Below are 144,179 nucleotides of genomic sequence, written 5' to 3' on the forward strand. Positions count from 1 at the left end.
CATCCTGTAGGATCCTTTGTAGGATACCATGTGGAATCCCTGTACGCCATCCTGTAGGATCCTTTGTAGGATACCATGTGGAATCCCTGTTTGGCATCCTGTAGGATCTTTTGTAGGATACCATGTGGAATCCCTGTACGCCATCCTGTAGGATCCTTTGTAGGATACCATGTGGAATCCCTGTACGCCATCCTGGTGGGTCATCATGTGGGATCCCCAGTTATGTCCTTATCTAGACAGACGAATTGTTTTATCTTGATAGAAACCTTCTAATCTCAATCGAAAGGTTTTCATATCCTGAATAATTGCCTTTCTTAACTTCGAAGAAGCATTTTTCTCATTTTGGTGGAAACATGTATGTATTTTGACTGCAGCATTCAATCATTTTCATAGAACCATCTTTTATTTTGACACAAACACTTTCATATTTTGATTGAAGCATTTTTCTATCTTGATAGGAGCAAATTTATTTGCAAACATATGAACATAAATATTTCAACCATCTTACCGAGGCAAGGCGTTATTATTTCTTATTTATATAAACATCAATTTTCCACATTTATAGTCAGTTAGTGCCCTTGCCTCGGCAAGATGCATTTTACCCAGGTGCACTAGAGTACAGAATCAGTACATGTACAGTACTTAAAGAAAATAAAAAATCTATTTTTTTCAATCAGTTGCTGTTTTTGAATTCATTGTTTCATTATGCAACCCCCTCTAAAGGTCTGCTTAATATGGAAATCAACCGCTGATGCAGTTATTGTTCTTTTCACAACAATCCTTGTCAGTACTTGACAGGTTTGTACACACTAGTTCCTCCATCCCTGAATATATATATATATACTTTAGTTTTTTATTTGTATGTTGTTTTTGTTCATGCAAATTCAAATTTTCAGTAACATCTTATCGATACCTCCAGCTCTAATTGTCAGAAAATGGAATGTCGGGACCTAAAACTGTTTAAAGTTCCTTACGTTTTCTAGACTTCCCTCGTGCACTTCAACCCTAGACCAGTGCTGAGTAACAAAAGAAAAGGGCCACATTACGCCCCTGAGGTTATGGTTGAAGGTGGTTAGAATTTGGTTGACGTACAGCAGAGGTCAAAGTAACCAGATATCACATTGTAAAACATGACATTAGTACTTTGTTAGTGAACAAATATTGTTCGCTGATACATTATTAACGTGGAACCAATACACGCCATGTGTCAAAGACAGGACAAAGAATCAAATCATTTACACAGATCTTGGTAACAGTATGATTATTCCATTAAACCGGAGTGAGTGATTGAGTATGGTTTTTACGCTTTTGGCAATATTCCAGCAATATTACGGTGGGGGACACCAGAAATGGGCTTCACTCATGTGGGGAATCGAATCCACGTCTTCTGCGTGACGAGCGATCACCTTAACCACTAGGCTAACTACCGCCCCTCATTAAACCGGAAGTGTATATAACAGGTAAAACTTAAGGTCATACTTGGGTAGTTTGAGGTATGGGACTCCGCTCTAAGAATGTACTACGTTAGGCATGTGTACTTTAGACTTGAATGTGATGTCATAAGAACGGAATTGCCTATCACTTCTTATGAAAGTAGTTGGAGAATTGAGTTTTCTCTTCTGAGATGGCACGGCATTAGACAACACATTGTTGACCACCGGAAGGAGTATTATCTTTCTTATTAAGTTAGCTGGATTCAAGTGAGTGATATTTCTCGTGGTATTGCATTATGCAAGTGTTTTCACAAAACTTGAAGAGACATGCTTTTTCCTCAACAAACCTTCATGTACCCTAACGAGAAGGGATCGAGAATATAAGCGCATGATGCTGAAGTCACATGATTTCCTGAAGTGCAATTAGGTCATTACTGTTGGAATGTGTTGATTTGGTACACGTTTTGGTCAATTGGAAAAATCGGGATTGTTTTTGCGTCTGTTTCCGTATATGTCCAACATCTTGCTGGTCGCAATATGGCTGTTGTCGGCACAGGGATTATCATTCGTGACCAACTCGTGTTATTCCGGGACAAGCCGAATAGGTTACGGAAAGGGGCGAGTGGTGACGAATGGGGGATTATATAAATTTACCCCAGATATGTTTCTGTATAAACAAATGTACCCCAGGTACCTTTCTGTATAACCTAATGTACCCTAGCTTGAGGTGTACAAGGTCTGAAGTACTGCCATGATCAAGGGTTTACACTATTCAAAGAAATATTCAATATTGTGGCTTAGCGCCTGGTGTACATTCTGCAGAACCTGTCCCGACAACGATCACACAGTCCTATTATGATCACTGTGGCATACATTCACATGCCTTCATTACTGGAGTGAACATCAACACTGCAACCAGCACCACACAACCTTGTATCTAGCTAGTGCACTGTTGACCATGGCAGATTGAACCACGTATGGCTGTGGGTCACTATCATTTGAAGCAGGGACTCTACATTTGTACAGACACTCGGGATGAAAGTAGCCATGAGTATGTTCTTTCCACTTTCCAGCTGTCCCCGTTTGTTGTAAACGAACTTGAGATCTTGGCAGTTCCTGTTGTAAGAGTTTAGTCCGTTGTGTGATCTGTTCCCAACTGTTCCTGTGGAGTGAGTTTAACCCATGTGTGTGATCTGTTCCCAATTGTTCCTGTGAAGTGACTTTAATTCATGTGTGTGATCTGTTCCTGTGGGGTGAGTTTAACCCATGCGTGTCATCTGTTCCCGACTGTTCCTGTGGAGTGAGTTTAACCCATGTATGTGATCTGTTCAGAACTGTTCCTGTGGAGTGAGTTTAATTCATGTGTGTGATTTGTTCCCAACTGTTCCTGTGGGGTGAGTTTAACCCATGTGTGTGATCTGTTCCCGACTGTTCTTGTGGAGTGAGTTTAACCAATGTGTGTGATCTGTTCCCAACTGTTCCTGTGGAGTGAGTTTAACCCATGTGTGTGATCTGTTCCCGACTGTTCCTGTGGAGTGAGTTTAACCTATGTGTGTGATCTGTTCCCGACTGTTCCTGTTGTATGAGTTTAACCTATGTGTGTGATTTGTTCCCAACTGTTCCTGTGGAGTGAGTTTAACCCATGCGTGTGATCTGTTCCCGACTGTTCCTGTGGAGTGAGCTTAACCCATGCGTGTGATCTGTTCCCAACTGTTTCTGTGGAGTGAGCTTAACCCATGTATGTGATCTGTTCCCGACTGTTCCTGTGGAGTGAGCTTAACCCATGTATGTGATCTGTTCCCAACTGTTCCTGTGGAGTGAGTTTAGCCCATGCGTGTCATCCGTTCTCGACTGTTCCCGTGGAGTGAGTTTAACCCATGCGGGTCATCCGTTCCCGACTGTTTAGCCCACGCATGTGATCTGTTCCCGATAGGTCCAATGGAGTTTAAGCCCAAGTGCCTGAACATGGCGTCCGTTATTACACATCAACATACACTATAACCATTAACTGTAGGTGTGTCAGCAGGACGTGGTGCATGCCTTTTCGTATACTTAAGTTCATTGTTTATCCCTGAGGATTCTTTTTCGGTGATTATGTGGCTTTTTTTGATAACAGGCGCTGGTATTATAACATCAATGCCATTTCTCAAAGATTTTGAGCCGTTCCCTGAATGTTTAGACCACTCCACCTCCTCGCCCTCTGAGAAGACAAGAAATACTATTCCCCCGCAGGCGTATATTGCGGATGTGATGAAGAAGAACAACCTCCACTGACCCATCGATGGCTGAAAATAGATAGGATGTTTTATCTGTGAGTGAATGTCTTGAACAATATATAACCTGCAGATAAGTAAGTATCCGGCACATTTTTGTGTGGAGAGATGATAGCAATATGTACAGTATTAACTTCAGATGGCGGTGCTTCAAGACATACGATAAATTCGTTTGAATGACAATGGTAGAAAGATATTATTTTCATCAAGGCATATCTTCAAAGGTATTTGCCACTGAAAAGTGTTGAAGTGTAACGTTGCTGGAATCTGGCTTAAAACGCTGTAATGTGTAAGCTATATTTTGAAGAACACTTTGCGTTTGATAGTTTGATGTGACGTTCCAAAAAATGAATCCACTCCTCTTTTACTCAAAATTCAAATCTAAACCATTTTACAAATTCAACTACTAGTATTCCATCTTCCCGAGGCAAGAGCGGTAATTGACTCTAAAAATACAGGAAGTGAATTTATGGATGTCAACTTCCTTTTGAGGAACACGTTTGTAAGTATATACTTACTCGTTCATCAGGTGAACAGATATTTTCCAAATGTGTTCATGTTTTTTTAAGCAAGGGGCTCAAGTAATTTGATGAACTTTGTGAGGTAAGGCACGTTTATTGCAATATATATCTTGATATCAATTATCGCCTTTAAGAATGAGCGCCGCCATTTCGTTTGAAGCAAATGCAAGTTAATGTAATAGGTGGAATCTGATTGGTCAGCAGGAGGGACTTAGAAGGGACATAACTCGTAATAGCCACTGGTGTCGCTACGATCGAGCTCCGAATTTCTAGCCAGGGTGGAAAACGAAATCCTTTAACTCCTTTGCTTCGGGAAGATGCAAGTATTCTATATCCGGAACGCGATGCGACATCTGGTATTTCAATAGAGGTGAGCTGAAGGATATGTGCATGTTTGTATTTCAAAACTTACGTTGTCTTTTGTAAGGACGCCGACCACCAATGGACCTATGAATCCTGTGGTGGTTCCAAAACTGTTGGATATCCCCATCAATATACCTGTTGAGATGAAGCAGTGTAGTCAGGTTAGATCTGCTACTGACGCCACTAATGCGACGCCAGCCCGTTAACAGAATGATATACACATTTACCTTTTCATTTATAAGTACAGATGCATCATACACCAAATACTCAATCAGAAAATATACAAAAAGGACAAAAGTTGGGACATACAAGAAACAATGTAAATCGATAAAATAAAATACTACCGTGTATGGAATTGTGTCAAATTCACACAGTCAGTAGCCAGAGTGCCCACGTTGAACATTGAAACAGGTCTGACACCTTCGCCTCATTGAGATCACTCAACGTAGAAGAAAGGCCCGAGCAATGGGGAATATGCTTGCCGTAAGAGGCGACTAACGGGATCGGGTGGTCAGGCTCGCTGACTTGGTTGATGCATGTCATCGATCCCAATTGCGTGGATCGATGCTCATGATATCAATCACTGGATTGTCTGGTTCAGACTCGATGATTTACAGACCGCCGTCATACAGCAGGAATATTGCTGAGTGCGGCGTAAAACAAGAAACCAACCAAACATGGCATGGCATTCCGTATCCAAGGAAGGATAAGCCGGAGTTCCTGCAACATTGATGGATTAGGGAGATGTGTCAATCGTGGTTCCATTTCATCTCGGTCATGTTCCATTGGTAAAAGATCCGGGATATTCCAGGCCCAGATACTGCTGCGCAACACTAGCAACATGTGGTCTGACAATATAGCTCTGTGCCAAAACGGTTAAACGTCCGTATGCAAAATCACATCCAGGTATCTCGCAGCATTCAAATTGCGACGCCTGTAGAGGTTGTCCTGCCTTAGGATAAGTGAAAAGGACCTTTCTCCACCGAGTGCTGTCCACCGCAAGTGTTGTCCGCACCGCTGGAGACGTCGGCCGACTGGCTGAGCGCCTCGCCGTGGATGCGTATCCGTCGTAGGACTATCCTCGCAAATACGCCTCTGTTGCACGGCATGGTACGGTCTTAATTGCAAGAGCTGCTGCCTGGAACGTGTGTCGAATATGCGTGGTTCGAATCCGTACGTCTTTGTGAGGTATGTCACAGGTGGGCTATCTCCGACGTTATTGTTGTGGACAACGTACCATGAGTTTACAAGGTGTTCCTGTGGACGTACAATTAGCGTCAAGCTGCGAGGTACCGGATTCAAACATTCCCATGACTCGCCATGTATCATCTTCATACGGGCGGTCGGGTAGCCTAGTGGTTAAAGCGTTCACTCGTCACGCCGAAGACCCGGGTTCGATTTCCGACATGGGTACAATGTGTGGAGCCCATTTCTGGTGTCCCCCGCCGTGATATTGCTGGAATATTGCTAAAAGCGGCGTAAAACCATACTCACTCACTCACTCACTCATCTTCAAACACTTCAAGCAACTTTCCCTAAATATTCGTTATTTCGTACCAATACCAGCGACAATTCGTTGGTTGCGTTTCATTAACAAAAAGGTTAAAAGGTTTGTAGGAGAAAAAATCCATGTCACAATAACTTTGGCCTTGAGTATGAGATAGAAATAACTTAATTTATCAGTTGGCTAATCGACAGAATCAACAGGGAGTCATTTTTACAATGTAATGTTTGGATATTCGCAAGTTTCAAGTGAGTAAACATACTCCAGGACCTTTATCTCACCTTACATTAGAATACCAGCTTCTGATTGGTTAAGGAGTGGGGAATTATTTTTTATGTCGTTGTCAACCGATTCCTCGGGGCATATGGTGTGATGTACGCGGTGAGTTAGCTCACACACAGGGCACATCACACCACATACCCCTCGAGGTCGCTTGACAACTTATAATATACTCCTGTATTACCATCCCTATCATCCAGCCTACGTACCAGCGAACCTGGGAGCGATGTCGATATGGTTGACACTGAAGCCGGACAGGGTGAAGCCGCTCATCCCCACCCCCAGGGTGAGCAGCGTGACGGCCAGCGCCGGGTCACACCCAACATATCCCACCCCCAACATCAGCACGGCAGGTACAAACAACCCTACAAGAAAAAAGTGCATTGTTTTACGTCGTGGAAACAACAGTTCTGCTATCGCAGTTTATGAGCCTGTTTGTATAACTCTTAACATGACTATATCAGCAGATTTATGTGAGGTAACTACACTCCATAGAAAGTCGCGCCAAATAAACCCAGAGCAAACTTTACCGCCCAATCAAAATAATGGATGCGCTGGTTCTCGAGCCAATCGGATGTCATCTTTCTAAATCGAATCGGCTTCATTTTTTTACCATCTCGATTCGGAATTTTTTATTGTGCAAAAGAAAACAAAGAACACACAAATGCCTCCCGTGGTACCCCTGTTTGGATGTAGATGCCATGGCGCGGCCTTCATATTTGCATTCGGAGCTGACTGTATATATTCTTGTACGAGATACAGAAAAGAGAAATTCTTCGCTCGTGGACGTAACGAGAAATTAGTTCAGACTACTAAGTAACTCGCTCAGTTCAGGGGAGTACAGCATCGAACCGCAACATTTTTTGTTGAGCAAATGACTGTGTGTTTTGCCTTTAGCTTTAACCACTGGGCTATCCCACCTCTCCCAACACACACATGTTCTGATAGATACTGATATAATTATATGTTTAAGAAAAGCTAAAACAAGCTGTTCACTTTGTATAAATGGTAGGCAAAATCTCGTGAAATAATTACCTATAGAATTCATTATTTTTCTTGTAACTTTTGTGGAGTAGCGCCGGCTTCTGAGACCGTCAGCGATTGGGCCACTTGCAATGTTAGCTAGCCACAGCACCACGTAAGGTAATGCTGATAAACCTCCATTCTGAAATTTGAGGGAAAAAACGCTTCACTGCTAAATATTGTTTTGTAAGATTCTGGGGGTTTCGCGGACAAATTACACAGGATTGTGTGAATTACTTAGATAGGACCAACGCAAGATTTCAGCAAAAACAATTAAGTGATTACAAATTAAATATTTGTACGTGGGGTGCTTTTTGGTGAGAAATATATTTGAAATGTAAATATAAATTATATATAAAGTTCAGCATGACTGTTTTTTCCAGCTCTGGAGAGCCTGCATTCTTAAAAGTGGCTTCGTTCTCCATGAAGGCTATTTTCCTCAGGGAGGCTTTTTTCTTCAGGGAGGCTAGTTTTCTCGAGGAGGCTACTTTCACAATAAACGAAACTACTTTCCACAGAGGAGTTACTTTCCGAAATTAGGCAACTTGCCAAAGGGATGCTTCTTTCCCTTGAGAGATTGCTTTACCCATGAGAGGCTACTTTATCCAGAGAGGTAAATTTCTCCAAGGAGATTATCTTCCCAAACGAGGCTACTTGTCAAAGGGAGGCTAACTTACTCAGAGATTACTTTACCCAAAGAGATTATACTTTCCCAAATTAGGCTACTTTCCAAACGGAGGCTACATTTCCAAACGAGGCTCTTTCCCAAGCGAGGCTACTTTCCTCAGAGGTTACTTTCCCAAACGAGGCTTCGTGCCAAAGGGAGGCTACAATTTTGTCAATGGAGACACAGGGAGGATGCTATCCCAAAAGAGGCTACCTGTCCTAGAGAGGCTATTTTACCGAGGGAGGCTACCTTCCACGAGAGGCTCAAGTTAGCCAACTTGTCGCAGCATGGTAATCATGGTTATATTATCCCCACCCTTTTATCGCGAAAAGAACGCAAGCATTCCTGCTACCCTTCGTTGTCGGCTTTAGTGATAATAACTTGAATTGTGAGCTGAATAATGTTCACTGTGTTCCCTTACAACATAATGTATATGAATTTATCTTGATGGTAAAGTTAAGATCAATTACTTCAAGGAATTAGTTTCTATGAGAAAAAGTCTTCAATACGAATCAACTTCGTGATACTTTTAAACGTGAAGGTCGTAATGTCCGTATCGACCTAAGATAAAAAATATTATCTAATTGTGGTACAACCAGATGCACGCAACCATTATAAGTATTTCAACAGCCAAGATTAAAATGATTCGAGACATGTGTGAGGTTCACAATGTACTAGCAGTGAGACTATTACGATTCCCATTCACCAGTTATCTCGCTATAATGCCATTTATCTAATCTCTGCAATAACTGATTAAACCGTAACTAGATCTTTAGATTTGCACATTTCTGTCTTGTCGATGTACATGCTTTATATCTCCTGGGATCGCATTTCAGTAAATTGCGAAATGCGAACCCGGAAGATAATTATGGTTTGTTTGTTTGTTGTCTAACGCCGCACTCAGCAATTTTGTAAACAATCGAGTCTGAACCAGACAATCCAGTAATTATGGAGGATGGTAGCTATATACAGGATATTTCATGTGTCGATTGAAATATCATGTTTCACTCATCGAGTGACGGGGGAAAGGAGATATTTTCACGAGTGGCGTCCTTTAGTCACGAGATTAGGGAAACGTGATATTTCACTCGACACATGAAATATCCTATATATCATATACTTTTAATGCAGTTATCTACATTGAGACGTAAATTCTCCCTACACATCCCTTTGTACTTTGAGACTAAAAAAGTAATTTTGTGTTTGCAAAACCAAAGTTTCAAAAGATATTTAGAGTTACGAAAATTGTGAATCATACATATAGAAATGATTATATACAAAATCAACTTTACAAAAAAATAAACTTGAAAACTACGAAACCGCAGTTGAAAGCGAAAGAATACACGCTGGTCAAGTAACAAAAATGGCGCTTTGCAAAACGAGTTATGAGAGAAATATACTGTTTATAACTAAACATTTTCAAGAGAGTAACAAATGGCATGAAGCGATATTAACTCGATAAATGACCATCTGTCATTATTTTGCCTTGTCAATGTGGAACTAACGTGAAAAGAATTTTAAGTCAACAGTTTATGTACGGACCTGGAACTTACGATTAAGGGAGACAATTTGATGGGAGGTCACTCTTGTATGACAATGATTCTGTCAAAGTGTTACGTTCACAGCAGTGAAACATCAGGTGTTTTTTTCAGTGTAATGAAAATATCACTTTTCTCAACTTCGGAAAACTCAGTCTTTCACACTTAAGTATATAATAAATCACAATATGAACATATTATCACTACTGAGCACCAGTGCTTATAATGTGGTCTCACTGACCAGGCCCAAACATGCATCGCTCTCTGGGCGAGGGGGATTTTATCTCGCTTCATGTGGTGTGTAAAGGCAAGCGTGTGAATCAAGTATGGCGGGTTATCTATCCTGAAATAAAATCTCATCGTAACATTATTTGCCAGACTTGTGCAAGGCTACCACATCTCCTGGTTCAGCCACAGGTTACACACCTCCTGGATGTCAAACTTGAGCACCTGTTTCATGAACTGAGGTAGCAAGGTGATGGAGGTGAAGCCTCCCCAGTCGTAAGCGATGTGTGCCCCTACAATCGCCCACACCGCGGGTGTTGAAAAGACTGCGCCCCATGGAGGTTTCAGTTTCTTATTCTACAATGTACAATGAATAAAACATACACAATTAAATATGTGTGAATGATGATGTGGGAATTGTGACAATTGAATATCGGTGCTGCAATACAGATTTCAGCAGGCCAGACTACATTTTTAGCTGTTCTATTTATACGCAAATTTAGAATCCATCCGTTAAAAGTCCACCTGTTAAATTCATCCCTGTCATCAAATCCCTGTTCGTATTTTTCTAGACTTTGTAGTACCATACCCGTGCTCGTGGGTTTCACCAAAAGATGGATTCCGAAGCTTCTTGCTGTTGAAGTGAACTCCATCCTTCCACGCATGGATTCTAAAGGTTCGAGAGGGAGACAGATCAGTTGGAACCGTGAAATGCATCCCTTTATCAGTCAAATGCATCCGTGAAATCAGTCTAAAATTTGAAATCCATCGGTGGGTATCCATTCATAAGCGTCCCGCCGGGCGGCCTTTGCTATAGATATAAGGTAACACTGTGTGACACCGGCGACAATCGTGGATGATAACGGATGATTGTATAAGTGGATTTGTTAATCTTTAACTTGAGCGATAGATGATTAATGAATTAACTAATTAACGATATAGTGTGGGCATTTATCTACAACGACGCTGTAGATTCCTATAGCAACTTATTCAACTGTAAAGATGCTCTGTTTTAATAATATTATGATGGTTTGAAACTTTCCAATCCAAATCGTCTAATATCTAGAGTGAGTCAGTGAGTATGGTTTAACGACGCTTTTAACAATATTCCAGCGATATCACGGCGGGGGACACCTGAAATGGGCTTCACATATTGTACCCATGTCGGGAATCGAACCCGGGTCTTCGGCGTGACAAGCGAACGCTTTAACTACTAGGCTACCCGACCGCCCCTATAATATCTAGAATTAGCCTAGGGGAAATAGCTCGGGGTCGGACACCACCTGCAAAAAAAACAAACAAAGTGTCTATGGCCAGCTCCTTTATTGGGGATGTCTCGGCAGTGAGGTACCCCGGGGCTAGCCAGTATATATACTCTAGACACCTTGAATGGTCATGAATTTACTGCATTTTCAATTATCTGCTTGATAAGAAAATTTGCGTTCGTGCGCAGAGAAGATGGATTAAGCGGCTTTCCTAAGAAGTTTGGCCAACTGATGTCCACAGAAGTTGAATAATAATTGATGAGTATTCCGAAAATATTGATATAAGTTAGGCGTATCAGCAAGCGTCTGCCAAGCGGTCATTGTGAGGGAGGCTGAGACACAAACAGATAGATAATACTGAGCAACTCCAAGGATGTTATGCAATTTAGATAGATGCGACCTTCACATGTGAGACTGACTACATCTGAATACAACGCTTTACGTTTACCTATATTTAACACAATAAATACTTTTACCACAGTTAACTTTTATAAAAATATGGAAGCAAAAACAAGTTGAACCATTTTTAGCACTATGACAATATGAATGACAACAGAATTTGTTTTTAAACGTTAAGATGCACATTATGCGGTATGAAATAGAGTTTATATCATAGTACGCCTCATTATTTTGTGTTTGTTTGTTGTTTATCGTCGCACTCAGCATTATTCCAGTTTTATGACGGCGGTCTGTAAATAATCGAGTATGGGCCAGACAATCCAATGAATGACATCATGAGCATCGATCCACGCAATTGGGATACGATGACATGCAACCAAGTCAGCAAGCCTGACCACCTGATCCCGTTGGTGGCCTCTTACGACAAGCATAGTCGCCTATGTCTTATTAAGGTGGAAGACACAAACCATCGAAACTACACGTATTTAAGAAGATTTAAGTTTCCTTCGGAAATAGTTTCATGAACTACTTTCTCATCTCTATTCATACGGTGCTATTACCGTAACCCGTGTAATTAAAAAAACCGTCTCCCCAATGCAAGCTATAGAAACGAGAAGCTTACGTCGCTCGACCCTGTTTAGAGACAATGCATCAGACATTCCCATGGTCGCTTCAACACAGGCACCTGCTTTAGGCAACCTGTTAAGGATGTACATATAATCAGAAGCTGTATCATGTTGACATATATAATATTCGTTTTTAAATATTGTTATGGCCCCAATGTTAATATAAAAGAGATCAAGTAAAACATATTACATACATAACACCTATTTTCTTCGTTTCAAGGTGAATTAAAAACAATGCTTCGAAGTTTACACAGGTGGTATTGAAAACATACCCACCGATGGATTTCACATTTTAACGAATAGACTGATTTCAAGGATGCATTTGGCTGATTCACGGATGCATTTGGCTGATTCACGGATGCATTTGACTGATTCACGGATGCATTTGACTGATTAACGGATGCACTTGACTGATTTTACGGATGCACTTGGCTGATTCACGGATGCATTTGACTGATTCAAGGATGTATTTGTCTGATTCACGGATGTATTTGACTGATTTCACAGATGCATTTGACTGATTTCACGGATGTATTTGTCTGATTCGCGGATGCATTTGACTGATTTTACGGATGCACTTGGCTGATTCACGGATGCATTTGACTGATTCAAGGATGTATTTGTCTGATTCACGGATGTATTTGACTGATTTCACAGATGCATTTGACTGATTTCACGGATGTATTTGTCTGATTCGCGGATGCATTTGACTGATTCGCGGATGCATTTGACTGATTTCACGGATGCATTTGGCTGTTTCACGGATGCATTTGACTGATTCACGGATGGATTTCACGGTTTCAACTGATCTGTCTCCCCCTCGAACCTTTAGAATCCATCTGTGGATGAACGGAATTCATAATATCACGCAAGAAGCTTCGAAATCCATCCTTTAGTGAAACCCACGAGCACGGGTATGGTGTTAAAAACCTAGAAACATATCGGGGCGAACAGGGAAAACAGGGTTTTGACTTTGGGTGTCGCTTGATGTCCTTCTTTGAGGGTCATCCATCAATATATGCCAAGTCATGGTTACATAATTACGACAAGGGTTTTTGAGCGTTCTTACTTACATCCAAATACGTTTCCCTGCATCCGACAGACTTGAGTATATAGTCTCTCTCCTGTGAGGATATATGGGGGTGGCTGGATGGGCTATCGCTCACCATCACGGCCCAGGCGACACACCACGCTATGCCTAGAGATCCTGCAACAGTCCATATTCAAGTGGGTGAGTGAGTTGGGTTTAACGCCGCTTTTCTCCCACACCAAGCCGACACACTGTCATCTTACTGAAATGCTGTTCAAAGCGGCGTTAAACCTTTGTCTGTTGTTTAACGCCGCACTCAACAATTTTCCAGCTTTACGACGACGGCCTGTAAATAATCGAGTGAGTTAGTATGGTTTTACGCCGCTTTTAGCAATATTCCAGCAATATCACGGCGGAGGACACCAGAAATGGGCTTCATACATGTTACCCATGTCTGGAATCGAACCCGGGTCTTCGGCGTGACGAGTGAACGCTTTAACCACTAGGCTACCCGACCGCCCCTGAAAATAATCGAGTCTGGACCAGACAATCCAATGATTACATCATGAACATCAATCATTGTAATTGGGATACTACGACAAGCATCAACCAAGTCAGTGAGCCTGATCACCCGATCACGTCAGTCGCCTTTTACGACAAGCATAGTCGCCTTTTACGGCAAACATGGGTTGCTGAAGACCTATTCTAACCCGGATCTTCACGGGTCCGGCGTTAAACCGTAGTCGCCCACTCACTTACAGAGCAGGTATAAACATAAGTACGGTCGCTGTCTCTACAATATCACAGTGTTCCGGTTATCAAGTAAACAAGGCCGTCGTAGGTAAATAACTGGATACAAATGCTTTTGTTTTTATCAAGTGACCTACTTTCTGAACATGCTTACAGATAAAATTGTTTCGCCATTTATGGTAATATGGAAGCCCTTCTGTGCCAATAACCTAGCTAAGAGGTCAGGTGAAATGGTATTTGACGTCGCTTTAAAGATTAAGGTACTTATTAGCGACGTTCATGCACGTGTGTGTGGCTGCTTGTACTAGTCCAGACTTATGCCGATTTTATAGTGCGAGCCCACTGAGATACCATCCCGAAGTTTTTCAAAATTGGATACCCCATCAGATATTTTATACTGACTCCAAACCTTGATGTATCCTCTCAATGCCGAGCGCCATACAGATACAACAAATGCCATCTATTAACGTCTTTAGGTATCGGGCGGCCGGGGATCGAACCACCGACCTCCCGCTTTTCGGGCAGACGTTCTATCCACTAGACCACGGAGGCGGTCACTTTGCTATGAGTAATCAGTGAGGTTACATCAGTTTGATGTAGCATGGGCCAAAAGGATTAGCCCATTTAGAAGTTGAATGGTACACCATCCTCATGTTTATACCACGAACAGAAATAGTGTGATGTGCTCACCGTCAATTATTCAGTGTAGTGAATTCTACTATGACTAAAACCATGGTTCCATTCGTTTTGAGCCGACCGCATCCTGGGCTAGTGGTAGAGCGTCCGCCAGGAGAGCGGAAGGTCCGGGGTTCGACCCCCGGCCGCGTCATACCAAAAGACGTTTAAAGATGGTACTTGCTGTTACCCTGCCTGGCGCTCGGCATGAAGGGGCTAAAACAGGGACTGGTCGACTCGGACTGTGTCTGAGTGAGGCATTCCTGCTAAACTGCGGCATGGTATCTCAGGGGGCAAGCACTATAAATCGGCATCAGTCCGGACTTGTACAAGCAGCCACACACACACACACACACAATAATCTTGGACGCGACGTTAAAACCCATTTCACCTCACCTAACCTCGTTTTGCATATTGCACGACGCCAATAATATCTCTAGCCGAATCAAACCACTCTCAAGAGGGTGAGGAATTCTGTGCTCAGAGTGAGTGAGTGAGTGAGTTGTGTTTAACGCCGCTTTGAACAGTATTCCAGTTACTAGTATATCACGGCGTGTCGGCTTAATGTGGGACGACAGCCCGAAATGGCGTATGTCTCAGACGATTACCACTTTGGTGAAACCCACGGGGATCGTCCAGACAAGCCTAGAACGATAACTGGGGCGAACCAGGATTTGACCCCACGATTATAGATTTGTCGTCTCGTGTTATGGCTTTGTCGCAATTTTGCGGCCGTAAGTCGCTAAAGCGATGTTCCCTCTCGGCCACCATAAATTACTGTTAAAAGCTGCGCGAACTCCTTCCCTCACAACACTTACCAAATACATAGAAGGCTGACGGCCAGCCCCCTGCGAAGCCGTGCTGACAGAGGACTCCAGTGACCGGCATGGCCAGCACTGTGCCTGCTTGAGCCCCTGCAACAGACACGCGTTAAGTATACACTTTGAAACCACTCTCTAACACAGGATGCAGGGTTGCCAATCAAACTGACGGTAAGCAACAAAATAAAGTTTAGTAACATTGATACAGGTGTCGACAATTGGACATATAATTTGAAAGTAATGTCATAAGGCTCATTACACAATAAGATAATAAATACATATATACATAAAACAAAAGAAAGATACTGTTCGTATCCTGTACAAAATATGATAAATAGTAATATGCATAATGTGCTAATTTAATACATGTTCATGAAATAAATAACTGATTTCGTTTATACATTTTTTAAAGCGAGCGTGCTAATTAAACTAGTAAGTTTTCTGACTTTAAATTGTATAAATACAAGCTTGTTTAAATCAGTCAGATTTGTTAGGGTAGGATTTAATAACATGCAATATTTAAAACGCCAGGGCCTTAAATGTTCATAAAATAGACACGATATTTACCAAATGTAATACATCTTCATGCTTCTGTTATTAATCGGTTTAAAACTGGAAAATTCTGTCTAGAAAATGGGTTGGTGGTTTGCTAAAAGGCCCAGTTTCAATGGAAAGGGGTAAAGATCCACATCTACACAAAAGCAAAAATTCGACGGTGGTCCCTATAACTTACATTTAAAACCTAAGATTGACAGACATGGAGAGAATATATGGTGACGTGCCGCGGGTTGTTAGAGAGAGACTGATATTACCTGCGTACGTGAAGGCGACAAGTCGACTCCTTTCTTTAACAGGAGCCCATTTGGACCAAAGTGAGTGGATGGATGGAAACGCGAATCCCTGTAAACGGAGGTTGTAAAATGAATGCGAGTGTGCTGCAAACCGTGCAATCTTATTGGTTACAAAACGTTAAATGTTACATCGTTGCTACATCGGCGAGAGAGCGAGGAAATCACACTAAAATTATCAGAAAATGAAAAAGAAATCCTTCACCCTCACACTAGCTTTCAGTTAATGTTTTACAACAGATAGCGCATCATTATGTTGTTAATTTTCTAAACATTTCTTTCTGTTTCTATAATTACACAAAGAAAAGGTCAACCACCCCCTATATATTTAACAATGACTGGTCCCACGAGCGTTGGCATTGAAACCCTGATAACATAACCTGTGAAAAACGAATCTGGTTTGCAATAAAACACCTCTGACAATAAGAAGCCTAAACAGTTTAACCTGTTTTGAGATTAACATCATGATTCTAAGCAAAACTCAGAGACACTGTATTTGTTAAAAACAGAAGCCACAATAAGTATGAAGGGGCAGAGTCAGGAACACAATTCCACACAATGGTAGATGGTGAAAAATGCCATTTTCAGTCCAAAGGTGACATTCATAACACAAATCATCAATAGCGGGCCAAACCCGTCACGAGCTTCTAGCCTTCAGTCTCATCCCTCCAGTAAGTCGTCTGATCTGCAAAGTTGCCACCTGCCGCCATTCCCGATGAAGAGCTGCCTCCAAGCCTGTACAGCTGTACCTGTATTCGACGCCCCCTGGTGTCCCAATGATGTTCCAGCGGGTTCTGGTCAGGACTTATGGCAGGCAACAGCAGGAATGGAAGCTTGATTGCCCTTCTCGACTTCATTCCCGCCGATTTCAGTCGATTCTTCACTGTTCTGGTTGACATCCGTCTATTGGGTAATCATTGGCGCTTCAGAACAGCAGATGTTGCAAATGGCTGAGGACGTACAAGCCGAATCAGGGCCATGTCCTCAAGCCTTGACTGACCGTGGAAGATCCTGTACAGCATTGGTTTGCCCATCCATTCGTACCAGTCCGCTGAGTACTGTATAACGATACCCCAGTTGACGACCTAAGCTTTTGTAGGTTATACCAATAATACGCCACCTTTGCGCCTCTGATACCCTTCACAGATAATTCTTCAACAATATTAATGTAAGACAGTGACGTTAAATGCCCACAATTGTGGTGTACATATACTGCATTTTGAAAAATACATGGGTGGCATGCTGCACGTGCATGTCGTGCTGCGATGTGACGTCACAGTTGCCCTTGTACTGTCCTTTCATTTTGATGGAACACTAATCTTTACATATTCATCACGAAATTTGCAGTTGTTGCGAATGGAGATATATCGGTATTAATTATTTCCAGGGGTGCTTAACATTTTTCTGTATGTATATATTAGAGCATTTACCACACATACCGCTTATTTTAGCTATGCACACATTAACATTTTACCTGAGCCATGCCCTGCAACACTCTGACGACGATGAGGGCGTACACGTGGAGAGAGGCTGCTGTCGGCGTCACAAGCGTCAAGATGGAAGTGACGAGTACGGAGAAACCGAACGTGCGCTTTCCCCCAACTAGTTCTGCTAGCCACCCTCCCAAGACCTGGGTCAGACAGTACCCGTAGAAAAATGAGCCCAGCACATGACCTTGAAGTTGTTCGTCCCAGTTAAATTCACCATCCTGAAGTAAAATTGAAATATTTTACATATGATTAGCTTTTCCGCTAGCCGGAGCCTCGTTATGTCACATCACGGATTCGGGACATACATGCAGAATACTGAGGACCGACCATTTGATTTTCTTATGGGGATCTTGGATTAAAGAAAAATTCTTTCAGAAAATACTTCCAAAATATTATTTTGCCACAGGTTTTACAAAGGGTGAGTGAGTGAGTGAGTTGGGCTTAACACCGCTGCAACAGTATTCCAGGTATATCACGGCGTGTCAGCTATATGTGGGAAGAACACGATGTGTAATCTGCGTGACTGTTTGCGGAGGTACCCCGGCAGTGTGTATGTTTGCTATTTACTTACGGGTGGCAGTGCTATAATGATGAGTAATAATGTTGAGTGCGGCGTGAAGCAGCATTCATTTACTCATCCCCTCACTCTCCAGTATACGTAGATCTCTGCGTTGCCTTTTTAAAGACTACCATGTCTTTGTCGATTTCTTGGAAACTCAGCATATTCCGCCTACCTTCGCCTCCTGAGCTTGTGACCCATTGCTGTTCTGAAGTCCGCACTCATCGTTGCTAGGCGACGTATTCAACACGAGCGTGTAGTTCACCATGGCAACCAGAGCGACGCTGAGATTGACTCTGAGCGTGAAGAGATTAAGGCAGCCAAGGAACGATAAGATGGCGAGCACGTGGCGTGCGGGGACGTGTCTATATAAACCTGTAACGACAACACAACATTAGAATACACATAGCTAGACAGCAGGAACTGTTTCTGTATCTTTATTGGAATCACGAGAATGGCCATTGAGCACTAACAGATTAGGGCTGATTGGACGTAATGGATGGATCAAATTTGTTCACATATGTGCAACAGTAACAAATTGCCTCAGAATTGGTTTAACGGTAATTAACCAGAGATACAAATGGAATAATTGGGAAAAATTGCAGACGTACTCGAACGGACAGATATACTTTAATTGCATTTTCAAACCACTAGACTCATTTCACAAGTTGGAAGGCAGTGACGTTTTGTAGTGTTGTGTAACCCTACGTGTGCATGCATACTGAAAAAAAAACAGTTAGGGATCATGAATAATTTTGGGGGGCAGGTTGTTGTGAACAAGACTGGGCAGTAGAGTATTTTGTGGACCTTCAGCAATTAATATTCACAGGGCACCTTATAAGTACCGGTGGTCCACAAAATACCCTACTTCCCAGTCTTCACAACAACCCAACCCATTCTGACGTGTTATATGTAGTCGCGCCGGCCAAGTAATTGTACTGTTTGTTTGTTGTTTAACGCCGCACTCAGCAATATTAGAGCTTTATGACGGTGGTCTGTTAAATATTCCATTCTGGACCAGACAATCCGGTGACTGACATCATGAACATCGATCCACACAATTGGGATCGATGACTTGCATCAACCAAGTCAGCGGGCCTGACCACCAGATCCCGTTAGTCGCCTCTTACAGCAAGCATGGGTTGCTGAAGATCTGTTCTAACTCGGATTTTAACGGGTTGTGATAAGGTTAGAACAAGGCATAGTAGTGAATTCCACATAACGACCACTGCATCGAGTGTGTGTGTGTGTGACTGTGTAGTGTGTTGCGAGGATCAGCAACCATGCAGAGTCCTTCGTTTGGATGAAGTTGGCTGGCCTGAAAAGTGAAACAGAAGGCTCTCTGTTTGTTGCCCAGGACCAGTCACTTCCCACTTGAAACCGTCAATGTGTGATTTTGCATCATGATGTAAATTTGAAATGTAGATTATACAAGGAACGTGATGCTATACATTGTCAGTGGATGCCAACCATTTGCACAACCACAGTATCTTAAGCGACATGACGGAGTGGCTCCATCAATTTTATTACCGTCTTCGCCATGGTTGAGGTTTTGACATAGAGGTCCATCCATGGTATGACCAAGAATTTGTAGAATATTACGTCTTGGAAAATGATAAATACCAAACTATGGCATAAGCCCGTATACAGCCTCAGACCTATCCAGGCCAAAAAATCTTATCTTGTCCTTTTTGATAAATCCAATGAAATCATATAAATTATATCATTGAATTTTCTGTCCCTTTTGACACTTATGTGATTCAGAATAAAACGTGGCAAATAAGAGGACCTTGCTTTCGAAATGTCATGCTTGCTTCCCAAGTACCAAGTTGTACGACTCCCCATTGTTCTTGGTGCCTTAGGTTTGGTACATCCCAATCTTTTGACTGACATTGGGAGATTACCCGGGTTTGCTACCAGGAATACAGCCCTTCTGACAATCTGGGTATTGCAGAAGGCTGCAGTGTTGGGGAGTATTCACATTCTCCCAAAAGATCTTGGTGGGTTTGACTAGTTTCCTGGGACAATCTAAAACTGAGTAACATCGGATCAAGAGGCGAGAAGACCTTCGTTACGCCATATTTTAGAACTGTTTGCTGTAAAATTTCAACCGTTTCGGGGCTCTTCTTACATTCCCCTTCCAAGTCAGCTACAATGTAAACGTTCTCTGTTGAATGTTATAAATACTGAGGACGATAAATGTTTTCTGTATTGTGTACTGGCTTATCCGTTCCCTGTTGGGTCAGAGCATGTGCGGAAACAAGGAACGTGAATTACCAGCAAATTAGATACGTATGCCTGCGTATGTCACAATGCACGCAGATGCGACATCCATTTCATTCTTAACGCTGTAGAACTGTTTCCCCGCATCCCCCATAACACAGACCAGTTTCTTATGTTTCGCATTGATGATCTAATTTAAAATTTCTCAACACCTCAAAGGTCGGAATCATTTTGTCATTTAAAACTAGAGTTTCCTCATCACGTAGACACGCATACTCGAAAACTACCGTACTTTTACGAAAATGTGTCGGATGTTCCTGTATCGGATGAAACTAAATCCTTTACTCGAGATCAGTGTTATTTGTCTTTTCGTGAGGAAACAGTCTCAGATGAAGACTACGTCTTTGGGACAAGTTTCAAATAGAGTAGATCAAAGATGCCAACAAGTACACGCCTGAATTTGACTACAGCAGGGACGAGTCCTATCGGGGCAGCCATGTCTAAACCGCTACCACATGGCAACTTTGAATGGTTATCGGAGCAAGAGATAGACGCCATCGATTGGCTTTCGCTCGACCTCATTGCTACATTTTGGCCGTTGATCTACATTACCATTCCGAATTACATCATGTTCATGCCTCCCTACCCGTTGCCCCAACAAGGGGGAGCATACCCTATTCCCAGTTCTCTCCTGTTCTCAAAGCTCTGTTGACAGAAAAGGAGAAAAGCCTTCAGGATCTAAACCTTACTCTACGTTTAAGGACCAAAAAAAATATACCATCTACTATGAAACTATATACATTCTATTTACGTTGGGACTCAAACTCACAAAAATTCATTAAGTTATAAGATTTTCACAAGAGAAATAGATGGCACCCTACATCGATTTTAACACTCAAAACGCAAAGAAGCCACCGACGATATTTCAAAAGATTTATTTTGAGTTTCTGTCCAATGAAATCTGTAGAAACAATTACAAAATGTTAGAAATTATCAACAATTTGAATTCCTCACGAACGAGGACAGACTGAGACGGTGCAGTTCAAAAAAAAAATTATAAAACTTTAAAATATTTCTCTCAACACATGCGATAAGCGATATTTATCAAAGTACGATGTTAGTTTGATACCATATGGATACAACCCAGATATGTAAGTCAGTGATAGCAAGGGTAATAATCTGTAATATATTAAGCTTTTCGCCATCTACCTGGAATACTGTTAAACCCGGTGTTAAACCCAACTCACTCTTTACGAAAGGTTCTCAAATGATTTATTCTCACTAGATCACCCACCCTTATGTTCAATTGGATGGAATGGCTTCTTGCTTTTTACATGTACAAGCATGGAGTAGTGTACAAGTACTTCCACAATTTGAGTTCATTTGTCTTGGCAACATCAGCAGGGGCCCAATGTCCGAGGCTTCTATGTACGGTATCGTTATATGTCTGTCAACACATCAGTGTACTTGCTGGTGTTGCTGTGTGTCAGATTTCGAGTCATGAGCGTTCTCAACGTCCTAATGACCCTTTCCGCATAATTGTCCTTAATGTCTCCATTTTTAGTCACAATAAACTTTATGTTTTGAATACTCACAAAATATTCAAACTCTCCAGTAAATTTCTTACCCTTGTAAACACGAATTCTTCTCAGAATGTGACCCTCTTCGAAGATTGCTTTCAACCCCTCAGTGACAGATACAGGTTTCTTATTCAGTGAGTGAGTGAGTGAGTGAGTATGGTTTTACGCCGCTTTTAGCAATATTCCAGCAGTATCACGGCTGGGGACACCAGAAATGGGCTTCACACCTTGTGCCCATGTCGGGAATCGAACCCGGGTCTTCGGCGTGACGAGCGAACGCTTTAACCACTAGGCTACCCGGCCGCCCCTCTTATTCAGTATTATTCAGTAATATGACAACCCACGAATACCGCGAGAGGATATCAATAACCATGTATAAAAAAAAGCAAAAAAACAAAAAACAAACAAAAAACAAAAACAAACCATGAATAAATATCACATTTCGTCATTTGTCTTTACATACTGACTCACATCTGCGAGGTTAATATCCCACATTTTACTGTTCACTCTAAACTCTAATGGGAAAATGTTTCATTTGCTTATGCTGAGAATAAGTGTCTTTGTCATTTAAAGCTCCGTCTTATTTTCTTGACATTGAACGTGCGTTTTCGTTGCTTCTGTAATCCTTGTTGGAATTGTATCGGACTAAAGAAGGAGCCCAGATTACAAGAGTTAAAATAATAATTGTCTAAATAATTGTCTATCCGTAGATGAATGTCCTGTGTCTGTAGCCACGATTCAATTGTGATAAGCAAACTGAGTCTCCACATAGATACGTCATATCTAAAGATGAGAACAAATAATCACAAAACAATAAGAAAATGTGACCTAAATCGATGTAGATGTCTGAACAGAATTGTTAAAATAGAAACTAGACATGGTTCACAAACCTGGGGAAATGTACCTCAGCTGTGCCATGTGGTCAACATCTGAGATCACTTGGGGCTTTCCCCCCACATTAAGCTGACACGCCGCGATATAACTGGAATACTGTTAAAAGAGGCGTAAACCCAACTAACTCACTCACTCACTACAGGGATGTGACGCAAATTACAATGGATATCAGACACACTAGTCCTAAATACAGACCTCGCTAATACTCATGTCGAATATAACTTGAACTTGTTGTTTTAGGGTTTTCTTTGTGTGTGTGTGTGTGTGTGTGTGTGTGTGTGTGTGTGTGTGTGTGTGTGTGTGTGTGTGTGTGTGCGTGCGTGCATGCGTGCGTGCGTGTATTTATGCCTGCGAGTGTGCCTATTCGTCACTACTCTGGTGATTGTTGGGCGGGTAAATCTCTTTGTTAATTGCAATATTAGCGAGTAAGTGAGTTGATATCCCTGGGTGTCGGCTAAATCGGGGGGAATATCCAGCTATGGCGCAGGTCGATCACAGACGACTAGTCAACTCATTGTCAACATTATACCAGCCTGGAAATAAACTAGCCTTGGCTTGACAAACCAGCTGTGAGCTGTGAGGGTTCAGTCGTCTAAGGCGCCGCCATTCGCTGTGCAGAGACGCGTCCCTTGGGCACGCCAGAAACCTATGATTGTGGGTTCGAATCCCGGTTCGCCCCGATTATGTTTCTAGGTTTGTCAGCACCATACCCGTGCTCGTGGGTTTCACCGAAGTGGCAAACGTCTGAGACCTGCATCACTTCTGGCCCTCCTCCCACATTAAGCTGACAGGCCGTGATATAACTGGAATAATGTTAATTAGTACTTAAATATTTTAGTATAGTTTATGGCATCCTCTGGTCGGACAAGGTCCCTTCATGTACATAGCACACAATTTATACCTCATACGCGTATCTCCAACCCGGTCTTAATAACCTTACATTGCATCACAACGGTACGATCACTTTCCGTTTCATATATTCCTATTTGTTAAAACTATGGGAATACACAGCGGCTGCAATCACTGTTTATAAAATATTAGTCCTATTTGTATGACAGAACTTAACTATCCTAATGCCCCATTATAATCAAAGTCCGTGTATCAGTCCGTAATTGGTAGTTTTTAACTATGTTATATGCGTATGCAGTTCAACCACAGTTCGTTTATCAATCCATATTTTGGTATTAGCCAGGTAAACATAGGTCGCGCGCATGCGCAACTTTTCCCTTTGTTCTACCCAGTCAGCCATTAATCGTGTCTCGTGTAATTTTAAGTGCAAACGTTATCCCACCTCCACCCACATCACCACCTTTATTTTCAGGTCATCGATTGCCCCCAGCATGTTGATCTTCTTCTCATCCGTTTAGGTGATGTTCTCCGACATTTATTTCAACTTGCTCAAATATGTTTATATCATGTTCTGGTCTAGCTCATACTTTGCATGTCCTTTGATTTGTACCACCATGCCATGTACATCATAGGATTCTAGTGGAGCCGGTGGCATCATAACGGGCATGGGGCATGTATTACCCCAAATTATCTTCAACAATTCACAGTTCCTTTGGTAGGGCATACACCTTCAGTCGGCTACGCCCATCGGGGTATTGTCGGTTGGCTACACAGTTTATGTAGCTAGTTTATACCCGTCGGGATATCGTTGTCCAGCTACACTGTCATCTGTAGCAAGTTATACCCGTCGGGGTATCGGTTGTCTGGCGTCAGACTACAGCCGACTGAAGGCGTATCTCAATTCTGTCACGTAGCACACCCTTAGTTAGCTTACCCATCGGGGTAAAGCAGTACCGTTCTATTTTGTCAATAAACAGGGTGCTACCGGCTCTACGAGAATCCCCAATCAACCCAAACACAATAAATATTTTATTTTATCAATTTGCCTTATGTTGTCTTGTCCGAATCTGAGGAAATAAAAAGCGGCGATAAACCCAACTCACTCACTCATCAAGGATCGAACGACTAATTTGTGTTTTTGCACAAAAACAGGGAATCCTTCCATTATCCGAGTGCGGGTCGATTTACTTAGGCGACCATCGAATCTATTCATAACGGCCCCGCCCTCTTTGTGACGTCATGCATGTACGTAGAAGGGACCCAATATTTGTTTGCTTTCGCATTCAAGAATATGCGTGAATAAACATGTATTCTAGTCATGTTTCTATTCATTCCGTAAACATGAGGTATTTGTTATTCGTCAGGTACATTGACATGATTCGGTATAATTCAATTATCATTTTATACGCATGCATCACCGTGTTTGCCTCTCATGGCTGTGTCTAACATTTGAAGATGATATTTGAGAATTAATGTTCTGCGTACCCTGTTTTGGGCAATTAATCTTACAGTACGCGCCTGGTGAATACAAAAAACCCGGCTTCGAGTGATATATTTTGTAGATTAAGGAGGAAGATGTCACGTGGAGGATTAGGAGCTTATTACATGCTATCCTTATTTCAGTATTGCAGATTGTGTATCAGTATACCCCTGTTCATATTGTTCAAGGGTCAGTCAAAGAAATAAAGGAATGAAGTGCCACATGTTGATCCCCATGGATAAAGGTTCACTTGACTATTTTACAGTATAACCATCAATAATTGTATTCTTCTATGCGAACACCGAGTCATCCAAGTTGTTCAATGTGGTGAGGTGAAATGGGGTTTAACGTCGCGTCCAAGATTATTGCACTTATATAGCGACGTGCATGTACGTGTGCTGCTTGTACTAGTCCGGACTGATGCCGACTTATAGTGCTAGCTCACTGAGATACCGTGCCGCTGTTTAACATGAATACCCCACTCAGACACAGTATACTGACTCCGAGCCGACAAGTCCTTGTTTTAGCCCCTTAATGCCGAACCCCGGACCTTCCGCTCTCCGGGCGGACGCTCTACCACTAGACCACGGAGGCGGTCCAGTTGTTCAATGAAAGGAACGTGCTGCAGACTGTTGACATAACAGTTCATGATGTAAGTTTCAACATCGTTGCTGCCAAGATTCATCACATTTGTACCAACCTGTAGGTCATATCATCACAGGTGACTTCCCTATTGTTAACAATAACAATCTTCGTCAGTTATTAAAATATGGCCCAAAATATCGTGAGCAGCCTGCTGTTTGTTTGGAGTACAAGTGAATCCCCCCCCCCCCCCCCCCCCTCAAAAAATAAATTCCCTTTATGTCGAGCAATATTCACCTGGTGTCATCACTATTTGAGAGTGATTCATAAAAAAAAAACATGATATAGTAGGAATCGCATAGTCGACACTGTTTTTGGCTGAGATTTCTTATAAATATGGAAAGGGTTTTATCGTACACCAGCTCTTAAATATTTCTTAGCTATTAATATGTGGGGGCATGGGTGGCCCAGTCCTCTAAGGCGCCGCGATTCGCTGTGCAGAGTTGCGTCCCTTGGGCACCCCAGAAACCTATGATTGTGGGTTCGAATCCCGGTTCGACCCGATTATGTTTCTAGGTTGGTCAGCACCATACCCGTGTTCGTGTGTTTCACCAAAGTGGTAAACGTCTGAGACCTGCCTCACTTCGGGCTTTCCTCCCACATTAAGCTGACACGCCGTGATATAACTGGAATATTGTAAAAAGCGGCGTAAAACCCAACTCACCCACTCACTCACAATATTAATATGTGTATCATATGCATTGTTTTAAGTAGTTTTTATTGACATTTAAGTGGGTATTTTTCTGCTTTTAGTAGGGTTTCCGTACTGTTCTCCCATCCCATCCCATCCCATAAGTAATAGTCAAGTATGAAAGTCAAAGCAATCTTTAACTGTCTATGCTATATTATAATCAATTTATGAAGCTAACTAATGCCCACAGTCGAACACACGTTTCTACATTCAAACGCGCCTTTATTTTTGTCTTTTGCATACGCCTGTTCTGAAACCTCTTTGTAAAACGTGAATACTTCCAGTTCTGCGAGTCCTCCGTGTACCTGACATAACAAGCGGACGCGAATATCTTATTCAAGTCACAAACATATGTACCAGCGCATCAGCTGCATGCACGGCCATCATATGCTACTCTGATGTTACCAAATAATCCAAATGACCGTTTTACGGTACAAAAAACAAAGAAACACAATTAATAATCTCCGATAAGAAGCAAAGGAGGATGTCCATTATAATTCAGATGGGTCATTATCAACTGCATCCAGAGAAAGTAACTCCAACTATTATAAATTACTTAGACTTATTGTGAAGGATTCTGGTACTACAGCAATCATGTCCCTTTGGTTTTTGCTGTTTCAAGTGCGCCAACAGAATCGGAAAAGTCTGAACCATTGAATACCTATTTTAGTCCAGTTTAAAGTATCGATGACTTAGCCCTGTGTTACCCGAAACATGCATCATGTGATGGTGAACTGAAATATTTTCATGTTGAACTAGCGAAATATTCGATTTAATAAAGTCATTTCCGGTAAACAGCACTAGTTGTCCAGACCTAATTAATGATCGTCTATTGAAACATGTTGTCCATTCTATAGCTACTCCATAGTTTGTATGGTTCAGTTTGTCTGTGTTCAAGGGTCTTGTCCATAAGACGGTGCCAGATGTATGCACATTAGCATGCGATCAGGTATAAAACAGGTGCTCGACTTATTTGACTTTAAACATGTTGAACGTCCCAAAAGCAACGCGTGAAATGTGTTACGATCCCACCACGATCCCAAAAATGTAGCATGTTTAGTGTGGAATCTAGTTAAAAGTGTCTGGTTCGGAATATAGTCAATAGTGGCTAGTGTGGAATCTAGTTAATAGTGGCTAGTGTGGAAACTAGTTAATAGTGGCTAGTGTGGAGTCTAGTTAATAGTGGCTAGTTCGGAATCTAGTCAATAGTGGCTAGTGTGGTGACATCTAGTTAATAGTGGCTAGTGTGGAATATAGTTAATATTAGCGAGTGTGGAATATAGTTAATAGTAGCTAGTTCGGAATTTAGTTGGTAGTGGCTAGTGTGGAATCTAGTTAATAGTGGCTAGTGTTGAATATAGTTAAAAAGTGGCTAGTGTGGAATATAGCTAATAGTGGCTATAGTGGAATATAGTTAATAGTGGCTAGTGTGGAATCTAGTTAAAAGTGGCTATTGTGGATTATAGCTAACAGTGGCTATAGTGGAATATAGTTAATAATGGCTAGTGTGGAATCTAGTAAATAGCGGCTAGTATGGAACGTAGTAAATAGTGGCTTGTGTGGAATATAGCTAATAGTGACATTCCTTAGTCACCCCTTCTAATTCGCGTGTCAACACGAGGTACTTACGTTTACAGAGACCTTCTGCCGTAACAATTGTTATGTAAATATCACGAATAGTCTTAAGGAAACTTTTTTGTGTGTATGTCATCAAGCATTAGTCAGAAGAGTCGACAGTTGTGGGATACCATTTAATTCTTTCAGTGATAAAACACATATTATTACTTTGATAATATCAAAACACAAACACATTTAGACATTAAATACTTGATTTTCTGAAGATTATATAATAATAATTTCTTTTGATAAATACAGTAGCATGCAAGAGTCGTGTTTTGTAGAGATGAACTTATGTGAACTGACATGTTATTACTTGAAATCACTTGGTGAGTGAGTGAGTGAGTGAGTTGGGTTTAACGCCGCTTTTAGCAATATTCCAGCAATATCACGGCGGGGGACACCAGAAATGGGCTTCACACATTGTACCCATGTCGGGAATCGAACCCGGGTCTTCAGCGTGACGAGCGAACGATTTAACCACTAGGCTAGGCTACCCGACCGTCCGAAATCACGTTGTGGTTGTCCAATTGTAATCATGGCAGAGCAAGATATATCAGGTAAACGTCTTGGCAAAACTGACAAACATGTCAATCATAAGTATATATATAATGTGGTTCTAAACATGTTGAGCATGAGTGAGTGAGTATGTTTTTCCCCGCTGCTTTCATCTCTATTCCAGCAATATCACTGCAGCGAACACAAGAAATGGGCTTCACACCACTAATCAGAAATATAGGATTTTAGAAACGCTGTACTAAGGGCAGCTTGACAGAATATTTATTTATAAGATATATCGTATCCAGATAATGTTGATGACACCTATACAATTAGTGGAGTAGCTATAACTGACGAACAGGCACAAGCAGGGTACTTGTATTCGTATTTAGTCAGCCACATCAATGATTTATACAAATTTGAAAATATAAACGGTTTGCTAACCGAAAACAAAAATAAACAAATACAATTCAAAATCTACACAGTATATTTCCATAGGTCATATATTTACATAAAATTAGTATCAAGACCAGATATATAGGTGATAGATGTGGAGTGTCGGAAACAATACAACAATATTTGTTTTAATGCCCAACTGTCCTTTCATTTGGGGTCAGTTTTTTTAAAAGGATGAAAGTGAATATTAATGATACAGTATCATTTGGAGTGAAAAGGTGGGTGTCCACCGACGAAACGATACCCAATTATCGTCAACATAAATACATTATGTGTATAAATGTAAAGTTCTTGAAAAGATCTGTACATTTAATATCTATGTTAAGGAGCTAGAGCTTCGTGTACAAATTATAAACAAACATCAGAAAATGGACGATGTAAGTTTAGAGCGAATATCAGAAGCCCTCACTAAAACAAATGTCAAAATTAACCAAGCGCTGCAATGCGACAACGCGACATTTTGGCCATTTGTCGTATTGTCGCGCTTTGCATAACAGGTTTTTGTATTTTACCAAAAGGCGACAATGCGACAAGGTCAAAATAAGTCGCCCCATCAAAAATGTGTGAAAAAGCGTCATAGTCCCATGTATGTGTGTCAGGTTTGTGGCTTTTGTTGGTGTAAATGTTAAGTTATCACAGCTGCTTCTGTTCAGTCTGCAACTAAAACACACAGTGACCACGATGGAAGAAAACGGGAAAATTACCCTGAAAAACTATGCTTTCGTCCGTTATGTACGTTTTGAAACACACTCGTAATTAAAACGGTATCTAACGGGGACTCGTTTAATAATCTATATTTATCATAGCTTTATGCAACCACACAGCATTGTAGCAGAGACTATATAATATATTATATGGTCTCTGATTCTAGGTAGACATGTCTAAATGCTACATTTATAAATATATATACTATTTTTAGAATCTACCAGTTTATACTGCTAAAAACTGACTCCAAAGCATGCATACGCATGATATATTGGGTTACAGCTATCCGACCTAGGTCAGGTGTTAAACGTGGTGAACTCGGGTTCACGTGCGCGTCACGTCTAGGTAGTGTGTTTGCTGAGCATGTCTGTCACATTCCTACTCATACAGCGTTGTTCTCTTTCTGTTTCTACAGACAGGGATGGTAATGGTTTGGCCGTTGTTTACTCCGAGTCACATGGTGCACAGCACTGTGGTGGTGTGGGTGTTTGTGGGCCAGGTCATGTCATGCCGGAAGTGCGCACCAACCATTCTTGTCGTTTCCGGTGATCTAGATAAGCTTCTAATTTTATTTCATTTCTATCTATATGACCAAAGTTTGTTTCCTTGCCTTTAGTTGCATTAACATTAACTTGACGATTCCTCAAAAAGAGACTGGAATTTAGACTATTGTCTCTTCGAATGTTGTGTTTTGAATTACTTCTATTATATTTTTTAATAAGAGATTAAATTGGAATCCCCAGACACATCAGCAGATATTGAAATGTCCTTTGTAAATTTTCGCTGGAAAGGAAACATCAGTTTATAATGATTATATTATTTTTAACACATTTCCTGATATTTTATTTGACAAAAGCTCGTTTAGACACACGTATATTTCTGAGTGACTCCCTGTATTCTTTTTTTGGCAATAATAGTTTTGTTTTGATTTAAAGCACGTTTTTACTTATTTGAACTCGTGATATTTTTTCTCCATATTATGTTAGCTAGGAAATATATACAAGTAAAGTGAAACGTAGATGTATTTTTAGATTAAATGCTGAAATTATTTGTGGTACAAATTATGAATTATGAATGTTTGCATACTATTGTGATGTTTCCTTTTTACCTTTTAAATTATCGTTTACCTACGAAGATGTTGTATATTTCCTACATCTACACAGCCTTGGAGAGATACTCACACTAATCACACTCAGTGTCACTGGAGTGGCCATCTGGTCAGAATACACCCCTACTCTAATAGGATGTGACAGGTACTTGCCGTCCGCAGGGCAGTGTTATGCTGTCGGAGATATACGTCTGGGGTATCAGATGACGTGATTGGGCCCCTTCCTTTTGGAAATGCACTTGAGTCATTCGTCACCACTCGCCCCTTTCCGTAACCTGCTATTCGGCTTGTCCCGGAATAATACGAGTTTCTCACGAATGGCACTTGAGTATGTTGCGGCAATTTAATCTCCCATTCGGCTAATTACGGGACCCCACGATTATTCATTACCCGTCACATTATCCCTGCTAGAATATACTGAAGCACATGGCAATATAACTCAGGATGTCCAGTCATCCAGATGCGATTTATACGTCGATATTTTAAATGATCGGGTAAGTTTGTTAAAAGTATGTATTAAGATGGGAAAACTGATAACGTCCATTATATCTTGTCGCGCTGGTCAGATAGAGTTAGGGAAACAGTCACCTACGGCCATGTCCATCCTCCACACTTATAACATACCACATATACATCGACTGGTCAAGCAGCTGGTCAGTTATTCTGCTTCATACTACTCTTCACTTGCCCGGGTCAAATTACGTTATGTTATTCTGTCGAAATAGCGTAAAAAAGTGACATTATCGCCATTATAATACCTGCTCGAATAACGACAGTCACAAACCAGCCGTAGTTTTTATTGACAAGGGGGCCGGGCAAATAAGATTATTCATGTCAAGTTAACTTACACAAGAAAAAATGTTTTCTATAAAAAATCCTTTAAGATCATTGAAACAGGACGAGAGCGTCTTGGTCGATTTTTTCTTTAATTGTTGGATGGGCATTACTTGGAAGTTTACGGATGACAAAGTAGAAACAATTTGTGGATATCAAAGAAGTTGTTATCCATAAATTGTGTCTACTTTGTCGAATGTTTCTGTTATCGGAATAGTCTGGAGCGGATCGGCACACTCGGATCACCTCAATCTCATAGGTGATCTCGGCAGTTATCAGGAGGAATCCATATTAGAACTGGTTTCTCCAGGTCCAGTATAACCAAGTAGATGGTGTTCTTCTCAAATAGTTCGTCATCTTGGCCGGAATATTTATAGACACAGTCGAACAACTTGCAGAACAATAGCGTCAGCACAACCATAGTGTTGCCCGCGCTCGATAACAGTGACATGCAGTAGGTTAGTCAATCAATACACATACGGATATACATATACAATATACATACGGATATACATATACAATGTACATACGGATATACATATACAATATACATGCAGATACTTTGCGAAGTGATCCAACGACACACTGAAGCACTACAAAAAAGGCGACCAACGGATCGGTGGTCAGGCTCGCTGACTTCGTTGATACATGTCATCGTAACCCATTTGCGTGGGTCGATGCTCATGATATCAATCACTGGATTGTCTGGTCCAGAATCGAATATTTATCAGACCGCCGTCATAAAGCTCTAATATTGCTGAGTGCGGCGTTAAACAACAAACAAACAATACAATTACTTGGCCGGCGCGACTACATGTAACCCGTCAGAATATTAACGGCACAATTACAGGGCAGACGCGACTACATGTAACCCGTCAGAATATTAACGGCACAATTACAGGGCAGACGCGACTACATGTAACCCGTCAGAATATTAACGGCACAATTACAGGGCAGACGCGACTACATGTAACCCGTCAGAATATTAAAGGCACAATTACAGGGCAGACGCGACTACATGTAACCCGTCAGAATATTAACGGCACAATTACAGGGCAGACGCGACTACATGTAACACGTCAGAATATTAACGGCACAATTACAGGGCAGACGCGACTACATGTAACCCGTCAGAATATTAACGGCACAATTACAGGGCAGACGCGACTACATGTAACACGTCAGAATATTAAAGGCACAATTACAGGGCAGACGCGACTATATATAACACGTCAGAATATTAACGGCACAATTACAGGGCAGACGCGACTACATGTAACACGTCAAAATATCAACGGCACAATTACAGGGCCGCGAAATGTAACACGTCAAAATATCAACGGCACAATTACAGGGCCGCGAAATGTAACACGTCAAAATATCAACGGCACAATTACAGGGACGACTATATGTAACATGTCAAAATATCAACGGCACAATTACAGGGCCGGCGACATGTAACACATCAGGATATTAACGGCACAATTACCTGCCGGCGACAACACGTAACACAGTGCGGAGTTAAACAACCAACACACAAACGTGAGTAGGAGCAGTCAGCTTGAGTGAGGGTATTCAATGCGCTATCGGTTCCTACTGCACGGTATGTCACGTTGTTCGAATGGTAAGGCCGCATCACAGGGCTATACGGTAAACCGTATCAACAATAACAGTAGTTTCAGGATTACGAAGGGTATCTAACCAGACAGTGAGGCATCGTCTTGCTAAGGCATCTGTTATAGCCAGGCGGCCTGAAAAAGATCTAACAACATCGTATACTGCGACGTCAGTGGTGTCAAGCATGACGTAACCAGCGATGGAGGCCGGGAAGCGACGAGTAAAGATTTACGTTGCATGGGGTTGAAGGAAGAACCAGGGTAGACGGAAAGTTGTTTCGTGAACGTCTTTTTGTATCATCCCATGCGGTCCCTGTTATAACGTCATTAAATTGTGATTGTCACATCCCATCAGTGTGTTTGTCCATAGACCTTTGAGCCTATTTACGGCATCCAGACTCACTGGGATGGTGTAATGTGTTATTCAGCCAAAATGCTGAGAGATTTATAGAGTTCGTGATTTGAATTTATAAAGATATATATTATAATGGAACCCACACGAGTAAAATGATATTTATGTACATAATAATCCATTAATCCATATCCCAGGACTTAGTTCCAGTATTCAACCGACAACCGAGCATTTGGCACTGGATACTTCAAACATCCACCATCAGGGACTTGTATCAGTTTCAACACTCGATTATTCAAACATCGACCACCGGGCACATGTATCAGTTTCAACACTCAGCCATTCAAACATCGACCATTAGGCGCATGTATCAGTTTCAACACTCAGCCATTCAAACATCGACCATTAGGCGCATGTATCAGTTTCAACACTCAGCCATTCAAACATCGACCATTAGGCGCATGTATCAGTTTCAACACTCAGCCATTCAAACATCGACCATTAGGCGCATGTATCAGTTTCAACATCTAACCACTCAAACATCGAGCACCAGGCACCTGTATCAGTTTCAGCATTTAACCACTCAAACATCGAAAATATTGAGCGCATGTATCAGTTTCAGCATTTAACCACTCAAACATCGAGCATTAGGCACCTGTATCAGCTTCAATATCCTCTGACTCAATTGAAATATTACAAAGAATACAATTAGTACTGTTTGTATCATTGTGAATTCCAGTGAAATGTTATCTGCCACCGAATACATTTATCAAGCATTAGTCTCGAGCCAAACTAGGTAAAAGTACTAAGTAAAATATATGTTTTAGTTATCAGGCATATATATTTAATGTATATGCACACTATTTATAGAAACAGCATTTCTAGGCACGTTATATTATGTAGACACACCATCTGTTGACATAACACCTATATTCCCGTCATATAATGTATGTACACCATCTGTTGACATAACACCTATATTCCCGCCATATTATGTATGTACACCATCTGTTGAGATAACACCTATATTCCCGTCATGTTATGTATATACACCATCTGTTGACATAACACCTATATTCCCGTCATATAATGTATTTAACCATCCGTTGACACAACACCTATATTCCCGTCATATAATGTATTTAACCATCCGTTGACACAACACCTATATTCCCGTCATATAATGTATGTACACCATCTGTTGAGATAACACCTTAAGCTATATTCCCGTCATATAATGTATGTACACCATCTGTTGACATAACACCTATGTTCCCGTCATATAATGTATTCAACCATCTGTTGACACAACACCTATATTCCAACCATATTATGTATGTACACCATCTGTTGACATAACACCTATATTCCCGTCATATACTGAATGTACACCATCTGTTGACATAACTCCTATATTCCCGCCATATAATGCATTTAACCATCTGTTGACACAACACCTATATTCCCACCAGAATCTGTATGTACACCATCTGTTGACATGACACCTATGTTCCCGTCATATTATGTATGTACACCATCTGTTGACATAACACCTATATTCCCGTCATATAATGCATTTAACCATCTGTTGACATAACACCTATATTCCCGCCATATTATGTAGGCACACTATCTATAAGCATGCCTATATACAATAATAAACATGACTCGAATCTTTGATCTCCTTCTAAATGCCCATGACAGAGTTAGCTATCACGTGATAATGTATTTAACCATCTGTTGACATAACACCTATATTCCCGCCATATTATGTAGGCACACTATCTATAAGCATGCCTATATACAATAATAAACATGACTCGAATCTTTGATCTCCTTCTAAATGCCCACGACGGGTCAGCTGTCACGAAGCAACTGATGATAGATAAAGAACACATGCCAACAAACGGTTCCCTCCGCGCTGTGACATTGCCATGATATATGTGGCTGGCGATAAACTTCCAAAACACAATGCTCTCGCAAATGATTTGATGAATCTAATAGCAGACACACCATTTGTATTGCGAAAATATATGTACATGCCAAACAATACAAATGTATAACAAACCCATACTACATATTATACAAATGACATTCATATCTTGACATCAGGCATACTTACAGCACATAGGTCAATTCCTGTGATGCACAAAGTCAGATAAAGGAAACTAGGTTCATGGAGTACTCGAAGAAACACCACCAGTTTCATAACCTTGAGACAGTTTCACTAAATGGAGCTACAGCTATTCGAACTTCTAGATTTCTTTTAAAAGCGGAAGATGCTACAACTGAAATTTCAAGATACGTTTGAAGTATGATGATATGAAGTATGATGATATGAAGTATGATGATATGAAGTATGATGACATGAAGTATGATGATATGAAGTATGATGACATGAAGTATGATGATATGAAGTATGATGACATGAAGTATGGTGATATGAAGTATGATGACATGAAGTATGATGATATGAGTGAGTGAGTATGGTTTTACGCCGCTTTTGGCAATATTCCAGCAATGTCACGGCGGGGCACACCAGAAATGGGCTTCACACATTGTACCCATGTCGGGAATCGAACCCGGGTCTTCGGCGTGACGAGCCAACGCTTTAACCACTAGGCTACCCGACCGCCCCCTATGATGACATGAAGTATGATGGTATGAAGAATAATGACATGAAGTATGATGATATGAAGTATTATATGAAGTATGATGACATGAAGTATGATGGTATGAAGAATGATGACATGAAGTATGATGATATGAAGTATGATGATATATAGTATGATGATATGAAGTATTATATGAAGTATGATGGCATGAAGTATGATGATATGAAGTATGATGATATATAGTATGATGATATGAAGTATGATGATATATAGTATGATGATATGAAGTATGATGATATGAAGTATGATGATGTATAGTATGATGATATGAAGAATGGTGACATGAAGTATGATGATATGAAGTATGATGATATGAAGTATGATGATATATAGTATGATGATATGAAGTATCATGATATGAAGTATGATGATATGAAGAATGATGACATGAAGTATGATGACATGAAGTATGATGATATGAAGTATGATGATATATAGTATGATGATATGGAGTATGATGATATGTTGAAACTGGTGGCGTGTGTAGCCGGGGGTCAAGTGAGTCGCTCGTCTCACCTGGGACCCACGTTTGATCTCCACATTGGTACAATGCGTGAAACTATTTCTTCGTGTGATATTGTTGGAAAATTGTTAAAGCAACGAAACCCAAGATTCATTTAGTTTTGTTTCTTTAATTGAACGTATATATCTTTGAATTCCCTGAATTCGGTATAACCTACGAACACTTTCGGAAAGGTTAATAAGGCCTGTAATATGGTAAATTCAACAAGAAAATCTTACCTGTGCCTGCAAACGCTGGCCGTAGGTTCTCATTCCCGTTGGGTGCAGTCTCTCCGATGTCCGAGTGTGAGATCTTCAACATGCATTCTGACTGATTCGTATTGATGAGTCCATCCTCCTCCAACTCCTCCCCCTCTTCCTCCTCCTCACCATCACCATTTTCATCATCATCAAATCGTTTATTTGTCTCAGGTTCTGGTAAGTACGTTTCACTGCCCCGAGTCCAGTCAGCCGCCCCTCCTACCTTCAACGCCCGAAACCCCCCTTCTTCCCCCTCAAGCATCTCCGTGGCGACTCCCCCCGCGCCACCCCCTTCCTCACTCCCACTCAGCGACGTCTTGTCTGGCATTACTGCTGTATACCACACACCATCGCAATGTCAACAGTGGCTTGATGTCAATTCTTCAATACGATGCACAAATGGAGCCACCATGTGATATCACTGTCAATTTTAAAAGACACAAATTTGGATATGACTTGCCCAGTGTGAGGACCGCTCTCACCTGTGAGTTTCACGCTCTGGGAGACTTGTAGAAAGTTGTCTCTACGCGAACCAACGCTAAACACACGTCCAACAGCCCCATCTCGCCAAGAGCTACAGCTGAACCAAGGAAAGATGAGCGACCATGACCAGAATATGAGGTTGCATCAGTGTATACACAGCTCAACCAACGTCAGCCGGCATAGAAGCGAGAAAAGACTTCGAGACATAATGTGTATCACTTGTTATATATTACATGCGATACTATCTGTTGTACGTCGATAGTGAATGAGTTGGGTTTAACGCCGCTTTTAACAGTATTCCAGTTACATCAGCTCAACGGGGGAGGAAAGCCCGAAGTGATGCAGGTCTCAGACGTTTACCACTTCGGTGAAACCCGCGAGCACGGGTATGGTGCTGACAAACCTAGAAACATAATCGAGGCGAACCGGGATTCGAACTCACGATCATAGGTCTCTGGCGTGCCAAAGGGACGCAACTCTGCACAGCGAATCGCGGCGCCTTAGACGACTGGGCCACCCCTGCCCCCTTTGCGTCCGTAACCAACCTGAAAAGAAAACACGAAGTAACGTCGTTCGAAATCAGAGACCTGAAGCTAAATATGACATGACAGTCTGCGCAGGTCTATGCCCCCGATAAGTTTGTTTGTTTGTTTGTATGTTTGTAACGCCCCACTCAGCAATATTCAAGCCATAAATAATCCAGTCTGGGTCAGAAAATCCAGTGATTGATGTCATGAGCATCGATCCACGCAATTGTACGATGCCATGCATCAACCAAGTCCGAGCCTGACCACCCGATCCCGTTAGCTGCCTCTTACGACATGTATAGTCGCCTTTTACGGCAAGCATGGGTTTCTGAAGGCCTATTCTACCCTGGATCTTCACGGGTACCCCGATGAGATCTCATGGCGGGCTTGTGCTTCTCCAGTGTTAACAAGTGATTCATTTGGGGAGGGGGGTATTTGTATTGTAATTAGCACTGCGATATTATTAAGAGAACTCCCCACAATGCCTATATTGACATGATGACAAAATTTGTAATTTATTTGTTTGGAGTCAGGCCCAGACAATCCAGTGATTGATATAAAGAACAACGATACACGCAGTCGGGGTGAGATAACACACAGTCAATAAGTCTCTCAGTCTGACCACCGATCTATTTAGTCGCCTTTTACGGCTTGCAATTGTCGGGCAGCCCAGTTAGTTGTGCAGAGTTGTGTCCCTTGGGCACGCCAGGAACCTATAATCGTTGGTTCGAATCTCGATTCGCCCCGATTATGTTTCTACGTTTGTCAGTTCTATACCCGTGCTCCAGGAAAACGTCGAAAGACGGCATCACTTCGGGCTTTCCTTCTGCATCAACCTGACACGCGGGGATATATTTAGAATACTGTTCAAAGCGCCCTTAAACCAAACCAAATCACTCACTGCTGATGGTCCCGCTTATGTTATTTTCTAAGGCAGTCGAAGAACGAGTGAGTGAAGTGGGTGTTACGCCGGGTGACACCACAAATGGGCTTCGCACGTTGCACCTTTGTAGGGCATAGAAGCCCGCATTTCGGCTTGACGAGCGAACGTTTTAACCATCTGGCTACCCCATCACCCGATGTGTGATACAAGGTAGGCTACGTCATACCTGTACACAGTTGATAACAACAGTATTCCTTATAGATAACAGGTGGATAATAATTGCCCCGGACACGTACATATGTACCGTAGAAGTGTGCCAAACAGCGGTCAGGATACCGTAAATCTATGCTGGCCGAGGTGGGACATCGCTTTATCGCCCTCAATTACGGCTGCGAGAGAGCGATACCACGAGACGGGAAAGCGATAACACGAGACGAGAGAGCATTACCACAAGCCCAGAAAGCAATACCACGGGACGAGAAAGTAGTAACACGAGACGAGAAAGCGATAGAACGGGAAAGTAATAGATCGAGAAAGCGAAGGAGATAGAAGGCGAAAAAGCAATAGAACGAGCCGAGAAAGCGATATTTCCCATGCTACCGTACATTAAAAAGGTTTTTACTGATATTCAGTGATCCATTCCTATAATTTTCACCGCTATTTTTTTGGTGGCAGAGATCGAGGGACATCGCTCTCTCGCCTTCAATTATTGCCACCAGAAAGCGATACAGCGATAACACGAGACGAGAAAGCGATAGCACCACACGAGAAAGCGATACAGAATATATACTGGGGCAAGAATATTTTATCCAGTCACATTTCAAATCATACCTATGAAGGGATAATTTAACTGTAGTGATGTAGGTGATTTGAAAACAATCCACGGATTTCTGATTGGTTTATTGCCATATCAGGGAGTTTTATGTGACAATCACGCCGAATGACAATATGCTCTAAATAAATCAGGTTAAAATCTAAATATATACTTTTCAAAAGAAGTTAAAGAACACCCGATTCTTTCACATGACTATGGTTAATCAGTTGTGGCTGATTCTATTGCAAAACACATTTTTATAATTGTTGGCGTTCATACACTTGTTTTGAGTTGTATACGATGTTAAGCTATTGTCCATAAATATTCGTTTTGACATTTGATTTATGATCAACTTGTATTGTGTCGCGTGTCTGCGTAAAATGCATTTGAATAATTTATGGTTCCATTTGGGAGTTTTATAAGACTATCAAGCCGTCAGTGCGTGGGGGGTCATGGCAATAATCTAAATACTAATGCGTCGTGTCCACCTTTGATGATCACTGTGTTGCTTCGGTGGCGTCTCTCTGGTGCCTGGTTTGATACCAGTTTGTTGTAATTATTACTAAAAACAGCTCATTCCTTTCAGTCAAACTGTCTTCGGGAATTAAATTCAATGCTTATCACAATGTAAAAAGATTTTTAACTTTACCGCCAGGCGAGACGCACTAATTTTAGTATAGAAATAGTCATAGTTATGTAACAGTTCTCTATGTATTAGACTGTATGGTTGTTATCAGTTGTGTCTTATGGCGTGAGTTATGTAATTATCTAACACATATGTACACAAACAGTGAGTCAGTCAGGTGGATGTGCAGACCCCCCTCCCTCCCATCCACCCACCTACCTACATACCTACCCACCCACCCACCTACCTACCTACCTAACCACCCACCCACCCACCCACCTACCTACCTACCTACCTACCTACCTACCTACCTACCTACCCACCCAACCACCCACCCACCTACCTACCTACCTACCTCCCTCCTCCCTACCCACCCACCTACCTACCCACCCACCTACCCACCCATCTACCTACCTACCCCCCCCCCCCCCCCACCCCCCACCCCCCACCCCGCCCTACCTACCTACAGCTTGACAGGGAGACAGGCCGACAACACATCCACCCAAATACATAATTTGACAAAACTATACTTAACATATACATCAAATATTAGAATGACAGCTGATTGAAACCATGTTATAATTATTCATAATGATGCGCTTCATGTTATCAATGTTAACTGTGTAGCCACACCAATTACATGTCTCTCCATATGTGCAGTTTACCCAAGTACACATATCAACTGTGACAACGCTGCCGTGATAACACCATTGATCATTAACACCACTGTGCACTTTAATCACCTTCCTTCATACATGTTAACATAAAAGTCAGCGTCTCTGCATTCAAGGATTTGTTGAGTCGGAATTGGAATACTTCCAAGTTGGTTTCTATAACAGTGAGTGAGCGAGTGTGTCTGATTTTACGCCGCTTTTAGCAATATTCCAGCAACATCACGCCGGGGCACACCGGAAATGGGCTTCACACATTATACCCATGTCAGGAATCGAACCCGGGTCTTCAGCGTGACGAGCGAACGCTTTAACCAGTGGGCTACCCGACCGTCCCTGTTTCTATAACAAACCGCTCAACAATCACATAAATTATTATAGACAAAAGAAATGACTCAAGATGCTTGATACCCTCTTTTACTTTATTTCATTCAAAATTTTGATTCATCCATCCCTTAAATCCATTGTTTTAACATATTCGCCACTTTCAGTTCAGTTCAGTTAAAGTTAATATCGCAGTTCACATCACAGTTCACATCGAGGTTGTCACACTGACACAACCTTAATCCATCTGGTGGTTAAAGTGTTCGCTCGTCATGTCGTAGTCCCAGCTTCGATTCCCAACATGGGTACAATGTATGAAGCCCATTCATGGTTTACCTACGTCTGTACAATTATTAAGTTCAAAATCCTCTTCATAGGTTTAATTTGAAATATGACTGGAGTGAGTGAGTGAGTTGGGTTTAACGCCGCTTTTAACAGTATTCCAGTTATATCGGGGCGTGTCAGCTAAATGTGGGAGGAAAGCCCGAAGTGATGCAGGTCTCAGACTTTTACAACTTCGGTGAAACCCACGAGCTGGTGCTGACAAACCTAGAAACATAATCGGGGTGAACCTACAATCATAGGTTTCCAGCGTGCCAAAGGGACGCAACTCTGCACAGCGAATCGCGGCGCCTTGGACGACTGGGCCACCCGTGCCCCCGAAATGCGACTGGAAAAAAATCTGAGCTCTGTTACTGATGAAAAGACTCGTCGTGGCTTGTTTATATCCTTGACAATGTTTGTGCTTCAAATGCAGAACGATCCCAGCAAACAATTTCACGTTGTGGCAACGTTATATATACGTTGTGACAACGTTGTTATCTTACGTCAATACAACGTTATTTTGTGGAAGCCCATTTACGTTGTCACAACATTGTGCACCAACTTTGGGTTACGTAACTTTCACGCTGTCACAATTTTATGGGAACGTTGTAGTTACGTTGTGGTAACGTATTATTTACGTTGTAGTAACGTTGTATTTTACGTTGTGGTACGTTGTATTTATACGTTGTAGTAACTTTGTGTTTTACTTAGTGGTAACATTATAATATTATGCAACGTTATTCTGTGGACTACCATAAACGTTTTAATTACGTTATCATAGACAGAGGAATTACGTTCTGGCGTTTTCAGTATTTTTAAAGGATGAAAATCATAATGATGAATAAAAAGGAAAGTAATGCATTACTGCATTACGTCACCAATCCACAACCTCACCACAACGTTGTGAAAATGTAGTGTGTTAGCTGGGATTATTTTTAAAAGACGAGGGAAAACTATGGTAAGCAAGTGCACCCACACAATGTGTTCGAGGCGCCCAAAATAACCTAATTTAATCTCACAGGGTTATGCAAGGCAGGACATGTTTGGTATTGCCGTGACCTGTCGCGTGCACATCCGGGTCCCGAGGGTCATCGGTTATAACCGAGTCCAAGACAATGGATGCACAGCGGTGCTGTCACGTTAGTACGTGACGCGGGCTTATAGTAACAGCTAAAGGGGGTCAGACCGGCCGTCCTAGATTCAAGGTGGGCACCGTTTCTTTTAAAGTGTCGCCATACATGTACTCTCAAAGCTGGCACTGAATGCATCTATGAACACGCCTCGACCTCTACATCCGCGTGTTTACATGCACGACCATATCCCCGTAACGTGGACTGTATTTTCATTCTGTATTCACTAAAATTATTCTTTTTTTCAATTATATGATTTGTATTTAGAAAGGAGGAGAAATTTTCACTTCAGCATAAATTACAGGTGCCGCCCTTCATTCGGTATTTTTTTCATACTAAAAAGCTTCATAATATTCATTAGTCATAATTGTCATGTTGATCATGTTTTCACAATGCCCAGCTATGTTGACTGCATTAAAAAGTAAAACTATGTTTTGTTTGTTTGTTTGTTTAAAGCCGCACTCAGCAATATTCCAGCTATATGACGGCGGTCTGTAAATAATCGAGTCTGGGCCAGACAATCCAGTGATTGACATCATGAGCATCGATACACGCAATCACATACATACGATGACATACATCAGCGAGTCTGACCACCCGATCCCGTTAGTCGCCTCTTACGTCAATCCGACTAGGTAAACATTCGTAAAAGCAAGCACATTTTCATTCAATGCCGTAAGATGCGATTATGCTGGTCGTAAGAGGCGACTAACGGGTTTCGGTGGTCCACTCGCTGACTTGGTTGATGCATGTATTCGTATCCTTTTTGGGTAGATCGAATCTTACGATGTCAATTACTAGACTGTATACGTATGGCCCAGACTCGATATTTACATACCGCCGTCGGGGCGGTCGGGTAGCCTAGTGGTTAAATCGTTCGCTCGTCACGCTAAAGACCCGGGTTCGATTCCCGACATGGGTACAATGTGTGCAGCCCATTTCTGGTATCCCCCGCCGTGATATTTCTGGAATATTGCTAAAAGCTGCGTAAAACCATACTCACTCACTCACTAAAGACCGCCGTCACATAACTGGAATATTGCTAAGTTTGGCGTTAAACAACAAACAAACAAATGCATAAACATAGTTTTCTTTGATGTTTTATATCCTGAAAGATGATAAACGTTCCTTTCGTTGAAGTTAGATTAACAGTTGAATTTAAGATTTTAAAGATAGCAAATAATACAATCTTTTCGTTTGCTGATTAGCTTCTACAGTTCAAAAGCAGGGCTAGTCGCTTTAATGTCATGACACATTAAAGCCAGAGGTCTTCACTCGAAATAATTTTGTGACAATTTCCTGATTTACAGTAAAGAATATTTAATGAAGGACCAACCGCATCGGGGAGTAGACCTGAAGGGGTCGTTGTCAGCATGGGCACTACACATATATCCCCCAGGTACGTTCCAGTACACAGAAGTGTACCCTCGCCAAAATCAGTATTTTATGATATTCATGCCAGCTCAAACGTAAGTTTGATTTGTTTTTATAGCATCCCCAAAATGACTAGGATTAAACATGATATATTTAGATGACATAAAGCCGAATTATATTTGCTGATTACATAGCTACAAAATGTTTAAAGCCAAAGCACGGCTACTCATTCTCAACATAATATAACCAACGAGAGGGGACCTTCCCCTTGGTCAAAAGTCACCAGTAACCATGGGGCTTATTATGGGGCCAGGCTTGGGACAGCTGGTTGGAGAACTGCTGCGGGCTGAGGGCAGTAAGTTAATGGGACAGACAGATAAGAGAGATCATTTTACTACAGCTGTAAACCCTTATTCCCCAAAGAAAAAAGCAATATTGCTGCAGCTCCAGCCTTTTGTGTATAAAATTCACAACTCTTTTAGGTACACTCGGACAAGCTCTTTTTTCCACGATTTCGAAGAGCGTCACACGACTCTTGCTCAGCAGTTGTTTCACCAAGGCTACAACTTTCAAGGTCACAGTAAAACATTCAAAAAGTGTTAACATGTGGTCATTTCCAAATTTTCCGCATCAGTGACCAAAAAATATGTCCGATGCAATTCCCTATTTCGACTTGTACCACTATGCTCCCATGTTTTTTTAGGTGGACAATTGACTTGCCTTTGCATGTGTTTGTAACGGGTGCCACCGGTGGGGAAGGATACGTTAACCATTTCGCAAACACCCGGCATGATCACTACTTGATAGTGATGTATAATCATAAGATCACTGTGGTCGGAATCGTTCAATGGAGCTTTCTCTTTAATATGGAAAGTGTTTTGTCGATTTTATTCATGTAAGCAACTAAAATTTGGAGTTGTTGACAAAATAGTGGTTTGGGAGAAGAAATATTTGCCACTGTTAAATCAATGTTTGCAAACGTAAAATCGGGTATCTGTTGTGTTGATACAGTGACTTGATCTAAGAGATCTTATTGATTGCTAGATAGGCTTAGGCCAAGGATGTGTTTTAAGTCACATACGTATCTCAATTTATTAATAAAGATGTTGATAGCACGCAATCTGATAGACATGGCATCTAAGTCTTCCCTGACATAAAAGAACTTTGTGCTAATGATGTGATATTGCTGTCTAGTCCTATAATTGGTCTACAGACGCAGCATGACATACTTTGGAATATTCAGATGAATTGAAACTTGGTGTTAATCGTAATAAAACAACTATTGTTACATTTTGCAGAGGAGGTTCAGCGGTTGCAGAGAAATGTTTTTTAAAGGCGAATGTATTAATGCTGTAGAATACCTTGGCATACTGTTTACCCAAACACTGAATTTGAATGAATCTGTAAGTAATCACACTACCAGAGCAAAGAACGATCTATTACAAGTCCACTTTGTTATCCTTTAGTTATTTCAGAGTCATATCACCGAAAATATATTTTAAAATATTTGGTTGAATCTCAGTTACAACCTTTTTACGTATGGGTGTGAGAAATGAGGGTCTAAAGAGTTCTATACAATTGAAAAGGTTCATCTCCTCGTTATTAAAACGTTTTTGAATGTTGGTATGATTTATGGGTTATGCTGGCGATTCCAATTATACGTTGTATCTTACACTCATTGTTTGCAACGTTCGCCTAAGAAAACTTACAACATGCTGGTACCTCTCGATAATCTTGGTAAGAATATATTGGCTTCTTGTATACGTATTTGTTAATAAATGTTAGGTATATTTTGGATCATATACACTCTTCATAAAAAGAAACGCACAGGTAGTATGTAGTTTATTGAACCTGACTACAAAACATCCGGTATATAAATTGGATATATGTTATTGGAAAATGTTGGTGGCCTGATATTCGACAAACGGTACGTCAAAACGCAAGGCAAGCATAAGACAATAATGTCTAATTCAATTGTCAACATTTTTCAAGTTTGAAAATGCCGATACTCAGCGCTGCCGATCGGAACATCGTCATAGTACGTATCCAAAGAGGGGAATCGCAGTCTTCTGTTGCACGCCACTTCAACATCTACCACAGCGCCATTTTCCGCCTTTGGGACCGATACACACAGTTCAATTCCACTGCAGACCGTCCGAGGACCGGCCTACCAAGAGTTACCGCCCCTGCACAGGATCGCTACATTCGACTCTCCCCTCGATCGCCGTGTATTTCAACATCAGAACACGCCAAGGACACTCCCACAACTGGCCAACGCGTTACAAGCAGAATGGCGCAGAATTCTGCAGGACAGAATTCGTACACTTATCCAGTCAGTGCCGAGGAGATGCAGAGCCGTGATTGCTGCCCGGGGCGGTCACACGAGATACTGAGTTCAGCGCAACCTTTTGGCCTTATGTGACATGACAATGAACAGTTTTCAATGCCTTTGTACAACGACAACATGTGACTGTCGAACGCCAAAATTTCATATTTGTATCTAATTAGTATTATATTAAATAAAATGTATCGACAATAAATTGACTAAAAATCTACCAGTGCGTTTCTTATTTGGAAGAGTGTAGATCGTTCATGAGATAATTGAATTTGGGCCTTGTACAAACATATATATATATATATATATATACATACATAATAGGTACATCAAGATGGCTGTGTGAATTTAGGTTTAGAATTCCAAGTGGTAGACACAGATAATACGTACTTTGATAGACGCTTAAGCTCCTTTAGTTTAGTTAGAAATAGACTTTTTAATGAATACACATTTGACCGAATTAAAAATCTGAAAAGTCAACTTTTGTGAAACGCATGAGCACAGATATGATTCTGATAAGCCTAAAGACATAATCAGTGCGGACGGCTCTCCAACAATGGTGGACAAAAGACTGTGTTGTTAGTGTAACATGGCGTGGAGTCGTCCCACGGCGGGATCGAACACGCTTATTTTAATTTTGAGTAAAATAAGTATCTGAACCCTCTTTGCTGCCCTTCAAATTGACGAAGGAGTATGCAGCAGGGCGTGGGGTTATCCCACAGATGACATCCTAGTCTGTCTCCAAGACTCCAGAGAAGAAATTAAAGTAGTCCAACTCAAGTCTAGAACGATTTTGCAAGTCTAGATTGCCAGAGCTCTAGGATTAAAGGTTGTTCTGGGCTCCAATTGGATTGCTTATTTATTTTGTCGATTTGTAATCTTAAATAACTTTATATCTGGGACTAAATTTCACTCAAATGATATTTTAACCTTTTCATCACGTTTTTGAGATAAAAGAGTAATATTTTATGATATTTGTGTTTGTGAACACTGAACATAAAAGGCACCCAAGGGCCATGAGGGTTCTAGTTGCCCCCTATATCTGTACTTCTAAGGGAATACGAGGAACATGATCAGTTTACTTATACAGCGACTTTGCATCGTCACACTGCATCATTTGGGGTGCAGTAAGATAATTGTGATGTTTATATTCCTGTGTCATTTTACTGGGAGAACACCATGCAGACTTGGTTTCCCAACACGAAGTCATCACTTGTGAATTTATGATAAAAGAATGTAGATATATTCAAATATTTATTGCATGAAACATGGACCCTAATATATATAGTGCACATTATACAGTACAGGATCATTTTTCAAATAGATTCACATGTTTCATGCTGGTACTTTTCTGTGGTATCTCCCGGTATCAACACTAAAGCTTGTACACATCTTGCTCGAGCACGAGCAGAATTAATAGTAAACTTAATGTACTCAAAATCGAATCTGTTAAATATTTCTCTGCTTGTAGGGTTTTCCTATAAACTATATAACATACATATCGTGTGCTAGCTGATAACGTATTGGTCCATGCTTGGCTGTACATGTCTTTCAATCTGGTTTATAAAAAAGTTCAAAATAGCCAAGACGTGAACTAAATGAAATATGTCTAACATCACTTGCCCTGTTTGTCTACAAATTTAATTGAAATTCAATAACATTTCGTATGCCTTACGATAAAATCTGTCAGTTGGTATATGAATTAATTTTAGCCAGCATTTTATGGTTGGTTGGTTGGTTGGTTGGTTGTTTTACGCCCCATTCAGCAATATTCCAGGTATCTGACGGCGGTCTGTAAATAATCGAGTCTGGGCCAGACAATCCAGTCATTGGTATCATGAGTATCGATTCACGCATTTGGGATCGATGGCATGCATCAGTCAAGTCAGAGAGCCTGACCACCCAATCCCGGTAGTCGCCTCTTACGACAAGCATTGTCGCCTTTTACGACAAGCATGGATTGCTGAAGACCTATTCTACCCCGGTACCTCATGGGTCAGTATTTTATACATTTCACCGAAATGTTTATAAACAAATAATGTATGGGTACCGTCCACATGTACCGAAAGCCTTATATGGAGAGTGTTAATTCCTGTACCAAGATCATGTTTACACGCGAGATATTGGAACCTTTCTAATATCTCCAATCTTTGATGTCCGCATATTTCGCATCCATGGTTTAATTTATTCATCAAATATTTTGATGTGGGATTTTGCCATATGCCCAAGCCAGTTTTTTTACATTTAATGCCAAATATAACCACCCTGGTATAAATTCAAAGATGGAGTCATCAATAGCCAATGTACTTTTATTCTGATACAACCTCTACATTACGGGGGCGGTCGGGTAGCCTAGTGTTTAAAGCGTTCGCTCGTCACGCCGAAAACCCGGGTTCGATACCCGACATGGGTACAATGTGTGAAGCCCATTTCTGGTGTCCCCCGCCGCGATATCGCTGGAATATTGCTAAAAGCGGCGTTAAACCATACTCACTCACTCTACATTACGATAATACCATTGCTCACATTGTTTAACAATTCCACCATCAGGAAAAGCAATTATTTTAGATTTCGACAGGTGCAAATTTAACTTCCATGCTGAAAAAAGATCACCTAGAATATTCAGGTATAAAAGAATATTCCGAAATAAAAATAACATATGTTATGCTTGATGATTGAGGATGGTAGTTAGACATAGCAACGGAAAGTGCCCGGACAGGGAGATTTTCCGGATTGCAAAGGTATTATTTTACTTGTCAGGGAATTTGTCCACAGTCTTTTTATATAAGGGTATACATATGTTTACCACACTCGAACTGGTGATCTGGCGTTATGCCATATTTTGTACAAACACCTTCAAAAACATATTCAAGAGGCAAAGAGTGAAATGTCAATTTCGATTTCAGCACGAGGACCGCAAAACGCTCCCAGCGAATATAGAATAGACAAATGTAACTACATCAAGCATGAAAACATTTGACGATAACGTTGTCCACCTCAAACAGACCAAAGAGGTCCGAATTATGAACAGTCATAGGGACATACGTAAATCTCAAAGAATCATTACACAAGGATCTGAAAAAATAACATTTCATTCTTTTCAAATAACTGCTAAAAAGGCCTTGGAAGCAGGTTGTAACAAGTACAGCAAACTACGGTTATAACGAACACGCTTATAACGAACTAACGGATATAACGAACTAACTTTTTAGTCCCGACTATATGCTGTAGTTATGCTGTATATGTGCTTATAACGAATTACGGTTATAACGAACTAAAATTAGTAGTCCCTTTGAGTTCATTATAACCGTAGTTTACTGTATGTGAATATTATTTATTCAGTTGTTCGCGATATAATAAATGACATGGTATCCTGACCGATACGTTATGTCGGACTACAGCATGCTACTCGCTGTTACACCAAGGATCTAATGGGTCGCAGATCCTCCAAGATGAAGATCATCGTTAACCTTCAAGATAATTGCCTCACGCAATAGTTTGTTTGTTTGTTTATATGTTGTTTAACGCAGCACTCAGGAATATGCCAGCTGTATGACGGCGGTCTGTAAAAAATCGAGTCTGGACCAGTCAATCAAGTGATTGACATCATGAGCATCGATCCTCGTAACTGAGATGCGATGATTTGCATCATGCAACCATCAATCATGGGTTGCTGAAGACCAATTCTAACCAGGATCTTCACGGGTCCCTCACGCAATAATAAAAGCTAATAAGCTAATTAATAATGATAGTCTGATAATGAAATTCTAGTGCTGTGTAATTTATGATATCATCATCATATTATATTAACCATGTGTTATTGTATAAACGCAAAACCTGCAAAGATGCAGGCTGAACAATTATCAATAATGACTTGTTATACACGTATGTGCACATCATCTGACAACGTGTCAAGTTTATGAAATAAATCGCCAGATGACGGCTCGATCCCATAATGAATCATGGCCAGTTTGCAATTGGATATTTTTCTGTGAATACATTAATGACATGGTGTGTTATTTACATGCTTAAATATAACATCAGGACTGGTGTGTGTTTTGTTCGTGTAAGAGTAAACCTAGGCCGATATTCGATTCCGTAAGAGCATCAGTAGTCAGCACCCCCTATATTTACAACACTGAATACTTCCCTCCAATAGAATGTACACCTACATTGGGCTTATCATTGTGATACTTTCTTTATATTCACAGACAGTATTTCAGTAAGTAAGTCGAATTAATATCATGTGGATTCTCCAAATAAGATAAGGACCAAGTTGCATGCTGTTAACACATTTGTTTATTCAACTTTGTACACCACTATCCCACATAACAAACTTAAGGGGAAACTTCATTCCTTGATCCAGGGGGCATATCTGACTGGACGTGGTGACCATATATACATTTACGTATCTTATTCGGAGAAGCAGGATGATTTGTAATAAATTAAAGCAAATGCCATCTGAAGTTTACTGAGAAAACAATATGTGAAATGTTGGACATCCTTATTGATAACATCTACGTAAAATTTAGGTGTAAAACATTTAGGCAAGAACGAGTAAGCCCCATTGGCATTAATGGTTATATTCTTCTTGCTGATATGTTTTCTTATGCAAATACATCTGATTTTCTGCTCGGATTGTCAAAGGCAAAACAAGGTAATTTGGCCAAGCAAAAAGGTTACAACATTCAAGTCCTCAGTAAACCTTTCAAAAAGTTTTATTGCTGACATGTGGGTGACATTTCAAATTTAACGCATCATTGACAAAAATGATGGCCGATGCAATTCCTTATTTTGACTTGTACCTCAGATTCCCGTGTTTGTTTTAGGGAAACAGTTGACTTGCATGTGTTTGTTTGATGTTTAACGCTGCACTCAGCAATATTCCAGCTATATGACGGCGGTCTGTAAATAATCGAGTCTGGACCAGACAATCCAGTGATTGATATCATGAGCATCGATCCACGCAATTGGGATCGATGACATGCTTCAACCGAGTCAGCGAGCCTGACCACCCGATCCCGTTAATAGCCTCTTATGACAAGCATAGTCACCTCTTACGACAAGCATGGGTTGCTGAATATCTAATATTATTTCAACCCCTATCAACGCCCATACGTCTGCATACAGCAATATTTCTATCGGTATTATGTTCAAACCACGCTCGACATATGGCACAGCAGCAGTATTTTCGTTAACCACACACGCACGCACGCACGCACGCACGCACATACATAAACACGCATATACAAAGACGTCCCTCTGAGGTCCTGCTTAAGTTCCTGGGGTGCCTGGATCCCAATGGTCTAAAAAGGCTTTCAGCAGGTCGTGTGATAAGTCCTCAGCAACGAAAATGTGTCGCCGTCATTTTCATATGCTCGAAAGGCAGTTCTTTCGTGAAGTTCAGGAAAAGGTGGAAATCTGAAACTGCCAAATCTGGTGAATACGGAGGATATTTAATGAGTTCAAAGCCACAGTCATGCATTCCATTCATGGCGAAAGTTGCTTTTTCTTGGTGGAAAAACACAGCTTTAGTGACCTTTCCACGACGTTGAGCCTTGACATTCTCACGCTGTTGCCTGATCAGGTTATCATACTATTGGCCACATGCTACAGTGTCATGTGATAGAATGGACTGCGCCTTCTTTGGAGGAGACGTTAGATGTTCCAGTGCTTCAGCTGTTGACTCTTGGTGATAGTGCTGAACTCAAGACTCGTCAGCTCTCTCTGCTTCGAAACGGCGTAAACTCTCACGAGAGATGATGAACCTGGTGCGTTTCTGAGTCAGAAGTCTTGGAACCCAGCCTGCTGAAACTTTTGTCTTGTACAATCCATTCCTCGTGGGATAAGCCTACTGTATTGGCTGTGTGATGTGTGGTGAGTTGTAGATCATCCATGATCATATCCTCTATTTTATCAACGTTTTCCTTAGTGGTTGCTGTTGAAGGTCTTCTGATCGTGGATAATCTCCGAGGCTCTGCTCTCCGCTGCCCACTTCTTGACAGTTGGTTGACTGATGGAGTAAGAGATTTCATTTGGCGATACACGACGACAGACTGTTAGCCGCTTTTGTGCATTTGTGTCCAAAGACAATACCTATTTAATGCCCACAGAAATATTCTTCTATTGTGTGTATTTGGTTCAAATGCAGCCTGTAAGCATATTGAACCAAAACTATGCAGACTGTATAGGATTTACTATACATCCTTCGTAGTTTGGCTCAGAATATTTCCGTTACCTGTTGTATTATTCTCAGTGGCAACAGCTAATTTTTACGAACACTTGTCCTGGTTTCAGTGGGCTTGTCTACGAAAGCCTATTGGGGTCAAAACTGAAATATCGAAAAGAAACGAATAGAAATTCGTTATAACGGAAAAAAAAGATTCGTTATTACGAAAACAAGATTCGTTATTACAAAAATAAATTCGTTATTACGAAAAAAAGATTCGTTATTGCCCAAATTAAATTTGTTGTTACGAAAAAAGATTCGTTGTTACGAAAATAATTTCGTTTTTACGGAATAAGGAAAAACATTCGTAATTACGAAAAATAGGTTCGTAATACGAGAACAATATTCGTTATAAATTATTCCGTAATAACGAATTTTTTTTCCGTTATAATGAAATTCTTTTTGGGTCTTTTCCATTTCTCAATTTTGACCCCAATAGGCTTTCATACTTGTCAGCTATATATAAATGTTTGTATGTGGGATTGGGGCCTACAGTACATGTCTAGTCGCGCTTTAGCAGCAGTGCCACACCCTGTCTGTCTGGTCGGAGCACTGTCGGGAAGTAGGAAGCAGTATAGCCGCAAAATAAACTCGTTTCATGTTTCTGCCCGAGTTGGAGAGCGATTCAAATGTTCGATGTTGGAAAAAACTAATAAGTAAACAAAATATTGATACGTGAATTTTTTTAAAAAAAGAGTAAAATAAACAAATCTGTCAGGTCTGGAGTCCTTCCCCATGAAATGATTTTAATTCTAATTTTGAATAACTTTGGTACAAGTATGGTAACTGTCGGCACTGTAATGCCGGCATTGGTCTGAACTCGTACAGGCCCCTACACACAAACACCTGTGCTCTCGCACTTATAAATCCCGACTATGCCTTATTGTTAGAACCGCCTCCGTGGTCTATAGGTAGAGCGTCCGCCCGGAGAGCGGAAGGTCCGGGGTTCCATCCCCGGGCGCGTCATACCAAAAGACGTTAAAAGATTGTACTTGTTGTTACCGAGTGGGGTATTCATGTTAAACTGCGGCATGGTATCTCAGTGGGCTAGCACTATAAATCGGCATCAGTCCTGCCTAGTACGAGCAGACGCACACACATGCATAAACGTCGCTATATAAGTACAATAATCTTGGACGCGACGTTAAACCCAATTTCACCAAACCTAATTAGTTGAAGCGGGGTCCGGGTAACTCAGAAACCTTTGAAGATTGAATTTGCTAAATTTAAACTTCAATTTCATAGTTTGGGAAGTTAATGTTATGTGGCCATTGTTTCGTTAACTACCTTCTTTCAGAAATAGGGAAGATGAGACTTTACGACATACATGTTCTTTTACGACAGTCGATGATAGATTAAGCTTATATGCTTTAATCTTTATATGCACTTGCAGTATTGGTAACAAATATATGTACCCTTTATATATAACGGAAATAATAATTTCCAAACAAACAGTCCTAAAATAAGAAAATAAACTTAGAAATTATATTTTTAGATTGGATTATGGCAAATATTTTATGTGCGCTTTAAACATTTTTTCTGTGTATATCTTCTGAAGATAGAATAGGTCTTCAGCAAAACACATGCTTGCCGTAAAAGGCAACTCGGCTTGTCGTAAAAGGCGACTAACGGGATCGGGTGGTCAGGCTCTCTGACTTGGTTGATGAATGTCATCGTTCCCAATTGCGTGGATCGATGCTCATGATATCAATCACTGGATTGTCTGGTCCAGACTCGATTATTTACAGACCGCCGTCATATAGCTGGAATATTGCTGAGTGTGGCGTAAAACAACAAACCAACCAACCAACCAACCAACTCTACTGGGAGAACAGAGGCATAGTTCGAACAAAGTCACTTGCCTAAGGAGACACCACAAGAGCTACGTAAACACCGCAAGAGCCACGTAAACACGGCAAGAGTTACGTAAACACCACAAGAGCTACGTAAACACCGCAAGAGCTACGTAAACACCGCAAGAGCTACGTAAACACCGCAAGAGTTACGTAAACACCGCAAGAGTTACGTAAACACCACAAGAGCTACGTAAACACCACAAGAGCTACGTAAACACCGCAAGAGTTACGTAAACACCACAAGAGCTACGTAAATACCACAAGAGCTACGTAAAAAAAATGGGATACGACGACAGACAACAACCAGGTCCGCGAGCTCGACCACCCGATCCCGTTAGTCGCCTCTTACGACAAACACAGTCGCTTTTTACAGCAAGTACGCGTTGCTGAAGACCTATTCTACCACGGATTTTCAAGGGTCAGACCTGGTCTAATGGTTAAAGTTCTTGACTACTCTTCAGGAGGTTGTAAGTTCGAATCCCGTCATTCAAATGAAGAAGTTTCATTACCTGTCTTCGAGTTTAGAATAGTGGACCTTTGAAACACTATTCCAAACGGCATCTGTTTCTCTACGCCACGTCATACTCGGTCTTACGAGTAAAAAGTCAAACTTCATACCCAGTATGAGGTCTAATAATAAGAGTGAGTGAGTTGGATTTAACGCCGCTTTTAACATTATACCAGTTATATCGCGGCGTGTCAGCTGAATGTGGGAGGAAAGTCCGAAGCGATGCAGGTCTGAGACGTCTACCATTTCGGTGAAACCCACGAGCACGGGTATGGTGCTGACAAACCTAGAAACATAATTGGGGCGAACCAGGATTCGAATCCACAATCATAGGTTTCTGGCGTGCCCAAAGGATGTAATTCTGCACAGCGAATCGCGGCGCCTTAGAGGACTGGGCCACCCGTGCCCCCTTATTATAATAAACAGTGAAACATCGTATGAGGTTATTACGAATAAACTAGTAAGGCTCAAAACAGTGGTCAATATCCATGATAGGTTTATACACGTGCTTCAGCGTGGTGCAGGACCAAGGCCCTAGCAACTCCCAGGAGACAAGTTGCCGACCACAGACATCCATCCATCTCCGTGACCAACGTTCCATAACTTCGCCCGATCTGTGACCTCCCCGTATTGCCGGGTTTATTTGTACCATCCTTCCTGACTATACAAACGTCTATAACCCACTGAATAATTCTAATTTCCAAACGATACCGTCTGTTATGGCCACAGCTGGATCATGTCTAGCAACCTGAATTCAAAGGCGCTCAAAACCGTTCCTGGTGGGTTTTGTGTGAACACTGATGTGTCGGTCACAATCGCCCAAACTCCCTATCTATGGATTCAAGGCACAAGCCGACGAGTGAACACTCTATCACAGAAGGGCTTACAGTCACACATCTCCAATGGGTCATAGGGTCAGTACACCGGCCCGCCCTTGTCCATGCTTTCCTCGATACCAGAATCTCTGTCCTCCTCCTCTTGGAGATTCAGCACCCTTGGTAGCCGCACCCGTGGAGTCGCCACGATCGACCACTTCTGCTCCTCCCCCCTGGCAAACATCGCAAACAGCACTCCCCCGATGAGGAACAGGGCCGCGGTGATGAAGAACACTATCCGCCATTGTGAAGCTGTTGGCTGGAATGCAATTCAATCAGTGTAGATGTGGCCGATTTTATTTTATTGCAGCATGTATTTTGTAAATATTTTAGTTAAGTCTTTTACTTGCCTTGTTTCTGTATCAGCCAGTTTCTATCTGCCTGTATACTTACGTTGCTGTTAGTAAGAGACCCGTATACTTATGTTGCTGTAAGTAAGAGACTCGTATACTTACGTTGTTGTTAGTAAGAGACTCGTATACTTACCTGGTTAGTAAGAGACTCGTATACGTATGTTGTTAGTAAGAATATCGTATAATTTCGTTGTTGTTAGTAAGAGACTCGGATACTTACGTTGCGGTTAGTAAGAGACTCATATACTTATGTTGCTGTAAGTAAGAGACTCGTATACTTACGTTGTTGTTAGTAAGAGACTCGTATACTTACCTGGTTTGTAAGAGACTCGTATACGTATGTTGTTAGTAAGAATATCGTATAATTTCGTTGTTGTTAGTAAGAGACTCGGATACTTACGTTGCGGTTAGTAAGAGTCTCATATACTTATGTTGCTGTAAGTAAGAGACTCGTATACTTACGTTGTTGTTAGTATGAGACTCGTATACTTACCTGGTTTGAAAGAGACCCGTACACTAACGTTGCTGTTAGTAAGTGACTCGTATACTTACGTTGTTATTAGTAAGAGTCTCGTATACTTACGTTTTTATTAGTAAGAGCGCCAACCACACTCGGGCCAATAAAACCAGTAGTTGTGCCAAAACAATTGGTGATTCCCATGAGAACACCTACAATACGAAAATAGGTAATAGATGTTGTAGTACATTAAATGATGCAGCAATCTTTATAGACAAAAAAACCGCACGTTGACTTAAAATTGGCTGTTCCCTAAAACAGAAATTGACCAATCCGCAAAGCCGTGCATACAAGATGTAGCTTAAGCTTCGCTCATTACATCATAGACGGGGATTTATTTCCTCCATTGTCGCAACGTTTGAAGTCCATTGCCTTTTTACAAATAAGACGAGAATTTTGTTAGGGACGGCTGAAAATCTTTCTGCCTCCATTCCTTCTCCCCATCCCCCAGGATCACTCACTCACGCAACCACTCAATTCGCCGTGCAGGGTTGCGTCCCTTGGACACACCAGAAACCTATGATTCTGGGTTCGAATCCCGGTTCGCCCCGTTTATGTTTCTAGGTTTGTCAGCACCATACTCGTTGGTTTCACCGAAATGGTAAATGTCTAAGACCTGCATCACTGCGGGCTTTCTTCCCACATTAAGCTGGCACACCGTGATATAACTGGAATATTGTTAAAAGCGGCGTTAAACCCCACTCACTCACTTTACCTGCGAAATGTGGAGCAATGTCGAGATGATTGACGCTGTACCCGGCCATGGTAAACCCCGTAAACCCGACCCCGAGACATAACAGCGACACTGCCAGCGTCGGGTGGCAGCCAGAGAACCCGATACCGACCATGATACCCGCCGGGATCAGCAAACCTGTTAACAAACGGGTGGGTCACTGTTTACAATTGGGTGGGTCACTGTTTACAATCGGGTTATCAGAGGAGTAAAGTGTGGCCATCTTAGGACGATGTTTGAGAGAACTTATCACCCATAATACAATACTACACCCCGATTTCCTCTGGCGATTCATTAATGTGTTGCATATTTTTATGTTTAACACCGAAATCAATCAACAATATTTCAGCTAAATGGCGGCGGTCATTAAAATAATTGAATCTTGAACAGAATTATGATTGATTTCATGAGCAGCGATCCCCCGAGGTAAGGGAGTTAACTGGACTTTAACAGTCATTTAACTCCCTAGGCTCGAGAAGATGACATGATCCATGAAGTCGCCTGCTTGTAGTCGCCTGAAGAATAGTTTGCTGGTGATCTGACCTATGCTAACCCGGAGGCATTAATGTACAAGGTATCAAATGAGTCATTAGACTGAGTTGGAAGGTTGGCTAGGTTTGTCTTGTGACGGTTTTAGGTCACGTGTTACAACAGGTATTCCAGCCCTTGGATATCGTTCGATTGCTTCCCGGGCCCGGCCACGTTGGCATAAAGCTCAACCATCACGTCGTTTGTCTGCTTACTCAAATTGTATCATGTATATCGAGTTTATCAAATTTAATCTTCGTCTAGACCTATAGAGAGATCGGACGCCCTACCTTAGAGAACAGTTCCCTTTAATATGACACGCACGTTATATATATACTACTCAAAGTTTGCTAAGGATCACCACTCCAAAAGGCAATACGGCAAATGTTTAAACAGCCACAGACAATATTGCGCGAACATGTGACAGACAACATGTGACCAATAATCAGTCAGATCATCCGTAAGCATGAGTGTATCTGACCAAAACGTCAATAAATCAGGAAAACAATTTCATTGTCAAAAAAACCCTCCCAGTAGCGATTCACGTGATGCGATCACAGCCTGGCACCGTCGTCCCATGCCTGTATGATTATTCCACTCTTCAGTAAGAACATTGCCGAGTTCCTGTAGAGTTGCCGAAAGGACAGGATGTCGCGAGAAGGTGGTCTGCAGCTCGTTCCACATGTGTTCCATGGGGTTGAGGTCTTGTGAACGGGCTGGCCACTCCATGCAAACAATGTTATCCTGCTCTAAGTAGGCATCAGCGGCCCTGGCACGATGGGGTCACGCGTTATTTGTCCATGAAGATGAAGTCCTGTCCGAATGCACTTTCATACGGTCTCGCGTACTCATCTAGAAAGACTTCCCTGTAGCGCACACTTGTCACCGTGCCCCGCTGTAGGACATGACAATCGGTTCTTCTAGCTCTTGAATTCAACCCCAAATCATGATTCATCCCTCTCCATAGCGGTCATATTCGGCTACGTTTGGACTCTGAAATCGTTCTCTTTGTCTACGCCACACTCGGGCACGACAATCTGTATGGCAAGCCGTTTTCACATTTATTACGGAATTACAGATATCTTCAATTGATTTAAAGATATCTTGAAATGAATTGAAGATATCTTGAAAAGAATTGAACATATCTTGAATGGAATTGAAGATATCTTAAATGCAGATAATTGTAGATATCTGCAATAAAATTTAAGATATCTTCAATTGTTTAAAAGATATCCTGAAATGAAATGAAGATATCTTGAAATGAATTGCTGATATCTTAAATTCGATTATTGATATCAAAATATGATTGAAAGATATGAAAATGTCATGTTTTGTTATGATGTCATTAATTCAATTCCTGATATCTTGAAAATAAATACAGATATCAATAATTAATTATTGATATCCTCAATTGTTGCCATTATTAAAGATGTTACATTAATAATGTTAATCAAATTAGATAACTGATATCAATAATTGATATAAAGATATCATCACAATTATCAATGATATCTTTAATTGAATCTTTGATATCAGTAACGGTCAGAATTAATGATATATTGAATTGAATTAAAGATATCTCTAATTGAATTAAAGATATCTCTAATTGAATTAAAGATATCTGTAATGCATTTGTGGATATGTGTAACTTATTTCAAGTTATATTGAATTGAATTTAAGATATCTTGAATTTATTTCTAATATATATTTATGTACTTTTGGATGGTAATTGTTTAATGATATCTTAAATACATTTAGAGATATCACAAACTAATTTGTTGATATCACCATAATATTTTAAGATATCAGTAATTGTATTATGGAGATCAGAAACGAATTTAAGATATCTTTAATTATTTTTAGATATATTAAAAACATTATTGATATCTTTAAATAAAATACCGATATCTTTAAAACAATTGAAGATATCTGTAATTCTGTAATAAATGTGAAAACGGCTTGCCATAGATCTGTGAAGTCTAGACAGTATATCGTTTACCCAGTGAAATGTGCTGGACCTTAGCCCAGCTCTACCAATTGACGTGATCTTCAGCGCAGTCAAAATATGCCTGCCTGTGATGGCGGATCAGTGGGATGAAAATGCATGCCCTCTGTGACCGGGGGACCAAACTCAAAGAGACGATTACGAACTGTCTCAGTAGAAACACTAACGTCACTGGCGTTCCGCGGGTCATTTCTGAGTGTGGTGGCAATCATGAAGTGATGACGTCTTGCTGCAATCAAGAGAAACCTGTCTTCCAGCTGTGCGCGGAACGCTGTCTATCATCTGCAAGTAGCTTGGTAGCTGATCCAAATGTCTGGTATCGATTCCATGCCCTGCTGATCCCACTCTAGCTGACACCAAAGACGTTTGCAACATGACTTTGTGCTCACCCAGTTTCAAGAATGCCTACGCGTCTACCTAATTCTTCGGTCGTCCAACAACGTCTTTGACGCTGAGCAGGCATAAGTGCATTCATATGTTGCAATCCTCAGTAGCAAATGTCGTTGTGCTCTCTGATAATGATGTGCAACGATTCTGCCATGATACATCCAAACACATGTTTTCAGGCACCTCGTGCACATCGTGTCCATGACAGCAATGCCCCTGTCCGTTCATCACGAAACTGAGGTCCTATAGGGGTTAACCAATCATTCTGTACCGGGGGATTTCAATCTTTATGAACTGATAACGTCAAGACTTGATCCTTAGCAAACTTCGAGGAGTAAAATAAATTATCTGCCTTGTAACCTAACTCCCTCACCGGATACCTAAAGAGTTTTTTCAGTTACCAAATTATTTCACGTATACTCACATATCGTCACATATTTCATACATAGCCACATATCTCACGTATACTCATATATTTCATATATACCCACATATCTCACATATACTCATATACCTCACATTATCTCACTTGTTTGATATTTTCTCACACAACCCATATATCTCACATTATCTCACTTATACGAGATCTCACATATAATCACACACCTAACATTATCTCACATGTTTGACATTATTTTACATATACTCAAATATGTCACATACACTTACGTATACTCACATATCTCACACAAACTCATATATCTCACACATACTCACATATCTTACATATACTCACATTTGTCACACATACATATCTGACATAACATCACATATCTGACATCCCACATGTTCTCATATACCTCACATTATCTCAAATATCTCACATATATTCACGCATACTCACATATACTCACATATCTCACACATACTCACATATCTGATATTACCTCACATAAATGATAGCTCACATGTTCTCATATATCTCACATTATCTCTAACATATTCACATGTCTCCCCTCTACCCAAACATCTTACATTAACGCACATATACTCATATTATCTCACATACACCATATACTCGTCAGTGTCAGTGTCTTACCTATGGAGGGGGCACGGGTGGCCCAGTCGTCTACGGCGCCGCGGTTCTCTGCGCAGAGTTGCGTCCATTGGGAACGCCAGAAACCAATGATGGTGGGTTCGAATCCCGGTTCGTCCCGATTATGATTCTAGGTTTGTAAGCACCATACCCGTGCTCGTGGGTTTCCCTGAAGGGGTAAAAGTCTGAGGCCTGCGTAACTTCGGGCTTTCTTCCCACATAAAGCTGACACGCGGCGATATAACTGGAATACTGTTAAAAGCGGCGTTCAACTCAACCCACTTACTCACTCTTACCTATGGAATTCATCAGTTTCCTTGTGTTTTGTGTCGAAAGTAAACCCTTCCGCCTTATAACGTCGGCTATTTGCCCACAGATGGTGTTGATGAACCACAGAGTTATATACGGCAATGAGGACAACAGGCCATTCTGACAACAACGAAACACTGTGTTACACAGAGGGCAAATACATACTTGTTTCTTGCATATTAGGAAACACCACGCCACTCACGGACGAATGTTTCTTACCGATTAGGAAACTCCATAGTCTCCAATAAGCAATATTTTAAACTGTCGAGCAAAATATAGTATATATACACTTGAAAACTGGACTTCAACCCAAAATTACAATTGTTATCAAAACGTCACTAGGCTGAAAATAGTCGCCGAAACATTCCACAAACACAACTATGATACCGGTATGATATACATCACCACGGAATAACCATTTCTTGTTTGTTTCATTATTTCACCATCATACCTCGTCATTATTTTCGTTATACTTCGTTTCGCCTGGCAGTTTCATACTACGCTTTACGGCTTCATAATGTTTTTTTTTCAGTTAAATCGGTAAATATAATTTTGATTTATTTTCACAAAATATAATTTGTTCGCTGAGGCCTGAAAGTGTTAACATTATCAATACCATCTCGGAATACATGGTGTGGATTCAACCATGAAAACCTCTACAGGCATTCTTCGCCACTCGTATCAGTGTAGGATACATAAAGACCAAAAAAACAACATCAGCAGTTTCACAATGTCTTCGCCATTCGCGTCATTGCAGCATGGACAACAACAACAACAACAAATGTCAAAACGAAACAGCGAATTCCTGACTACTTCGTCAAGTACACAGTAAAATATGTATTTAAGAAATGCAGCATAGAATACAGAAAGTGGCGAGCGGTAATTGTTCCACCTACCTGTTCAATATTAAACCTTAGGACCTGTTTCATGTATTGGGGGAGACAGGTCATGATTGTGAAGCTCCCCCAGTCCTGGGCGACATGAGCCGCCACGATAGCCCACACAGCCCTCGACGTGAATATTTGCCTCCAGGGGGGAGATAACTGCTGTGGAATACAATGGACATGCGTCACCCCACTAGACTACAGTACGATTTCATTAACCCGCCCTCCTTTACATCGACATATCGTCGATATATATATACACATGATCACAGCATAATTCGTCCCGCCACTATTGTCTAAATCGACCAATGACATTAAAATCAAATCATGTACACCAATCCGATACCTCACAGTGTGAAAATCTGGCAACCCTTCCTTGAAAGACGCGTCAGGTGAACCCTTCGTAAAATGTGACCGCACATCTAACTGAAGAAAGTGTGTTTTTTCCCCTTTTTCAAACTATCCTGCTTCATCCTGATTTCAACAAAATAAAAAGATGCCATGATGCTCAGAAACGACATGGATATCAACAACAATATAAGTAACGGTCATTATTATTTACATGCGAAAATGGTCGTTTAACTTCGTAACAGAAATCAGATATTAATGAGATTGAAAATCGACATGCCGCTTGTCTATAATACGTTTAATTCGATATTGTGTCAATGGTGCATGGGACTTCGAGTAAACGAGGTCTTGCTGTTGGTTATCACAACACTATGATATATTTCAGGGAATTATTAATGTAGAACGCTTCAATAATTCGCCCGTGGTTCTGAAAGAAAAGGCAAATATGCATGGTCATATGGGGACTACGGCAACACGTGGAATCAATAACATTTCTGAAGCGTGAGCGATTGTTGTTTTACCCCGCAGTCGGCAATATTGCAGCTATACCAGGGTGTCCAGAGTCTAGACAAACAACAAGTTGTGAATAAATAATGCTAAACCCAACTCACACATCCACTGAATGAATATTGTTCTATTAAGAGCCTTACCTCATGCTTCCTCCCTATGGATGCCTCAATGTAAATTCTCTCTGATAAAGCGATGCGTGGGTGTTGAGTGGGTGTGTCGTGCACGAAGATGAACCACATTATCGACCACAGACATCCCACACCACCGAAAACGTAGAATACCGACGGCCAACCACCAGCAAACCCGTACTTGCACAGGTAGCCAGTGCCCAGCATCGCAACAACCGTACCTATCTGCGCACCTGAAAACATAAAATAAGTAATTATTATGATAATGATGATTCGAAAGCATAAAGTGTTGATACTAAGAATTGTAATGATGAAAAGAGTCGTCACATAAAGTGAGTGAGTGAGTATGGTTTTACGCCGCTTTTAGCAATATCCCAGCAATATCACGGCGGGGCACACCAGAAATGGGCTTCACACATTGTACCCATGTCGGGAATCGAACCCGGGTCTTCGGCGTGACAAGCGAACGCTTTAACCACTAGGCTATCCGACCGCCCCTCGTCACATAAAGACAATCATTGCGGCAAAATCTATGCCCTACAATATCCAACATTATACAACTGTTGTTATCATTGTTTGTTGATTAACGCCGCACTCAGCAATATTCCAGCTATATGACGGCGGTCTGTAAAATAATCAAGTCTGGACCAGACCAGTGATTGACATCATGAACATCGATCTACGCAATTGGGATATGATGACATGTACCAACTTAGTCCGTGATCCTGACCACCCGATCCCGTTAACCGCCTCTTAAGACAACATGGGTTGCAGAGGACCAAGTCTAGACAGTCAGGCATTTCTCCCACACTGACACAGCGTGATATAACTGAAATACTGTTCAAAGCTGCGTTAAATCCAACTCCTTCACTCACAGTAGTCGGGTGTCTCGCGATGCCTTCTAGATGATTGTCTCCGGACTCTTTGACAACCATTAGTGTTACTGATATAACTATGCACTTGATTGTTTCACAGCCACCACCCTCTCTCACAGAATGCATGTTGTTTTGCGCTACATACCTGCGTAGGTGACAGTGATGAGTTTACTTCTCTCCATGACAGGCGCCCACTTCCCCCACAACGAGTGCATCGCAGGGTAAACCACGCCCTGCAATGTGAAATATGTATGTGAGCTATGTCCTGTTCATATATGTATGTGAGCTATGTCCTGTCCATATATGTATGTGAGCTATGTCCTGTTCATATATGTATGTGATCCTTATCCTATTCGTACCTGTATGTTAGCTATGTCCTATTCATACCTCTGATGGCGATAAGCCATGTACACTCCTAAAATATGCCCTGCACAACTCTGATGGCGATAAGCCATGTACACACCTGAAATATGCCCTGCACAACTCTGACGGCGATAAGCCATGTACACACGTGGAATATGACCTGTACACACCTGAAATATGCCCTGCACAACTCTGATGGCGATAAGCCATGTACACACCTAAAATATGCCCTGCACAACTCTGGTGGCGATAAGCCATGTACACACCTGAAATATGCCCTGCACAACTCTGATGGCGATAAGCCATGTACACACGTGGGATATGACCTGTACACACCTGAAATATGCCCTTCACAACTCTGATGGCGATAAGCCATGTACACACCTGAAATATGCCCTGCACAACTCTGATGGCGATAAGCCATGTACACACCTGAAATATGCCCTGCACAACTCTGATGGCGATAAGCCATGTACACACCTGAAATATGCCCTGCACAACTCTGATGGCGATAAGCCATGTACACACCTGAAATATGCCCTGCACAACTCTGATGGCGATAAGCCATGTACACACGTGGAATTTGACCTGTACACACCTGAAATATGCCCTGCACAACTCTGATGGCGATAAGCCATGTACACACCTGAAATATGCCCTGCACAACTCTGATGGCGATAAGCCATGTACACACGTGGAATATGACCTGTACACACCTGAAATATGCCCTGCACAACTCTGATGGCGATAAGCCAGGAGATGTGGAACCTGACCGCCACTGGGATGAGGAGCGAGAGGAGAGAGGGGACGAGAATTCCAGCTCCGAATAACAACTTCCCGCCAACCTTCCCCGCCAGCCACCCCCCGGGGAGCTGTGTGATGCAGTAGCCGTAGTAGAACGCCCCCAGCACGTACCCCTGTGTCTGCTCGTTCCACAGGAATTCCCCTCTCTGAAGAAGAATACACATGCAACAAGAATGCAATATACAGTCGGGGACATAAATGTTGACGACACACATCATATACAAGAACGTTCATGTCTGTAAAACTTAACACCAAAACACATCCGATAGTTTGCAGGTGCTGCACGCAGTAGCGCCACAGGCGTGCGTAGGATGCCATTCCTGATTTTGACACTTTCAAGCAAGGTCCATTAATCTGTGTGGGCCATTATTTCTGTCAAATTTATTCTTACAATACAGCTGTGATATACTAGCGACGTGGCCTCTGTAACGGGCACAACGTCTACGGACTACTGGTATGCTGTAAACTCGCAGAAGTCAGCGTGCAGTGTCCAATACGTTCAATGTCTCACAGTCTTTGATTAGTAGAACATAGGTACCAACAAACCTAAAATGTTGACGATCAACCCCGATAAGGGCGTACAAGATCAACGACATATGTACAAAATCAGGTTTGAAATCGTGCTCAAACGGCGAATCAAATGGCTGCAAACTTTCAACAGCTCATCTCCATGCTGAACGGCCACGTGTTGTGCCGCCCTTTACAATCATCATATGCCAACAGACATCAATGATGTGCACAACGTGGAAACTGGGGTAATTTTCGGTGGTCAGGTTCGCCTTGCACTGTCTTGATAGGCGTGGTCGTGTCTGGCGACGTCGAAATGAAAGTCAAGCCAACTTCAGCCAGAGACCTCATGACAGATATGGCAGTGGATCGGTGACGGGTGTCGGGTGGCATCACTATGGTGTAGCAAGGAAGGGTCACTGAACAGTACTGTCTCCCGATAGATTGTGCGTGTGACGAGCTTGTTTGATTTAATAAGGTTTTGGTCCCGAAAGGGTCTCGTTATTTTTTATGAATGAAAAACAGGTTCGTGATACATGTTCAGGTTTCATGTGTGACCTTGGCGAGGTCACGGTTCTGCGATCAAAACGAGGTCAACCACCTGTCTCTTCGCCCCGTGGGAATAACATGTATCTTACCTCTGACTCTGGGATGTTAGATGTATTTCTGTAAGAGTCGCCAGGACATTCGTCATCTACGGAAATGTTCTGTCCAAGCTCGCTTGATGCATTGACCATGGCAACCAGCGCCACACTCAGATTGACTCGAATAGCGAACAGATTGATGAAGCCTAGGAAGGACCACATGGCCAAGGCATGGCGGGCGGTCACACCCCTGCATAGTAATGAACCTGAAAGTCGAAATATTCATTCGAAGTTTTACACAGAAAGACGTTAAAAAATTGAAAGGTTTTACTTGTTGTTACCCTGCCTGGCGTTCGGCGTTAAAGGAATAAAACGAGGACTGGTCATCTTTCCGAGGCAAGAGAGTTAACTGACTATAAAAGTCCAGTTTCCACCCTTGCCGAACTAGGCTGGTATCATGGAGTTAGATTTTGACTGGACCAACGAGTCTATGCATAGGCCAATCAAAATCGCGCAACGAAATTGAAATCCGGTTCGTAAACTTTCGTGCAGATTTCGGTCGATTGCAGGATTTGCAAAGCATGTGCACCGCCAACTCGTTGTCATCAGATATTTTCCAAACATTTTTTATGGTTTTGATCGCGTGATTTGATGCACTTCGCGATCTAAGACCCGTTTTATCACAATATAGATCTTGATTATGGATCAGATCTTCTGTGACTGGGCGCCACCGTTTTGTTTGAAACAAATGCAAGTAATGGAATCTGATAGGTCCACAGGAGAGGCTTAGGTGGGACATAACTCGTAATAACCACTGGTGGCGCTACGATTGAGCCAAGGAATTCCAGCCAAGTTCGGTAAGGGTGGAAACTCGACTTTTAATGTCAGTTAACTCTCGTGCCTAGGGAAGATGAGGACTGGTCGGCTCGGGGTCAGTATACTGTGTCTGAGAAGAGTATCCATGTCGGTACGTTATCTAAATAGGCCTGCTCTAAGAAAACGGCTTTATTTCGAATTAGTACAAGCATCCCTATACACACGTGCATGCACGTGGCTATATAAGTGCAATAATCTCGAGCGTGACTACCTCATTTCAACTAATCTATTCATCTTTCTTTTAATACTGACGAGGATCAAATATTTTGTGGGTGAGTAAGTTTGGTGAATAGGTGGAATAGGTCTTCAGCAACGCATGCGCGCCCAAAGAGGCGACTAACTTGTCTGCATAGGTGACTTGAAGGGATCGGGTGGCCAGGTTCGCTGAGCGAGTTAAAATTTCCCGTCGCATCGGCATTACGTCAGCCATATAGCGCCGAGGACGAGGATAGAAATCTTAATAAGAAGTTGTATTGTGTTTTCGTCGATTTTAGCAAAGCTTTCGATACAGTATGGAGGTGTGGTCTGTGGACAAAAATGATAAAGTCTAATATCAAAGGAAAATGTTTTAATGTCATGTATAATATGTATCAAAATATCAAATCTTGTGTTTCACATAATAACAAGGTGTCAGGTTTCTTCCCATGTCAAATTGGTGTAAGACAAGGTGAACATTTGTCACCTTTCCTGTTTGCTTTGTACCTTAATGACCTTGAACAATTTTTATCTGAAAATGACTTTGAAGGACTGCATAATGTAAATAACCTTTTAATAGATTCACTTGAACTGTACATAAAACTTTTTTCTCATTTTGTATGCCGATGATACAGTTTTAATGGCCGAAAGCCCAGAAGATTTAAGAAAGTGTCTCACTATATTTGAAGAATATTGTACTATCTGGAAACTTAAAGTCAATGTTGACAAAACGAAAGTTGCTATTTTTGCCAAGCGCTCCACAAATAGAGTCTTCAATTTTATGTTAAATGGCTTGATTCTTCATGTTGTTAAAGAATATGTTTACCTTGGTATTTTATTTACAAACACTGGTAGATTCTGTAAGGCACTAAAGAGACTGACAGATCAGGCATCTAGAGCAATGTACGCTGTATTTCGAAAATTAGAATATTAGAAATTCTTATTGACTGCCAACTGAAATTATTTGATAAACTTGTTCAGCCAGTATCGTTATATGGATCTGAGGTGTGGGGTTTTGAAAATGCTGTTGTCATTGAACGTGTACATCTTAAATTTTGTAAATATATTCTCAAGTTAAAACAGTCAACATCCGTTTACATGGTATATGGTGAACTAGGGAGGTATCCGCTCAGCATTTTCATTAATATAAGAATGATTTCATATTGGTGCAAGCTAACATCATCACAAACTAGCCTTTCTAGTATAGTATATAAACTTATGTTTCAAATGTCCATGGCAAATCCAGATTACCATTTCCCACTATTAAAAGAAGTAAAATGCATTCTTCAAAATATAGGCTTTAATTACATTTGGCTGTCTCAAACCTTTATTAGTGCCGCATGGTTGAAACAAAATGTGAAACATGTTCTCATTGATAATTTTTTTGCAAAGATGGCGAGAAACAAAGGAAAATTCATCTAAAGGTTACTATTATAACATGTTTAAAGAGTTACCATCTCTAGAACCTTATTTACTAGAACTACCAATCACCTTACGCATCTCTCTTGCTCGTTTTAGAACAGCAAATCATAGATTACCCATTGAAACAGGAAGGTGGTATAATATTGTGAGAGAGGAAAGAAAATGTACATTGTGTAAAATTTGTATATGGGATGAAATGCACTTTTTATTAGAATGTTTAAAACTCTCAGAAATTAGAAACAAGTTTTTTCTTCAATACTACTGTATGTATCCTTCTGCCGTAAAATTCTCTCATTTGATGTCCATTACTTATAAGCCAACTCTATTTAAACTGGCAAGTTATATAAGATCATGTATGGAAATGTTCCACTGACATGTTTTCTTCATTGTATCTAATTCCTGTGTCCAATTACATCTCTGTATCACTGCTGTGATTTACGAGAATAAACATCATTCATTCATTCAGGACAGGTTGATATATATACAATTGAGTCCTGAATACAAAGTTATATCTAAAAATAAATTTGTCAAACGTATTTTGGCATTGCAATATTATTTATATAGTTTAAAACTCTGGCTATAAGCCACATGTAGCCAAAGCCGCCTCGGTGGCCTTACGATACCCCAGCAGGATTTACGTCATCACGTCAGGTACTGGACCAGGTGGTTGTGCACAATACTAAAAAATGCTCAGCAAGGAGTTAGTTTAAAACATTGGTTGATGATAGTTATATTGACTATGATAGGAATTACATGTAACAAAGGAGAACAATAACTTTACTGTATTTTAACCTCAGGGGCAGAGCTTCAGTAATCTTTGTTGATAGAAGCATCACACCAAATTTAAAAACTAGAAACTAGTTATTTACATACATATTAAAATTTATGTGTGCCAAATTTTGAAAACAGATTTTCACACAGAGGTTTGAAAGCACAATTGTATGCTGGGTTTGACTGATTTGAGTGCAATTTAGTTGTGTATTTCAGCGATAGTTTGATTGTATGTTGTTCGAGGGAAGGTTCATCATCACTCACATACAAACTGTCCACAGGAGACGTGCTAACAGTTCCAAGAGAGAGCCTTAAGCCTTGGCGGTATATAGTGTCTTCGTTTTCTTAGTTGTTGTCGCAGGCTCCACCATACACAATAAACCTATAATCTAGTTCAGAGCGTATCAATGACCTGTACAAGTGAAGGAGAGTTGTCTTATCCCCTCCTCACTCGGAATATAACAACTCGGTAGCGTCCAGGCACTTTGCCTTTAGATATGTGATGTGTGGTAAGAATGACGGTCATATATGTGGTCCAGGAATTTGGCCTCCTCTACTACCTTGATTAGGAGTACCATCTAAAAATAATTCTGATTTTTGTGGGGTTTATGTTTACAACAAAAGTCAATGCAGTTTGTTTGGGATTTAGAAATCTTGAGGCCATTTTCGTTGGCGCATTTTTTAATTTTGTTAAGACAAAGCTGTAACTGTCTTTCTATTGTATCCGTACTCTTATCAGGACACGGATTGTGGTAATCATCCATAAAAAATGAACCATTAACACAATTTTTCCAGTCTTTGGTGAGACTACTAATTTTGATGCTAATATGATGCCTCGAGGAATGCCCTGATCTTGATCGAGATGGTCAGACAGGGTAGAGCCCGCTAGTACTTGATATGGGTGTTTAAAAACTGAGATATGAAGTGAGGTAATTTGCCCCTCAATTCAAATTCTTTTGAAATACCATGTATCCACTTTGCATCATATGCCTTCTCTAGGTCGAAACAGACTGACACAGAATATTTTTCGTTGACAGTTGTTTGATAACTGATTCTAACGCACCAAATGGCCAATGGTACTTCTGTCTTTCCAGAAACCACACAGTATAATACTCAGGAGCTTATTGGTCTCAAAGTACCAGACTAATCGATTTTTCACTGTTGTTTTACAAACACAGCTGGTTAATTATATGGGACGGTAATTCCCCTAGGGCACCATGTAATTCATGGCACCATGCAAGTAATTCAGTGAAACTGTTTCATTGTAGTCCTCAGTACTTTACCAGAGATAAAATTAACCTCTTTCTTTTCCTGTTCTTTTTGGTATCTCTGGGATTGGGGGTTCTAGTCGGATCACGAGGAATGGTTTGCCAAAATGTCTCTAACTTTGTTGGAAAATTCCGACTTAGTTGTTAATAGAGATTTTGCCATTAATCTTTTGAATCATTTTTCACATCTTGGACATGTGTGTGCGAGAATTGATTTTAAATACATAGTTCCTCCAGGATTGACGTTTATTTTGTTTAAAAGTAGCTATCGCCTTGGCGCTCGTGATTGTAAGGTTATTCAGATTGTGCACGGTTTGCTATCGGCGGAAATATTTCTCAGCTTTCTTCCTATTTTTCCTATCTTGTTTACAATCATGATCAAACCATGGTTTACGTGTATGAGGGTTTGCAGAAGACTTGCAGCATATAATTAATCTGAAAATAGTTGTATAGGTTCAGGAACATTCCTGAAATTGTCAGATGTTAGTTTTCTGTATTTAGTGTTTGTAATATAGACCAATTGGTCTTTGTAAAGTTCCACCTTGTTGAAGGCAGTTTATCAGCAGGATTGATAGTTGTAAGTATTGTTGGATAATGGCCACTTCCACAAAGATCATCCTGTACCGACCATTCAAATTCGTTAAAAATATTTGAATCCTAAAGTGAAAGATCAAGGACCAGTGGCAGGGTGCAGATAAGTATTAGATCCACCATTGAAGATACATAAATCATTGATAAACTTTATCAGAGATAACATCTTCAAGGATTCATCCCTTATAATTTGTATCAGTACAACCCACATAGGGGATTATTACCCTTTATATCGCTCATGATTATACAAGGCTTCGAGAGCTGATCATACAAAGTCTGAAGATCTGATTGGCGGATAGTCGAGGGAGGTGGAAGATACAGTGAATATAATGTAAACACTATGCACCACTAGTGCAATGGTTACAGTAGGACGGGAGACTGAACAGGGTAAGAAATAGTAGAAGGTGTTGAAGTAAGACCTACAACCCTCTTCTTAGCTTCTTTAAAGGAGATCTTTTGTTCCTGCTTGATTCTCATGATTTGTGGATGAGCAGGTTTTGGAAGAGGCTATATTGTTTCCACCACCGTTTCAACACTTTCCTTCCTGCAGCCAGTGCCCTCGTGCTCGTCACCACAGCAGTAGCAAACAGACATGGCAGGACTTGGATCCACGTCTAAACAGTTGGCAGGTGTAGCACCGGAGTGGAATGGGGATGTACACCTCCACTCCGATGCTACAAAACCTGCTTTAATCGATTGTGGAATCTTTGAAGGGGCAAAAGTGAAGAGATAGTTGTTGGTTGGTTCAACCTCACCATCCTTCTTGACAGTAAATCGCTTCACAGCTTTGACAGATTGTTGGACATGTCCTTGAACGATTAGATCATCGGTCATGTCGGACAGACAGCGTGCTCTGTCCCGTACAATTCCCTTACATGAGATCAGTGCCCTGAGACAGCAACCTTAATGTTGACAAACTCTTTTGATTTGAGTCGATTTACGGATGCAGTTTCTTTGAACATTTTGCCAGGAGAGAACCGGATCGAAGCTTGGTGACATTTGTAACCTCTCTGCAGATACCAGCGATACCTTTGGAGATTGCAAATGGATTGACTTTGATTGGTTCTTTGTCATATGTTTCAATTACCAAACAAGAGGACCAGATGGAATGGATTTGTCAAACGATGTGTTGTCAGTATCTATGTGTCTCCGTTTTGCACCGTGGTGTTGGGAAGACATGTCGAAAAAAAGGATTCAGTACCCCTTTTCCCCACCCTCCAGCGAGGGCAGTCTTATGAGGGAGCGGATCTCCAAGCTGCAACTTCGAGGATATAGGGGTGTTAGACTAGAGCAAATGTGACAGGAACATGTTTGGCTATCCACCGAATAATATATAGCATAACATTATTTCAAACGATAACCCTTTTCCCTTTACCCTTATGCAGCTTCAACGGCACACGCCACACTAATCTTGTCTAACTGTTGACCATTTGTTGTGTACACGTTACAAGAATTATAGGTCAGTAAGGCGATATAGTTCATATCATCAAAAATATTATAAATCTGATTTAGCAAATTGTATGATACCTTGTGATCTTATTAATTTTGTTTATAAATGTGAAAAATATATGAACTAATTATTAAATCAATAAGATAACAAGATAACATTGTTATCTTATTAATCTTATTGTTCTTACATGTACATATATATGCTCTCTGCCTCATGGCATTCATTCACCTGATGAAGGAGTAAGCATATACTCCGAAACGTTGTGTTCCTCATAATCAGGAAGTTGACATCAATACATTCCCTTCCTCAAATAAAAATATACAACACTATCGGTTTTGAAACATTTACTGCAATCAACACACAACGAATGTCACTGATATACTTCCATATACAAATATGGAAACGTCATAGAACAAACCAGATGACGTTCAATATATGACGTCACCCAACAACGGGCGAGATAATGGCCCGTCGTCAACCAATATGAGGGCATTTTCAAGTTACACTGACCCGCTCATTTCTGATAACATGCAGGCGGTTTAATGATAATTCTTTCCATTTTAGCTATAAAGTGAAATAACCGTGGTCAGGGAACATCAACAAACTTGTCATTACATAACTAATTCCGGTGTTTTTGTTGAGATATGTATAAACTGGTTTAGTCAAACGTTAATACATGATCCAACATAAAAACACTGGAAATATATAGTAACAAGCGCTTAATTGTAAAGGAGCCACTGTGAGATAGGAGATTCAGAGATGGGAAATCTAGACTTGCTTCATTTGAGGCTACATCATTACCGTGAAGGCTAGGCGGAAGCGAAACTAATTTGGTTCAGACACTGGGACGGATTAGTTAATATCTGCAGGACAACTACGTTGTTAATGACCCTCCACAATGATAACAGGTTGTTGTTGGTGTAATGTGTTATCATGATAGCCTACAAATGCTATCTGCAGAAACGAGTTAGTATTTCAAGGACTTCTCGAACTTTCATGTTTTATAGTGACTCTCAAAAGAAAATAATTCTTTCGTGACATTGGGGGCGCAGTGTGCTCAGCCGTCTAATACCCCATTTACATGCCCCTCTATGCATATGTGTGTATATGTGTGTATATGTGTGCATATGTGTGTATATGTTCATACGTGTGTAGAAATACATACGTGAGTATACTTGTCATGTGAACGCGTTTACTCATGTGTGTATATTTACACCAGGAGCAAGTTTGCATCATGTCTGGAGCAGGTGCAAATGTAAATGAAAATTGGCACTGTGTGTACATGTTGCAATGTGAACGTTCATGTCAACGTAAGAGGATGATCTAATTAATATCTATTCTTTTAGAAAACACCCAAAAAATTGTCAACAGTTGCCAACTTTTATGCGTATATACAGAGTTGAGCGGACGGTTTTTTCTTTTGGTTTCAAGGAGTCAAAACTTTGTGTACAAATGAAATCAAACACATGTTGCTTCACGCGAAACTTTTCGGTAGAAGTAACTCTCTTCTCATTCAACTTTGATTGGAAAACAACCTGTTTTGTGTTGAAATTCGTGAACAGATTGACGAATATGTGTGCCTTACACAATTTACATACTTTATTTACACACCTATGATGATTTTCATGTGAACGTATAGTAAATTTACATATACGCACGTATGTATTTCCACACATGTGTAAAATTACTGACGTGAGTAAATGTTGTGCATATGAACGGGGTATAATACCCCATTCACATGTACAACATTTACTTACGTAAGTAATTTTGCGCATGCGTGACTATACATAGGTGTGTATATGTAAAGAAATGCAACGCGTTCATATGAAAATTAACTATGAAAATAAGGTATGGAAAGGATATAAGATACACATCGTCAAGAGTCTGTTTCATCCAAAGGAAGTTACCTAACACAAATCTTCGCATGAAGCAGCATCTGTTTGATTATTGACTACTCCTTGTAACTCAAAGAAAACACCGTCCGCCCAGCTCTGGGTATCCTTCATAAGTGTTGGTGTTGCTGTACGCTGAATAGCGTCAACTTCAGAATACAGAACTGTTCATAATTTGTTCGGTGTTGGCAAGCCAACAGATATTATAATATGATCATACTCTCACGACATAAACGTTCACATTACAAGACATACATACAGTGCACATCTGCATATACATTTGCACATGATGCAAATTTGCTTCTGGTGTACATGTATACAAACACACATGAGTAAGCGCGTTCACATGACAAGTATTTACACCCGTATGCAAGTATACACACAAATGTATAGAGATACATGTGAGGCGCCTCAACTCGCTGTGCAAAGTTGCCTCCCTTAGAAGAGAGCAAGAAACAAGTCATCGTTGGCTCAAATCCCGGTTTCGTCCTGATTATGTTTTTAGGTTTGTCAGCATCTTTCCCGTGTTAATTGGTTTCAATAGTGGCCAGACCCGTGAAGATTCCGGGGTAGAATAGGTCTTCGGCAACCCATGCTTGCCGTAAAAGGTGACTATGCTTGTCATTAAAGGCGACTAACGGGATCGGGTGGTCAGGCTCGATGACCTGGTTGATACATGTCATCGATCCCAATAGCGTGGATCGATGCTCATGATATCAATGACTGGATTGTCTGGTCCAGACTCGATTATTTACAGACCGCCATCATATAGCTGGAATATTGCTGAGTGCGGCGTTAAACAACAAACCAACCAAATCAATAGTGGCCAATATCCCAAGTTGACCGAATGTTTGTCAAATCAAAATGGTAATTTCTCGACTGTGGGACACGTACGGTCAAACGGATGAGCTACAATAAGACCATGGCATGACAGGCCTTAAATAACGAGACTAAGACAAGATCGTCTCATTACATTAATTGCACTACGCCATGCATAGAAATCTGCACATGGTATCAATAGAAAATTCCGTATAATGTTAATTGTCATGCAAAACCAAGCACGGGGCATGCTGGTCCGACACCTCGTCAGTATACGGTCTTGTGATGGAGGAATGTAGTGTTCACACGGCCGATGATGTCGGTGAAGCGTATCTTATGAATGTAGAGTAACTCCAGATATGACATCGCTTATGCCAAGTCATGTGATTGATTGACACAACTGTATCAGTGACGGTACCTATAAATATGCTCCTGTGACCTTGCTGGTGTCAATTCACGTGACTAATTGAAAGTCTGTGTCAGTAAAGGTACTACCAAATATACGACTACTAAAGACTCACTGACATATATAGTACTGATGTTCACATTTCTTCAGTGACCAAAGCACGAGACCGAGGAAATTATGGTTGTTAACCCGAAGTATGAAATGAGCTATCGTCTCACGAACTAAACATCACCTAAACACAACATCCCCATAATCCAAACGTGTTTAGAATTTATATGTGTTCAGAATTTAAACATGTTTAGAATTTATATTTGTTCAAAATGTCAACTGTTTTAAAGTTAAGACATGTTTAGAATTTAAATATGTTTAAAATTTAAACTATTTTAAAGTTCAGACATGTTTAGAATTTAAACCTGTTTTAATAAAGTGCATATCATTAGTCAATAAGTCAAATATGAAGACGTATTATGTATATTGATATTAGATGTACAATCAGATTCACAATTAACACAAATACAACCAGGACTGAAAACGAACTTGGTACAATAGTAACGGGTAACTGGTACGTGTTACGACGTGTACAATAACGGGTAACTGGTATGAGTTACGAAGTGTACTGGAATGGATCACTAGTATGTGTTACGATGTGTACAGTTACGGTTAACTGGTATGTGTTACGACGTGTACAGTAACGGATAACTAGTATGTGTTACGATGTGTACAGTTGCGGGTAACTGGTATGTGTTACGAAGTGTACAGTAACGGATAACTGGTATGTGTTACGAAGTGTACAGTTACGGGTAACTGGTATGTGTTACGACGTGTACAGTAACGGATAACTGGTATGTGTTACGAAGTGTACAGTAACGGATAACTGGTATGTGTTACGAAGTGTACAGTTACGGGTAACTGGTATGTGTTACGAAGTGTACAGTAACGGATAACTGGTATGTGTTACGGAGTGTACAGTTACGGGTAACTGGTATGTGTTACGATGTATACTGGAATGGATCACTGGTATGTAACGTTGTGTATAGTTACGGGTAACTGGTATGTGTTACGAAGTCTACTGGAATGGATCACTGGTATGTAACGATGTGTATAGTTACGGGTAACTGGTATGTGTTACGAAGTGTACAGTTACGGGTAACTGGTATGTGTTACGAAGTGTACTGGAATGAATCACTGGTATGTAACGATGTGTATATCTACGGGTAACTAGTATATGTTACGAAGTGTACAGTAACTGATGACTAGTTTGTGTCACGAAGTGTACAGTAAAGGATGACAAGTATATGTTCCGACGTGTACAGTAATGGATGACTGGTACGTGTTACGAAGTGTACAGTAACGGATGACTAGAATATGTTACGAAGTGTACAGTAACGGATGACTAGAATGTGTTAGTAAGTGTACAGTAACGGATGACTATTATATGTTACGAGGTGTACAGTAACGGATGACTGGTACGTGTTACAAAGTGTACAGTAACGGATGACTGGTATGTGTTGCGAAGTGTACAGTAACGGATGACTGGTATGTGATACGAAGAGTACAGTAACGGATGACTGGGATGTGATACAAAGAGTACAGTAACGGATGACTGGTATGTGATACGAAGAGTACAGTTAACTGCATATACGCAACCACGTGTTTGATATTACGCCTTGCCCTTACCAGATTCTTTGTCATCCGAAGATATTTGTCTCTGAAGCAGAGGCCCCCGTTCCTCCTCCATGCTGAAAATGAAACATACACGAATCTCAACTATCAAAGTCTTGTTATATCATTCGAAACAATGAGCATGGTGTTACAGGTACGTTTAGCACAGTCACGTCCATTGGTCGTTATCCATTTGGACTTGTACATCCCATGTGACAGATAGAGACATATCGGGAAAAGATAGTGGTGAGAACTTGTGACGAGCGTGTTACCGCTTCAGGGATCCGAGGAGAACAGGACCTCAGTACGCCAGATGTGTTTGTGCGTGCGCGCGTTCGTGTGCTTACCATTCACCCGTTACAATCGATGGGGTTTCTGGGGAAAAAGAGTCCGAAGTACATTATGATTCGCATTATGATGGATAGGGATGCGTTACACAATAGATAGAAAATTAATACAAATGAAAAGTGCATAAAGGTGAGCCAGAAGTTTAACAGTCACATCCTACCGGGTACCCATTCACTGCTGTGTGACCAGCGGCATATTTCGAACAAAGTCACTTGCCTAGGGAGACATCACATGTGCTACATGTGATTCGGTGTGGGGAAGGATTGTAGTCCTAGAAAGCTCTCAGGAGTTAAACTGCCGAACACTGACAAAAAGTACAAAATAATTGACTCTAAATTACACATGATTGTCTCACTTACAAGGATATTGTGCTGTACCACAATATTGTCGAGCTGAGAAATTGACCTTGGCACTCGCTTATTTAACACTGGGTTGTCGGTGGCACGGATGTGGAGAGTTACATCCCTTTGTCGCGCCAGAATGCGCTGAGGGTTTGAATTCCCGAAAACCCAGATTCAACCTAACAATGATCCTTGAGTTGTCACCACCATACGCTTGCTCGCGGGTTTCGTCAACGTGTCGTAGGGCATTACCCATAACATTAAACATGACAAGCCGCGATATAACTGAAATACTGTTTGACTGGGTTCATAGTCCAGAGTTCAGTCACCGCCATAAAACTTCCGTATCAGAGACACAGTGTGGAGCCGCCACGAATAGCTGCAAGACTGCTGATACGGCGTTAAGCAACACTTACTCACTTACTCACTGTGCACATGCAGCTGCTGCATCATGACACAGTGTACAGGTCATCGCCATACAGCTGCTGCATCTTGACACAGTGTACAGGTCACAGCCATACAGCTGCTGCATCATGACACAGTGTACAGGTCATCGCCATACAGCTGCTGCATCATGACACAGTGTACAGGTCACAGCCATACAGCTGCTGCATCATGACACAGTGTACAGGTCATCGCCATACAGCTGCTGCATCATGACACAGTGTACAGGTCATCACCATACAGCTGCTGCATCATGACACTGAGTACAGGTCACCGCCATACAGCTGCTGCGTCATGACACAGTGTACAGGTCATCGCCATACAGCTGCTGCATCATGACACAGTGTACAGGTCACCGGCATATAGCTGCTGCATCATGACACAGTGTACAGGTCACCGCCATATAGCTGCTGCATCATGACACAGTGTACAGGTCATCGCCATACAGCTGCTGCATCATGACACAGTGTACAGGTCATCGCCATACAGCTGCTGCATCTTGACACAGCGTACAGGTCACCGCCATAAGCTACTGCATCATGACACAGTGTACAGGTCACCGGCATATAGCTGTTGCATCTTGACACAGTGTACAGGTCACCACCATACAGCTGCTGCATCTTGACACAGCGTACAGGTCACCGCCATACAGCTGCTGCATCATGACACAGTGTACATGTCACCGCCATACAGCTGCTGCATCATGACACAGTGTACATGTCACTGCCATACAGGTGCTGCATCTTGACACAGCGTACAGGTCACCGCCATACAGCTGCTGCATCATGACACAGTGTACATGTCACCACCATACAGCTGCTGCATCATGACACAGTGTACAGGTCACCACCATACAGCTGCTGCATCTTGACACAGCGTACAGGTCACCGCCATACAGCTGCTGCATCTTGACACAGCGTACAGGTCACCGCCATAAGCTGCTGCATCATGACACAGTGTACAGGTCACCGGCATATATCTGTTGCATCTTGACACAGTGTACAGGTCACCGCCATACAGCTGCTGCATCTTGACACAGCGTACAGGTCACCGCCATAAGCTGCTGCATCATGACACAGTGTACAGGTCACCGGCATATAGCTGTTGCATCTTGACACAGTGTACAGGTCACCGCCATACAGCTGCTGCATCTTGACACAGCGTACAGGTCACCGCCATACAGCTGCTGCATCTTGACACAGTGTACAGGTCACCGCCATACAGCTGCTGCATCTTGACACGGTGTACATGTTACCGCTATACAGCTGCTGCATCAAGACACAGCGTACAGGTCACCGCCATACAGCTGCTGCATCTTGACACAGTGTACATGTTACCGCTATACAGCTGCTGCATCAAGACACAGTGTACAGGTCATCGCCATACAGCTGCTGCATCTTGACACGGTGTACATGTTACCGCTATACAGCTGCTGCATCAAGACACAGTGTACAGGTCACCGCCATGCAGCTGGGAGGATACAGCTTTTCGGACGTTTGGGCCGGTCGGGTAGGCTAGTGGTTAAAGCGCTCGCTCGTCACGTTGAAGGCCCGTGTGAGTGAGTGAGTTAAAGTTTAACGTCACATCGACATTATTTCAGCCATATCGTGACGAATATCTTTGGAATATCACATAAATCGCCACGCTGCGCAAAAGCCATGTTATACATACATGTTCGGTTGATATACCCTCCTTCATTTGTGTACCTACATCTACAGACTTGCGTTCAACTCTGTCCCGTGGTCACCTGAGCACAATCACACCATGCACTGAAGAGTCGTGTGTGTTTGTGTGTGTGTGTGCGTGTCCGCGCCCGCCCAAGCGTGCGTGCGTATGTGTGTGCGTGTGTGTGCATGCGTGCGTGCGTGCGTGCGTGTATGTGTGTGCGTGTGTGAACATGATACGTGGTGATTTAACTGAAATACTGTCGAACGCAGCTTAAAACCGAGAAGAATTACTATTGTTCTATATTAAGAGACCTGGTTAACACAACACTCACCTGGTTAACACAACTCTCACCTGGTTAACACAACACTAATATCGAACATACAGGAACTGAACTAACAAGGGGATGACATTATTTATTCAACCATACACGTGAAACTAAACTGTTTGGCATGAACAATGGAGATGACAGAATAAAATGTTTAGCTGCCTTCAAAAGTTGCAGTTCCGTCTCAAAATTAAAACGTCATGGAGACAGAGTGCTTCCAACAGTATTTCAGTTGTAGCATGATGTGTCAGATTCAGGTGGGAAATCCGGTATGGCGCTGACAAACCAATGCAGATACGCGGATTATCACAGTTTGCACATCGGTTTTTCGATTCAGACCTCATTGAACCGAAATATATCCACAGTCAATCCTTTATAAGAAACGCCATCTATGATTCATAAATGATTTCTCTCAATTAAAACTGCGTTCAGTTTTGGACACGATCAGGAGCTATGTTCCACGGTCACGAAACCAGTCAACATTATTTCGCAAAATGCTGTTTTGTTTGGTCTCTCTCTCTCTCTCTCTCTCTCTCTCTCTCTCTCTCTCTCTCTCTCTCTCTCTCTCTCTCTCTCTCTCTCTCTCTCTCTCTCTCTCTCTCTCTCTCTCTCTCTCTCTCTCTCTCTCTCTCTCTCTCTCTCTCTCTCTCTGGGGTAGCCTAGTGGCTCGAAGGCCAGGGTTCGATTCCCCGCATGTTTTTAATGTGTGAAGCCCATTTCCGGTGTCCCCCGCCGTGATATTGCTGGAATATTGCTAAAAGCGGCGTATTACCATACTCACTCACATCAGTGGTGTACTAAGCACTATATCTAAGGCCAACTGTATCAAGATTTCACCACCTTTTTTCGCTTCATGATTTTCATGCCGTCCCAGGATTTTCCATCTTCTCTCTGGCGAAAAATGATCTGCGCCGGAAACAGGAAGTTTAGTCCCCAGAAGTCTCCGAAAACGCTTCGAAAATTTTCATTGACGGGTCGAGTGCACTTGACTGCCACCTTTTTGGCGATTTCATAAATCGTGAGACCTTGAGACACAATTATCATTTGACTTACGAAATAAATGGACGCAATTAAACCCACCGGGACTAAAAGATATGAGTGGAATATCAGCAGGAAGGTTAAAATATCAATGTTACCAAAGATGAGTCTGTAAAACGTCACAGGGAGAAAGAAGTCCGTGAGACAGGAATTGGGTACAAATACGTCGTACAAATACTTTCCTGTGAAATACCCTTCTAAAAGACCTATAACGGTTGAGTAAAACGCAAGGATTATGAAATAACGCTGGTTTCTAAAGCCTATACAGGTCCCGACCATGAAGCAGTGGTGGTCTCGTTTGAGAATACACTTCTTGCAGTAGTCACAGTGATGGGCACGTGGCGGAGTGGACATTTGGCAGATGGTACAATATTCCCACGACGACCAATCATCCGTGTCCGAATTGGTGGGTATATTGCCATTTTTGTCCTGACTATCGATTCTGCCAACAAAGTGATCTGGGTTGTTCTCACAAACAGCTTCCACATAGTATTCGGGACGATCCTTTGTCCTTTGAAACGACGTGTCGTACAACATGACACAGAGCCAGTTGGCCACGGCGTTTATGCAGAGGTAACATACGCCCACTTTGATGTAATACTGGGTCCAAGGGTCATAATCTTGAAATATATGGGGGACGAGGAACTTGAGCGATACGTGAAGTTGAGTAATGGCTTGGAAAACAAACAATGTCCGTGTTATGTATTTTGCTTTGTCATCTTTTGGGTGTCCTTTCGCAAAATGGCGTCGCACCTTCTCCTTGAAGCTGAGGTCCTTGTTTGAGTCTGTTTCTATGGTAACTCTATGAGACGCGTTCATCACGTGAGGCATTTGGCTTATTCGGCTGTGGACAAAAAGAACAAATGCAGGTTATTTAGATACTAGCGCATGTAAAACAGTGAGTTTACAAATAACAGCACTAAGCCCGGAATAAGTTATCGATGTCAAATTGAGCTAATAATTAATAGAGAGTCAAACATCTTTGACGATAACCGGTAATGCGGTCAGATATTAGAGAAGGAAATAACCAATGATACATCTCTGATATTACGCTGCAGAATTGTTTGTTTAACGCTGCACGCTTTGTTTGTTTAATTACACACTATGATTGAACGAAAGTTGTGTTTGTTTCTTTGTCGTTTAACGCCGCACTCATCAATACTCAAGCTATATGACGGCGGCCTGTCAATAATAGAGTCTGGGCTAGATAAACCAGTGATTGATATTATGAACAAACCCCACGCCGTCGGGACTTCCCGCACATGGGCCTACACGGATTTTCACTCCAGGGCTTAAAAAGGGGAAATAGTTCCGTATTTAGGCCAGTGGGCTTAGATACAGATTCTAATTTTGGAATGATGTTCCTTAAATTAATACCTTACCCCCTTCGAAAGTTAATGCTTGGCGATTCACTACACATGGCAAATCTTAATGTACATTCAACACGAAGTTCAAGTTTAGCACTCCATGAAGTTACTTCCTGTTCAAAAGCAAAATCAATCTGTTCTATTTTCTCGGTTAAAACATCTTTTTCTCTGCAAATGTCTCTCCCATATTTAGGTAAGATAGCGTGAGCTTCCGAAATTGACGCTGAGCTTAACTGCAGATAAGATATTTTAAATGAGAAAGTGTTATTTCCGTAATAAGGCGCGGGGCTTAAATACGAGAAGTCCCACACAACCAGCAATCAATTAAGTCACCGAGCCTGGCCACCCGATCCCTTTGGTCGCCTAATGAGACAAGCAGAAGTTGCAGGGGACCGAACAGGGATGCCCTCAAACATACATATTAACCCTACAAACATACTTGACTTTTTACCCCATGTCCTGCTAAGATAATTTAAAAAAAATTAGGTATTAAATTTGGACGTCATGAGCAAATGTGATTGGCACCCTCCCACATTTATGTTCTCGATGTCCCATGGCACAAACTGACCGACCAGCTCTGAGAATATCTCAAGTGCACTTTGCAAATATCGGAAACTATTAAACCCCATCTTTCAACATTTATATAAAGTAATTTATTATAAGATACTTAGTGACGAAATTCTGTATCTATCTAAAAATATAAATCAGATATCACACTCGAGTGAAATAATATTTTTATCTTATAATGGATTCCTCGGGAGATTAAAGCCAACGGATAAGAGCGGTATCCATTGGGGTCATTTACGGATAAATATGCAAATATAAAAGGTTAGGTAGGTACTACATTCAGTGTTTACAAACATGGCGTCGCCCTCGTCTATCGCCGATCGAGTCGGATTGACCACCGGGGATTACACATTACTGGGATAGTTATCACAATCAAAATACAGGGTACAAGGTATTTACCATCCAAAAACACTATTTATCATCCAAAAAATAGGTTCCCCAGGTTAATTCATGAAATTGCATCACAATGCTTTGCAGATCATTGTGATATCATCGTTAACAAGACGTCACAATCAAATGACATCACTAATCTCTCTGCTGCTGAGGCTGGTTAGCTACATTTTTTACACTCGAGACACTGGTAATTATGTTTACAAATTGAAAAAAGTTGGAAAAATGATTTTAGATGATGAATAGAATCTCACCCTTGTGTCTCGTGTTAGCATCTCTTGTTTTATTACGTTCAAATTTAAATAATATATAACCATTATTTTCGGAAATGACAAATCACGTAATGGCATAATGCGATATTAGCGCTAAGATGATAGCAAAGTCCCATACTTGTATATAAACTTGTTCAAAAGCTTGAGACCCGTGAAGATCCAGGGTAGAATAGGTCTTCAGCAACCCATGCTTGCCGAAAGAGGCGACTATAATGGGATCGGGTGATCAATTGTGTGGATCGATGCTCGTGATATTAATTACTGGATTGTCTTGTCCAGACTCGATTATTTACAGACCGCCGTCAAAAAGCTGGAATATGGCTGAGTACGGCGTTAAACAACAAACCAACATAAGGTTTAGGAAGTCAAAGCACGGAGATCGCTACGGAACAGGGGAAATAACTCTTGTAGCCGACCCCGATGCTCAAACTCCGGGAAATTTCTCTCCTACAATGAATATCACGATGTTATGTTTTACCATTTAGCTTAAATTGTTCTTATATTGAAAATGTTGTTCAATTCTTCGTAAAATACAAACCTCCGGATTCAATATGTTAGCTGGTTCACAAAATACGATTCGGTGATCGATCAAACAATGTGTCAACATGCGATCCGTGATTTCACAGAAAATATATAAATTCTCACCTGGACTCGTGAATTTCGTTAGGATTTGTTCCGTGTCGCAACAGACAACCCTACAGTACTCCCGATATCGTGCATTGCCTGTTCAGTCTTGCAGGAGAACATGGCTGTTATTGTGTTGCTCTTGACAACCATCCCATTGAAGTGACCCAGTGCGTGTCAGGGTTTATCGTGCTACGTTTTGTGGCTGAATAAGTGACAGAAAGCCAATACTAAGCTCGACTGTATTTCAGACCTACACATAAGCCTATAAGTAGGATGTGTGTAACATTCGTCAAGGTATTGTGCAAGGGGTGGGGGTGGATGGGGTAATTCAATATTGGGGGTGGTGGGTGGTGATAGCCTCTATGGGAGGGTCATGGAAAAATGTTGCTCCTCGCACCTGTTTATTTCACGCTTTGTCTCGTTACCATGGTTTCTTTTGTTTAATGGAAGGTGCATTTACTGGTATACATGTACAACTCTCCCTTTCTATCAAGTATGGAGTTGACAATGAAGAAGCTATGTATTTATACAAATGTATTTTAACATTTCAAGAAATGATTTGAAATCAAAGTGCAAAGAACTTGTAATGTTTCGTGATGTCCCAAAAAATTACCCCTTCCAATTTTTCTGCATGCCGATCAGACAAACACTGTGAACTCTGTGCAAACTTTGACCTCCCAATCTAAAAGAAGAATGCATGGTTTGGGGGGGGCTAGCAGATGTCAGTTTTCTAAAATTATTTGGCTTCATTTCTTTATTGGTTTTCTGAATAAGAAATTTTGATCTTTTAGTCAGGTGCTAAAATTTGGGTTACACCAATACACTCACTGCCAAAAGAAACGCAAATACCATACATGTTGCTTATATATATATATATATGAAGTCTTACTCATATTTAAGAGATATTAGATCGGTCTGATCTACAAACATACTGGTATGTTGTGTGAACCGAAGCTCATGATTGCATCACATTAGACGTTACAGATCCATGACTCGATCGAGATGCAACGTTTATCTTGTGCAGGATTAGTGAAAAGTTTGGAAATCACGTGCAGCATATCCTGATAAGAATCAAGTCACTCTGGGATAACACTTGACTGATTGTTAGTTGTCATTCAGTGGTACACATTGGAAACAGCTCTTCTTAATTGACATACTTCTCTATATGTTTCCACGGGTCATGTTTCTTTTTGTGAGTATATATTTGTATTTTGCCCAGCACAAGTGAGTATGGTTTTACGCCGCTTTTAGCAATATTCCAGCAATATCATGGCGGGGGACCCCAGAAACGGGCTTCACACATTGTACCCATGTCAGGATTCGAAATCGGGTCTTCGGCATGACGAACAAACGCTTTTACCATTAGGCTACCCGATTCCCGCTACGGGCACAAGTAATTGGCTAGGAAATTCTACAAATCCAGAAGCAATGCCTGAAGAGGGCATATCCCCATGTACCCTGATGGCTAAACTAAAACTAAACATTGTGTATATGTATCTTCATCAGTCATGGCGCAGGACTATCCCTATCTGCTTGGGTCTGAGTACCCTCTCCCTCCCTCCCTCCCACCATCTCTCCCCCACTGCTACCCAAGCGGCTCTGTCTCAGTGCCACAAGTTGGGTCAAGTTACAGCTTACAAGCACAAGACCTTTTTTTTTCAGTTCTCTTTCCCTTAAGATAAAACTCCCATTAAAATACTGACAGCTATTTCTGTTGGTCCCCCTACTAAACTGACATGACTGTGGAATCAAGGAATCTAGACTTGGTTTAGTGTGATCTAGACTTGTCTAGGCTTTAAAGAAAATATGAAAAATATACATACATAAAATCCAGTCATCGGGCAGGACTACCTGACAGCATTGGACGCTTCTTTTTATCGACAGTACACTGATTCTTGTTTTAATCCCTAATGCCAAGCGTCGGCCAGGGTGACAAGAAGTACTGTCACTAACATTTTGTGGCATGATTTGTTTGTTTGTTGTTTAACGCCGCACTCAGCAATATTCCAGCTTTATGATCGCGGTCTGTAAATAATAGAGTCTGGACCATACAATTCAGCAATTCATTGATCTACGCAATTAGGATATGATAAGCATCAACCAAGTATCAACGATCTTGCCTCTTGCAACAGGCATGAGTTGCTGAAGAACCTATTCTTTTCCCAGATCTTCGCGGGTCTGATGAAGATATATTTGGTATGATGCGTCTGGGGATCAAAAGCCCTGCCTTCAGCTCTCTGTGGGGATGCTATATCCCTACCTTTCACTGACTGTAGCGGTCCATCTAAGTAAGAGCTTCTGCTACAAGAATACATGTCACAATCTATCAATGAGTGAGTGAGAGAGTCATTATGGTTTAGCACCTTTGTAGTTGGTCTGTTTCAGAGACAGTTTACTTGAACATTTCCGCCCATGCTGCTCTGCTACATCTAGGCACATTTTCATGGATGACTCGGATATGACGAAAAACCTGTCATCAGTGTCCCAAGCTCCTGCTCTGAGGTGTGTCACGGGTGGATCCTCTGGGACAGTCAGGCGATGGTTTTGGAGGTAGTATGTCAAGACACGATCGAGGATGGTAGCATTATTGGCAGGCATATTAGTTTCTGCCCGCAAATGTATCTTCACCTGATTAATCTTTTGAAGAATGCCTCTCTTCACATCATCATTACCAGGTACTTCAATAGTGAAGCGCACTGATCGCCCACATAGAAGATCACTTTTATCAGTTAGATAATTCAGAAACAAGAGATTTGTTGTCGAAGGCCAGTAGTCAATTGAAAACAAAATGATAATGAAGTCAGTCACAAAGACAAGGGCTGGCCAGAGTCCACTTTTTTAGAGGAAGGGGAGGAGATACATGGCAAAACAACCATGGTACAGAAAATGGTAATTAGAGTGTGTCTAGAATGATCAGTGGTTGAACATGGGGGTTAAAGGAAATACTTACATTAAATCTACTGAAAGATGACCCAACACCAATAACAAATATATCTTGCACAACTGTCTCCACCCCCACTGATATAGAATGAAGGGTCCCCCAAAGTGTGCAATGCTATCATCACGGGGCGGGAGGTCAGTGCATAGGAGTGGGGGGTGGGGTGGTTGGGTGGTGGTGGTGGTGGTGGTCAGTTTCACTCCCAGCTGATGGGAGAATGTAATGTGAAACCATGAATGAGATTCTCCCTTCCATCCAGACAAGTTGCTATGGCTACTCACCGCCCTCTGGCTGTCTGACTGACAGGAGGGAAATTCAAATTTGAATCACCAAGTTTATATTTCTTTTCTAAATGCAGACTTATTTGACTATCTGTACTGATGTTTTTCACAGTATGTATTCCTATCACCCTTGTGCATGGTCCTAACAATTATCATCTTGAAATATTAGATAGTATTCGAAATATTTCATAAAATGTATTTGAATGTTGCTCTGCTCTTCGCATTAAGACAGTTGGTGCCATACTGGGAGGACATCCCCCCCTGCCTCTTTTGTACCTGCAAGCCGGCCTTTAATAGTATGCCTGCAATATCAGTGGGGAGCCCCAGGATTGGACTTGACACATTCATGGACTTGATAGGTTTAAGTAATGGTCTAACAAATAAAAGACAAAACAAAAGAGAACACAGCAACAAGTTTACTCTCACTGGTTTTGTGATTCTCAACAAACACCCAATGTTACTTTCATCAACATAAAATCATATGAAAAACATATCTCTGAAGATCCAGGCTAAATATTGTAATTGGTTCACTGAATGTAATTTGTTTCAACATGACATGATAACATTCACAAAAAACATGAACTGTAGAAGGGGACTATGACCCCCCATAACAATTCTGCAAGTAGGAATCAAAACCAGACCTTTCTCAGTGACAAGCAATAACAAAGCCTTCTTGCCTAAACCAGAGTTTCCTTAAATATATACCACTACCCCAACACCATGTTTTACACATACAATATCTTTGTGTTTATAACACAAGCATGATTCTCTATACATAATAATATATCATTTGTGACCATTCCTGTTATTCCAGGACAAGCCAATCAGGGATCTACGACCCTCATAGACATTCCATCAACTGGTTTCATGTAAGTGCAGACGGACATAACAAAACTTGGAACCTAAATAGTATATTCCACAACCATTTTGCTGATTTTTGGTAACATTCAGATTGATTCAAAAACCTGATGACAAAGTGTTTCGAAAACTAAATTTATTTTAATCATAATTTTATATTAAACCGTAATGTCAGAATCTGTCTCATGGCATATTGACAAAATCTGTAAAATAAGGAACTGTATCTAACAAGGTCCCCACTGATTTGTCCTAACAAAATAGGATGAAAATCACATTGTTGACTTATTATTGCCATATGACAGTAACCCCCAGCACTCAGGCCCCTGGAGTCCAGAGCAACCCCAGCACTCAGGCCCCGGGAGTTCACAGCAACCCCCAGCACTCAGGCCCCTGGAGTTCACAGCAACCCCCAGCATTCAGGCCCCTGGAGTTCACACCAACCCCAGCACAAAGGTCCTGGGAGTTCACAGCAACCCCCAGCACTCAGGCCCCGGGAGTTCACAGCAACCCCCAGCACTCAGGCCCCGGGAGTCCACCGCAACCCCCAGCACTCAGGCCCCTGGAGTTCACAGCAACCCCCAGCACAAAGGTCCTGGGAGTTCACAGCAACCCCCAGCACTCAGGCCCCGGGAGTTCACAGCAACCCCCAGCACTCAGGCCCCAGGAGTTCATAGCAACCCCAAGCACACAGGCCCTGGGAGTCCACAGCAACCCCCAGCACTCAGGCCCCGGGAGTCCACAGCAACCCCCAGCACACAGGCCCTGGGAGTTCACAGCAACCCCCAGCACTCATGCCCCGGGAGTTCACAGCAACCCCCAGCACTAAGGCCCTGGGAGTTTATAGCAACCCCCAGCACTCAGGCCCCGGGAGTTCACAGCAACCCCCTGCACTCAGGCCCCGGGAGTTCACAGCAACCCCCAGCACTAAGGCCCTGGGAGTTTATAGCAACCCCCAGCACTAAGGCCCTGGGAGTTCACAGCAACCCCCAGCACAAAGGTCCTGGGAGTTCACAGCAACCCCCAGCACTCAGGCCCCAGGAGTTCAGAGCACCCCCAGCACTCAGGCCCCGGGAGTTCACAGCAACCCCCAGCACTCAGGCCCCGGGAGTTCACAGCAACCCCCAGCACAAAGGCCCTGGGAGTTTATAGCAACCCCCAGCACTAAGGCCCTGGGAGTTCACAGCAACCCCCAGCACAAAGGCCCTGGGAGTTCACAGCAACCCCCAGCACTCAGGCCCCGGGAGTTCACAGCAATCCCCAGCACTCAGGCCTCGGGAGTTCACAGCAATCCCCAGCATACAGGTCCTGGGAGTTCACAGCAACCCCCAGCACTCAGGCCCCGGGAGTTCACAGCAACCCCCAGCACAAAGGTCCTGGGAGTTTAAAGCAGCCCCCAGCACTCAGGCCCCGGGAGTTCACAGCAATCCCCAGCATACAGGTCATTGGAGTCCAGAGCAACCCCAGCACTAAGGCCCTGGGAGTTCATAGCAACCCCAAGCACATAGGCCCTGGGAGTCCATAGCAACCCCCAGCACTCAGGCCCCGGGAGTTAACAGCAACCCCCAGCACACAGGCCCTGGGAGTTCACAGCAACCCCCAGCACTAAGGCCCTGGGAGTTTATAGCAACCCCCAGCACTCAGGCCCCGGGAGTTCACAGCAACCCCGGCACTAAGGCCCTGGGAGTTCATAGCAACCCCAAGCACACAGGCCCTGGGAGTCCACAGCAACCCCCAGCACTCAGGCCCCGGGAGTTCATAGCAACCCCAAGCACACAGACCCTGGGAGTTTATAGCAACCCTCAGCACTCAGGCCCCAGGAGTTCATAGCAACCCCCAGCACTCAGGCCCTGGGGGTTTATAGCAACCCCCAGCACTTAGGCCCCCAGGAGTCCACAGCAACCCCCAGCACTCAGGCCCCAGGAGTTCATAGCAACCCCCAGCACTCAGGTCCCAGGAGTTCATAGCAACCCCCAGCACTCAGGCCCTGTTTTTTTTTTAGCAACCCCCAGCACTCAGGTCCCCAGGAGTCCACAGCAACCCCAGCACTAAGGCCCTGGGAGTCCACAGCAACCTCAAACACTCAGGTCCCCAGGAGTCCAAAGGAACTCCCAGCAACCTCCCAGAAGTCCACAGGCCTCATGCTAAGGCCCCTTGTAGATGACAGCGTAAATAACAAGACATGTCCCACTCTGTGCACTAACACAAATACACATCCCTCTTAGTGGAAGGAAACAGCAAGATAACTCTGTAAACTCAGATGTTTTGTAAACGTAACAAAAGTGAATAACTGTGCATGTGTATATTGTATAACAATCAAAGCTATATAACAAATGTCTAGGCAATAAAGTATTTTAATTTTGTTTTTAGTTTTATGTACATTGGTTAAAATAAACTCAACTCAAATACTAACAAAACTAGACAATTGTATGCCATGAGCAAGAGACATCTTAAAAATCAACATCATTGAAATATAAAATTATTTTTCAAATAATAGGTTTCTCGGTATGATACAGCCAACGGATAAAAACTGTACTCGTTGAGGTCCCAACAGATATACATCAATGTAATAGGTCAGCTAGCTACTACTTTCAGTGTTTACAAATAAACATGGCACTGCCCTTGTCTATCGAGTCAGAATTGACTATCGGGATGTGGACAAATCACTGGAATAATTGTTATCATTATCAAAATAATAGTCTATGATACCAAAAATCAGATCACAAAGCTGAGGCATTTCATAAAGTTTGGATAACTTTGGACATATAGAAATACAGTCCAAAAAACAGATAAAAACAGTATCTGTTGAGATCATAACGTCAATATATGAGTTTCTTGTCACCAAAAATAATGTATGTTTTCCTACTGTCAGATCAAATATCAACGTAACAAAGAAAGTGTATATTTGAAATCCCATATCTACGAACAAAAACTTCACTCTAAACTACAGTAAACTACGGTTATTGCGAACACGCTTATAACGAACTAACTGATATAACGAACTAACTTTTTAGTCCCGACTAGATGCTGTAGTTATGCTGTATATAAGCTTATAACGAATAATGGTTATAATGAACGAAAATTAGTAGTCCCTTTGAGTTCGTTATAACCATAGTTTACTGTAATTCAAAATTCCAATAAGACCTGACACATTAACACTTGCACTTATTATTCTGATTCACCAATGCTTCATCATAACCCCTAGCCAAACCCCCTGGATCAAGTCTTTGGTAGTTGGCATGACATGAATACATAGAGCTTTTATGGAAAACAACTTCTTTATTATGTGCAACAATGTTTCAGCCGGCGCCTTCTTGCCCCTTGGTCAAGTAGTGAATGTACAAGTTACCATGGTATATGAAATGCGAAGCAATGCAATTCTTCCAACTGTGTTTAATATGGCACATATATTTAATACAAATACATTACTTAAGGTTAATAAAACTGAGATTGATATACTGCAATTTCAAACTGACATTTTTTATGGATGATTTTACACTAAGCTTTGCAAAATAACAGAGTGTAATTGAAAATATACCTTTTCTAAAAATCTTTTTGTTTTAATTTATATATAAAATCAACCATGACAACATATTTCATTTCATCTCCTGCCTTTATGCCTTTAGATCAATAAGATATGTGAAACAAGATATACCAATGTTGTATACCAAATTTACATAACGTTGTTGAACCAAACAGCACCATGTTACTGCTCAATGTTGAAAAGAAGATACTTTCAAATAGTTTCTTGGATAAATAAAATGTCTACAAGGCTCAGAAACTTTTAATCAGGGAGATTCATTCCAATATCTAACATCTTATGATATATACCAATCAACTTTCGATAGGGAATCAGATATGTTATTCTATTTAAATATCAATCTCATTAAAATCAGATCTTAGTTCTCGCTACCGCTAAACAAAGATCTGAGGACATCCCATTACGGGTCACGTAAGGCCGACCTTGCGCGAACTTTGACCGACCAATGGAATGACCAATCAGAAGGCAGCTTTCTCGTGCTTTACGGCACTAATTTCAAATTGGCGACTATGCTTCGAAACATATTTTGACAAATTCTTTATTACAAATTTGAAATCTGAACAAAAGAACACTCTGGAATGGCTAATAGATGGTCTAGAATGTATGGATACAGTTGTTAAACACGTAACCATCGTTCAGAGTTAAAGTTTTCGAGGCTGCATGATCAGAAATCACATTTCGACTGTCACTTTCATAATCTGGTAAGCGATGCTCTGATTGGTCAGATGAAAGGTCGTTCTGCCGTGACCCCTAATGGGATGTCCTCAGATCTTTGTTTAGCGGTAGCGAGAACGGAGGTCTGATTTTAATGAGATTGTTTAAATATAAACTTGACATATTATGAAAATCAGTTTTGTGTATCATGGAAAGATAGTAGTGGAGTAGTATCTCTCCAGAAGGATCTGTACCAAACTTAAGTCCAGAATCCTTGCTCAACAATGTCACAAATCTCTAAATAACAGCTCAAATCACATGAACACTTGATTGGTTGTTACACCAGATACACAATGTTTGGACGTTATATTATGAGATACAGATCATGCAGAATATATATCACATCATAGCTTCTACTGAGACAACACTTCATGAGAACAGCTTGTACGATACCCAACCCAACAAATATATACACTACTCAACTTTTGATAGGGACAATCATATATGTCATTCTAATTAAAAATGACCGTTGACATATAATGAGAATCAGTCGTGTGTATCATGGAAGGTAAAAATATCCATACCAAACATGTATAGTAATACAATGGGGCAATGAAAGGCTTTAAGGGTGTCTGCTTGTAGGATGTTGTGTTGTGTTGTAATGCCATCATGTGTGAATCGGGAGTCACTTAATGACATATGTTTTGTCAGTCTATTGCCAAAATGAAGGGATGCTGCTGAGGATCAAAGACACAAGGCCAATTGTCAAAGATACAGCGTCATTGATCTCACAAAACATGAAATATTCCAATACAATAATCAGCAAAAGCGTCTGAGAGCCATGCCACAAGGTTTCCTTGTATTTTGATGCGAATGCATTGTAACCTTGTTGCATGATGTCACAGCACTGTGTAACATCATAAATGGATTCCTCTGCATTAAGAAACTGAAACTCAAATGTCTGAATGATTTTAACCGTTTGTAAAATAATTAACACATTAACATAGAAATAATGATTTTTTCCTGTAGATGAATGTTTCACCCCTCTCTGGGCCCCGTTCTACAAAGACATCTTAGCGCTGAGGTGATCGTAACTCCCATACTTTAACACTGGCTTACGATAGTCATAGCGCTAAGATCGCTTTGTGGAACGGTGCCCTGGACAAAATATTTTTAAAAATTAACACAGTGACTGATTGTGCCTCTATAGAAGAGTGGGAATGTGGTAGTTAGTAAGTCCACACAACCCCACTTCATGTTTCAAATTAGGATTACATAAAAAACATATATAACTTCCCTATCTCCAAAAAATGTAAGTACTGTATTAGACGTAATAAGCGCCCAGGGCGCTCTCAAAAAATTAGAAATAGGAGGCTCTTATAGAATATTATTTTGGTGAAAAAAAAACAGAGTTAAAAGATAAATTTCGTGGTTTATGCTGCTGACAGCCTGAACTGTTTATATATGACAGTTATATTTTTCCAGAATTTATTTGCCCATAATTAAGGGTGCATATAACACACGAGTGCGCATTATACGCGAATAAATAAGTCTTGTGTACATTGAACAATCGAAAGGGGTGCTAATTGGGTTTGTTCACTAGCCAATATATTATATATATTATCGCTGTGGGCGCTTATTACATCAAATACGGTATTTATAATACAGCCTGCCAGACATCCTTCAACATTTCAGAGAACACACATCATTTAGGAAAGTGTGCCTAATCTTTTACAGTGGAATTTACACCTAACACTGACGTAAAAATATGGCTTAAAGATCCGCATGTTGGATTACATGAGAAATTCAAGACATTATCCTCTTCCATTGGACTGGCACCGTGATACATTGAAAAATCAAAATGACCACAATATTGTGTAAGTTGGCAAGATCATCTGATAGTATATCAGTGCACACTGCAAAATCTGTTGATGTGAGTTTCCTTCCCACACAGATTAATGTACCACTTATTACAGAGTATAGGTGAAGTTTTTAAGGCCAAAATACAAGGCAAAGAAAGGGGGTCGTCAAATACACCAAGACACATGTGTCTACAGAGATTACCCCAAGTTTGTGTCTATGTTGTAGATGCCAGGAAATCACAGACAGGTGCTTGACAAATGGTCAACAACACATCCATCAACTTGGACCAAATATTCCCTTAGGACAGAGATTAAATCATAATTTTCATGTGTGATCCCAACACACAACTGAATTTATAAATAACAATAACTTAACCCTGATCACCTTAAAAGCCAAGAGACTATTGACAACACCAGCAAATCAACAAGCATGGAAATAATTTTTAATTCGAATAACTTTAAAAAATTTCAGTGAAATGAATATACAAAGAAAATGAGACGAAAAGCTCCGGTGGAAGAAAAATGGCTTCCGACCGACCATACTGTGCAATATACTGTAAATCATGAAATTAATGTGCTGTCAAACGAATGCAAGTGTCAACCCCTGGCCTAACATGCATCATGAAATCAATGCAAGCAGCCCCACCCAAACTGTCGTCCTAGAATCCATGGGATCAAAGTTTGATAGAATAATATTGTTTGCCTTCTTCACAAATTCAACTTCTTCTGCATGAGATATGACGTAATTCCATGTAATCAATCGCAGGATATTCCAAACAAAGCATATTCAAATGAGCTAGGTCAGGTCACCGACGAAGACTGTAAAAATATCCAAGTGCTGTTACACTAATTAGCACAATCCGTTGCCAAACAGTGTAACCACCACAGCTGCTGTTACAGTAGTGGACATTTTCACCTAGTGGTTTGAGAGCACAGCTTTGCTTGTAATGAGGTTTGTTTGTTGTTTGTTGATTAATGCCGCACTCAGTACTATTCCAGCTATATGACGGCGGTCTGCAAATAATCGTGTCTGGAACAGACAATCCAGTGATTAATATCATGAGCATTGATCCACGCAATTGGGATACGATGACATGCATCAACAAGTCAGCGAGCCTGTGTATGTAATGCGATTTTTTGCTTGTAATGAGATTTTTTTTGCCCAAAACAAAAGGTGCCGTCATACATAGTTGGCATCTCTAATAACGTGTGTAAACAAAGTGCGCACATTTGACACGCTACGCTAAATTTAGCGCCGGTTGCATTGCTTCTTCAAAGCTTTGTTATGTAGGTCATTGCATCAGGAATGTGCAGTGAACCTGACAAGACAATAAACTCCCTGATACCAGTGTTAATGCAAACAAGGTATAATCACACCTTTTGCATCAATTTAAAACTCACATTAATTTCATGATTAAGAAAGTAATCTAACTCTAGCTATCTAATATAATAGCCTTTGAGTTATATCAACACACTTCTTCATGAGTTCCAACTACTATTGATTTTGATTTGACAATCCATTATGACCAACGGAACAATTACTAAACTGAAGCTGGTTTCATGTTTATTAAAGCAGACTAACTGATTGAACCGTTGTATGTTAATGTGGCCACCCCATAGCACCATTGCTTGAAAACAAAAGGGGAGATAATTCCTAACTTCCTGTTTCTATTTCTTCTTACTCTTCTCATGGTAGTACTCTTGCGCCTTGGACACAGCCAATGGAATGGTATCAGCAGATTTAGTTGAATAGGAAAACAAAAGTTCGGGCACATCGGTACTTTCTCGTGAAAAGGCAGCACATTTGGACAGAAGGTCATAGGCAATGCTGTCGGACACGACGGAGTCATGCTTGTAATCGGGATGGTTGTTGACCAATTCGCGAATCCATCGTGCTGTTGTCATCAACTCACCTAAAACAACAAATGGAACATTCATCATATAATTACAAAAGACTATGGGATTTTAAATTTGTAAGCAAATAACATTAATGTTTTCTGACGTACATCCTTGCTTCTGATCCTTCACCATGAATTTCAATAAATCATAATCCACATCTGGAAAACGGCACTAGTGCTATCAAGCCTATAGTCCTCAAAACAATTCATAGTGGTTAAAGCATTCATAGGACTTGTAGAAATCACAAAATGTAGACCCACAAGGCTCTGAAGTTCACCTGAAGAAATAATGGCAGTCACGTTTAAATTAGATCAAAATTCTGTGAGCACTCTCTGGGTACTCCACAGCTGGGATGCTTCAAACAACGTTTCAGCTCTACAGGTCTTGTAGTTTCAGCTCCACAGGTCTTGTAGTTTCAGCCCCATAGGTCTTGCAGTTTCAGCTCCACAGGTCTTGCAGTTTCAGCTCTACAGGTCTTGCAGTTTCAGCTCTACAGGTCTTGCAGTTTCAGCTCCACAGGTCTTGCAGTTTCAGCTCCACAGGTCTTGCAGTTTCAGCTCCACAGGTCTTGTAGCTTCAGCTCCACAGGTCTTGTAGTTTCAGCCCCATAGGTCTTGCAGTTTCAGCTCCACAGGTTTTGCAGTTTCAGCTCCACAGGTCTTGCAGTTTTAGCTCTACAGGTCTTGTAGTTTCAGCCCCACAGGTCTTGCAGTTTCAACTCCACAGGTCTTGCAGTTTCAGCTCCACAGGTCTTGCAGTTTCAGCCCCACAGGTCTTGCAGTTTCAGCTCTACAGGTCTTGCAGTTTCAGCCCCACAGGTCTTGCAGTTTCAGCCCCACAGGTCTAGCAGTTTCAGCTCCACAGGTCTGCAGTTTTAGCTCTACAGGTCTTGTAGTTTCAGCCCCACAGGTCTTGCAGTTTCAGCTCCACAGGTCTTGTAGTTTCAGCCCCACAGGTCTTGTAGTTTCAGCTCCACAGGTCTTGTAGTTTCAGCCCCACAGGTCTTGTAGTTTCAGCTCCACAGGTTTTGCAGTTTCAGCTCCACAGGTCTTGCAGTTTTAGCTCTACAGGTCTTGTAGTTTCAGCCCCACAGGTCTTGCAGTTTCAGCCCCACAGGTCTTGCAGTTTCAGCTCCACAGGTCTTGTAGTTTCAGCTCCACAGGTCTTGTAGTTTCAGCCCCACAGGTCTTGCAGTTTCAGCTCTATAGGTCTTGCAGTTTCAGCTCCACAGGTCTTGCAGTTTCAGCTCTACAGGTCTTGCAGTTTCAGCTCCACAGGTCTTGCAGTTTCAGCTCTACAGGTCTTGCAGTTTCAGCCCCACAGGTCTTGCAGTTTCAGCTCTACAGGTCTTGCAGTTCTAGCCCCATGGGCCTTGAAGTTTCAGGGATGATGAAAATATATTATTCAAAGCTGTTGGGAAAATAATTACCTGAGGCTCTTTTGGAGATGAGCTGTAGATACTGCAGCACGGTGCAGCGAGTGTCAACGTCGGTCTCCACACTGTCCATGTACTTGTTCATCAGGGACATCAAACCAACAAAATCTCCCTGAAACAATGACGCCACAACGTCACAACTAGTTTGCAATATCAGACCCAGGGTTTCTCTCATGCAGGATCCTTGTGTATTTGATGGAATCAGATGATGCATACTATTAAATGCTGTGCATCTTGTCAATTACTTACTTCCAAGTACTATATCAGTGTACTGTTAAATGACCTCCAAGTACTATATCAGTGTACTGTTAAATGACCTCCAAGTACTATATCAGTGTACTGTTAAATGACCTCCAAGTACCATATCAGTGTACTGTTAAATGACCTCCAAGTACTATATCAGTGTACTGTTAAATGACCTCCAAGTACTATATCAGTGTACTGTTAAATGGCCTCCAAGTACTATATCAGTGTACTGTTAAATGGCCTCCAAGTACTATATCAGTGTACTGTTAAATGGCCTCCAAGTACTATATCAGTGTACTGTTAAATGACCTCCAAGTACTATATCAGTGTACTGTTAAATGGCCTCCAAGTACTATATCAGTGTACTGTTAAATGGCCTCCAAGTACTATATCAGTGTACTGTTAAATGACCTCCAAGTACTATATCAGTGTACTGTTAAATGACCTCCAACTACTATATCAGTGTACTGTTAAATGACCTCCAAGTACTATATCAGTGTACTGTTAAATGACCTCCAAGTACTATATCAGTGTACTGTTAAATGGCCTCCAAGTACTATATCAGTGTACTGTTAAATGGCCTCCAAGTACTATATCAGTGTACTGTTAAATGGCCTCCAAGTACTATATTAGTGTACTGTTAAACGAGTTCCAAGTACTATATCAGTGTACTGTTGAATGACTTCCAAGTATTATATCAGTGTACTGCTTAATGAGTAATAATGACTTCCAAGTACTATATCAATGTACTGTTAAATGGCCTCCAAGTACTATATCAGTGTACTGTTAAATGACCTCCAAGTACTATATCAGTGTACTGTTAAATGGCCTCCATGTACTATATCAGTGTACTGTTAAATGACTTCCAAGTACTATATCAGTGTACTGTTAAATGACTTCCAAGTACTATATCAGTGTACTGTTATATGACTTCCAAGTACTATATCAGTGTACTGTTAAATGACTTCCAAGTACTATATCAGTGTACTGTTAAATGGCCTCCAACTACTATATCAGTGTACTGTTAAATGACTTCCAAGTACTATATCAGTGTACTGTTATATGACTTCCAAGTACTATATCAGTGTACTGTTAAATGACTTCCAAGTACTATATCAGTGTAGTGTTAAATGGCCTCCAAGTACTATATCAGTGTAGTGTTATATGACTTCCAAGTACTATATCAGTGTACTGTTAAATGACCTCCAAGTACTATATCAGTGTACAGTTAAATGGCCTCCAAGTACTATATCAGTGTACTGTTAAATGACTTCCAAGTATGATATCAGTGTACTGTTAAATGACTTTCACATACTATATCAGTGTACTGTCATGGAAATGTGAAAAGTTTTTGTTTCTTTAAAACTCCAAAACTGTTAAGAGGCACCAGTTCACAACTAGACCTATCTAGTTTAGACCCAAGTTTGGTGAAGAAATATCGTACGGTTTTCAAGATCTGCATCGGAAACAACTGCTTGCTAAGACAGACTGACACAGTGTCCATTTTAATATTCCCCACAAAACACATTGCCAGGGATAAAAATCATTCATTATTAATTTGTGGTCAGTTCGGTACCAGTATTTTCATTCAAGAAATAAATTTTCAAAAATGCCAAATCATGACAAAAAGCGGGACACCACCACAATCAACGATTGTTCTGTTGTAACAAACCTGCTACAAACAGTAACTAACTCATGATGACATCCTCACCGATTCCACAAAACCAGTAAACTTGGTGTGTTTCTGCTGGACCACCTACCTTGCCATTGATGATTTCATCGATGCTCATCAATGTGTATTCATCGGCAATACACTTGCAGGGAGTCTTCTCACAGTTCACCATACACTCTGCAGCCTCAGGCGGGGAGCAATCTGTCAACACAATACTTAGAGAACAACCCAGAAACACTGAAGAAATACTCATTATCTGTCCCAAGTAAATTCATTTGCAAATCATGACTTTGGCGAGGGACTTTCAACATTAATTGACAAAAGGACAGATCATGTCATCATGGTTATTCTTAGGTTTCTCTATAAATCACCCATATAGTCAACTATAGGCATGCATCCTGTCATCAACTGACTAAGAGTGAGTGAGTGAGTGAGTATGGTTTTACGCCACTTTTAGCAATATTCCAGCAATATCACAGGACACCAGAAATTGGCTTCACACATTGTACCCATGTGAGGAATTGAACCCGGGTCTTCGGCGTGACAAGCAAACGCTTTAAACACTAGGCTACCCCATCGCCCTGACTGACTAAGAGAGACCTGTGATTGCTAATAATGGACACCTAATGGTACATCAATTATTGTGGGTTCCTCACCTGTGACAACATCCTTCCTGAAGTAGAACCGGCCCTGTCTGACTGCGTCTCTCTTTGAGGCCGTTTTCATGTTTTCATCAACCTACAGAGATAAAGTGAGTGAGTGAGTGAGTATGGTTTTACATCGTTTTTAGCAATAATCCAGCAATATAATGGCAGGGCACACCAGAAATGGGCTTCAACCATTGTACCCATGTCGGGAATCAAACCTGGGTCTTTGGCGTGGCGAGTGAACGCTTTAACCACTAGGCTACCCGACTGCCCCTACAGAGAGAAAGGAAACTACATTTCTAGGTACAAGTCATTTCACTAAGTCGCTTTTTGGTTAGTTTGCTCACTGTTTATCGCCACACTAAAAAATATTCCAAGTATATGACAGTGACCTGTAAATAACTGAGTCCCGACCACACAATGCAGGGACAGACATTACGGACAAATGATCTGCGCTGTCAGGGTACGATGACATGCAAGTCCCCAAGCCTGACCTCCTGATCCATTAAGTTACAACCAGCTTAGCTTGCTGGGGACCTATTCTAACCCGGACTATCCATTGGGTCATTTCACTATGAAGCATGCTGAACTATCAAGGATCCAAATAGCAATGTGTTCATTGGGTAAGTTCAAAAGTTATGACTGGTGTTTACATATCAAAGCCATATAATTTCACTGATTCTTGTGTACATTGCTACAATAGGGGCGCCACAGACTGATTAAACTACTGCTGCACTGCACTGTGGTGTACGGACAAAAGCCCTCATGGACATAACCTCTCATGGACAAAACCCCCTTGGACAATAGGCCCCTGGGACCAAATCCCCTTAGGACAAAAGCCCTTATCTGACAAACGGGTCAAAAGCCCCTACATCGTTGATGTGTCAAAATATCAATAGCTGACATGGATACCACACAATACTATCAGTTGCTTTGATAGATGGAAACCAGTGGATTCAACACTGATAACCATATTTGAACATTGCTAAATTATTTTCTTATCACCTGTTTGTTTACCGGAACTCACTGAAGGGGTCCGGTATAATTTTTTTCTGTGCATATTATTCGGAATTTTTCTTTTCCAAAATACTGAATCCGCTTGAGGGGGCTACACATTATACTCAAGAAAATACAGTATATCAGAACTTTATGTCCAATTATAATCTACTTAACCATGTTAACTCATCAACTTCACCTGCAATTAAAAGCAAGAAAAATGACAGACATGTGCTGTTTGGTCTCACATCATGTCAAACATTGCCAGGGCATTACTGGAAAATGAAGGTATTCATCTAACATTATAATACTACTGCAAAAGTGGTACAGGGGAAAGTGTTGCAAACAAATGAAATATCATTGCATTAAACAGAGCTCCAGATAAGCTGCGTATCTGCGTAAACTACGCATCAGAAATACAGAAATATGCAGTAAAATAAAATCCAAGCGTATCAAATGCACAACGAACATTACAGATATGCTACAAAAATAAAACTTGTGCGTTTCATCAAAATATTGTGAAGTAACCCTGCGTATTCAATTAGCAAATCAGAAACTTATTTTGAAATTATAAACGGGCATTCCGTCAACCTTGCCAAACTCCATGATGACAGTTACATCATGATCATTTGCCATCACACTTTCTTGTGGAAGTATCGTGGTATTTTTGAGTCTCATAAAGCTCTCGACACCAGTTTCCAGGGACTAGATGAATAGTGTTTTTAGATATTTAACTTAAATACCCACATGTGTAAAAACTACTGGGTAACAGAAATTTGAATACCCCGATAGAATTACTGATACCCAATGATTTTAAAATGCATGGGTAAAATACCCATAACACAAAAAGCTTATCTGGAGCTCTGATTAAATAAAAATTGTAACTACTCCCAAAATATGATATGGCCTTTTCAAGTTAAGTTTACACCACTTTGACAGTATTTCATTCATATAACTGCAAATCAGCTTAATGTGTTTGATAAGACATGGTGATGCAGGGTGTAGATGTCTACCACTTTAGTGAAACCTACAGGCACTGTTATGACACTGACAGAACCAGGCACACATCCGGGAAGCTAAGGGAAGCAACTCTGCCTTGCCTAAGCCCACTGTACCCCTGGTGAACATCTGCAGGTACAACATGCATAACATACGACACAATTTTACCCATAAGGGGACGGATACACCTAAAGTTATTTTTAGTAATTCTCACTGAGCATTACAACAATTGTTCCACTGTTTTACTGTTTGCAAAGAGCCCCATAGTAACATGATATTGTGTGAACGCATTGTCACAAATCGGTCCAGGGTATTAATCATAATAGAATTGAGACATACAGTGAACTCCCGTTAATCAAACATGGCTGGTTGCATACGATAATGTCAGATTAACGAATATGTCGGATAAACGAAAATAAGCAGAATCAACGTTTGATCCAGAAATCGGACAACTACAAGATAGATAACGATACATATACAATATAAAATAATGAAAAAGAAAATATTCATATTATTATGTTATATTGTTAGCGGAACATGTTCTCTTATCTTACAATCTCTAAAGCTGAACTACTGTTACGGGCTGTATGCCTGATTTAAAATAATCTTGAAAGCGTAGACTGGAATGGAAGTCAACAGTTTGAAACTAGTGCCCCGACGTTCAAGAAAGCTGCTTTCTTAGTGGCTGTCCTGTTTTGTGTATTTAAAGCATTACTTGTTTATTGTTCAGTGAGTTTATGTCTGCAGCTGTTGTAATATGCAGCTACTAGCTGACTTGTCTCGCATCAAAACTCTGGTCTGTGTACTCGCAGGCCGGAGTATGCTGATCACTGTGCCTGATTAACGAGGCTGATTAATGAGTGATTTTGATTGCAAATTGGTGTGTTGGAGACACAGTTGGAGTGTGAGACCGCTGCATCAACGGGTCTAATTAGCACTGATTTCCCATCATTTGTGTCAGATATAGCTGATTGTCGGATTAATGAGTGTTGGATTAACGAGACTTGACTGTAATACCCTGGACAATGCAGTGACAGTGCTAGATGTGTCAGGATCCAGGACCTACCTTTGAGATGGGTATGAGGAAGTTGAGTTTGAAGGTGAGGATGACTCGCGTGAGGAGCACAATGAACACCACATAGGCAGCATTCTCAAAGTCAGTCAGCTGAACCTGCAACCAGGAACAAGACTCAAACTCAACACAACACAGCTTAACAAAGTAATAGCATATCAATATTGGGTTGTTTTTTAAATCATCAAACCGTTTTATTACCTGCCTATAAATTTAACATTGTTACGTAAATGTTACCGAAAACACAAGAACTGTTTTGCAGTTATTTCCCTACCTCCATGGGTCGGAACTCCACTCTCCAGCCTATGTCTGAGTTGGGTGGGGGGGGTTTGAACCTCATGGTCTGCCAGTTGGTTGACTGGATGTTCTGGAAACACAAAACAAGCATGTCAAAACACAAAGTCCGTTCTTGAGGGTCGGACACTTTAAACAGTCGGAGACAACAGACAAGAGAAACGCCCAGCTGTTCTCTCCCAAAATCAACTTATCTAACTATTTGTTAAGTACCATAATCATCAAACAGTTATGAACTGTTAATTTGTTTGTTTTTTTAACGCTGCACTCAGCAATATTCCAGCAACATGATGGCGGTCTGTAAATAATCGAGTCTGGACCAGACAATCCAGAGATTGACATCATGAGCATCGATCCACGCAACTGGGATAAGATGACATGCATCAACCAAGACAGCATGACCACCCAATCCTGTTAGTCGCCTCTTACGACAAACATAGTCACCTTTTACGGCAAGCATGGGTTGCTGAAGACCTATTCTACCCCGGATCTTCACAGGTAGAACTGTTAATAATCGCATTGGGACCAGACAATCTAGTGATCGATATTATGAGCTTCATTGTAGAGAAGAATTATGAACATCCTCTTAAGACTTGAAAACATTATGTCCAGTGGATTATAAGAACTGCATATGACAGCTGTTTTTCTTATTCCCTAAAATATGCAAATGCACAAGGTCATTTTGAACTGACTAAGTAAAAATTATACCTGGTTACGGTAAGCGATATGTAGACATTGTATTGTGATGATGATACAGTTTGCTCAGAGGTATGGAGACTTGCTATGTTCAGAGTTAAGAGAGGAATGAACAGATTGACAGAGAAGTGATAGACATACGGCCATTGCACAAAGACACATGTGTATATATGTTAAGGAGAACTAAAAGTAGCCACCCCCACCCCGACCCACCCCACAAATGAGCAGTCTTTAAAATGAAATATTTCATCTCTCGTTCAAGCATGAGCCTTGAAACAACACGATACCATAATGTACCCCCAATAGATGATAACATTCACTTCCTCTAGACCACCAGGGGCAGTAAATAGTGGTTAAAGCGTTAGTTTGTCACGCCGAAGACGGGTTCGATTCCCGACATGGGCACAATGTGTGAAGCAATTTCTGGTGTCCCCCGCTGTGATATTGCTGGAATAATGCTAAAAGCAGCATAAAACCATACTCACTCACTCTTGACCACCATCCTTGGTGCCTCACCTCAAAATGGTCCGTGTCCTCGTCGTCATTCTGGTCAATCTTCTCACTGAACAGGGAGATGGGGTCTCGTATAAACAGGTGGGCAAGATGGCGGGACAGCAGCTCATCTACACCTACACAAGGAGAGGAAAGTTAATACAGCATACAGAAATAGTGTTGCGATTCTCCAACCAAACCCACTCTTGTAATTGCTTCACAAAGGTAACTGCTTTGAGAGGCATTTAGAAGTTGGAATACTAAGTAAGGATAAGATTTATGGATGAACAACTTCTTATTACAATTAGGAGCAACTGTTGGTGTAGGTACCAACACCTACTTGCTTGATAATGGTGTTAGAACCTACACTGAAACGTCGCTCCTAATTGTAATAAAGAAGTTGTAGGTACTAGAATCTGTATCAAAATGTCAATCTAATTTTTTAACAACATCTTAAGGTAAGGTTAAGATATATGGATAAGTAACTTCTTTACTACAATTAGGAGTGATGTTTCGGTGTAGTTTCTAAGACCGTTATGATAACGTCTCTCCTAATTGCAATGAAGAAGTTGTTCATCCATATATCATATCCTTACTTAGTCCTCCAACTTCTAAAAGCCCCTCAAATCAGAGACGTTTTACATCTTAATGGCTAGTTGTGTACTCAGCAAACCACTAACCAAACCAAAAATTCTCCATCCATCAAAAAAAATCGACAGAGTAATCACTAAACTCCAAACAGGACACATCAACCTAAATAACCATCTAAAAAATTTTAAAAACATACTACAGGTAACTGCCCACACTGCAAACAACTAGAAACCCCAGAACACGCACTCATCCACTGCACACACTACCTCACACATCAAGACCGCATTACAAACCACCCTCAATCTAAACAAGGCTCTCACTCTAGAAGCAATACTAAACCCACAAAATAAACTAGAAAACTTCAAGGCCTTAGGCATATTCTTAATCAATACGGAACTAATAAAACGCATCTAAAAACACTATAATCTACCAAATCAAAATTACATAAACAAACAAACATCCACCATACCCAGCTCCCTTAGTTCTCCTCCCCAACCCCATCGGCATCTATTCCAAATCTCAAAATTCCAAAATTCTATATAAGCAACCCCTAAAGCCCCCTCTTGGGTTGCACACACCACTTTCGCCCCTTTCGGGAACACATTAAATGGCCTGGCCGGGCCTGTGTGCGAAATACGCATCAGTCAGAAAGCGCACGTTAAATCTCCAAAGTAAGTAAGTAAGTATGAAGTCGTCACTTGTCCTCACTTGTCCCGCACTCAGCAATATTCCAACTCGATGATGACAACACGGAAATAAAAAATGTCTTTTCAAGACAATCCAGGGTTTGGTGACAACTTTCATTTTCACTAGTCTGTACAAAGGATCAGCCATCTTTCTGATAGTCTACTGGTCCAAATCCTTCCTGAATGTTACCATGGTTACTAGTCTTGGACTAGTGGACATGCCTATTACCTGAATTTCAAACCCTGCAATCCAGGGATTGATACTGTGAGAAGAAAATCCTCTATCACCTTGCATAGGTTGCTGGTGTCTACTTTAACCAAGAATCATGACGGGGTTGAATGGTTGATTGGTCCTGTCTGTATGTATACAGGGGTTTATCTAGACCTACTCATAGACGATATCCTGCCCCACTTCAAGTTAATATAACCATAGCTACTTTTATGGCTTGTAGAGGCGACATGTATATCACTGATAACAGGACCAGTAAAGAGGAAGTGGCTTTTAATGCTTAGTTTTATATTACTGCACTGAATACAATGTTAGCTTTGTTTGTTTGTTGTTTAACGCTGTGCTCAGCGATATTCCAGCTATATGAAGGCGGTCAGTAAATAATCGAGTCTAGACCAGACAATCCAGTGATTGACAACTTGAGCATCGATCAATGCAATTGGGATACGGTGACATGCATCAACCAAGTCAGCGAGCCTGGCCCGAACCCGTTAGTCACCCCTTACCACAAGCATAGTCGGTTTTATGGTAAGCCTGGGCTGCTGAAGACCTATTCTACCCCGCATCTTCAGGGGTCTTTTTTAATACCTCAGAATTAAAGAAAATAAAAAAAATGTTAACTTTGAACAAAATAATGATTGTTTCCCAATTTGCCTGGCAAGGGCACTTAGTTTAACATCCTGAATTACTCCCCGGTAGAGGTCCGATGTTTTGGAGTTCACACTGCAGCTTATGTACCTACCTTCATCGCGAAGCTGTTTGTACAGATCCTTGTCGTAGACCATTTCAATGTCGTTGTAGCAGCAGCCGCCAGGGGACAGGTAGCTGTCAATCGAGTCATAGCGAGACTTGTTGATACGGAACTTGTTTTCTTTCAACGGCTAAAACAGTAGCAGTAAACCTCCTGACACCGAGCTGGGCACATTTTGGGAGCATCATAGGAGATTGTGTGTTCTAGTTGGTTCAGGACATTCTACAGAACAGTTTTATAGGTACTAATTGTAATTCTCAATCCACTCACCTAATCCAAAATATTCATATTACCCACAAACCGTATACAGCCGTCTATAAAGCAACCCCACCTATAAGGTGACTGCCTGGAACAGACCTTCAAAATCGAAGCTAATTTATAGACCTCATCTATAAAGTGAATCGGAATAAAGCACATCACCAGTAAATACACAATTCCTACATTTACCATAAAAAACGTGTTTGTCTTGAACAGAAAAAAAAATTACATTGTATCGCTTCAGTGAATTCAGGGAAACAAACAGATCATAACAATGAAACTTGGTCAATACAAATTTGAAATTTGAGATAAAACATAACTGGACATGATGCCTTGCAGATTAAACTGTATTTCCTGTTCTGCTAGGCTTCATATGCAGAGATTACGATTACTGTGTGTACGCCGATCAAGAGGCGTACAGAGATCACCTCGATGGGCCTCCTCACCTTCTTGGAGCCTTCAAACATTTACACATACAGAATTTTTGCAGGTGATCGGGCATACTGAAGGTAAACATATGATAACATAATGTCCACTTTAACTATTTTTATGATAGATTTAGAACAAAATAAAACTAAACGTGAACGGCCAAATGCGGCCCACCTTCTACGAAAAGCAGCGTTAAAAATTGGCACTAGTGCTATAGCCCTTGTCAACGGTTTTGCTATGCGTGATCATAATAAGGACTAGTGGACTAAACCGGTTAGTTTTCACCCAAAACATGACAGTCAGCATTCAAAAGACATCCAAGGTGTTTTTAAACTTAAGGTCATAACAAGAACAAAATCTACATTAAATGAAGTACAATAATTATTAATTGACAGAAATGTCTTGATGACATTATGATGTACAAGGTATTTGTTAGCCCCCATATAGTCAGACTTGTGCAGGTCTGTCGCCTGATCATTACGTTATAAAGAGGCTGTTATCAATAAATCTTCCAGTGTCAACAAATGGCTGCACCAACAATTCAAGGGCATCCTTTGTTGTTGTGTTTCATTGAGCTTCCACTTCTTTCCTTCCTTGGCCAAATTAAGACAGAAATCTATCAAGGTCAAGGTCAATCCATCGAAACCAACAATTTGTGTTAAAATTACTCACAAGCATTACTCGTGTCATATGACCTGGTTTCTACAAATTCTACATGATTCCACTGAAACAAACCATCACAGTCTCTAATTTTGTGCAAAAAAACCAATGTAAACTCATGGCTTTTAGACACTATCCAACTTCCAAATTCACCACAAGTAAGATTTTCTGTTTGCTTCAAGGCCGCAATTTCAAAACTCCAATTCTAATAAATGGTATCCAAGAATCATTTTAACACTAAAAAACATGTGATGTTTTCATACAAATCTGATGATGTTTGGAGCAGTTCTTCAGTTATATCCAAGCATGTCCATTTAATTATGAGGAAGGAAGCTGGTCATAGAGGCTCACCATGTTACCCAAACCCACAAGTGAGAGTGAGGTGAAATGGGTTCAATGTCGCGTTCAAGATTACTGCACTTATATAGCCATGAGCATGCACATGGCTGCTTGCAGCAGTCTGGATTTACGCTGGTTTTATAGTGCTAGCCCACTGACATTCCATGCTGCAGTTTTACATGGATACGCCAACAGACACAGTATACTGACTCCTTGTTCAAAAGTCCTTGCTTTATCCCAATAATGCCGAAACAACAAGTACCATTTTTTAAGGTCTTTTGGTATGACACGGCTTGGGATCGAACCACAAACCCTCCTCTCTACAGGCTGACGCACTGTCAACTACACAAAGGCACTAGGCAGTCAGGCGAAATCAAAGATTGGAAACAAAAACCAATCATACCAGTAGTCGTCAATTCTACAAACAAGCAGTACAGTACTTAGTGGTTTGAAAAGATATGTCTGGTACTCATCAGTTCTGATAATGACCAGGACCCATTTGCACAAAGAGATCTTAGCGCTAAGATGATCGTAACTCCCATACTTTCACATAGGCTTACAGTAGTCTTATTGCTAAGATTGTTTTGTGAAAGTGTGTCCTGTACTGTGCTATGGTTGCAAAATTATCGTGAGCACTGAGTTAAAAATTAACATGATTACTGACAATATTTTAGGCAAACTTTTGTTCTAAATTTTGAAATGATTCAGTGAAAATCCTAATGCTTAGCATTGCTGGTTCTGTCCCCTGAATGAAGGACACTCACTTCAAGGCCACGCTCCTCCTTGGTGCGATCATCCACGCCCTGGGCGATGACGGTCCACCGTGCCTCGATGTCTGCAAGATGGCCACGGTAGATGGGTGAAGCAGCACTCAGTGCCAACTGTAGATGGAAGAGAAGATATTTCATTCCTGGGAAAACATTTCATATATCTTATTTCATATATCTTAGAGATGTTACCAAGTGTTGATTCATCATCAGCTACCCAATAATGATGTCGACAGCTGATATGGAAAAAAGGTGTTACTGAAATAAGACGTGTACAATTTATTTTCTTGACTTATAGATGAGACTATCCAGACTTATGAAAACAAAAGCCTAAAAAAAAGCAGGTTTTGTGCTTGCTATTAATGGGGTTCTATGTATGGCTGTCATGATTAACATCGGATATGGATGCATATTCACTGCCCATGTAACACATAGTTGTCTCATTACCAGAAGGATATGGATGTATATTCACTGCCCATGTAACACATAGTTGTCTCATTACCAGAAGGATAGGGATGTATATTCACTGCCCATGTAACAGACTGTTGTCTCATTACCAGAAGGATATGGATGTATATTCACTGCCCATGTAACACACAGTTGTCTCATTACCAGAAGGATATGGATGTATATTCACTGCCCATGTAACAGACAGTTGTCTCATTACCAGAAGGATATGGATGTATATTCACCGCCCATGTAACACATAGTTGTCTCATTACCAGAAGGATATGGATGTATATTCACTGCCCATGTAACAGACTGTTGTCTCATTACCAGAAGGATATGGATGTATATTCACCATTTGTTTGTACAGAGCAGATACTTGGCAATGATGCTAGTTGTTATGAAGCTAAGTATGTCACAAAAGGGAAATAAGAGACTAAAAATATTATCACCAAACTTTTACTTGAACATTTTGAATATTTAATCACATTCAGTGAGAGAAAGTAGCTTGTCAGCCTCAGCCATTGTCTAAATGTAAAATATCCTATGGGCTACTAGACTGTTGAAACATTGTGTGTTTTGTTCCTGTGTTATCAAGGTTATGATCACTATTCAGTTCATCAATTTCACGGATTTATTCCCTGCCAACTGCAGCATTCAGGACAATCCAGGATGATTCAGTATGATCCAGTATGTACCAAGATTATCCAGTATGATTTAATATGATCCAGGATGATTCATTATGATTCAGTATGTACAAGGATGATCTAGTATGATTCAGTATAATACAGGATGCTTCAGTATGTATCAGTATGTACCAGGAGGATTCAATATGTACCAGTATGATTCACTGATTCAGTATGATCCAGGATGATTCAGTATGATCCAAATTCAGTAGTCAGAAGCAGGAAAGGCTGCCAATGGCTCATGAAAATAGTTTCAATTCCCAGGGTTCAAAGCTTCAAATGGAACGTGCACACCTGCCCAAATAATGTTTGTTTTGCTCCCTAATTTTTAACCCTCATCCTTTCACATACATCCCAATAGCAGTTGTATATATACATGTACATGATTCAAATGGTTTGCTTGGATTATTATAAAGAAAGTTGTTAAACTAAAAAGAGGTCATGTACATGCCAGGTGTTTCAACCTGCAGAGATATTGATGAATTCCTAGGCTGAGTTCTCCCAAACTCAAATATTTAATGACAGAGTGATCCGATTATTTAAACAAAACTGTTGTCACAAGACGGCAGTAGTGTTTACTGCTTGACCTTCACAAGGTCAACATTTCTATGTAGTACCCCAGGAGTGACCTCTCGGTGAATTACACAACCGACAAGGATAGTCTGAGTCAGGAAACCACTTTGTACACCAGTTGGACAGGCATCTAAATATAATTACCACAATAGATGGCTGATGTTTGGGAACATTTCAAGGGGGGATCCAGGATTTATAAAAGGGAGGGGTCCAAAATATCCAAATCCTCTCAGTCAGTTTTAGTGCCAACTACGTACTATATTTGTTTTAGATGAGCTGCTCCGAGAATTTAAAAGTCTTGACACTGATTGGCTGTTTTGAATGTTCGCCTGGGCTCTCAGATATTCATGCAGAGAGGTTTCCAATCACATCAAAGATCTAGTGTCATTGAGAAAAGGTATAAGACTGAAAGGATATGAATTGGGCGTTGTTGAGTCAGCGTGTCTGATTATATCCTGATACAGTATGTGACTCAGTCAGTGCAGTGAGTTGCAGTGAGTTGGCATAATTTTTCAAATGATGCTAGTTGAAAGTGATTTTTAAAAAATAAATTTGTGTAGCTTATAATTATTTTATTTCATTTTGTATACAGTTTGTCTTGGAGAGCACAAATAAATGCTTATTCTGTTAAAAATGCAGTACTTCTGTCCGAGAATGCTAAAGGTGTTTTCTTCATAACGTGTTTGCAGTAGTGAGAGACAGGTGACAACTAAGGGAAAGTTTACTGTTGCACTATAGATAAAACTGTAGGTAATAAATGTGACAGGGACCCTCCCACAGTGTAGATTTTATAACATTACTTAACATGATGTTAAGTCTAACAGGTCTATATGATTAGCCCCCGATTAACTCCATCTCTGAGGTCTTACCTACCCGATGATACATGATGGATGATTAGCCCCCGATTAACTCCATCTCTGAGGTCTTACCTACCCGGTAATATATGATGGATGATTAACCCCTGATTAACTCCATCTCTGAGGTCTTATCTACCCGGTGATACATGATGGACCATTAGTCCCCGATTAACTCCATCTCTGAGGTCTTACCTACCCGGTGATACATGATGGATGATTAGCCCCTGATTAACTCCGTCTCTCTGAGGTCTTACTTACCTGGTGATACATGATGGACTATTAGTCCCCGATCAACTCCATCTCTGAGGTCTTACCTACCCGGTGATACATGATGGACAATTAGTCCCCGATTAACTCCATCTCTGAAGGTCTTACCTATCCGGTGATACATGATGGACCATTAGTCCCCGATTAACTCCATCTCCGAGGTCTTACCTACCCAGTGATACATGATGGATGATTAGCCCCTGATTAACTCCATATATCTGAGGTCTTACCTACCCGGTGATACATGATGGATGATTAGTCCCCGATTAACTCCATCTCTGAGGTCTTACCTACCCGGTGATACATGATGGACCATTAGCCCCTGATTAACTCCATCTCTCTGAGGTCTTACCTACCCGGTGATACATGATGGACCATTAGTCCCCGATCAACTCCATCTCTGAAGGTCTTACCTACCCGGTGATACATGATGGATGATTAGTCCCCGATTAACTCCATCTCTGAGGTCTTACCTACCCGGTGATACATGATGGACCATTAGCCCCTGATTAACTCCATCTCTCTGAGGTCTTACCTACCTGGTGATACATGATGGACCATTAGTCCCCGATCAACTCCATCTCTGAAGGTCTTACCTACCCGGTGATACATGATGGATGATTAGCCCCCGATTAACTCCATCTCTGAGGTCTTACCTACACGGTGATATATGATGGATGATTAGCCCCCGATTAACTCCATCTCTGAGGTCTTACCTACCCGGTGATACATGATGGACCATTAGTCCCCGATTAACTCCATCTCTGAGGTCTTACTTACCCGGTGATACATGATGGATGATTAGCCCCTGATTAACTCCATCTCTGAGGTCTTACCTACCCGGTGATACATGATGGATGATTAGTCCCCGATTAACTCCATCTCTGAGGTCTTACCTACCCGGTGATACATGATGGACCATTAGCCCCCGATTAACTCCATCTCTGAGGTCTTACCTACCCGGTGATACATGATGGATGATTAGTCCCTGATTAACTCCATCTCTGAGGTCTAACCTACCCGGTGATACATGATGGACCATTAGTACCCGATTGACTCCATCTCTGAGGTCTTACCTACCCGGTGATACATGATGGACAATTAGCCCCCGATTAACTCCATCTCTGAAGGTCTTACCTACCCGGTGATACATGATAAACCATTAGTCCCCGATTGACTCCATCTCTGAGGTCTTACTTACCCGGTGATACATGATGGATGATTAGCCCCTGATTAACTCCGTCTCTCTGAGGTCTTACTTACCCGGTGATACATGATGGACTATTAGTCCCCGATCAACTCCATCTCTGAGGTCTTACCTACCCGGTGATACATGATGGACAATTAGCCCCCGATTAACTCCATCTCTGAAGGTCTTGCCTATCCGATGATACATGATGGATGATTAGTCCCCGATTAACTCCATCTCTGAGGTCTTACCTACCCGGTGATACATGATGGACCATTAGTCCCTGATTAACTCCATCTCTGAGGTCTTACCTACCCGGTGATACATGGTGGACCATTAGTCCCTGATTAACTCCATCTCTGAGGTCTTACCTACCCGGTGATACATGATGGATGATTAGTCCCCGATTAACTCCATCTCTCTGAGGTCTTACCTACCCGGTGATACATGATGGATGATTAGCCCCCGATTAACTCCATCTCTGAGGTCTTACCTACCCAGTGATACATGATGGACCATTAGCCCTGATTAACTAACTCCATCTCTGAGGTCTTACCTACCCGGTGATACATGATGGATGATTAGCCCCCGATTAACTCCATCTCTCTGAGGTCTTACCTACCCTGGGTTAGATGATTGATCCTGCTGGGACATTTTTAAATCAGCCCCATATATACAACAACTATACCAATAACAACAACAAAAATAATAATAATAATGTGCATATTAATAATGGACCAAATCCACACCCAAAAACATGCTCGTTTCCAGCAATATATGAGCTCTCCCAACACATCTTGGACACTGAAGACTATAATCATGATAATGTACACAAATGCTCTACAAAACCTGGTCTCGTCTCCATACATGACTTCCGCATACAATGCATACATACTCTAGATAAGCTGCATATTTACGTAAAAGATGCAAATTAAATCACCAGAACCCAGTTAATTTTGAATTGCTTGCGCCTATATTTGCTTGAAGAAATTTGATAACTATATAGCATAACAATCCTGTATATAATTATCCAACATAGTTTTTTTTTTCAGCTGGCATACATGTATGACACTGCAGTTCTTTTCTTGCCGCCTGAATGCAGACATTATGTGAACCTGAACTCTAGTGCAGTGAATAACGCACAGATGGGTTTATTGTAACTTAAACATGTGCTACTGAGTCATGCTTCACTGTTATTAGGTAAAGTGAAGACATGTAAATCACCTGGGGCAGTACAGGAACATGTGCGAACTAGAAGTCACCTGAAAGCATAGATTTGTTCATTTGTTGTTTTATGCCAAGCTCATCATTATTCCAGCTATATGGCGGCAGTCTGTAAATTCAGTGTGGACCAGATAATCCAATGATTGACATCATGAGCATCGGCCCACGCAATTCGGATACGATGATACGAATCAACCAAGTCAGTGAGCCTGACCACCTGATCCTGTTAGTCGCCTCTTACGACAAGCATCATCGCCTTTTACAGCAAGCTAAGACTTATTCTACCCTGGATCTGCACGGGTCGAAAAAAACAGCAAAAGAAACCCAACGGACTGGTTGGTTGGTTGGTTTGTTGTTTAACGCCACACACAGCAATATTCCAGCTATATGACGGTGGTCTGTAAATAATCAAGTTTGGACCAGACAATCTGGTGATTGACATCATGAGCATCAATCCACGCAATTGGGATACGATGATATGCATCAACCAAGTCAGCGAGCCTTACCACCCAATCCCGTTAGTCGCCTCTTCCAACAAGCATAGTCGCCTTGGGTTGCTGAAGACCTATTCTACCCAGTGTTAGAAATATAGTCCTTGCCAAACTGCCCAATAGGTAAAGTATCCTGAGGACTAAAAGAAATTTACCTTTCTCAAGGGTTTTGCTATATGTTAACATTGTAAGGACTAGTGGACTAAAACAGTTACCATATTCGACGTATTAAGCGCCCGGGGCGCTCTCAAAATTGGAAATAGTGGGCTCTTATTAGAATATAATTTTGGTGAGAACAAAAACAGAGTTGAAAAATTGTAAATTTCGGACAGTAGTTTATGTTGACAGTGTGAAATGATTCAAAAGAAAAGTATGTATGAATTTAATTTCCCACAATTAAGGGTGCATATAACACACGAGTGAGTATTATGCACGAATCAATAAGTCTTGTGTACATTGATCAATCGGAGTATATTGAATACCTAAAGAAAACTATCAATACCCAATGTGAGTGATAACGTGTGTACACACTCAGTGGCTCAGCCAATTATCTGGAGCATTGTGTAGGCAGGCCTTTTATACTCAAGCAGTTAGACATTAGATGAAACTATTCCCCTAACCATTGACTCTATGAATGTTTATGAATAACTTGTCAATGGTTTGTTGAAATGTTATGTTCTTGTTATGAACAAGCTCAAATTAGGGATCTCTACATCTTTACTGTATAACATGCCGGTTTATGATATGTAATGGACACATGACATTATTTCAATACCAGTGTCAGAAGTAGAGGAGTGCCCTTGAAGTATTCTGCTACATATTTAATACAGGGAGCCCCTAAATATACATGTTTAACTTTGTGGACACCACATCACCTCAAATTCCTATTTCTTAAAACTGCAAATACATTCACAACGTCCATGTTTCACAGATTAAACTCAAATCATTTGAAAAGGATGTAGGGCATACAAGGGAAAAAGCTACAATATCTAAGTCATCTTAAGGGACATTTTCCAGACTGAGCCAATGTGGCCCACCCACATAGGCAGAATATTGCCAGGATGACAACACCAGCCTCCCGAGTCTGTCCTCCTCATCTCAACTTGAAAATGAAGTAAAATTGGGACTCAAGAGGTTGCAAAATATCAATAAAGAATTTGTGTGCTGTATTTACAGAGAGACATCAGGAGAAGCAATGTTTCCTAAGGCGATATCAATATTTGAGTCCACACATTTCATGTTATGAACTAGGATGCCAGATAAATTTGTACAGGCTTACCGGCCAAGGTGACAAACACATTTGTTTATATTTATTGTTTGCTGATGAAATAGAGTCAGCTTGTTTACTCCTATAAATGATACTCCACCGAGATACAGCTCAGATGACAGATGAGACAGAGGACACAGCATTGGAACATTAAGGATTTTCTCAATGCTCTCGAAGGCAATGGACTTGTAGGTAAGCAGTGGATTCAGGTTTCTTACACAGTAATAGATTTTCTGAATGTAAGCGCATTAGAATTGACAGTTATCTTAACAAATCATATTTTAGAAAACAAAAATCTTTTGAGCCTAAGTATAATCTTATCTTTGTGTCTGTCACACTATGATTAGTAGAGAATAGACACTTTTGTGCTCAAAATAAATACTTTAAAAAACTTCTTACAGAAGAAAACATTAAATTGAAGGGTATTGTTTCTTAGCAAAAACATTGACAATCGTCAATGTTACCAGTTGAATAGCAATACAATAAAGAAATCTGAAACCCAAAGCTAGAAAGTGTAAGTAGCTTGGTAAAAAGTTACAACCCTTGAATTATATCTAATATACATCCTTGGTCAACTGGGCAATTGTCTAGAGTGGCAGCATAGCTAGCACTAATTCCCACCTACCGCTGCAGTCCACAACATGTCCTCATGGCTCCTAATCTACCTACTTAGGGCCCAGCGGAGCCCTTACCATATTGCTCTACCTTCTTAGGGCCCAGCGGAGCCATTACCATATTGCTCTACCTACTTAGGGTCCAGCAGAGCCCTTACCATATTGCTCTACCTTCTTAGGGCCCAGTGGAGCCCTTACCATATTGCTCCACCTACTTAGGGCCCAGCGGAGCTGTTACCTTATTGCTCTACCTACTTAGGGCCCAGCGGAGCCGTTACCTTATTGCTCTACCTACTTAGGGTCCAGCACAGCCATTATCTTATTGCTCTCCCTACTTAGGGTCCAGCGGAGCCCCAACCATATTGCTCTACCTACTTAGGGCCCAGCGGAGCCCTTACCATATTGCTCTACCTACTTAGGGTCCAGCAGAGCCCTTACCATACTGCTCTACCTTCTTAGGGCCCAGCGGAGCCCTTACCATATTGCTCTATCTTCTTAGGGCCCAGCGGAGCCGTTACCTTATTGCTCTACGTACTTAGGGCCCAGCGGAGCCGTTGCCTTATTACCTATAAGTGAAATTTTCCCTGGTCTGAAAGCAATGAGATTTTGCTAATTATCAGAGACATTTCATCTTTTCTATAGGTTAAGCAAATATCATCTAAAGTACAATCGTTTGTGATCTGAAATTTATATAATATTATGGAGAAGGTTTGTTGGTATATCTATTTAGTTTTTGTTTTGCTGTCATCCAAATCCAAATTTGCCTGTGCTTTGAACTTTACCAGTGATTGTTTTTTCTTTCTTAATTTCTGCTAGGATGATAGCGACCAAAAATTATGTTTAATAACTTTGGCGTTGTAGATCACTGTTTCAAATGGAATACGTTTTTCATGAGTTTCCAAAGTGTTTATGTTGCAAAAACATACCCTCGCTTTGCCAATCAGGGGTCAACAATGTTGCGCACTCCACCTTTGTCAGCTGATGCAAAGCACCATTGGAATCGGTCATGCACAGTAGGAGAAAATGAGAGTGCCTATTGATGCAATTGAAACTATTGAAAGTTTAACAGTTAGATGTATGCGATTTTCAATTGTGCTGAATGAATGTTGATGTGATATCTAAGGTAAATTGCGGAATCGCAGCCTAAGTCAATCCCTGTCTACCTGCTTAGGGCTGAGATGTTCCATTACCTTATTGTGTTACCTTACAATACAATACTGTGATACCTAAAATATTATCTAACAGATGCTTTATTCATTATTGAACACATACCTCATGGCTCAGAGCACCAATGTGTGTATGTGTCATATTAGATCCATCAGACAAATTGAACAGGGTTCAAGCAAACATTGAGTGGTATTGTCATAAAGAATCCATATTATGATTCGAACATAATTAAATGTTTTTGTTTCTGATATTAAACTTCAGCAACCAGCTATGGCGCATTGCAATTGTATATATATCTAAATACTGGACAACATTAACCGGTATACACTTTTTAACTTTCAAACCATAGTAAGCATGGTAAGGCACATGCATTGAAAAAATATTTAAAAAATTTAAAACAAAAATCCTCAATCATCAAAAGGCACCAGATCATCACCAGACTGATCTGCATAACAAGTTTTCAACGAGAAATATTCTTGTGTTCTGCTCAGGAAACGAAAAATGGACGGATGACAGATGGAAAATTTATGGTATTTTTTTAACAAAAGCTCTTCGGTGATGTAGGATGTATATCTGGTGACATCTTTCTTCTACAGATTCACACCCAAACAAGTGAGTGAGGAGCTATCTAGCAACCATGAGTATGTCTATCACCTGTCTCCGTTTTACCATCCTGACATGTCTCAGTGTCACTCTCAGTGGCAACAGTGTCGACTTAAACACCACCCTCTCCTCCGTGCCGACACTGGCTAGTTCCCAAGATACATCACTATCACCCAGAACTGATGCACAGTCCACCATTCATCCGACCAGACCACTGAATGTGACTGAGGTTACCAGCACATTAGGATACACCCAGCTCATAGGGAACAGAATGACACCAATCACCAAGTCTTCAGTCACTGCTGATGCAACCATATCAGAGGAAACAGATGAAATGTCCTCAGCAACACCAACCTCGGCAACACCAAAGTCAACAGCAACAACTACATTAACATCAACGAAGTTAACATCAACTACAACCACTGAATCACCCTCCACTACATCACCCAGTACAACACATTCTACTACAGCATCTTCACAAACAAGTGCCCCAGGAATCAACATAATTAGAATCAAAGGCAAGATGAAAAAATTGTCCCTGGAAGATATAGCAAACTCTGCCTCTACAACAACGATTGCTAACAAGCCTGCAAACAAGAAGACAAACAGAAAGAAACGGAAGCCGAGAAAGATGCAGTCTCCCAAACAGAATGAAAACCCAAGATCAAACTCCCGGAAATCCTCAAGGGGCACACAGTCCAAGAAGAAGTCTGCGACTCCAACAGGGCCTACTCCCACTGCTACTTCTCTGCATGGAGCCAGAACGACAGCCGCCCCACTGTCACCAGATGCCACCATCAGGGTCCACACAATAGACACTGGCGTCAAACCTGTAGCATTTGCTGCAGCAGCCGCTGGTAAGCAATGTAGGATTTGTTTACTTGTTGTTTCACAATATTCCAGCTATATGTAAATAATCCCGTTCCTCTTAAGACAAGCATGGATTGCTGAAGACAAATTCTAGCCCAGATCTTCATGAAGGATTTTCTGTAACAGGAAGTTCCAAGTGCAACTTGACTTCTGTAGGAAGTCCAACATGGCATGTGAAGTAGGATCTTCTGTAGCAAACACAACATGGCATGTAATGCAGGATCTCTAGTAAGCACAGTTTGGCATGTAACATAGGACCTTCTGCATTAAACCCAGTTTGGTATGTGCTGTAGGATCTTCATAAGCAAGCAGATACAAGCTCAATGTATAGATAATTAATTGCATGAAACACAAATGTCACAACAATAAATCCCATCTGTATCCATCAATGTCCCACACAGGATGTTTTTAAATAGATGTACCCTATACATGTATGCAAATGAAATGGCTTTCTTCTCAACACACCAGTCAGATGTTAAAGCTTTGTAAAACTACTTATTTTCCAGATAAAAAGAAAAACGCAGGAAAAGGAAAGAAAGGGTCGAGGAAAGCAAACAAAGCACAGGGGAAGAAGGGGGACAGGGGTCCTGCGGGTCCTCCAGGTCCCAAGGGCGCCAAGGGGGAGCCAGGACAAGCTGCCCAGGCATCAATGGCCATGCAGGCTGCCTCATCCTCAGTCCTCACAGAACACTTCGGGCCAGACAAGGACGTCATTGTGCCCTTTGATCTCAAACTGATTGACCTCGCAGACAACTATGACAACACGACCGGTGTATTTATTTGTACAATTCCTGGTGTATACGTAATTTCTCTGTATCTCATGTCTCACCCTGGTGCCAAGGTAAATGCTCGTATCTTCATCAACAGTCGACCAATCGCAGCCCTCTGGGCAGATGACAGTAAGAACTCTGGGTTTTATCCATCAAGTAGCATACAGACAATCAGTCGGCTAGAGTTTGGTGACCAGGTGTACGTCATGCTGGTTGATGGAGGGTATGGACAGAGCTGGGTCCACGCGAACTATAACGCCTTTACTCTCTTCCTCCTGTACGAAGAGATCTTCTTCAAATAAACTGGGCACTATTCCACAAAGCAATCATAGAGTTATGATGATCGTTACTCTGATATATTTACATTCACTTATGATAGTTGTAGCACTAAGATCGCTTTGTGGAACAGAGCACTACCCTCCCTATCTACAAAGATGACCGACAGACCGATCTCCATGCTTCACCTGTCTGGTAAAAAAAATTGACAACATTCCTTGTTTCCTTGTTGAAATTCCTTGTTTAGCAAACATTTTTTGTTGCCATGGTTACCATGTGCGGTACTGATTCTGATGAATCAAAATATGTATTGTCTATGTTTGTAAGTCGTCATGTTTCATACCAATTTTTATATAAATTAAATATGCAAAAACCAAATGTTGATATTCATGCTTTAAACAATCAGCCTCCATTTTCACTTGTTCAATCATGTTCAATAGTCAGCTATGAAAGATTAAACACAGACAATAGATATCCATGTAAATGAGAAAAGAGTTCTGGTTAAATGCCTCCCATAAACTTGATTGCTTAATTCTCCACTTTTTAGTGGAACTTAAGACTATAATTAAACTTCTTGAAGTATAGCTGACACCAATGATATCAATTATTATAATATGGCTAAGCAATTACAGACACTGACATGTGTCAAAGTCATCACAAGACTGATCTCCTACTTAGTAAATAATTACAGAAATAAGAGTCATACGATATTTGTCCAATCAGATAATAGCAGATCCCCATCATCATCATGATATCAATCCATATTGCAAGTACCAAGCATGTTATGATGCTCAAGGAGGGGACATGAGTAATATCAATATGTTTGTTTGTTTGTTGTTTAATGCCGCACTCAGCAATATTCCAGCTATATGACGGCAGTCTGTAAGTTATTGAGTCTGGACTAGACAGTCCAGTGATTGACATCATGAGCATCAATCCACGCAATTGGGATACGATGACATGCATTAACCAAGTCAGCAAGTCTGATCCCCGATCCCGTTATTCGCCTCTTACAACAAGCATAGTCTCCTTTTACGGCAAGTATGGAATGTTAAAAGACCTATTCTACCCCGGATCTTCACGGGTCAATATCAATATGTAATTTATCATATAACAAGTATCAAATATCGCTTGAAAAAGTGTAAACACTGTGAGCATGTCCAATCCAACAGACGGCAGTGTATTGTTTACTTCCTTGTTCTGATTTCATTCACAATTTAGGACATACTCTCTGATTAGTTCATCACAGTGCCATATAGCCATTTGCACAGCATATTTTAAGAATTCATTGCAGGTCACATAGGCTGCTGAAGTAGTGTGGTTTTTCGTTTGATTACTTCCTAGACATGGATGAAGCAGGTTCTTTTATGGGAAAAGCCATGGAGATAATTTATTTATCAACATCAAAATGAAAATATGGGATTGAAAAGACAGATTTTGTGACAAAAAACACCAATTTGGGGTAAAAAAGACAAAGCAGAATTTGTCTGCAAACATGTGACAGAATATTAACAAGGACATGTTCAGTATTTTGATATTCCACCCTCCCTGTTACATAATCAAAAGGATAAACGGAGGAGACTTAATGTCAAATTATTGAGCAAAACTGAATAATCGCAGCATCCTTTCTTTCCAATTTAGATGCCCTGATCACACTTTGAGCTCAAGAACACATAAGAAGTTTCCTCTCAACACATACCGACACCAATGACAAATTTACAGACACAATCACTTTCCATGACCTAATATGAGTGAGTGAGTGAGTGAGTTTGGCTTAACGTCGCTTTTAACAGTATTCCAGTTATATCGCCGCATGTCAGCTTAATGTGTGAGGAAAGCCCGAAGTGATGCAGGTCTTAGACGTTTACCACTTCGGTGAAACCCACGAGCACGGGTATGGTGCTGACAAACCTAGAAACATAATTGGGGCGAACCAGGATTCGAACCCACAATCATAGGTTTCTGGCGTGGCCAAGGGACGCAACTCTGCACAGCGAATCGCGGCGCCTTAGATGACTGGGCCACCCGTGCCCCCTTGACCTAATATGAAGAATGTAAGGTTTTCCAACCCATAGATTTTAGCTGGAGGACAAATGTCCTTCTGCATGACAGCCAACTAAGCTATGTCAGACGTTTACTTCATCAATGTTATATTACAGGGCACCACAAAGTCCCTGCACAACATGGGAAAACATAGGGCCATCATAAACCCTTTGGGCAACACAACCCAGTCATACAAAGTTGGGTTCGTAGATAGAAATGTTTTTGTCATCCAGACAATTACTTGATTTACAGACACTTTTGAGAGGCGTATCTGAAGGGATTAACTGGAAATGCCCAGAGACCAATATTTGGCCCAAGTCTGCGGCAAATGTCAGTAAAAATTCCCAAATTAGAATTACAAATATCCCAATTCATGTTAATATACTGATATAGTTATAAGTAATTTCATGGCTTGAAGAGTAACTTGAAATACACTGATAACAGGACCAATAAAGAGGAAGAGGCTTTTATGCTTAGTTTTACCTTATTGCACTGAATACAATTGTTAAATACCTCAGAATTATTGTAATTCCTTTTTATAGCCCAATTCGATTAATATGTTAACTCCCTAAATGATATATATTTTAAACGTGTATAGAGTTCACCAATTAGTTTTGTCAGTATATTTTGTCGGTATATTCACCAATTACTTGTTTTATGTGACATGTGCCCCTTAATCCCCTATTGTCTTACCCATCACCAAGCTTGGGTGAATTTGTACCTATAACAATAGGTGCAAACCCCTTCCTGGAAAATATGTTTCGTTTTTTTAACGTTCTTTTTACACTATTTCCGATTCTCAAATTTAACTTTGTGATAAAGTATGCCATAAAGTATTCAAATCAGCAAAGTACCTATTCGGCATTACTTGCCCTTTAAGGGGATATTGAACATATGACCTAGCTGACCAGTGCTCTTGTCGAACACTGTAAGAGTGTCAAATGTCCTTACCAGCATGGGACACAGTGTAGTGAGCTGATCATACAGAAGGCGAGCCTCGTCAATGTTGCAAGCCTGGAAGGTCACTTGGAGACATGAGTTGCCCATGCCAAAGCCCATGCAGTCCATGTATATATTGTCTGGTTTGGCCGCTCTCTGAGCCTCGCCATCGTCTCCCAGGGCGGAAAAGTCTTCTATAAATGGATCTTCTGTGTTGATGTCTTTATACACTGAAGGTCAGTCAAATAATGAATTAAGGAAACATGCTGAATATGCAGATACATGTAACGATAATCTTGAATCAGTGATGTGTCTACAAAGCTATGGGAGATGTCTTTATACACTGAAGGTCAGTCAAATAATGAATTAAGGAAACGTGCTGAATATGCAGATACATGTAACGATAATCTTGTATCAGTGATGTGTCTACAAAGCTATGGGAGATGTCTTTATACACTGAAGGACAGTCAAATAATGAATTAAGGAAACATGCTGAATATGCAACAATAATTCTGAATCAGTGACAAGTCTACAAGACATTGGGGATGTCTTTTACACTGTAGGACAGTCAAATGAAGATTTCTGGAAACATGTTAGATATATGTTACGATAATCTTGAATAAGTGACAAGTCTACAATACGATTGGGGAAATGTTGTGTAGATACAATGGAGTGAATATGGTACAAGGGTACAAAAAAATGATGGGTAGAGTATCAATAACAAAGAAGGAATCAAGGTTATCGACAAGTAGAGAACAAGCCCTTGCTCACCTGGTACATTAATGATCACTTTTTCCCCGCGACGTTCCCGAATATTCCTTGTTAAAGTTCTGAAAGAACATAAAGGTTCTTCTCAGTAACAGTTTGGGTCACATTGGATAAGTACAATGCAGTCAATCCTTAAGTTGTTTAAACTGACAGACAAATAGACACTGTAGCTCACCTGAAGACCTCTTGAACATTATATCAGGACAGTGAGTGAGTGAGCTTTCTACAGTATTCCAGTTACATCATGGCGTGTCACGAGTGCGTATAATATACGAATAAATAAGTCTTGTGCACATTGATCAATCGGAAGGGGTGATAATTGGGATTGTTCACTAGCCAATATATTATCAAACATTGCCTAGGGTGCTTATTAGAGCGGGGCACTTATTACGTCAAATAGGGTACATATATAATAAGATCTGTTGTTGTGTTCCTCAAGCATGTATTCACTATTGGATGGTATCGTGTTCAATTTTAGGATAACTAACATAAAGATTAATAACTTCATAAACACAAATATATAATCAATATTCCAAAACATGTATAAACTCATGTAAAATCAGGTGAGCATGACAGTACCTGAAGCGTGGATGGCCACTGTTGATAGCTTCATCTGGGAAGAAGAGAGATCGCGATGATCCAGACGTCGGGGTTGGTTCGAATGATGGGAGTGTGAAGTTGGGACACCCTAGTCTGAAAACAGACATTGTGCATGAACAATGTTATCCACACACTTGTCCCCATCTGCAAAGAAGATACTTTGATAAATAATATGTTTTCATTAAACTACCTCAACTCACTCTCCAACTGATTGCTCGAATTATTTAAGCTAAGCAATCAGTATGAGTCAGGATAAGGTAATTATGTTGACAAATTTATTTCTAAGAATTGAATCCAATGTGTCTTTGCATTTTTGGAGTCAAAAACGTCAAAACCAGTGTGCACAATTTTGAGTAACACAGTCTGCACACCATTTTTTTTATGTTTATACCTCCTTAAATGCAAAAAAATATGGACGTCAATTCTTCAGTAAACCCACCTGGGAAAGACTGTGATGGACATTGCTTCCTCGTTTGGTTCAAGCAGTGACTGAATCTCCTCCCGCCTAGAAAACATAAAATGCACAGAACATAGCTTAAACTATTATAGTATAAACTAAGGGTGAAACGATACACCGATATTCCGATGCATCGTGATACTTGACCCACAATACGATATACGATAAACGTGAGCCCATTTATCGATACGCCACAATACGGAACGCAAATTTCAAGTACAGCGTTTCCTCGCTATTGTGCCTTTCAATAAACCGCTAACTTGGTCATAGCACGTGGTAACGCATGGCTCCCAAAAACAACTTACATTTTTAATAAACTCAGGTTTTACACTGACAGATGTTTTTCCCCACCTCAATAAACATTATCAGCTGATCACAGCAAGCACATAACACCGGAAATACCAGTCAGCAAAACCGAAATGAAGTACGCAATTCAATACCATCATTGTACTATCTTGTTATTAAAACATGTTCATTGTATATCTGGACATGTTTTTGTAATATATTTTATTAATTTTATTCAAAAATGCATTTCATATTGTTTTCATTGAGTTAAGTGAAATCGTGTGTGAAGAGATACAGCAACCACGGACAGATTACCGCTTTTGACGCATTGAAACGAACTTTGGTTGCTAAAGAATGGATACATATATTAAAAATGCCATACTTCAACTTGTTAAAAGTCGTATTTGTGGCAGTTTGGCTAATTTATGTCAACATAACATTTTCACAATCGAAATACCTGTCGTACGGGAAGTCCCTACGGTGACTGGTCAAATTGTTACATTTGTAAAAATATCCTGCAACAGCAATCACCAGTACCAAAATGCAACGCTTGTGGTTTTTATAATTTTAAATACATATATAGTAAAAGCTGCAACTAAAGTAACACTATATTGAAATATATTATTCCTGATAAAACAATAATTTCAGATACAATTTCTTCGACTATTGCAAAAAAGTTCTTTGAAGTTGTATCACTGGTGAAGTATGTGAATTATTTTCTGGTGTTTGAACTTTGAATTGTTTTGAAGGAAAGTTAGAGTAAGTTCCACTTTGAAGCGTAACAACTTCAGTAGTCTTGTTATTATAAAATAATTTTGACTGTTCCAAAATCATGAAAGGTTTAATCTTGACATGCTTTAAGTCTTGTTTTTGCATCATTGCGTATCGAGATATGTATCGTATCGTGACCAGAATATCGAGATGCGTATCGTATTGTGACCTTCCTGCATTGTTGCAGCCCTAGTATAAACCGGTATAAACTACTGAATTCATGTTATCAGATAAACAAAGCAGAGCTTCAGATAACTTTTTGAGCAATAGAGTTTTTACTTGAAGGTTTCTATTTTAATTGGGTTATGATATTTTTCATTAGGTAACCTATATTTTGTCACTTATATATCCATCTACTGGTCACCATTTTGAGAATTACAATTTTAGTAAAATCTGAATATTTTTTACATCTGTATACTTATCCTGCATTACTTATTAATGCATTCACTGCTTACCTGGGTGAAGATAAATAAACTGTTCCTGAAGCCCTCTTATATACCACGCCGCCACCGTCCCTGTGACCTCACGTGACCTAGCTTAAAAATCATACTTTTGAGGTTTCGGGAGCCCTAGTGGGGAGGCAAGTCTGCGACGGGTGGGCCTTAAATGTAGTAATGCAGGATAAGTATACAAATGTAAAAAATATTTAGATTTTACTAAATTTTTTACTTATCCTGCATTACTCCTTAATGCATCTGTATCGGACAGTTTGGAGGTGGGTAAACCTTAAGAATACAGAAACCTCAATAATTCACACCCTGAAGGTACGACACTGATTGGTCGGTAAACCGTGAAGCGGGAAAGTACAGAAAAACGTTGTTACGGTAGGGTTCTATCTATGTGAAAAAACCCATTGAACATAGGAATTAAAGAGTAGTTCCCTATACATCTTTAGTAATAAAGACATCATCAGCCTGTGGACAATTGCTTGTCTAATATTCTTCCACTGGCGAAATCTGATCAACTGCACCGGAAAGGGAAAGGCTCTGTATAGGGCGAGTTCATTATTTGCGTGGAGGGTTGGAAACTTGCTGAGCTACAGCCAACGGCCCAAAACTCTGTACACCTTTGATGTCCTCGAGAGTCACATCGCGAAGATAATGAGTAGCAAAAACTGTGTTGGACCTCCAAAAACATCCTCCCATGATTGTTTTGATAGTACAATTGCTGTGTAAGGCCATGGTAGAGGCTAGTGCCTTGATATAATGAGGATTATTCGCTCTTGGCAGGTCCAAATTGGCGATCGAATAGGCTTGAAGGATGACTGCATGTAACCATAGAGATATGGTGTTGCGACTGACTTCGGTCGTTGACGTAATAGATATGAGTATAAATAACCACTTTCTAGTCTAACTTTCTGACGGTGGATGAAAATTTGCAGTGCTCGTACCGAATATAATAGAAGTTCACTCTTATCTTCACTACCTATAATCGTCGATATTGGTGGAATGGTGAAGGAACAATTGGGTTGGCCTGGTAATTGATTCTTAGCAATAAAATCCCAGCACAACCCGAGATGAACTGCCCCAGGCGTTCCATGCTCAAAAAGAAACCCGGGTGATGTCGATCACATGTAGTTCGCTCACCCGTGCTGCTGTGGCTAATGCCAAGAGAAATACTGTTTTCTTGGTGAGGTCATAAAAAGAGGATGCATAGAGGGGCTTGAAGGAGGGCACTCGCAAACCACGTTCAAATCCCACGCAGGCAGCCGGGAACTTGGTCTTCTGATCCTCAAGCCTGAATGAGCGTAAAAAAAGGCCTGTAGTTCCGGGATCTTAGTCATCTTACGATTATCAAGAACAGCCAACACTGAGTTAAGTGCAACCAAATACATAGGGTGGATGCTTCAGGTAACGTTCTTTGAAAACAGAGAGATTGTGTATCATTCTCATCTTGTCTGAGCCCTTCCCTTCTTGAGTACCAGGAAGATGTGAGAATAAAACCCCGGTGTTAACGCTGGGGTGTGTATAATCTCTACGACTTTAGTTTCCAACAGTAAGTCTATGTTGGCCTTTAATAACAGATGTTGCTTTCTTGGACAATTCCAAGGGAGAGGAGCAGTGGTCAACGGTGGAAATACCTATACGTCTAGTTGGTAACCGTGACGTAGAATGTTGAGAACATAATCGTCCTTGAGGATGCTCCAGTTCTTCCAAAATCGACTCTCCCACCTACCGGGGTATCGACAATTAGGGCGACTGGGTGTGGGAGATCCCAGTCGTGACTGTCCAACATTTCACTGTTTGCCCCTCCTCTCACCTACCTTACTGTGGTATTTACCATGTTGGGATTGATAAGAGCCTTGAGGTTTCCCTCTGCCATGCCCTCTACCACAAAAGAAATCTTGCACCTGTCCTTCCTTGAGAGACTCGCATCTTGGCCTGTAATTGCCTGACCTGCCCGATTGCTTTGATAAACTCTGAGAAACATGCTCCAAAGCCTTGAGTGCCGTTTCATCCCTAGCATAACTGGAAACTTTGGCATGCATGTCCGTAATTTGTTCATTGAACAGAGATGTGGAAGACCAAGGTTGACGTAACAGCCTGCGCTTAAACTCCGAGTCCCAAGTCGATAGGGCTAAACAACCAAGCCTCCGTGTGACAGTTATTTCCGCCAGCGCGGCTTTAAGATGATTTCGCATATGGTCAATCTGACACTGTTGAAAATCAACTATAGTTTGGAGGTGATCTAGTCGGTTAGGGTTATCCTCTGACAGATCCTGCTCTAGTGCACGTGTTGATGATGCTAGTGCTGATAAAGGTTTTAATACCCTTCGAATTTCCGTTTCAATAACGCAACTCTGGTATCCTGAACCTTAAGAGTAGTTGGCCTTGACGAGCCTGCCATTCTCTGTATATCCTTGTCCAAACTATGTGCCTGGTCTGCTGCCTCAAAGCCATGAATAGGAAATTCATCTTTCCTAAACCTGGGAGGCTTGAATGACGGCGTAACTGTCAGCCTGGAAAAGTCCTCATCCAAAGATCTAATTATAGGGTCCATTGGAATCGACGTAGGATGTGTCCAAATAGTATCTTTTTTATTCACCCCGCTACCCGGGGAAGGTACTGAATGAGGCGGTCAGCTACCCAATCAGATACTTGTGCCAGGCCAAGGTGAGTATTCCATTCAGTCGAGGAATCACCCTCCTCACCATTAGAATAATCCGACAAATCAGAACAGTGTTCACGTGTGCGTGTAGATGGTGAACTACTTCTACTCGTATGTGTAGTGCTACCTTTCCGCAGTGACAATAACGGTCGACATATTAACCGTTGAAGATAAAGGTTGCGTTGCAATGACCGAAACCTGTCCCTTGCTAATCAGAGATTGTGACATTTTCCTAGTCAGGATTGCTGCAAAATACGTTTGTGAGTGACCTGCCGATACCTTGTGAAACTCGTTGGAGAGAGATTTACACAAAAAACACATTTAGAATTTGGTGCACAAATTTGCGTACATGCCAAACAACGTGGATGGGGTCTTTAATAGACTTTTTTCCACGACAATTAGTACAACGTGCAAGCATAAGTTACTCAATACAGATACTTTTATGAAAAGGGACTGGAAGAAACTGCCGTAGACAATTAGCAATCTATCGGCAAATTTTGTAACGAGTTGAAAGTGTATTCAATGATATATACGCAAAGTCTTTTAACGCCTTAACTAAATCACATACAACTTCACAACATGTACGCATATATACGTATATACGCAATTCAACGAACCGCCAAAGCTAGTAGTATTGAAACACGCACAAAATATGTCGTACATAGCTGAAAAAAAGACAAAGTCTTTTAACGCCTTAACTAAATCACATACAACTTCACAACATGTACGCATATATACGTATATACGCAATTCAACGAACCGCCAAAGCTAGTAGTATTGAAACACGCACAAAATATGTCGTACATAGCTGAAAAAAAGACAAAGTCTTTTAACGCCTTAACTAAATCACATACAACTTCACAACATATACGCATATATACGTATATACGCAATTCAACGAACCGCCAAAGCTAGTAGTATTGAAACACGCACAAAATATGTCGTACATAGCTGAAAAAAAGACAAAGTCTTTTAACGCCTTAACTAAATCACATACAACTTCACAACATATACGCATATATACGTATATACGCAATTCAACGAACCGCCAAAGCTAGTAGTATTGAAACACGCACAAAATATGTCGTACATAGCTGAAAAAAAGACAAAGTCTTTTAACGCCTTAACTAAATCACATACAACTTCACAACATATACGCATATATACGTATATACGCAATTCAACGAACCGCCAAAGCTAGTAGTATTGAAACACGCACAAAATATGTCGTACATAGCTGAAAAAAAGACAAAGTCTTTTAACGCCTTAACTAAATCACATACAACTTCACAACATATACGCATATATACGTATATACGCAATTCAACGAACCGCCAAAGCTAGTAGTATTGAAACACGCACAAAATATGTCGTACATAGCTGAAAAAAAGACAAAGTCTTTTAACGCCTTAACTAAATCACATACAACTTCACAACATATACGCATATATACGTATATACGCAATTCAACGAACCGCCAAAGCTAGTAGTATTGAAACACGCACAAAATATGTCGTACATAGCTGAAAAAAAGACAAAGTCTTTTAACGCCTTAACTAAATCACATACAACTTCACAACATATACGCATATATACGTATATACGCAATTCAACGAACCGCCAAAGCTAGTAGTATTGAAACACGCACAAAATATGTCGTACATAGCTGAAAAAAAGACAAAGTCTTTTAACGCCTTAACTAAATCACATACAACTTCACAACATATACGCATATATACGTATATACGCAATTCAACGAACCGCCAAAGCTAGTAGTATTGAAACACGCACAAAATATGTCGTACATAGCTGAAAAAAAGACAAAGTCTTTTAACGCCTTAACTAAATCACATACAACTTCACAACATATACGCATATATACGTATATACGCAATTCAACGAACCGCCAAAGCTAGTAGTATTGAAACACGCACAAAATATGTTGTACATAGTTGAGAATTGGAAACAAATTGACTACCCTGGCAGGCAAACAATTGTAACACAATTCAAAATGACAGGGAACAGATAGCGGGAAAAAAAGACAAAGTCTTTTAACGCCTTAACTAAATCACATACAACTTCACAACATGTTGACAGTAATATGAAAAGAATACATCACCCATCACAGATGAATTTTATAATAGTAGACGAAACTGAAGGTTCTTAATTAATCCAAAACGAGAGCTCCGTTGGTACACGTCATAGGTGTAGTGAGACAGGCAGTGATGTTAAGTGGTGACCTAGGTCATGTGAGGTCACAGGGATGGCGACGGCGTGGTATTAAAGAGGGATTCAGGAACAGTTTATTTATCTTCACCCAAGACCATCGCCGGTACGCTGTCCCATTTTTTTTGTCGCAAGGTAAGCAGTGAATGCATTAAGGAGTAATGCAGGATAAGTCAAAAATAAATGAAATAATGTTTTAGATGTATATAACATTGTATAAAGGTTCACAATATAGGCTTGACTCGGGAAGAAAATTAGCTCATAATTGTGTTTTGAAAATTAGCTCCATTGTACACATGCTGAAAAAGCTTCAATGTGTATTTACGTGTGCTGTTTATATAATTTGAGTTTTTCATTTAATGCATGTGTTTCTGTAAGCAATTAATCGAAAGTAATTGGGTTTTGAATATTTGGGGGGTTGGGGGTGTTTTACGCAAACACGCAGCTTATCTGTAGCACTGCACAGTATTTCAAATTTTCTTCCATACCTCAGCTTCATATTCCTCTCCACCAGGTTGAAGTGAGCCATGAGGCAGCCATATGGTTTCCCTGGAGTGCCCTCCACCATATAGTCAGCATACTCAGGGTGCCATGTAGCTGGGTAATCTCTGAGGACACAACTCATTGTCAAGAGCATTCCAAGTAGACACTATTCAAACATTATTCAATAGAGGTACTACTGCTATAAGGCAGTGCTAAATATTTATGATAAATCAGCAGAGAACAAAGTTTTTAAATGGGCAAATCAATATTTCATGTTTTTTAAATGCAAGTGACCTCAAACATGTCAAATGACAAAATAACCCTATACCAACCAGACAAATGTCTCCGGTACATAATCATGATGTGTGTGTGGTGGTATAATCATGATAATGCTAGCCTACTCAGTACTATGCCGCAGTAAGGTGCGACTAACGGGATCGGGGGGCTAACCTCTCTGACTTGGCTGATGCATGTCATCGTATCCCGATTGTGTGGATCAATGCTCCTGATGACAATCACTGGAGAGTCTGGTCCAGACACAATTATTTACAGACCGCCATCATATAGCTGAGTGCGGCATTAAACAACTAACAAACAAACAAAACTATGCCACAGTTCAACAAGGATACCCCAATCAGACACATTTCCCTGACTATGGGCTGTCCTTGTTAGTGCCAGGATGGGTAACAATGAGCTATACCATCTTTTAATGATGACCGAAGTCATGAATCATGCATGTTTACAACAGTGTTGATTCTGAAAGCACAGCATTGCCGCACCATCTGTCATCAATGTAACAGTAACATGCAAATGAATCTCATCTCGTAAACATGGTAAACAATAGCAATCAGGGTGACTATTGGTGGTATTTTCACTATTGTGACTGTACTGCAATAAATAATTGCCCAACTATTGCAATTGCATTTCAATAGAAGTAAACCACCTTTAAGGCTTGATAATTAAACTAATCAATGTAATAGAAATGAATAAAGGATTGCTGACAATCTCAACATGCTCAAAGATGGCCATTTTTCATGATGTAAATCACTGGATTGTCTGGTTGATTTGATTCTTTACAGACCGCTGTCACATAGCTGGAATACTGCAGAGTACAACGTTAAACAAAAAAAACAAAAATGCAAAACTTTTTGAACTGGCTAGCCTTTTAAGTCATTTCTATGGGGTTTCTTTCAACCTTGATAAACAAAACAATTGCAGAAAGGGATGGTACATGAAGAGATTCAAGCATATTTCTTTCATATCAGGATTTTGTAGAAAAAGCAAGCATCATGAGTGAAGGCATCACGTAAAGTTGTGGCTTCAAAAGGTGCTAAGATTCACCTTTGAGAGACCTTAAAGGGGCACTGATCTAACGCAATTCCCCGGGACTGGTTGTTGCCTTTGTTATTGTTTTTTCCCAGTGAGTACCCGGATGTAGCGCAGAAATCTAGACTAGCTCGCGACCTCTGTTGCGCCATTTTTCGTAAGCGCATTAGTCACTTTTATGGATACCGGTAGTAATAAGAGCGTATGGTCACATTGATCAACAAAATGAAATACAGTTTCCAAGATAATAAGGAAATGTAGGCATCTTTGTGGGTAGCATCGGTAATGGTGACGAAGTTTTGATAAGTCACTTGCTTGGTAATTTTGCGATTTTCGTTTACACTATTTTGACTTGCAACACAAAGTAAATATTTCACCTGAGCATTGCTTTTTTTATAGTGTGTATATTTTTTTCAAATGAAGGAAAACAAAATGCAAATACCATAATTACAACTTACCAAATTTATGTGTATAAATAGGCAGCTTCCTTATTCGAGGAATGTATCCGTGAATATCCACACAAAGGAATAATATCCCACTCGTCTGCAGCTATACAAAATAACTTATTCGATGTCACGTGTCTCTGTAACTATCAAATATTCTAAAAGATATATATCGTTTCGGGTGTCAAGTCTCAAGGGTCGGCTGAGAAAGGCCACGTGACAACTATTTTCATTATGTCGACGGTTCCTAAAAAATCCATTGAGTTTGATAACAATGATCAACCAATCAACGTATTATCAGTTAACCCTTTGAACAAATTGTATGTTGTTTTTACATCGGCACTTCACGCCATGATATGAGTGTATTCCCTTTGTTTTAGTAAACCTAGACATGTAAACACTCACTTTTGACATATCCACTGTGCAAGATAACAGTGATTAATCAATCAACGTATTTTCTGTTAATCCTTTGATGACTAGGAACGATCCGTTGATTTACAAAAAAAAGTAAATCAACTGATCATTCATCTCTTGCTGGGCTGCCACGTGCATATTACATAACCTCACTTCAAACCTGGATTTAGATTGAATAATTACCCCAGACACAATAAATGCCAAATGAGAACCTTTGTCAGGTAATCTAAGTGGTGCTACCACTAATTGTACCTGTAATAAATTCATTAACTGAGCATCAAGTGAATGACGACAAATACACAAGCGTAGGGTTATACGAGAAAACGTGGATGACAACAAGGGAGTAGTAATCGTATTACACAATCCGAAATCCGAAAATGCTTTCACTGCATGGATACTTTTTTTAGTATTAAACTATAACCATCTGGGGTATTTCCAAATGACGACTTCCGATGAGCTCCGCCGTTCTTTTTGTCTGTTTGTTTAGGCTGAAGAAATTATTTAACATGCGCCCTTTGTCGAATCTTTATAGATCACAGTTAACCAATCAGTGTTTATGCAAAAATGCGTAAAACAAATATTGCCTCCAAGTTTATTTAGCTGTCCTTGCAGACGGTAGCCCAGTCTCTGGTCACGCACAGTTGCGTTGCGTATCATCCGGGTACTCACGGGGGAAAAAACAATAACAAAGGCAACAACCAGTCTGGGGAATGGCGTTAGATCAGTGCCCCTTTAACGATACAGTCCCATACTATATGCTATGTATAATACAAATTTGATATTCACGCTTAGCAGATATGGAAGAAGGCTGATCATGAATGGATGGACAGATGGACAGCCATTACATGGACCCATGTTGACACCGATCTGGCTAAGAGATGAGGATTGTTCTCCACAATCACCTGTCCCCACCAATTTGTTACATCCTTGACTTACTTTGTCTGCCTCCGGACCAGGGCTCCAAGGACATCCTGAGCTTTGAGACATAACTGGGTCTTCTTCTTGCTGTGGTCAAACTTCACCAACATATACTCAACCTGACGACAAAGAGAAGTGCATGTATTAAGACTTCATTATAATCACTTTGTTCAGAGATTTCTTTTTAAAAAACGCAACTAATGATATATTAAAAACAACAATAAAAAAACTTAAAAATGTTAAAATAGGGAATAAAATATAAAATACTTTTGGGAATGACAATTCAAATGGTAACTACCCAACACCTATTGACAATGTATACCATGTTTATCTAATCTGAAGTTATTTCAGGTACCTTAACTCAACTGTTACCAGTGAGCATGGTGAAATATCTCTAAGTGGGGCATCCTCCCGCGGGATGGGAGATAACGGACTATTAAAGTAAAAACGGGAGATAACGGACAAAAAAAATCCAGTTTCCAACCTTGCCAAACTCGGCTGGAATTATGGAGTTATATTTTGGATGGACTAATGAGGCTAGTCCAATCAAACCGTGCAGCGAAATCGACATCAGGTTCGTAAACTGCAGTGCAGATTTCGCTCCATTGCAAGAGTTGCAAAGCATGTGTACCGCCAACTTGGCGTCAACAGATATTTTCCAAATCTTTCCATGTTTTTAATCAAGGTGCTCACATGATTTGATGCACTTTGAGAAATTAGACCTGTATTATTAAAACAAAGATTTTGACTGTCGAGATCGTATTGACTGGGCACTGCAATTTTGTTGGAAGCAAATGCAAGTGATATGAGAGGTGGAATCTGATTGGTCAGTAGGAAGGACATAGCAGGGACATAACTCATAACTACAATCAAACCCAGAAATTCCAGACAAGTTGGGCAAGGGTGGAAACTGGACTTTTACAGTCAGTTATCTCCCTTGCCTCGGGAAGATTCTGATCACTGGACTAAAAAAGATGGAAGGTGAATATTGTATCAAGCTCAAAGAGGATGCTAAGCCTGTCTCTATCTCAACACCCAGACAGAAGTGGGGAGGATAAGCCAAACAAGTTATTTTTTAAATTGACATAAGACCCAACAATTGGTTACAATGGATTTTTATTAAATCATTTACATTCTCAGAACATTTGTGGTACCTTACATTTTGTTGCATAAGATGAAAACAAAATAATGACCACTGCTGCTAAGTAATGATTTTAGTTAACTTCATGCAAACAGACTTTCAGAACTATTTCTTTCTTACTGATAGTGATGCTAGATACTGACAGTAAATTACACGAACTGGTTAAAGAGCTACCATGGTTACTGTTTTCCAAGGTGACTGCCTGAGAAGCCACTCACGCAATAAGATTAATATACAGTTGTTTATTATCACACTGTTGTATAAATCATTAAATGCTCCCACCACTGAAAACTTTAATCAATTCATGGAAAAGAACTTAGACAATTTTGTAACTGCTTACATGTAACATATATCTCACATTTGTTACATTTTCTAAGCAAATTTCAAATTCTAGTAGTTTTTGTTTGGAGTCACCACCGGCTTTAGAACCTACACTGTAGGAATAAGGCGCCTAATCGCCAGCACACTAAGTCAGCGACCTAACCCACTACTCAGCCACTGAGGCTTCCTGAAAATTGAGATCCGAAAAGGTGCCTTACTCCCTAAGTGTGCAAGGATAAGCATGTGTAAATCAAATTTGTGGAATATTGGTTTACGTCAGTTAGCAGACAGCAATTTAAAAAAAGCAGTTCTTAATTAATTGTAACGAATAAAAAAATTGAGTGAGATACAAGAGAAAATAGAAAAAGTAATTTGTATAACTAAAGCATGAACATGAGCGTGATCATGTGCTGTAAGATGATGGTGGTAACTGGTACAGTTGGTGAACTGGAAACTTCTATTTCTACTGTTCTGATTACCTACTGTTGTGTTATAGTGAGTGAGTGAGTGAGTGAGAGGTTTTACGCCGCTTTTAGCAATATTCCAGCAATATCACATCGGGGGACACCAGAAATGGGCTTCACACATTGTACCCATGTCAGGAATCGAACCTGGGTCCTCAGCGTGACGAGTGAACACTTTAACCACTAGGCTACCCAACTAGGCTACCGGACGTCCCCCGAGTTATAACAGAAATGTGCTGAAACCTTTTTCACAGACAGAAACATGCAAATTTGATCACAGATTCACCATGTTCGCAGAAATCAAAGTTATTGGTAGAGCAACATTGTACACAGAATATTTCATAAACAACATGAAAAAATGCCTGATAACTGGTTGGTGACCAGAACACAAAAATTTTAAAGTCTTTGAATGGCATTTAAATGTTTTTGTTTCTCATGTACAAGAATGAAGAAGGCATAACATACAATTTTAATATCCACAGCAATTTGACAAAAATGGCAGCATGCAATAAATGGCAGCAAAACTGAAGATTTTGTGTAAACCATGTCACTTTCACTTGTGAAATTTGGAACAATTTCTGTGTGATGCCTATATCATGTATATAATACAATGTTATAAAGCCCCACTGCTTTTGAAAATGTGGGCCATTTTTAGATTTATGGGCCAAATGCCCAAGGGACCTTCCTAAAATTATCCCTGCATCAACAAATGATCAAGAACAAAATAATGAATTTGTACATTATATATATTATATCATGTTTTATAGACCACACTAAACCATACTCAGAAGACAGAAGATTTTCTACAGCTTGTTCACTGAGAGCTCACTATGTCTGGTATATGCTGCTCTTTAATTCATACACATAATATACATATAAGCTTTTTTGTCTGAAGCGTTTGTTTTACAAGCACCATTGAAAACATGAATGAAAGGACCCGTGAAGATCGGCGCAGATTAGGTCTTCAGCAACCCATTTTTGACGTAAAAGGCAACAATGCTTATCATAAGAGGCGACTGACAGGGTCGGGTGGTCAGCCTCACTGACTTGGTTGATGCACGTCATCGTATTCCAATTGTGTGGAGCAATGCTCATGATGTCAATCACTGGATTGTCTGGTCCAGACTGGATTATTTACAAACCACCGTCATAGAGCTGGAATATTGCTGAGTGTGGCGTTAACAACAAACAAACAAACAAACATGAGTGCAAGCTTGGTCTCACATATGATGGAATTTCTGTGTCATATTAAAAACATGAAAAAATTACAAAGTTTCATTTTCGATAAAAAAGAATTATACATCTGAACATCAGTTAGGGACTGATCATAGTGATCTTGCATAAAATGAGGGTGCCCCTCCCCCCTAGCCCCTCCCCCCTAGCCCCTCCCCAAACAAACACAAAAACACACACTCGCGAATTTTGTTGTCCGATTAATATCAATCTCACCTCATCTCCCCAGTATAGAACATCCCGTGTCCGTTGTTTTAATTTCTTGTACTGAGTGATAAACTGCTTGATGCCATGCTTACGAACATGCTCAGCATGTCGCTTCGTCTCTTCCCAGGTCAAAGGCGAACCTTCCGATAACAAACCCATTCCTTATGACTTGCTGAGCGATCTGCACAGATATTCCGCACAAATGCTAGTGCTGATATAGGTGAGACTGTTACACTAAAGCAAGATGACTCTAAATATCTGCTGACATGATAAGCTTCACTGGCGATGAAATCCGTTCTGTTGTGATGTTTATATATACATACATATATACTGCACTGAAATTGATGTCATTAAATGTATTCCTAACAACTGATTATAGACAAGCACTGCACCTGACAGTCGTCTGTCTGACTGCAAAAGCTAGTGATTAATTTTGACGTTAGAATAATTTATCAAAACTTTCGAATATAAATTCCTTTTTATGACAGTTCCATCAGTATAAATGTATACTGATATTACATATATTTGATTTTATAAAGTGATTTTATTGTATGGATTTAATACTTATCAACATTTCAAACATCAAGTGACATGTATAGCTGATTATTAAAAACAACATGATTTACACATTCGTTGAATCACACAGAATTATCTACCCAAACAACCAAGTGCGGGTAGGGGCGGGGATGGTACCGATTGGAATTTTGTATTAAAATGAAATATTTTTCATCTACAGCTATATATATATATTTAAAATCATGAACCTGAACGGGAATAATGTATTTGTTGCAATAAAATCCACACACACACACGTACGCACGCACCCAGAAGAATATCAAATTGTCGGTCCCTTAGCACACATAACAATACAAATGAATGATATATATATGGGGAGAATGGATATAAAACTATTGAAAGTAGTTGTTACACTACTATCATGTTGACAAAAGGGTGAATTGCAACGCGCATGTTCTCGGGAAATCACCCTAATGACTCAGCAAAACTGGGAGACTTCCAGAAGGGTTGGTTAGACGTTATAATTACACCTAACACATGCCGAAATTGCTATGTCATCGCTAAACATTCATTACAACATTGTAGTCTACAACTGTGATGGATTCTAAAGATTTCCTCATGCTAAAACTTGAATAGTAACAATAATGCAAGTCATCGTTTATTGATACAATTCCAACAGAAAAAAGTGGGCCACGCGTTTACTAGATCGCTGCTTGTACACTTTTTTATACACAAAATACGCAACAAAGAACATACAAATGGCTTGTGAATGGCGGCCGATACAGCACAAGCATATCCTCATTCATTTTGGTGACATGAACATCGAAGATATGTATTACTAGTCTATGTTTCTATGTATAGCCAAGGTAGAATATACACAAATAGTTTGTGTTAAGGGTACTATAAAGGGTGCTATATATATGATTGTGTTCCCCGGTCGTTTTTACCTCACTTATTTAAGGAACTATTCGTGGAAAGGTTAACCTCTATATGGAACACATTGGCATTTTGAGAGAGAGAATGGAGAGAAAACGTATATATTTTTTTCCTCCCCGAATGCATGCAGCCTATTGCTCAGATGACGTCGTGTAATTAATTTGTGATGTCATGAACAATGGATGACGTCACATCGTATTTTTCTAAGCAGTGAAACAATCACGCTCCGCCGCCGTGGTGACGAAGCATAACACATGGAGCTCTGGGTAGGAGAGTGTGAAACTGCATGACTTCAATATTGATCAATCAGCATTGAGACTCGATAAGATGCACATTTAAGAATATTTTTTGTGAATGCATCGGACTATAATTTTTTATGCGAACATTTCACGACATATGGCTTTTCCATTGGAAGAGAAGTCGATCAGTGTGAACGACACGGCGTTCGTCACACTCCGGCGCAGTAGTGACTCGGCATAACACCACTGCCACAGGCTAATTTGCATATCACGTGACCGGACTTTTCTCTTGTTTGTAAACAAACACGCTTTTTCAGAAATCAGAATATGGGTAGGAGAGTGGATGTCATACGTTTTTCACGAGACCATGTTCTTGAAATGATGTATATATAGATCTACATACCGACGGACTACTTCCACATTAATTCCTAGGGAAACCCCTGGGAATTCCTTAGCATGTATATATATAGTATACAGCAGCGTTGTTCCTGGGAATTTAGACCCTTTAATCTTGAACTCAGCGAATAGAGAAACGTCAGAGAGTTTTTCCCTACATGGTCGTTCTCGACTATCCTCGCCCATCCAAGTGAACAAAACGAAGAAATTAACATCCAAACTATCGCATCGATCGTGTCTCGACAGACAGTTACAGTCAACAGCAATCTCTGACTGTTACGAGTTTGGAAATATATATATATATATCTCGTCACGTTTATCGTGTCGCCCATTTTGACGTCTTGTACTTGATGTAAATGTTACGACGCGCTCTCATTCTGACTGATTTAAAAATTCCTGAGGAAGTTCTTAACACTCCTTTCTTATCCAATGATGATATGCTTGGAATACATTGGTTGTACACAAACTACAACAGATGTTCCTGTAGAGCATATGTTGAGCATACATACGCTCACGTCACCTCTCTTTCTGAGTATCTTTTTATTCTGCCACACAGCTGGTTGTTGTATGGCTACCAAGCATGCAGTGTATAGTTTCCACGATTCTAACATGGAATTTGGAAATAAGTCGATTGTGATTGGTCAATCAGAGGTTATCAAATCACAATAAACCCCCTCTAATTGAAACATCTAATTTGACGGCCACATCCCCGCGGAATTTTTGAGCTGATATTAAATAGAATAGTACTCCTAATATTTTAGTCATTGTCGGGTGGCATTAAAAAAATAATTATGTGTACAATTCATATCTCATATCTTTTGCGTCGGAGGAGTCAACTAATGCCTACAGTGACAAATGCCTACGGTCTAAAGCAAACATTTATATGCTTCAGTGGTCTTACATGTGATACCCTGCTACCTCTCTGCAGAGTTGAAATGGCGCATTTTAGTGTACTATTGCCTACAGTGACAAATGACAAACACTAGCAAATGGTATTTAGTGGTTTTTCTTTATTTATACATTTCTTCTGATATTTCATACATCATACATCCATAGTTTCATTTATCATATTTCATGTACATTATGATTCAAACATCACATTCACACTCCCATTTTATCACACATCTTACATTATCCATATATATATACATTTCATTCAGTTTCATTTATCATATTTCATGCACATTATATACATATCAGACTTACATTCATCATATATCATCTCATACATCATCCATATGTATCATTCATTTTCATTTATCATATTTCATGTGTCACAGAGTTGCACAAACTAGTTGCTTACAACACATCCAGCTGCATCAAGGAACAGGAGAGGAGACTTGATGCCCAGTCGAAGCTGCTCCTGTAGCCTTTCTAGTCTCTGGTTGATCTCTAGGTAGATTCTCTTGCGGGGTGGTGGACGGGCGCCATGGAGATTCTAAGCAAGCTTGTTTCTTTCAGTCTTCTCTAGTCTCTGGATCACTTTGATGAAGGCAAAAATGTTCGGATGGGCTCT

At 40.8% G+C, this 144,179-nt stretch overlaps 7 protein-coding genes and 1 pseudogene across 8 annotated transcripts in view; 3 read left to right on the forward strand and 5 right to left on the reverse strand.

The window, feature by feature from the left end:
- Window positions 1-3,332: 3,332 nt before the first annotated feature.
- LOC139462704 (sialin-like) lies at window positions 3,333-37,332 on the reverse strand. Its single transcript, XM_071244534.1, has 11 exons — window positions 37,251-37,332; window positions 18,465-18,664; window positions 17,715-17,948; window positions 16,205-16,292; window positions 15,390-15,485; window positions 13,190-13,323; window positions 10,028-10,183; window positions 7,409-7,538; window positions 6,583-6,738; window positions 4,640-4,725; window positions 3,333-3,718 (listed from the first exon to the last, which is right to left on the reverse strand). Exons 1-11 carry the CDS (start codon window positions 37,330-37,332, stop codon window positions 3,419-3,421), a joined length of 1,662 nt encoding a protein of 553 aa, XP_071100635.1. The 3' UTR covers window positions 3,333-3,418.
- Window positions 37,333-55,987: 18,655 nt separating this feature from the next.
- LOC139462734 (sialin-like) lies at window positions 55,988-78,631 on the reverse strand. The gene is made up of 10 exons (XM_071244535.1): window positions 78,468-78,631; window positions 67,155-67,366; window positions 65,922-66,155; window positions 64,988-65,075; window positions 63,980-64,200; window positions 62,994-63,143; window positions 62,085-62,217; window positions 57,815-57,970; window positions 57,166-57,251; window positions 55,988-56,488 (listed from the first exon to the last, which is right to left on the reverse strand). The coding sequence occupies exons 1-10, from the start codon at window positions 78,526-78,528 to the stop codon at window positions 56,270-56,272; spliced, it is 1,560 nt and encodes a 519-aa protein (XP_071100636.1). The 5' UTR covers window positions 78,529-78,631; the 3' UTR covers window positions 55,988-56,269.
- On the forward strand, window positions 68,953-69,966 carry LOC139462718 (uncharacterized; annotated as a pseudogene).
- Window positions 78,632-82,247: 3,616 nt separating the features above from the next.
- Window positions 82,248-85,936, reverse strand: LOC139462750 (palmitoyltransferase ZDHHC22-like). Its single transcript, XM_071244536.1, has 2 exons — window positions 85,858-85,936; window positions 82,248-83,460 (listed from the first exon to the last, which is right to left on the reverse strand). The coding sequence occupies exon 2, from the start codon at window positions 83,445-83,447 to the stop codon at window positions 82,404-82,406; it is 1,044 nt and encodes a 347-aa protein (XP_071100637.1). The 5' UTR covers window positions 83,448-83,460; window positions 85,858-85,936; the 3' UTR covers window positions 82,248-82,403.
- A 2,550-nt stretch (window positions 85,937-88,486) lies between these two features.
- LOC139455110 (uncharacterized) lies at window positions 88,487-91,438 on the forward strand. Its single transcript, XM_071236680.1, has 4 exons — window positions 88,487-88,514; window positions 89,873-89,927; window positions 90,219-91,048; window positions 91,134-91,438. The coding sequence occupies exons 1-4, from the start codon at window positions 88,487-88,489 to the stop codon at window positions 91,436-91,438; spliced, it is 1,218 nt and encodes a 405-aa protein (XP_071092781.1).
- A 3,938-nt stretch (window positions 91,439-95,376) lies between these two features.
- LOC139475484 (glutamate--cysteine ligase catalytic subunit-like) lies at window positions 95,377-140,886 on the reverse strand. Its single transcript, XM_071258689.1, has 16 exons — window positions 140,586-140,886; window positions 137,229-137,329; window positions 134,115-134,234; window positions 127,219-127,284; window positions 126,759-126,872; window positions 126,183-126,241; window positions 125,424-125,641; window positions 111,126-111,242; window positions 108,667-108,805; window positions 106,443-106,555; window positions 105,211-105,303; window positions 104,931-105,035; window positions 101,879-101,960; window positions 101,311-101,423; window positions 99,299-99,416; window positions 95,377-97,883 (listed from the first exon to the last, which is right to left on the reverse strand). Exons 1-16 carry the CDS (start codon window positions 140,733-140,735, stop codon window positions 97,639-97,641), a joined length of 1,953 nt encoding a protein of 650 aa, XP_071114790.1. The 5' UTR covers window positions 140,736-140,886; the 3' UTR covers window positions 95,377-97,638.
- Window positions 118,252-122,456, forward strand: LOC139462766 (uncharacterized). Of its 2 annotated transcripts, XM_071244538.1 has the most exons (3): window positions 118,252-118,321; window positions 120,507-121,379; window positions 121,890-122,456. In XM_071244538.1, the coding sequence occupies exons 2-3, from the start codon at window positions 120,548-120,550 to the stop codon at window positions 122,453-122,455; spliced, it is 1,398 nt and encodes a 465-aa protein (XP_071100639.1). In that variant the 5' UTR covers window positions 118,252-118,321; window positions 120,507-120,547; the 3' UTR covers window position 122,456. The 2 variants fall into 2 exon arrangements, 1 of the variants encoding a protein (XP_071100639.1); XR_011653037.1 differs by lacking the exon at window positions 118,252-118,321 and having other exon boundaries at window positions 121,288-121,370; window positions 121,890-121,955.
- A 3,215-nt stretch (window positions 140,887-144,101) lies between the features above and the next one.
- The window catches only part of LOC139455121 (uncharacterized), a 606-nt gene continuing 528 nt past the window's right edge, over window positions 144,102-144,179 (reverse strand). The window contains exon 1 of the mRNA XM_071236687.1: window positions 144,102-144,179. This exon is cut by the window's right edge and continues 528 nt beyond it. Within this exon, the coding sequence (XP_071092788.1) occupies window positions 144,102-144,179 (78 nt within the window).

Source organism: Haliotis cracherodii, unplaced genomic scaffold (assembly GCF_022045235.1).
Source record: "Haliotis cracherodii isolate W230 unplaced genomic scaffold, xgHalCrac1.p SCAF_1, whole genome shotgun sequence".
NCBI lineage: Eukaryota > Metazoa > Mollusca > Gastropoda > Lepetellida > Haliotidae > Haliotis > Haliotis cracherodii.

What these genes read in the sequence shown, in the direction of transcription:
- LOC139475484 (XM_071258689.1), bottom strand. Translation starts at nt 140,735, where the DNA reads ATGGGTTTGTTATCGGAAGGTTCGCCTTTGACCTGGGAAGAGACGAAG. An exon ending in AGTGATCATTAATGTACCAG is followed by an intron (nt 125,642 to 126,182) that starts GTGAGCAAGGGC and finishes ACTGACCTTCAG; the next exon opens with TGTATAAAGACATCAACACA. An exon ending in CAGGAAGGATGTTGTCACAG is followed by an intron (nt 101,424 to 101,878) that starts GTGAGGAACCCA and finishes TTGTGTTGACAG; the next exon opens with ATTGCTCCCCGCCTGAGGCT.
- LOC139462734 (XM_071244535.1), bottom strand. Translation starts at nt 78,528, where the DNA reads ATGGAGGAGGAACGGGGGCCTCTGCTTCAGAGACAAATATCTTCGGAT. An exon ending in CCATAGGGAGGAAGCATGAG is followed by an intron (nt 63,144 to 63,979) that starts GTAAGGCTCTTA and finishes TGTATTCCACAG; the next exon opens with CAGTTATCTCCCCCCTGGAG. An exon ending in GCGCTCTTACTAATAAAAAC is followed by an intron (nt 56,489 to 57,165) that starts GTAAGTATACGA and finishes ATTGCATTCCAG; the next exon opens with CCAACAGCTTCACAATGGCG.
- LOC139462766 (XM_071244538.1), top strand. Translation starts at nt 120,548, where the DNA reads ATGAGTATGTCTATCACCTGTCTCCGTTTTACCATCCTGACATGTCTC. An exon ending in AGCAGCCGCTGGTAAGCAAT is followed by an intron (nt 121,380 to 121,889) that starts GTAGGATTTGTT and finishes CTTATTTTCCAG; the next exon opens with ATAAAAAGAAAAACGCAGGA.
- LOC139455110 (XM_071236680.1), top strand. Translation starts at nt 88,487, where the DNA reads ATGCCTCTCTTCACATCATCATTACCAG. An exon ending in CTTCACATCATCATTACCAG is followed by an intron (nt 88,515 to 89,872) that starts GTACTTCAATAG and finishes CTGTTATTCCAG; the next exon opens with GACAAGCCAATCAGGGATCT. An exon ending in CAGCAACCCCCAGCACAAAG is followed by an intron (nt 91,049 to 91,133) that starts GCCCTGGGAGTT and finishes GGGAGTTCACAG; the next exon opens with CAACCCCCAGCACTCAGGCC.
- LOC139462704 (XM_071244534.1), bottom strand. Translation starts at nt 37,332, where the DNA reads ATGTTGAAGATCTCACACTCGGACATCGGAGAGACTGCACCCAACGGG. An exon ending in TCAAGTTTGACATCCAGGAG is followed by an intron (nt 7,539 to 10,027) that starts GTGTGTAACCTG and finishes CTCAAATTTCAG; the next exon opens with AATGGAGGTTTATCAGCATT. An exon ending in CATCGCTCCCAGGTTCGCTG is followed by an intron (nt 4,726 to 6,582) that starts GTACGTAGGCTG and finishes TCATCTCAACAG; the next exon opens with GTATATTGATGGGGATATCC.
- LOC139462750 (XM_071244536.1), bottom strand. Translation starts at nt 83,447, where the DNA reads ATGCCTCACGTGATGAACGCGTCTCATAGAGTTACCATAGAAACAGAC.